Genomic DNA, 144,179 nt, shown 5'->3' with positions numbered 1-144,179 from the left:
ATGGGGATTATCACACAGTGCTTATCCACTTGTATAAAGTGCCTTAAGCTCCTTAGGGGAAAGGCATTATATATGCAAAGTATTATTAACTTTTAGTATGGGGACATAGCTTTAACTTGCTTAGATCTTTTAATAAATGTGTCAGCACACCACATGGTACACCACAAACGGCTGTGAAGACTAACACCAATTATAGATGACTGCATCTCCACTGAACTGATCTGAGTTATTTCTGATTTACAGGCAGCAGAAGGAAAGAATCAGTCCCAGCAATTCCAAACACAGCAACAAAGCCCATTTCCTGACCAAATTAACTTTTGGTTTTTTTTTTTTTATTTGCACTACAACTTTTTTTCCTGACAAAATTTCAGACATAATAAAATGACAATAAATACAGATCCTACATTAAATGGTACTTATACAGCCCAGAAAATTACAATCTGAAACCAATTTTGGATTTTCACCTCTCTTTATGATGATACAGTATATGCCAGTTTGTGCGTGTTCCACCGTTTGAACCATCAAAAAAGCTTGTAAATCCAGATTACATTATAAAAATATTCATCTAGTCCAGGAATTTAAACCAGCGTAAGGACAAAATGCCTCCCTCCACCTCCAAATTATCTTATCATCTTTACTGACATATACATTTTTTTCCACTGACTTTTACTGACAACCAATTTTGATGGGTTTTCTTTTTCACTGGCATCCAGTACATTTAATGACAGCTGGAAACCCAGGGTTGACATAGTGATAGGATCTGATATGACCACGAGTTCTTAAAAGTAAACTTTATTTTGGATGTGATAGCTGTTATCAGTTTCGGCAGTTATCCAATCCTGATGTATTGCGCTTACCGGACCTAGGAGCAGAATATCAAACTCCTGAAGTCTGTACTCAGTTTTCATTCGGAGAAACTCCCAAAGGGAGGGATTTTCCCCTTCCCCCACCCCACGTATCTGTCGAGGTACTCATCTGGCAGTCATTGCTGTAACATCCCCATTTGATAGATGAAACACTCAGACACAGGGTAGATTCAGTAATTTGCCCAAGATCACACAGGATATCTATGGCTGAGTCAAGAAATAAAACCAAGTTTCTCAAACCCCAGTTTGACCCCAATCGAGTAGACCAGGGGTTCTCAACCTTTTTATTTCTGAGCTCCCCCCCAAAAAAAAAACACGCTATAAAAACTCCCAGCCCACCTGGGCCACAACAACTGTTTTTCTGCATATAAAAGCCAGGGCCGGCATTAGGGGGTAGTAAGCAGGGCATTTGCCCAGGGGCCCCACACCACAGGGGGCCCCATAAAGCTAAGGTGCTCAGCCTTCAGCTTCAGCCCCAGGTGGCAGAGCCCAGGGCCCTGGGCTTCATCTTTGGGTTTCTCCCGGTGAGTCCAATGCCAGCCCTATTTGGCGGATCCCCTGATGCCTGCTTGTGGCCCACCAGAGGGGCCCAGACCCCTGGTTGAGAACTGCTGCACTAGACCATCCTTCCTACACACCTGCATCCTTGCAGCCGCATCTGATGACACAAATAGCTCAGAAGGGTTAAGATCCCCCCAGTAAAGGTACCACAGTGGGCTGCCATAGGCAGTCTTATGCTGCCCCTACCTCGCATCCCCTGGTGTAAATGGCATGTTGAGGATGTGTCAGGAGCCAAATGAGGCATGGCTGAAGTACATGCTGCTACAGCCATTCTGGACTGTGCTGCAGCCCAGAAGCAGCCCTCAGAGGCTGACATAACTTAGAGCAGCCTTGCAGGCTGCTCAAGGTACGCCAGGCGCTGTTTCAGCTCCCAGAACAGCCCCAGTATTGGGATGTCACAAGTTATATTTCGTTGTTTTTGCTGTTACAGACTAACATGGCTACCACTCTGAAACATGTATTATCCTGTTGACGGCAGTACAGCCTAATTGGTAACACAGTGGGGTAGGGCTCAGAAGTCTGGTGTTGTAAGCCTTGCTCTGCCACGGGCCTGTTGGGTGAATGTGGCCAAGTCATGTCTCTCTTTGTGCCTCAGTTTCCCCATCTATAAAATAGGGCTAATACCACTGACTTCCTTTGTACACTACTTTGAAATCTATTGATGGGCAGTGCTATGTGATTTTCAATCAGTAGTCAGTGCATCATCAGTGGGAATTCCCATGTGCTTAAAGTTAAGCACATGCCTACATGCTTTGCTGAACTGGGGCCAAAGCAATGCAGATGAAGACAGGCACATGGCTTGCTACTTACTTGTTTGGTGGAGTTTTTTTCATTGATTTAAAACATAAACACACTAAGCTCTCCTCCTCCCTCCTCCTCCCTCCATATTTCAGCCCTCTACCCTTCCTCCTGTACCAATTCCCAGCTTCAGCTTAAGTATCCTTGTTCCCCAACCCTTCTTGCAGATGAGAAGTTTCTGGTCTGAGCCTGGTTAGTACATATGGAGCCCAGTTCTGATTTGGTGACAGTGATGTACATCTGGTGTAATATCATGCCAATCAATTTACTCTAGATTTACATTGGGCCAGCTGCAATGCCCACTGAAGTCCACAGAAAGATTTGCAATGACCCCCGTGAATCTTGCCCTCTAATACCACAATTTGGCCGAGTAGCTCATGATTTGTAACAGTTTCATGGATAACTGGAATTTGTACCAGGCTTGTGGCTAATTGGCCATTCTTAATAGCTTCTCACCTATCATAAAGCAGAGAAACATGGCCAACGTCCAACACATTCATGAGTGGGCCACAGCCAAATCAAAGCTTCTGTGATGCTTTCACAATGGAAGATGATGGCTATCTAGCATGAAACATTCCTTTAAAGTCTCCTTGAAGAGAGTCAACCGGCCAACACCCAGTCGCATTTAACTGGTGCCAGACAGAAATAATAATAACAATAATGCTCTGTCCTTCACACTAGAGGACATCACTTCCTTCTACTTTAAACCTAGGCTGATTCATGCTATTCGCAGAGTCAGCAATTTCGAAGTCTAACTATCTCTTTAATATCTCTGTGTGCCTTGCATGAGTATAAATGCATGACTGAGCTATTTGAAAATGCTCGTATCAATGGTTTTAGTAGGTGAGTGCGCCACACCAAACGGTGGGGGAAAACCACACTGATGTATATTACCAAATAGATTCTTTTACTGCTGCTTCATCTCCCTTTGCAGTCTCCGCTTTATGTCTGAATGCAAAGCAGTTGCTTTGGGAGGTTGTCAGCCATATGAGTTATATCTTGACATTGGGCAGGAGGTTTAAGTACATAATGTGAATCACTTGATTGATGGCCTCTTTGATTAACTGTGCAGTCAGGGTCCCTGCTGTGCTGAAATCCTGTGGCTGAAGCAGCCCTGGCTGGCTGGAGGATTCAGGGTCAGTTAGACTGTAATGAAATTTGGCAGCAGGCTCAGCTGCCACATTGCTTCTTCCTCTTCCAGTGCCTCCCCTTGCTGTTCCTCTAAGAGCTCAGTCATCCCTTCCTCTATACACACACTGCTTTACGTAGCAAGAAGGATCATTTTTGACTTTTGTAAGCTGCCATATTTTGCTCTCTGTGACACTGGCATAACTCTGGATTAAGGCAATGGAAGTCAATAGAGTTACTTTGCATTTATAACAGCAAAATACAGCCCTGCACTTGAATGCTAGGGCTGGTCTACAATTTTCCATCCAAACCGTTTTTCAATAGAAAATCGGGTTCAGGATTAAACAACCCTTTTTGTAAAAGGTGTCTGCTTTCGGTGGAAAATTTCAACTTCTTGTTGAAAGACGAAACCCATGAAAACCTAAATGTTTTGGCCAAAAATCAAAACTTTCAATTCAGAAATGTCAGAACATGTGTCTACCATGAATCAACCTGACAGCTCAGCCAGTGGAAGATCCTCGTGTAGAATGGGAGATGTAATCTGCTCAGGGAGCCCAGCCCAAATGATGAGAATGGGGGTCTGAAACAACCAAACTACAATGCCCATGAGGCACTGCGGCAATGCTCGTGGGTGCAATTTAATATCCAACTGCCCTGAAACAAAATGTTTCATTTCGGTTCCACAAGCTGAGCTCTTTGGATGTGGATTGACCCAAAATCAAATATTACGTTTCTGTTTTCCTCATGGAAACTCTTAGCTTTCAGATGAAAGTTTTGGTGTTTGTGATGAAAAATCAAAAATATCCAGAGGGCAGGAAAAAGCCATTTTCTGACCAGGTGTATTTAATACCTCTCTACGTCTGTGATATGGAGATGGCTTATTGTCACTCATGGCTGAGTATGTCCCGTGGCCCTGAGACAGCAGAAGCAGCAAAGATCTGGGCCTTCCTCGGTGGTTAGCAGAGAAGAATAATTTGATGCAGGGGGAACTAAGGTTTTGGTCCTATTCCCTTTGAATTAGGTTTTTCATTGACTTCAGTGGGAGCAGATTGAGGCCCAAAGTGGGCATCTTGGGCTGTTTAAGAGGAGAGCTATTTCCTTTGATGTGTTTTTTAAAGAAGGACCCATATACAGACACCCTTTGGTGCTTCCATTATTGCATATCAGTCGATATGTTGGGAGGGCATGATTCCACCAGCAGAAAAATAGTAACAGCAAGAAACGCGGTAGTTAATTGTTTCCCAGGCACAAAGGCCGGAATAAAGAACAAACTGCTCAATGAGCATCAGTGGAAAGTTGGGAGCAGCCGCTGTGGCTCCACAAGAGCAAAACAATTTGCTGGGTAGGCTGGCATATATTTGTGCCTCTCTTGGTCAAACAAAAATGAAGCTTGGAGTGCCTCGGGCAAGACCCCCCTGAAGGATGTCACATTTGGTAAGGAGAGAGCGGCATCTCTGCTAGGAGTACAGCAAGTGACATATAAAGCCTCCCTGAGGAATGTGTAATATTTGAGACACCTGCTTCAGGGAAGTGGGCAATCTACACACTGTCCATACAGCACAGATGTCTTTATCGACACCCCTCAGTGGCCGATTACCCTAAGTAAGAGTGAAAGCCTCAGCTGGTTGAAATCAAGGGCACTACATTGATTGACATCCCTTGCATGAACATAGACCTACGTGTGTCACTGAATATATTTAGGACACGCATTAAAGATGCCACCAACACAACTTCCATGGCGAATGATAATATGGACATCACTGGAAAGAGAAGAAGAGGGTGGCCTAGGGAAACATTATGCAGAACAATAGAGAAAGTAGCCAAATCCATCAACATGACACTCAGAAGCCTGAACAGAGCAGACAAGACTGAAATAAATGGCAGAAATTGGTGGCTGTCTTATGCACCTGAGGGTGTGGGAGGGTAAAGAAGAAGTGTAATGATCTCCAACACTCTGATGACCAAAGGGGAGTTAGAATGGGCAGATCTGGTTTGGGGGACCAGGAAAGGGATGCTGTCTTCACTGTTTTGTGCCCTTTCCCTGATCCTGCAGATAGCCCACTGAGAGTGCACACTGGAGATCAGGCTCATGCATGGAAAGAGATGCAATCAGGATCATGGGAACTCTCTGTGACATTGTTTTTTATGGAGACAGGGTGCCTTGGCAGTTGGGAAGGGCAGGAAGCAATGACACCATGGTTATGAAAGGCGTAAAGAACACAAACAATGCAGAAGCACCAGGTTTCTGTATGCATAGCCTTGGCCTCTACAGACAATCGATTTTGCTCTTGGAGATTTACAGGTTTAAGGGAGGCCTAACCCCTCGGTGACAAGGATGCAGAGGTGGAACAAAGATGAAGAACTGAGTCAGTCCTGCCAGGTTTCAAGCCATTGGTCCCTGAGAATCAAGGTATTTCAGACATATTTAGACCACTTAGTCACTCCTTCCTTTAGTTACCCTGAAGATAATCCTGACGGTAACTTTATAGTCAGATCATTTAAGGAAGAAGGGTAATCTTGTGGCTCAAGTGTGGGCCTGGGAACTGCGAAACATGGATTCTACTTGTATGTCTGACATAAACATCTTTCTCCCTGGAGGAGTCATGATAACGCTCTGTGCCTCAGTTTCTTCCTCTATAAAATACCTAACATGGGGGCTGTGAACTGATAACTGTCTGTAAAGCACTTGGTTGAAAGATGCTGCAAGGAGACAAACTATTATCTGTTTCCTTATTGAATTATATCAAACCTGACTGCAGTCAAGTGAATGGTGTCCCTATGCATGCAGACAGAATGGGGGGCTCTGTGAAAGGTGCCTCTGCAGCAGGGGGGGAGAATATCTGAGAAACAGCTGGCGAGGCTGCAATCCAAACCTACCCTGTAGATGTCAAAACAGGAACAAGGGCAAGAGAGTCCAAACGGTGACGTGGGGGTTGGAAAGAGCAGGATAAGCGACAGTCAGCCACCCTTTCAAATAATATAAACAATCTGGCAAGGGGGCGGAGGAGTGGGAGTTGAGCAGAAGCAAATTAAAAGGATAATTAGAGGAGGACACAAATGTGGAGTTGCAGAGTATATTTCAGCCGATGGAGCTGGGAATTTCAGATGCATTCACAGCAGACAGATGGTGAAAAGAAAAAAAAAAAAACAATCAGTCCTTTTGCATCGATATTGGGGTATTCAGGAGTGGGGGACAGGGAATAATGAGAAGACAGGCTTAATAAACAGTTATTTTGGTTGTGTCTTTGGATAGCATGAAAAGGGTTCACAGAAACCATGGACACAAGCTACTTCCATTGTAGAGTCTCTTTGCTATGGGTCATTAAGAAGACCAGTCTAAATAGTTCTGAGCCATCCACCTGCTTTGACACTCCAGCCATCATTTTTATTTCTGTAGGATAGTCTTCTTATCAAAAGTACTAAGTGTTAGGGGGCTTATTCCTTCACCCACTTACTTCCCTGGTCCTTCTCGCATGAACAGAGAGCAACAATACCCGAAGTCCAAAGGTGCAAACAAGTTGATGTTTATTGGGGTGAACTTCTAGCAAGCATGATTCCAGTTTCCTTCGTTAGTGTCCCCCTTCCCAGCTCTGACACCACAGAACCTCACCTGTGTCCCTGTTCCCATTCCCCCCCCAGCAAAACATGATTCCAATTCCCCACCACCATTCCCTGTTCCCATTTCCCCCCCTTACTTCCTGATTGACTGCAGACTATATAGTGAAACTTGAGTTCTGCTTAGCTATACCTTAACCAATCATTTTACTGAAATTTAACTAACCAATCTTAACATATTGTAACCTGATTATTTAACCAATTACATCCCACCACCTTAATTAGTTTACACCCAACAAAATTAATTATACAGCAGAGAGAACCAATCACAGAACCAGACAGAGACTGTGCAAATAAACAATAGCAAAGTGGGAACTATAATGACAAAACAATACAGAAGTGAGGATTTCACAACTACATCTATTGATAAGTGAGTTCTTGCCAGACAGGATGCTACCAAACTAAGTTTCCTTTTACATCTTCCAGGCACTTCCCTTTCTCTGGAGGCGATAGGCATTATCAGGACAGGACTGTATTCCTAACAGCCCAATAGCACCTTATTTCAATGTGGCTAGGTTGGAATGTAAGGATGTGACCGGTCGCTTCCCAGCTTATGGCTGCCTCTGCTGCTTAGTCAAAGGCCTTAGCCTAAGAACAGGGCCTCAGACTGTCACAGTAAGAGAAGGACCTTACACCGGCAGATAGTGACTTTGATTCTTTCTTTTATACCTCTAGAACTAGCTAAGTGATAAGAATACACCTAAATTAGAGTATAGGCCTTTACAGACAGGCCTGAATATCTATATCCTAACACTAAGGTCTCTGCGTGCCTTAAAATTTAATTAAGGAAAATAACAATTAAATAAGCCATTATGCTTTATATCCCAAATGGAGAAGGAAAAGGAGGAATAAATAGACCAACCATTCCTGCCCCTCACACCCTCCAAATGTGAAATGTTAAACACTACAACAAACACAATAGGAAGGAAACATAACAGTGTTTCCAGTATGAAGGACGAGACACTTAAGCTGAGGTTTTTCAAAGTGACTAGTGATTTTGCCTGCCTCCATTTTCAGGAGCTTAACTTGAGAGACCTTAAAAGGGTCTTATTTTTGGAAGGTGCGTTGGTGTTCTGTACTTTTTTGATAATCAGGCCCCGAGGGTATCTCAACCTGGACACTGAAGTGCCCAATGTCCCTGGGCCCAATCCTGTACCCACTGCATCCAGTGACAAGATGCCAGTTGACTCACATGAGGATAAGAGTGGAATGCTTATGGGCCCGGCTCCGGCTAGCACCTAAGCACCTGTGCAACTTTACACATGTGAGTAGTCGGCAAGGTGGCTACAGTTATGCACATGCTTCATTCTTTATGGGATCAGAACTACGGATATTACAAATGAGAGTAACAGATGTTCAAATTGATTTTTGTTTTGTTTTTAAGGAAACCAGCTTTTTTTTTTAAATTAAAGATCAAAACTGCTTTGGACAGTTTTGATGCACATTGATCACATTTGTAATGTGCACTGTCCTAAAAGCTGTTTTCAAATGTTTACTATAAATCCTACTTTCAGGATTTAATAATAATAAAATAGAAAAAGTAAAGGTATGAAAGAAATGAAGAAAATTGAAAATTGGGTTTATTCTCATTTAGTTTCTTCTACTAAGAGCATAATTAATTGGGGGAAGGGGAAGAGATATTAACATTACATTTTTGTTGAGTTTTTGCTATTGCTCAGGTATTGGGATCTAGATATAAGGGATGGGATCAGTTTACTTGTATGTGCATTTTTAAGGATATTCATAGATTTTAAAGCCAGACGTGACCATTATGATTGTCTAGTCTAACCTCCCGCCTAACACTAGCCATACCCAATGTTGAGACGGGTGCCCAGGAACTCTGTCCCTTATTGATCTCAGGTCACCTGCTTCCAGCAGACCTCTTCCACATTGCTTCACCACTCACTCAGGAACCAGGCTGCTACTGGCTCCCCCATCCTACCTCCTACTTCAGACTGAGCAGTATAGATTTCTGCTGCAGTGAGCTGCATTAGCCACCATTAGAACTGCTGGAAATTTCACATGGCAAAGCTGTATTCAACAACTTTTCCTCTTGGCTCCACTCCCTCCAGCCTGAGACAATCACTCCAAGCCTAAGTGTTCATGCAAAAAGGACCTAGGGGTTACAGTGGATGAGAAGCTGGATATGAGTCAACAGTGTGCCCTTGTTGCCAAGAAGGCCAATGGCATTTTGGGATGTATAAGTAGGGGCATTGCCAGCAGATCGAGGGATGTGATTGTTCCCCTCTATTCGACACTGGTGAGGCCTCATCTGGAGTACTGTGTCCAGTTTTGGGCCCCACACTACAAGAAGGATGTGGAAAAATTGGAAAGAGTCCAGCGGAGGGCAACAAAAATGATTAGGGGACTGGAACACATGACTTATGAGGAGAGGCTGAGGGAACTGGGGATGTTTAGTCTATGGAAGAGAAGAATGAGGGGGGATTTGATAGCTGCTTTCCCCTACCTGAAAGGGGGTTCCAAAGAGGATGGCTCTAGACTGTTCTCAGTGATAGCAGATGACAGAACAAGGAGTAATGGTCTCAAGTTGCAGTGAGGGAGATTTAGGTTGGATATTAGGAAAAACTTTTTCACTAGGAGGGTGTTGAAGCACTGGAATGCGTTACCTAGGGAGGTGGTGGAATCTCCTTCCTTAGAAGTTTTTAAGGTCAGGTTTGACAAAGCCCTGGCTGGGATGATTTAATTGGGGATTGGTCCTGCTTTGAGCAGGGGATTGGACTAGATGACCTCCTGAGGTCCCGTCCAACCCTGATATTCTATGATTCTATGACAGTCAAGCGAGCAGACCCAGTGGAGAAGATGGGTAGAAGTCCTCTCCTGGGAGGAGATGCTGGACAAGGACTCAGAAAAAGGAAAAAAGGAGGTATACCAGCAGGAGCCAAGACTAGCTCCTGCAGAGGGCCGGGCCTGCCAAGGGGCAGCATTCAAGGGAAGCAGCACTGTGAATCAATGTCTTGAGAGAAGGACAGAGAGTCAGAGTAAAGAGGAGGAAAGGCTGAAACTACAAACCCAGTGTGGTTGAGATAGCTCCAATGGCATTTATGGTTTGGACCCTATCGTTGTTGGAGAGGTGGACTGAAGGGAAATCCCAGAAAGGAAAGACAAGCTTTTGGGGATCGCTATATTTGCTTTCATGCAAGTGGAGGACATTATTTGGAACTTGAAAGACATTATTGTCCCAGAGTCACAATTACGCTCCCATTTCCTCTGGGAAGGAATTAAGTTCCTTCCCTTTTCATGGAGCAACTTACTCCCCTCCCACATCCCTCACCAACTACTGTGACCAGCAGGAGGGGAGGGGAGAGGGAAGACTGAGCAAGTGTACTTCTCTCCAGGGCTGGACTCCTTGGCGGAGCAAGTCAGTACCTTTGGCAGACCGTCCATAGGGGATGGCAAATCAGGGCGACCGCTCTGGGCCCCGTGCTTTGGGCGCCCCCACGGGCCAGTGCAATTGGCCGGTGCCGCATGGGTGGCAGGTGAACCGCTGGCTAGGGTAGGCTACCCCCAACCCCACCCTTCCACCTGAGGGAGAGCGTGCCAGGAGGGAGGGTGTGCGGTGGCATCGCTGCAGCCTCCCCAGCCCCGGAGCACCGGGAGGGAGAGTGCGTGGTGCCGCAGCATCCCCAGCCCCGGGAAGGTGGGCAGCGTGACCCCAGTGTGACCCCAGCCACCTGGAGCCCAGCGGCACCACCCAATTGGGGCCCTGGTGGGGTGGAGTGTGGGCAGGGCCACGCCTGGCTCTTTGGGGAGGCACCGCCTCCCCCAGCCTCCCCTACTTGTCCCTGCCATGGTCGGTCCCCAAAGTGACGTCACTTCTGACCTGGGCCCTGCACCCTCCTCGGGACGGCCCTGCCTAGTGGATTGAAGAGCTTATTTCCCAGTATGATTTGGTGCATGGTTATATATTTTGATATGAATTTTTTACCTCTGGACATGTCATGTGCCTTTCAAAGTCAATGAGATGACTTGCTCAAGTAAGATATGTCTCTTATAAAAGGTTTCCTGTATGTACAGTTGCCACCATGGTACATAGTCCTTAATTAACATGATGGGAGAATACACTCTGGGGAAGTTCAATGCAGTGTGGTGACCCCTTTTGTCCTGGAATTCTTATAGTACTTTCTGGTAAGAAAATAAGATTATTTTTAAGGATCTTGAGGATTAAAGTAGTTATAATTCTTTTTTCCTGTTTGTGTATTAGTAAAGAGAATAGTTCATATAGGAAATCAATGTGACTTAAGATTCTTAACTCAAGATATTATAAAAGGAATGAAGAGAATACAGTCAACTGCATAGCTTAACTTGGTACCTTTCTGTGTCTGAAAAATAAGTAAATACTCTCTCTAGTTAGTGTCTTTATTATCTACTAACACTTTGTAACCAGAAAAATATGACGGTCAATTAAAGTTTGAAAGAAAAGTTTTCTTTTCTAAATGGAAGTGTCATATATCATGTGATATCAGCATTGGTGTTAGAGTAGCAGAAATTTACTGCATGTCCCTGCAGTGAAAGTTTGTGGCTAGATTAATGTTCCTTTAGCTGGCACTAAATCAATTTCATACATATGCTCGTATTTTCACCAGACTGACACCCTGCAAAGGCTGATGTTTTGTAGGAGCAGTAGAAAAATCAGAGGATTTTGCTCAAGCCCCATATATATCTATATATCTCTATGTATATATTAGTCCATGATATGCTTCATGCTTTGTTTTCTACAAAAAAGTCTTGAGATTTCAGTCAATGTTAGCCAAGTCAATCCACATTATTCATGGCTTGAAATCCACTTGTTATCAGCATGCCTTCAATAAAGCTGAGATCCATCTATAGTTACCCATGTTATCTCAATGGAATTGGAGTTTGCTGATTCTTGATCCAGTAAGTTGAAATAGTTCTTTGTAGATACAATGCACACTAAAAATGTTATCAGAAGGAAACCACATGGATAAGGCTGTCATGGCTATTATAAACACCTCCTATGTAACAGTGACCTGCATCATAGTTAAATTCATCCATGGTAATTCCCATTACATCAGTGAGAGAAGGGCAGTCACCAAAAAAAAAAAAAAAAAAAAAAAGGACAATGGATAAGAACATAAGAACAGCCATACTGGGTCTGACCAATGGTCCATCTAGCCCAGTATCCTGTCTTCCATCTGTGCCGATGCCTGATGCTTCAGAGAGAATGAACGGAACAGGGCAATTATTGAGTGATCCATCCCCTCTTGTCAAGTCCCAGCTTCTGGCATTCAGAGGCTTGAGGTCATCCGGAGCATGGGGTTGCATCCCTGATGGGATTTTCAAAAGTGTAAGGAAGTTAAGCACCCAAGTCCCACTGTAGGTCAATGAGCATTGGGCACCTCCCTCCCTTAAGTGCTTTTGAAACTCTCAGCCACTGGGCCAGATCCTCGGCTGGTGTAAATCAGGGTAACTCCATTGAAGTCAATGGAGCTATATCTCAATTTACATCTGCTCACAGAGAAAAGTACTACTTTGCATGAATAAGGCTGGTAGAATCTGAACCTAAACAAAGGGCCTGATTTGCTTCCTGCTGGTATAAAGCAGGAGTAAGCCCTCTGAACTCAACGGAGTTACAACGGCGGAAAGCCCCGGTAAGCGAGAAGAGAATCAGACCTAGTATTCACCGATTGCTGTAGGTACAGAGATTAGGCATTATCAAGGCATTATCAAGGCATTTCCAATAGTAAGTACAGGCTGTCCAGTGGAATACCGCAGATACTGGGGTAACTATATAAATGTATCTCAGCTAAAATTATACATTTTCCAGTATCACCAGTGTATAGGGAAGAAGTTGTAGTAGTTTATATGTTTCTGTATGATAATCAGCGGTCAATGCTGGCTTTTTAGGGATGACATATTTGACACGATCTATTTATCTATAAGATCAAATGGCTGGAAGTTAAAGCTAAACAAATTCAGACTGGAAATAAGGTGAAAATTAACAGTGAGGACAAATAACCACTGGAACAACTTACCAAGGGTTGGGGTGGACTCTCCATCATGGGCAATTTTTAAATCAAGACTGGATTTTTTCCCCCTGGAAGATGTGATCTAGTTCAACCAAGAATTAGTTCAGGGAAATTCTACAGCCTGTGTTATGCAGGAGGTCAGATGAGATGATCACAGTGGTCCCTTCTAATCTGCAAATCTACTCAGATGACTCTCATCACTGTAATATTTGATCACCTCCCAACCATCGCTGGATTTTAGCCTCACACTATTCCTGTGAGATAGGGGAGCATCATCCCAATTCTATAGATGACAGATCGAGGTGCAGGGCAGGCAAAATGATTTGCTCAAGCTCACACACATACTCTGTGGATGAGTTAGAAATTGAACCCAGGTTTCCTGACTCTCTGGCCAGCGAGTTGTTCACTAGACCATCCTTCCCCTGATTACTTCCTTTGAGCTTTACTGATTTACACCAGCTCACATGCTGGCCCTTATATTTTTAAGCACCATTCAGAAATCATTGAATCCTCCTATCTTCCTTTGGAGGAGGTATTTTGTTTAACAGCCTGCATGTCTTCATATGTCTTTTGTTATCCATTTTTTCAAGCCTTTGTAACATGATGATGGATGTGTTATATCAGGATAGTACACAATTAAAGAATAATTACCAGGAGGGGACTTTTTTCTGACATTTGAAGCAGCAAAATTATAAAGTGATTGTTGGGTCAAGAAGGAGTCTATCTATCCATTAAGCATTTATCATCATAAATTGCTTGAATGACTTGCTTTCAGCTTTGGGAAGCAGCACTGAGTGGAAACAGGGTCTTTTACATATGCATTCATTCTGGAAAAATCAAAGCGAAAACTAATCAGAGAATTGCAAAATATGGTTCTGTTTTTAAAGACGTAAATCCTGGCTCTTTTTTTAAACAATTGTTATTTAATTTCCAGTGCAAGGCAAATTACCCGCTACCACAATCATAAAAAAAAAGCTGACTTTACAGAAGACCCCAAAGATTATACAGCCCTGACAGACTGCTGATTTCTTTGTGTCTACCCTTCTGTTAGCAATGTGCATGCAACAACTAGTATTCTGCCTTACTTATCTCCACATGCTTTATTGGTCTGAGGAAGGGTTTTCTCAATTACTGGGAGGAAGGGAACCTATAAACCTTGAAAGCTATGTAATACCATGCTTTTGTTTTGTCGGTTTTTATTTTGCAATACGTGTTGTATGTTGCATATATTGATTCTTCAACTGTGCTGGGCTTTGAGGTTTTATAATCTAACAATATAAGAAAATAAAGTTTGAGCATTATTATTAGTTTCAGGCTTCCTTCTTTGTTTTTAAAATGTTCAGTGTTTTATTTCCTCTGTTATTCTCTCTTTTTAAACTTTTGTTACCATCTCAGTTATCTGTTCCCCAGACCCTTTTCTTTTTGCTCATTTGCCTAAATTTCTGTCTACTCGATGTCATATTTCATTTAATCCAGTATTCATAACCATGGCAAAATGAACATTCATCCGGTGTTTGTGTGTGCATGGTTTGCAGCAGTTTTCATAAATAAGGATTTAATGAAAGTTGCTTGACTTTATAATTTGTAATTAAAAATCAGACAAAAATTTCAAAAAGCAATTACAATAGGCCAAATTCTGCTCTTAGTTATGCACTATAACTCCATTGAATTCACTGAATTTACTCCAAATTGACACCTGTGAGAGAGAGCAACATTTGGACCAATAGATACAGTAGTGGTAATAATAATAAAAAAACCAATGAGCTGGTAGCTATATTCCTAGCAATAATAAGTCACTCAACATTCTCATTTTAAAAACCTCATATGCCCTCGCCTTCTTTGTCAGTGTTTTTGGAAGGTTCATTATTCCATCTTTCCCGGATTTCTATTTTAGAATGCTAATGAACGACCAAACACACAGTCTCAGGACCCTAAAGCAACCCTTCTAAATAGGCACATGCACACTGGAAAGGCAGCAGTCCTGTCCACCAGTACTAGGGCTGGCAGGTACCCCATGCATATGGACTCCCTGTGAACTTTTGATATACACCAGCTGTGGCTCCACTTAGCTCCATTGAAGTCAATGGCAGTGACTCAGTGGAGTTACACTGAATTACAAGAGGCAAGAATTTGGCCCAGTTATCCCTACTAGGGATACACTACACCAGGGTTGTCTGTAGGACATGAACCATGGCTCCTGTATGCAAGTCCAGCCTTGGATTACTCCTTTGTAAAGATGCTCTTGAAGGCAGCCTGGGAAGCAACCTCTCTGCGGGTTCGGTAGAGAGGACAACTCCTGCCCTGTGTGGTCTCTGCTGGTCCCTGGGTCTTGGGCGGGCACTTTGTGACAAAGTGTGACTGTATTCACAGAAATAGCACCATGGAAATTGGATTGGGGACCTTCAGGACCAAAAGCATAAACCTGAGTAAGCATAAAGGTGTAAACATGAGCAGGTAAGAGGATCTTAAAGGGATATTAAAAGAGCTGAAGGGTGCAAAATGTTTCTGGAACCATCTAGCTGGTCCCATAGGGCCTGATCCACAGCTCATTGACGTCTATGGACACTCTCACTCAAAAGTGGGCTTTGGATCAGGCCCATAACTAGCCTATACAACCTTGGAACTATATCATATTTCCCTGTCCTCCCACCTCCCTTCCCTCCTATTTTTTATACTTACTTGTTGTGTCATGCCTTAGATTAGAGTGTAAGGTCTTTGGGGCAGGGACTGTGTTTTCCTATGTGCCTCACTCAATGGGATTCAGATTCCTGAATGGGTCTTCTGAGTACTATCACATTACATCGTAATATCTGAGTAAATAGCTGAGGCTTTACTCTACTCCCAGAGAGGCTGCAAGGTGGCAGATGACAGTGCAGTATACTCAGCCCACAGGAATTGCCAGCTTCTTACACAGTGTGGTGAGAGGAACTTGATGGCTGGAACAATTGTTTATGGTATGACTTTGCCTGGCTGAATGGAACAATACAGATTCCAGTAAGAAACTTACAGTGCTTCTTGTGGGGGACAATTATCACTCCAGTCGTTCTCAGCCTTTTCCATATCATCCCTCCTCCATCTTAAGACCCCCTCCCTTCCATCTAGGGACAACCCTCTTATTTAACTATATGATGAGGGAAGGCTGATTGCCGGTCCCTGACTCTTGGTCACAACACCCCTGTTGAGAATTCCTGCACTACTCAGATTACCTACAGAATTAGAGAAGTGGTGCAGGCTGGCAGCCAAATCTTCACAACATCTGGGGCTCTGACACCTGCCAATATCCCGATAATTATTGGTTTAGTTCTCTCCTCTGTTACACTGACATCACCACTCTTAAACTGGTGTTACAGAGAGCAGGATTTAATTCGACGCCTGGAAAGGCAGTGACCCATTTGGAGAGGAGTTTATTAAATAAAGTCCTACCTACCATCCTAGCAACATCGAATAGTTCTAACTGTAATATTTTGCTGCTTAACTCCTCTGGTTAAGGAAGAAAGGATGGTCTTGTGACTAGCAGGTTTAGGAGCCAAGAGATGTTTCATCCTCTCTTCCTTTAACCCCTAATTAGCTTATATTTTGAAACAAAAAGTCATTTCAAACTGGAAAACCAAACTATTTCACTTTTAAAATGACAAATCATTTTGTTTTGACAACTTTGAAACTTTTGTTTTACTTTTTTTAAATGTTGAGTCAGGAAGTTTGTGGAACCTGACCCTGTTTTGCAATTTTGGTTTCGAAGAATCAACTTTTTTCAATGAAAAGAACAATTTGTTCAAAAATTCTCAGCTGGCTCAACTACAGAGGTCATAGTAATTATGTAACTCATAGGAGCGTTGTGAAACTTGCTTCATGCATTCAGGACTGTAAAGTGCTTTGCGATCCTTAGATGGTGAGTCTATGGATGTGTCAAGTATTATTAATAATCTCAGAATCTATAACTCTTATTTTCCTCTAAAGAGTTAGCCCTTCCAAATTATTGATACATAAGATTTTTTGGTATCTTTTGAACCCTGTGATTGAAACAACCGTAGGGACACCGCTTCAGCTGGTGTAAATTTTCATAGCTCCAGCAACATCAGCAGATGTTCTGGCCCCATCTGAGGATTTGATGGCTCATTTTTAGCTTTGTCTTCTATTCCTAGTTGGTATTGCAGCAAAACCTCTCCTTTAATGTTTATAGCTAATGAACTAAAACAATTTCATTTCCTATAGCCTGCAGTTTCATCAAATGGGGTGGAATCAAACCCAGCACAATGCTTAAAGTCAAAGCTTAGAAGCATGCAGTGGTTGGACGGCTCAGGGGACTGCAAAGAGTCTAGAGAGTCCTTTGTGAGATAAATCCAGGTTGATAGTGCCTGTAACTGAATGTTCAACTGCAAAAAAAAATATAGTTCTGTTTTGAGCCCTGCAAAAAGGAAAGCATTATTGCCGAGTGGATAGAGCCCTGGGTTATTGCAGAGGAGACCAGAGTTAAATTCCTGGTTTTAGTGCTGGGTGATTGTTAGAAAGTCACATCACTCCCCGTGCCTCAGTTTCCCGTTGTGTAAATAAGCATTATGATACAGACATCCACTGTAAAGAGCTTTGAGAACTGATGAAAAGCACTACATAAGAAGTCAGTATTATTAATAATGGGGGGGGGGGTGAAATTGTGTTCCTATTTTTCAGCCAGCTCCTGGGTTAAATCCTCACCTGATGAAATTCAGTGACACTGTTCCCGTTGACTTCAGTGGAACCAGGATTTCACCCCAGGTGTAATGTCCAGGAGTCAGGCTGGTCAAAGGGAAGCACCAATCAGCAGTCAGAGTTCACGCAAAGGGTCCGATTGGCAGGGGATCAAATCCTAGGGAAAATATGGTAAGGCCCCTAGTGCAGTCAGATGAGGTGGCAGGGCAGGAAGACAGGGTCAATGCATCCAAGTACTATCTAGCAGGTGACTTGCTTCTCAGACAAGAACAGTACTGATGTAGGAAGTGTATATGTAGTCACCAACCAATCTGGGTCAAGACCATTCTGCCAGTCAGGGAAGCAGGTTGCGGAACCCAAGCAGCTGGCCCTCCCAAGTCCGTGACTTCCCTGGTACTCTAATGCATTGGTGTGGTAGGACAGCCAAGGCTGCTCCCCAAAAACCCAGCCCACCTGGGTCTGAGATGAGAGTTTGAGACCTGTGTAGAGACGCCTTCTCTCTATTGAAGATTGAATCTGGAACCTGTAGAGCTGAAAGTGTAACTCTTTATAGTTTGAGCTAAATGCCAAAGTCCTCCCATATAGTAATAGTGGCCAACCCAATCTCTAAATGAAGCACAATAGGGGATATCTAACACATTCTGAAAAGTGGGATATACAGGTATTCATTATCACAATCAGCACTTACCTTTACTGACAGACTGACAAGGGGGCCTGGAGTCTAAAGAGCTCTATAGTATTTTCGCTCAGTGTATATAAATCCTTAGTGGTCTGTGCACAAAGTTAGGAGACAGGAACTCCCGCATTCCAGTACTAGCACTTAAATTGAATACTTCATTCTATTACATACATTTAGTACTATTAACTTGTGTAATAATTAAAAGTTAATTATGAAAAAAGTAAATAAATCATAGTTATAACTGAGACAACACAGAGTTTCTGATAAATTTAGGAGTAAAAATGAGTGGCATACATTTTAATGAGGTACCCTGAAGCAGCATTGGCCTGCTAAACCCAGGGTTGTGAGTTCAATCCTTGAGGGCGCCATTTAGGGATCTGGGGCAAAAAGTGGGGATTGGTCCTGCTTTGAGCAGGGGGTTGGACTAGATGACCTCCTGAGGTCCCTACCAACCCTGATATTCTATGATTCTAAGGCGTATGCATTTACACTCTTCCTACTTGCCTGTCATCTTAGTTTCAATTGGACAAGTTATTATTCACGTCTTTCCTAAAAATTGTTGTTAATAATAATGAAAAGCATTGTCCGGTGGAATTATCCAATCCTGCCCTGAGAAAGCTGCATTTTAGCGACAGCTGAACTGAAATAATCTTTTTATATATCCTCTAGGCTGAAATAACCTGCGAAAGTATCTTTTATACTGTGATGAGCACTCTGGGATCCTTCAGAATAACAGGTGCTAATGTAAGTTACAGTATAATATTCATAGCGACAAAACAGTAGCACTAACATTTACCCCAGTTGTAAGTAGATGAGAGGTGATTAGAATACACTGTAATAATGCTTTGAAACTTGCAATAGTGATAAGAAAAAATTCCTACCAGGCATTTGGAATTAAAGATATTAATCTAATCCTCTTTCCTATTGCTTTCTCATATTTTAAGTGCCAGATGCTCTGGTCTACCAAATTCACTTTCTGCTGGTTACGCCGTGTAAACGGAACTTCAAATGTCAGAGATCAGGGCTGGGAATTCCTCCTGTGCAGGGGAATTCGCCACTCGCATAAAGCTAGCTCTGCCACAGCCTGTGCATATCTGCTGTATGAGGACTGGAGGAGGCGGCATGTTGGAGATGGGGCGTCGGCAGAGAAAGGCATTGTTCTGCATGACTCCTCACAACCTGTGAGTCCCACTGGGATCTCACGCCAGTGACGTACGTTAAACACTTTCACTTTTAGGTGTTGGCACTTAAAGGTGAAAATGTGACTTCTAAAAATGAAAAGTAACTCTTTTATAAAGCAAAATATTACTTTCTCTCTTTGTAATTCCTCCCCCCCCCCGACACACTTTTCAAGGGGATAAAAGTAAAAAAGTGGAGGGCAGGTGGGTATTTTTCCGCAATTTGAAATGAAATTGTTTTGAAAATATTGAGAGAGTTTTCCCCAAAAATTTTAGAATTTTTTTAATGTGCAAATCATTTTTTGTGTGTAAAAAAAGCTGTTTTTGATGAAATCCCATTTTTCAAAACAAAAACCAACAAACACAAACACACAAAAAACCCCACTTTCCCCCAAACATTTTTCAGAGAGTTCTATTTAGCACCATTCACCCCAAGATCTTAAATGGCTTAACAAATGTTATGTAAGCCTTACAACACCCTGTGAAGTAGGCAAGTAGTAGTAAGTGTGAGTATTCTGATTGGCTGGATGGGGCGTTTGACAATGTCATGGGGGAACACCACCGGTGAGAATGTAATTAAAGGAGCACAGGGTGAACGAAGTAGAGTCTGGTCATCATGGAAAGACCCTGTAGCCACAATGGATGAACTGTTCAAACAGTGACGGTCACAAAACTGTCCGTGGCAAAGCACCCCTTTTAGGAGCTCTGTGGGGAAGAGCACGTGTGTGTGTCCAATTGCCCCCACCTCCATGAGCACTCCAAGGTGTGTCAATCTTGTGGAGCTGGCGCTCAACCCTCTGTCCAAGGCCTTGTGGCTGTTTCTTCCCCTCTCAGGGTCACAGGTGAAACAAACAGAACGGCCCACAGTCAGCAAATGAGGTTAAAGAAAAGCACAAAGGAAACGAATGAAGCTGCCTATAGGTTTTCTGTCAGGATAGTGGGCCTTGGAAGTATCAGAGTTCACTGGGTCTCCAGTTCAAGTCTCAGTCTCCTTCTCAGACTCGGGTGGAATCTCCCTCTGTCTTCCTTTTGCAAGGGCAGAGGCTCTGTGGGCTGTCAGACCTCTCTCTGGGAAGGTCAATAGCCTGCTCCCTTCCCAGGATTACCCCACCTGATTCTGAGTGGAGTTCTCTCTTTCTATCTTCTTCAACCCTGGCATGGTTTACAGGTGCAGAGGGGCGAGGCCACTCCAGGCCAAAGCATCACCTTAGCCCCTGCATGCCGGTGTGGGATTTCTATGTCCTGTCACAGTGCCTAAATCCCCTTTTCAAAAGGGACTTAGGAGTGTAGGTGCCTTGAAAGTCAATGAAAGTTAAACTCCTAAATCATTCTGGGGGGGGGGGGAAATAGGACTTAGGCTCCTAAATCACTTAGCCATATTTAAAAATGTTACCCAATGTACCTTTGTAACCCTATCCCTGCCTGAAGTAATCCATGCAGGAACCAGAGCCAGACAGAATATGGATAAATTGGTCTTCCTGTGTTAACATGAAACCATTTTGGGGAGGAGGGGGTACAGAAGCAAAGAATGTCAGGATTTGGCCCTCTAAAGTGTGCATTCATTTGTGATTATTTATATATTTCTACAGACCCCTGTGTATAGAGATACAAAGTTTGGTAGCATTTGTTTGCATCTACTCAACTTTCTGCAGAGCTAGTCTCATCTCCTATCCAATATAAAACTGTCAGTTTGTCTGTTACGCTAGGATACCATTTATTTTTCCACTTGTGCATGGTTAAATCATGAATGATTTTCAAACAGCCTTTAAGTCTCGCTTTCTCCAGTTCTTTGGATTCACAGATCCTGTGTTGGGAATCGCCCAGGAAAACCTTTTCATTCTAAAACAATTTTCATCCATTGCCATTAAACGATGATTCCTTTCAGAGGTATGCAGACAAAGAGAAGTTAAGAGATAAAGTTTCTCATTTGCCAGAGCCCAGGTACAATACACCTTATGCTGACTCCAACAAGGCTTTTAATAAAGCTTGGTGGGATTATAAAAGGGGTAAAAAAGAAGTCTGATTATATCAGAATTGATTAAGTCTGCTGTAATACTCATTCTCCGTTGACAGGGTTTAAAACAAAGTCTAAGAGCTTTCAATAAGTCAAACCTTAAAACTGCAGCTGTTCCTTGACTTTTACACAAAATGAAAAAAAATATGGCAGGAGAAAAAATGCAAGTTATTAAAGCCATTATTTTGGCATTTTTATCACTGTATAAAGCACGGCTTGGGTTTCTTAATATTCCTGATCTATACTTCTGCCCCCCGTTTGCATTCTCAAATGTAGGTCAGCCTTTCAAAGTGAGGTTGGTAATTCTGTTCAGAGGCTGAGTGCTATTTAACTCGCATTTTCACAGGAGGCACGAGGTGTTTCATCGTTGTCCGGAACGTGACAGTACAATGCACCTCTCATAAAAAAATACATTTTTTCATATAATGAAACTCAAATTCCCAGGGTGTGGTGGTGGGGGAGGGAAACAAATCCTTGCCCCAAAACCGCAAGCAACTCAGAAGCCTCCTTTTCATCCAATCATTTGGTTTTGAATGATGGACAAATGAAGGGGATTTGACAGTTGCATAAAAGCTGGTCCCCATTCTCAATAGAGCATTCATTTAAAAACATTTACCAATGTGATTTACCACGTAGGACTACCTTCCCCCACTATTTATTGCAGGAACATAGGAAAGGCCAGACCAGCTCAGGTCAGTGGTCCATTCAGCCTGATATCCTGTCTCTAGTGACCACTACCAAGGGCTTCAGGGTGCTAAGGCCTACCTGTTGGGCAATTAGGAGAGGGTTGTCGGATACGCAGACATTTCTTTCTACTTGCCATCAGTGAGAAAATTGACTGACACCCTGATGCATGTTGGACAGGTCCTATTTTTTAAAAAACATAAATACCACGGGTCTGATTCAAAGGCTACTGAAGTGAATGGGACTCCAATAGTCACTGAATAGAGCCCTAAGCTAAATGAGTTGCTGTGTGCTCGCTCTTTCTCTTGCATTTTTCTTCTCTCCCTCTCCCTCCTCCCCCCTCGCTGCTGGGCCCCCATGGTATCTAAGTACCAGTTCTACATTTGCTGAAGCAATAGAAACAGCATCAGCTTTGGGACCCTCTTTGTGGTAACTGCAGCACGAGTGTCGTCCTTGAAGTAGCCCTAGTGGTGTTTACTTCCTTTCCATTCTGTCCTTCCCGGAAGCTCTCGGAATCAATGGAGCTGGAAAGCATATCCCTGTCTTCCTCCGACAGTGTTTATAGTGTTTGGATGTTGGCAGACGTGGTTTTAATCTTTCGAATGCAGGGATGGCCAAAGCGCTTGTGAGGAGCATGGCCAAATGTGCCCCACAGAGTTTTGTAATGTGGCTGCCCTCATCTAGACAACCCTGATAAAGCCCACAGGGAATAACCTGAGGGCACTTGGATCACAATGGAGCAGCACGTGTGTAGTCTCTGTAGGATGCACCTTCATACTAAGGATGCAAGTGGCTGCAATCTGCTCCATTTATGTAACGTATGTGCAGTCCTGCCAAGTTACCAATCAGTTTGGTCCTAATTAGGGCAAAGGTCTAGAACCCCCACTTTGTGGCATGGTTGCAAAGTCCCAGTTAAAAAATAAAAATTGATCTGAGTGCCTGTTTCCTTCACGTGCTCTAATATAACTCTCTGCAACACAGGTCCATGGAGCATTTATTGGGGTGATGCCCCATTATTGCCAGAACTTAAAAGGATGCTATCTACCAACCTCAACTGCAATCAGTTGGTCCTTAGATGATGTATCCTTAACTATGTGTGTACACATTTCCCATTAACTTGAATAGGGGCTATACATTGAGAACAGAGGTTATTTAGCCTACTAATGTCTCATTCTAGAATAGTCAAGTGGTTAAGGCATTATCCCCCAATGGGTGTGAGCCTCTGGGTTTGAATCCCACTTCTGGTAGAGTGTACTGTTTCTCTTTGACCAACTGGTACAAAAATTTTGGCTGCTGCTTCTCCTTTCTGTCTTAGATGCTTTAGACACAACAAATCCTGAATCTTGGCTGGGGATTAGACTAGCTGACCCTTGTGGTCCCTTCTAACCCTATGATTTACACTGATGTTCTCTTGCCAGTCCATGTAAGCTTTGGCTTTTTATATTGAACCCTTTAGGAGATACTCATTGCCCCTAAACACTATGGTGACTAGACACACTGGGGTACACAGGGCAACTTTCTCTGCTGGTGTAACTCCACCAATGTCAACAAAACAATTTGGTCCATCGAGAGAGAGGATGAAACAAAAATCAGCCCTGGTGTCAGGACATGTATCTCCATAAACAACAGAGAAGTTACGCCTGCTTATGTGAGGGCTGATTTTTGATAATAGTTGGGGGAGCGGGGCAATAATGTGACCTGTTTCCTCCTGAGGCAACAGTGCAATTTTGGTGTGAGTTGGTTTCTTATGTCTGTGCCATTAGCAGTCAGTTGGTGTCCTGACGTACAGCAAAGCTCACTTTTCATCTAGGGTCATCCAGGGCAATGGGCTAGAAAAACCTCTGTGACAATTCCAGGAAAAGTAATGGGAAAACACTCCAGGTCATAAAAAAGAGAAAGGGGGAGGTTGTGGGGGAAGAAAAACCAATAAGAAAATACTTACTGTACCAAAGTGGCAGCATGGGGAGGTGAAGTGAGTCGGGGGAAGGTGAGGATTTTCTACCACAAACATTTTTCATCTGTCCCTCTCTCTACACACAAATAGGCTTGTGTGTCTCTATAACACAGGAGTTCACAGCTCACGTTGCACAGCAACCACAGTCACTGGGATCTCATGGCAACCCAAGGGATGGACTTGAAGTCCACCGACTCTGAAAGCCCAGGCCCCTACTACTTGCACTGGTGGATGATGTTCAGCTGTGAGAGACATAAGGAGTCGGATTTATAGACTGTTCAGCACCCACTGAAGTCGCTGGTTAAACCCTGTTTGCCACAGGCAGTCTCAGAATGAAGACCACCAATCCTGGCTGAATTTAGCCCAGGATACATAACGTCCTCTCCCCATTGCCTGTGAACACTATTGACTGTAGTTTCTCTGTTAGATAGTCAGCAGGTTGTGACGAGCTCAGAGAATTCAGAGGGGAAAATCATCTTTGCTGGACGTTTTTCCCTTCCAGGAAATGCACATTGAAACATACCATCCCCTGTATCTCCAGCAGAGAAATTGGTATCTGGGGGAGGGATCATTCACCCAAACCTATCCTGTCTGGACATTGAACTCCAATGGCCAGATTTTCACCATTTTGCAATTAAGTTGCAGCCACACAAACGTAAGTGCATTGCCACAATAGTCGTTGCACAACTGCAGGTGCAAGGTGTGCACTCGTGAATGCAGTCAGGTACTATTGACGAGGCTGCTTAGAAGAGTAATTGTGCTCTTGTTGCCACAGCACGAGAGGGCTGGCAATTCTGTGTCACAGGGCATTGGCTCTGCCTCCGCAAATAGTACCGATTTGCACAAATTCCTGTTTGCATGTGCACATCCTCATTTTGTAGGTGAAAATGTGTGATTTGCTCAAGCCTGTGCCTTCTTAAGTAGCAAGCTTGGAGAATCGAGGATGACTTTTTTTCATAATATATTTGACTTTTCCAACCTGATTTAGCTGAAGTTGGAGGGGAAAGGAATGTCAGTGGTTAAATCTATTGCAAGTCTGGGAGTAACAGAAAGAACCAGCTCAGTAGCTTGACCTTCAGGCAAGCAAGTAAAAGTTGTCTTGCAGTTTCAATTTGGCATAGCCACTACAGGTGTCTATTAAAGAGTTGACTAACCCTCCAGAGGGAAAGACGTGATGAAGAGAGCGGGCAGGCTGGAGATCAAGAACTGTTGGATTCACAAAGCCTCTGACTGCAACAGATGGCACTTGAGGTCTGTTGCATGACCTCTTGTTCTGTCAGTGAGACTGGAAATCCCAACTGTGATTAGCAGCAAGTTCCTTAGTCATCTTTAATAAACACTCGCTCCCTAGGGAGAACATAATACTTGAGAAACTGACGTTGTAGAGCTGACCTATCTGGACAGGTCCAAATTATTATCCTTCATCTTCTCCCCCAATTATTTCACGTTGCATGGATCTTATTTCCTGGTCCTACCCTGACCCTTAGCACAACCCTTAGCCATTAGCACAATAATGATGTACTTAAAGGCCTAAAGACTACAACATGGAGAAAAGTCAATTATAACTGAAGAAAAGTTTCAAGGAGAAGGGGAAGGCATGGATATTTTTGCTTTACCGTTCACCCATCAGAAAAATCTACAGAGCAAAGAATGCTGCAAGCAGTGGAATCACACCAAAAACATTTCCGTGGTGAACACTGATCTAAGGCTGAGTGGTTCTATCTCCATTTCTGTAATTTCAGACTTCATTTCAGCTCTGTTATTCCTCCTCCGCCTGACTATGTTTTTGTATATTTCCCCTGTCTCTTCTCTGAAGAGGTGATTGTTGTGAATAGCGGAGAAGGTTGAGTGCCTAACTGAAATAAAGGAAAATTAGTTTTTAAGGAGAGTAAATTGGATGGAATAGGACCCTTAAGGATAACAAGCTGGCAATAATTCAGTGTACTCTTCCTGTGCTGCTCTTGTTTATTAAATATTCTTATTGACTTCTGCTTCTTAGTACTCTATGTTCTGTAGTGTACTAAATTACAGTAACCGAATATTCTGTCTGCATATGCTGACTGGTCATTTGAGAGATGAGTGTACTTAAGAGAGAAATATTTTCCTTTAGTCCTTATATCTTTGAAATGCCTATTATAAAATGCACTTCTGTGAAAAGACTTTAGTTTTTTTCCAAATAAGTTTTTATGATATATTTGGCACTGTAGCTTTTCTATATTTCCTAAGGAGGACCCTCTGAATTCTCTCAGCTTACTCTTCCCCTCCCGGGTCAGGGGTAGAATTAGGCGGGGGAAAGTTGTTGGTACTCTTCCAAGCTCCACCCACAAAATAAACTCCACCCACATAATAGTTCCACCAACTTGAGCTTGGCTCTAGCTCATTGGGGCCTGAGTTTGCTCATGGGCCTTGATAGGCTCCTTGGGATCAGTTCTTTCTTGAGTGAGGGAAACATTTAAGTGGCAGTATGACAGGCACTCACCTATCATCAGTGCCTCCTGTTGGCTGGGTGCAGTGCTGCAATCTTTACTGCTCCTGGTACCCCCTGTAGGTTGTTGACTGTGCTTAGTAGGTCTTCAGTGTCTCGGCCCTCTGGCCAAGTCACACAGTCTACAATGGACAAACCCTTCCAGGGTAACAAAAGTCCAGCTGAGAGTCTAGACAAACATCCAAACAAATGATTCTTTTTTTCTTGCCTTACTCTTCAGTGTGCTTTCTAGGCTCAGTTCTCAGCCCCTTCTGAACTATCTTTAAGTCCCTGCCTTCCCTTTCATAGAGAACTTACTTCCAGGCTGCTTTCCCTGGAGTCCCTCTTGCACTCCATCATTCACTGAAGTTCCCAGCTCTGTGTCCCTACTCCTGGCCCCTGCAGATTTCTTTGCTCCTTTAGCTGAGCACTGGCCCCCAGGTCTTTCTCCCTGGAGTCTCTTTATCTTCACAGGTTCTCACTGCCCCAGCTCTTCAGCCAGGTTACTGCACAAGTTCAGTCCCCTTCCAGGTTTGCAAAGAGTTCAATAAAACTGTCTGCCCTGACCAGAGTCTTCAGTCCTGTGCCTGGGCCCTTTAAACTCCAGTCCTTTACTTTGGCTTTTAAACTAGCCAAGTCCCCCTTTCTTCAGGGCTTAGGCCACTCCAGTACTCCTTAGCTCACTACTCCAGGTCCCAACCCAGAGACCCTCTAAACAGCAGTCACATACTGCTTCCTTTGTGTGGTTGCTGCTGCATTCCCTGGGTACCTTCACCTCTGTCCATTCCCTTAGGGCTAGAGCTCTCAGCTCCTCTGGTTCCTAGGTTTAGCAAATGCAGCCCATCAGGCTCCCTTTGGCTAGTGCAGAGCACCCTTCCTTGTCTCTCTGGCTCCAGCCAGGAACTGACCCGCTCAGGCCCTGCAACTCCTTTTATCTGAGCCTGCTGGTTTCTGATTGGCTGCTTCCTGGAGGCCCCAACTCTTCTGCTTCTTCCTGGGACGGAGTGTAGTAGGACCCTGGGGCCTCCAGTAGAGGTCCTCAAAGTGCCTGGTACACCCCGTCACAGGTGGCATCTCCCAAAACCCACCCACCTTTGGCACCGAAAGGAGACATCATTCGCAGTAAATGGGCAGAGCTGTGAGCCTCCCTTTTCTTTCTGACAGGTGGAATGAAATAGTTGACAATGCTGACATTCAAATGATAATCACTAGGAACCTGAGTTAATGTCTCCCTGGGATGAATGAGGCCATCCAGAGCTATTGTTCAAGGCTCTTGCAGACTCCCATAGACATTGGTTACACTTGGTTAACATTTTTGAGGTTTTCTTGAAAGCCATAACAGCTACAGACTTACTATTTAAAAAAAAATGAAAGCTGAGATTGTGGAGAACAAGAAAGCTGTTTTGGAAAGACAATGGTGCATTGTATTGCTATGAACTGCCTTAATCTGAGCTGTGCCCCCAGCACCTAGTTGTTCTTAATAGCTTTAAATGGGAGACCTAGGGGAATTTTATCCATGTAGGGCTTGATCCCTCACCACTCAGGTGGGGAGTGTCACATGCTTTAGAGCTGGGTGAAAAATGATCAGAAGGAGAATTTCTCTTCACCTGTTCTAGATTTAATCTTCCCTTATCAAATCCCCTCTTGTCCTTTCCAAACTAATGACATCATCCTAAAAGATGTAGGTGGATGGAACCACTCCCATAAAGAGAGATTTTCCCTCTCAAGTCTTAAGGGGCTCCAGAGTAAAATCCTGGCACCACTGAAATGGGAGTTCTGCCCCTAACTTCATTGAAGCCAGGATTCCACCCTTAGCATGCACACGTGTACACACACACACACACACAGAGAGCTATCCATCTAAGCACTTGTACAGCTCCCATTGTTGGCTTTGTACCACCAGGGCCCATTAAGATAAATGAGGGCCTGTACGTACATTTCTCCACTTTCACACTTGTGGATGAGTTTGTATTTCTTGCTATGTTAATAAAACAGGTCTGGGATTTTCTTCAGCCTTCTCAGCTTCAATTTACAGTATTCACAGAAATATTGGATTTTAGCATCAGAGTTTCCATGAGAAATATAATTGTGCATTGTGAACCTAGACTGTTCCAGGGCAAGATTATTTAATACATTTAGGTGCCTAAGAATGCAGATAGCACCTAGTAAGATTTTTAGCTGCACCTAGGTGTCTAAGGGCTTCTCTACACAGGGACATTTAGGAAAGCTAATCTATATTAACTAAAGGTATGAATAAAGTGAATTACTTAAACTGCATTAACCCCCTCTGTGGACACTCTCCTTCAGAAGTAAAATGGCTTAATTTGGTTTAGTTTAATTCACTAAGGAGAGTATCCACACAGGGGGTTAATGCAGTTTAACTAATCCACTTTACATTCACACTTTTTAGTTTGCTTGGATTAATTTTCCTGAGTGCCTTTCTGTAGACAAGCCTAACTCCTGTTGATTTAATGAGTTAGGTGTCTAGGTGCTTTCTAAATACACATACATAGCAACAGTAATGAATTCCATTAGGATGACTCTCCAGGCCCCTATGAGCCCTGCAGAGCAAAGTAAAATTCTCATGACAATTGCTCTTTGCTAAATACTCCAAAATGATGTCATTTTGCTATATCACATGAGGAACAAACCTTTCCTTGGGGAGCTTCAGTTTCTTGCATATATGCCCCAGAATGTTTCAAAGCAGAAGCTCTGCAGTGATGCCAACAGTTGGAACATAAAAAAGCCAGAGAGTTGTAAAAATCTGTTCACTGGGGGGGAAATCCAATTTACTTCACTTGTTAGCACTACAGATTGTTTTCCGCTCTTTGTGTTAATTGTTAAAAACTGAGATTTCGAGAGGCTCTGGGAACAAATGGAAAGACTCCCATTGACTTCAGCGGGTTTCCTATCAGGACAACAGAAAGGAAACCTTGGTCTAGACTCTAGCAGTTCAGACATATACAATGGAGCTGATGGGTTCCATCTGACACTGGTTTGCTGTGTGTGCAGCCTTGGGCAAGTCACCTAACTTCTCTGCCTCAGTGGCTCTATCTGTTAAGAAGGAAGATCTATTGGACCAAACACTGCACACACGGACAGAAAATGGGCCTAACACTACTTGTCTTTTGCAAATAGGGCTTGCAAGGGCTTCATTCAGTCATGTGGTAAAAGAACATAAGAATAGTCATACTGGGTCAGACTAAAGGAATTACGCATAGTTTATCACTAGTGTGCAGGTTGCTTCCACAAACCTTCCATGTCTTGTCAGTACGAGCCTGGCTTTGATCCGTTACCAGTTTCAACAGAGTCGTGCATGAAGTGGGGAAGTCAAGACAAATCGCACAGTTTGGCATGAGTGAAGATCATATGCTGCATGCTTACAGTATAAAGGCACATGTAGTTTCAGACGGATGCAATATATTAATAGATCAGACACTTGTGAGGTCTTTCTGGCTGGAGTTGTTCATGGTGTAGGTGGACTTTGAGGAGCGGTTTGCAGTGGGGGCTTAGGATGTGATTCTTCGGGTGGGATGGGAGGTGGGAAAGCCCACCTTTTGAAGGAGATTTAACACAAATGTGACACTGCCTGAAACAGAGAATCTATCGCTTGGGTTTGTGGCTGCAGGCCAGGCTAGAGATCTGATATTTGATGGGTATGTGGGAAGCCAAGAAAAGCATTATGAATCGAAATAATAAAATAAAATAAAATCAAATAATAATTAATAATATTAACAATAATAAATAAATTAATAATTAACAATAATTAATAAAGGTTTCAAACCCACAGCTGACATGTGTGTTTCAGAGAGTCAGTTGCATGCAGGTCAAGACTGTCTCTGCAGTGGGACTCCGGGTGCCAGCTGAAGATTCCAAGCGAGAGGGTGTTATTCACAGTGGGTGGATCTGTCCTTTATCAATATCTCCGGCACACTCAGTGCAAACAAGCTTCTCTGCCATCTGTATTGGCATCTTGTTGCCTGAACAAACAGTAAACGAAAATCCTGCTTCCCACTGATTTCCTGCTCTTGGCACACAAAGGTTCAAACCAATGAAAGTGCCACATGGTCAAAAAGAAAGCGGGAGTGAGCTACTGGACCATGCTCAATGTCGCCCCGCTGTTTGCTAACTCCACAAGCGAGGACAACATGTACTAGGGGAAGATGAGGGTTTCTGAACCTCACGCCATGTGGATGCAGAACTGGAATGGAGCTTCTGGGCCATCAAGTCCAATCCTCTCTTATAACAGGCAACCCTGTCATATAATCCCATTCGTAAATGTATCAGGTGCCAGCTTCATACTAGTTCAGAGGTTTGCCCCCACTACTCCTATTGGGAGTCTGTTCCAGAACCTCCTTCTTCTGACGGTCAGAAACCTTCTAATTTCCAACCTAAATTTATTCATGGCCAGTGTATACCAATTAGTTCTTGCGCTAGCATTGTCCTCTTGCTTAAATAGCTCATCGACCTCCCTGTTGTTCAACTCCCTCCCTTCCCCCCCCCAATGTATTTACAATGAGCAATCATATTCCCTCTTAACATTCAGTGTGATAGGATAAACAAGCCCAGCTCATTAGTCTCATCTCTCTGGCAGAGTGGAGCAATCGTGGTGGCTCCTTTCACCCTCATGATCCCAAAGCACATTGAAAAGATAGGTAAGCATTATCCCCATTGAACAGATGGGGAAACTGAGGCACAGAGTGGGCACATGACTGTCCAAGGGGCATACAGTGAGCCAGTGGCAGCGTGGGAAAAAAGCGCTTAGGAATGCTAACTTCTATTAGCTAACTTCTCTCCTCTTGAGCACAGACCCTGTCATGACACAATAATCTCCATCCTAGAGTTCTTCTGGTGGCTCTATTTCCATCCCACCATCAACCTCAGCCTGGTCCAGTCCACACAAGAGATCCACTTCCTGGACACTACAGTGCTAATAAACGATGGTCACATAAACACCACCCTATACTGGAAACCTACTGACCGCTATTCCTACCTACATGCCTCCAGCTTTCACCCTGACCACACCATACGATCCATCGTCTACAGCCAAGCTCTGTGATACAACCGCGTTTACTCCAACCCCTCAGACAGAGACAAACACCTACAAGATCTCTATCAAGCATTCTTACAACTACAATACCCACCTGCGGAAGTGAAGAAACAGATTGATAGAGCCAGAAGAGTTCCCAGAAGCCACCTACTACAGGACAGGTCTAACAAAGAAAATAACAGAACGGCACTAGCCGTCACCTTTAGCCCCCAACTAAAACCCCTCCAATGCATTATTAAGGATCTACAACCTATCCTGAAGGATGACCCAACACTCTCACAAATCTTGGGAGATAGGCCAGTCCTTGCCTACAGACAGCCCCCCAACCTGAAGCAAATACTCACCAGCAACCACATACCACACAACAGAACCACTAACCCAGGAACCTATCCTTGCAACAAAGCCCGTTGCCAACTGTGCCCATATATCTATTCAGGGGACACCATCACAGGGCCTAATAACATCAGCCACACTATCAGAGGCTCGTTCACCTGCACATCCACCAATGTGATATATGCCATCATGTGCCAGCAATGCCCCTCTGCCATGTACATTGGTCAAACTGGACAGTCTCTACGTAAAAGAATAAATGGACACAAATCAGATGTCAAGAATTATAACATTCATAAACCAGTCGGAGAACACTTCAATCTCTCTGGTCACGCGATTACAGACATGAAAGTTGCGATATTACAACAAAAAATCTTCAAATCCAGACTCCAGCGAGAAACTGTTGAATTGGAATTCATTTGCAAATTGGATACAATTAACTTAGGCTTGAATAGAGACTGGGAGTGGCTAAGTCATTATGCAAGGTAACCTATTTCCCCTTGTTTTCTCCTACCGCCCTCCCCTCCCCCCCCCAGACGTTCTTGTTAAACCCTGGATTTGTGCTGGAAATGGCCCACCTTGATTATCATACACATTGTAAGGAGAGTGGTCACTTTAGATAAGCTATTACCAGCAGGAGAGTGGGTTTGTGTGTGTGTGTGAAGGGGTGTGTGTGAGAAAACCTGGATTTGTGCTGGAAATGGCCCAACTTGATTATCATACACATTGTAAGGAGAGTGATCACTTTAGATAAGCTATTACCAGCAGGAGAGTGGGGTGAGGGGAGGTATTTTTTCATGCTTTGTGTGTATAAAAAGATCTTCTACACTTTCCACAGTATGCATCCGATGAAGTGAGCTGTAGCTCACGAAAGCTTATGCTCAAATAAATTGGTTAGTCTCTAAGGTGCCACAACTACTCCTTTTCTTTTTCCCCCCAAAACTTTTTGCTCTTCAATACAGAACTCACCATGTGTGGAGCCAAGTACCGTCAAATCCCACTAAACTCAAAGGTGCCTGCGGGGACTCAGCCCCTTGTGTGATCAGTCCATCCTGCATAAGGGGAGCAAGGGGAGCAGTGAGGCTTGGCAATGGAGAATAATCTCCCTGAGTGAAGGGCAGTAAACGGGATAGCTTGCAAGGCTTTTGTATTCCTGGGCTTGGTGATAGGGTGAACAATTCACTGCATTGCTAATCAGCAGCATCGGCCTGCATAGAATCTGTTGATCAGTTCTTCCCCACTCTCCCCATAAGCATCTGAGGGACTCGAGCCTATGACAATAGAAAGTTAATAGAATAGAAATCACCACCTGGATTCTAGGCTGGATTTCCACTCAGGGGCCCTGCAACGCTAGAGGCTGCAGGAGTTACTGCCCAGTGGGGCCTGAGTGGTGGCCTCCCGCAGGCCACTGATTGTCTCATGCCAGTATGTAAACCAGGGAGACATTACAGGGCACTGTCTGAGCAATGATGCTGACTATCTGCTTGCTTCTGCTCCAGGCCTTGCCTTATTGTGAACATTAGACTCTGGCTCGTGATGCTACTTTGCCCCTGACTCTAGTACTTGCATCCTGTCTGTAACCTGGTGCCCCACCCTAACTTCCTGGTATCCTGACCCAGCTTGACCCCAACTCCACTACACAACTTGGCAACTTGGTAACCGACCAGTGTGCACCCACAGCCTGACCCTACCACCCCCAGTCCCATAACTCTCTCTGGGCATGGTGCCCATTAAGAGTTGGTTTCTTTTTAATACTGTGTAGCGTACATAGCTAGGGGACATACAAACTCTGTTTCCCGCTGGGAATGAGAAGCACCCCCACACATTTGACGGGCACCTGGTCTCATACAGATGAGAGTGGGCAGCCTCGGATTTTGTAGGCTAAATCTCAGCTGCTGTCAATTAAAGTCGACCTCTGATGTTAAAGGAGATATGCTGTTGAACACCAGTAGAGGATCTGGCCTGGATCTGCCCATTTTTGTGTGTGCTGAATTTTGTGCAGTTGAGTGTGGTGCTTCCATCTTTCTGTGCACAAGGAAGATGGACAGGACCCATGTGGCGTGCAAGGGTTGAAGGCCAGAAGCAAAGCCCTTAGCTGACAAAACACTGAGGCACTGGCAGGTATAATTCCCAGCTGGGGTAGACCTACATGGTGTAGCTCTCCTTGAAGAAGGGCGCTAAAAATAGCAGTGTGACCACAGCAGTACAGGTGGAGGCTTGGGCTAGCTACCTGGGTACAATCCCATCCAAGGTCCTAGGTATGCACATGGGTGGCTACCCTAAGCCGCTGCGGCCATGCTGCTATTCTTAGGGTGATACCTTGAGCACAGCTAGCAAACATAAGCTACGCGAGTTGGCAACTACTCTTCTCACCTGCAGTGTAGACATACCCTTAGGGAAAAATTAGCTTATTTAAAATGTCAGCTAAGACATTTTCATTGACACACTTTCAAACACCACTTGGCAGCAAGTGTAGGAAGGGTTTTTTAACACCTTTAAAGCATGTTAGTTGGCCATGGTCAACCCAAGGGGAGAGTCTTAAGATTCACCACAACCAGCAGTTAACTCTCGTGATGGCTGCCAACTTGTCCAGTTTGCGTGATTGAGCCAGGGACCTCAAAGCGGGAGTCTCTACAGCTAGTGCTAAGAACCCAGGCTGTGCAGTGCTAAGAGACGCATATTCTGTGTGGGTAAAGCACTGAGGGAGACACACAATGACTGGGGAATTACAGCTACACTGTGCAGTACCACACTTATGAGCAACTCTCATTTAAAACATGTTAGCTAACACATGCAAAATAAACATCTTGCTCCCTAGACTTGGCAGGGCCTGAGGGACAGCAAGCAGGCCACGTAGAAACACACCAGCAATTCAGGCCTGTTTTCCAGGAATAAATTAAAATGTGAAACCTTTAAAAGCTTCTAAGAAATGGCTTTGAAGACCACAAATTACACAATGCCTCAGCCAAGCCCCTGCTCATCCACTGCAGAGTTTTCATGATACCTCTAACAGTAGTTCATTTAAAAAAAATTAAAATTGCCTAGTCTTCCAAAAAAACCCTGAAAAAAAAGGCCAAGACTCTCATTGGCATTTATGGGAATTCTGCTTGCACAGGAATTCAGGACTGGGCTCCATATGTACTCCTCATTGTTATGGTGCAATTACCGTACGTATCTAGCTTAACTAAAATACAGAATCCAGGCAGAGAATTTTCAAATAAAACCTTTATATTTAGGGAAAATAAGGCAAGCCTGCGATGCAATTAATGACAATGCAATTCCATTATGCTGTTCTTTTGACAAACTCTTAAGATCCATCGTCCCGGTTTATGATGTCACCAAGACACACTGAAAGAATTAAAGCTTGTAATGCATGGCTGGATATCCATTGCCCTTGGAAATCCTGTTCAGATTCCTCTATTTTGCTGATGCGATGATATCACTGTAGGGTGTAATATGTCTAGATCTATTGTTAAAGGGTTTGAATACATAATGCTATGGACTAAATTGTCCCTTCATTTACACCTGGGTAACTTCACTCTCTGGAGCAGAAGATGAATGCTTGTTTCTGAGGGCAGAATTTGACCATATTGATTATTTATTATTCTATATATTGCAAACAGCTCTGGGGCTTATGCAAGGTAGGAAGAATTGGGTGAAGGAGCGCTGTTTTAAGAAGAGATTTTGAAATCGCAGAGAGGGTATCTGGTGGATGAGAATCAGGAAACTCTTCTAGGAACTTCAGGCAGCAGGGAAGGAACAGAGCATGGGGCATGGAGATGAAGAGAAAAGAAAAGCAAGAAGACTGGGAAGAGTATAGGGGATGGGAAGAGGAGCAGGGGAGAATGACAGCAGAAATTTGGGTGAGGGCAAGATTATGTACACTGTTGCCTACCATGCTGACTAATATTGTCTTTTTATTTCCTTGTACTCCACATCATTCTGTCTGTTGTCTCTTGTCTTATACTTAGATTCTAAGGATCTTGGGGCAGGGCCCATCTTTGTTCTGTTTGTACAGCACCTAACACAATGGAATCCTGGTCCATGACTAGGGCACTGTGATGGGACAGAGAGGCCCCATGCCAGCAAAGCAGGGGTTAAGGAGAGTCTCTGGGCCCTGATAGCCCCTCCCTACTATACCTGCAGCCAATGCCAAGCTTGGAGAATAAAAAGACAGGGCCTGGCTCAGTTCAGGCCTGACTGGCCAGGGAATTGAATGGAGTTATGCCTGAAGGAAATGTCTCGTGTGCAGAAACACCTGATAGCTGGAGCAGCTGCTGGGGAGAGGCAGCAAGAGCCCAAGGAGTGAGCCAGGCTCAAAGCAGAGACTGTTGGGAATCAAGGCTAAGGAAAGGGCAGGAATGCCCCCTTGTCCCTGGATGATGGGGGCTGGCCTAGTAATGAGTTATGTTTGCTTTGTAGAACACTTTGGGGCTGAACCCCTTACCCCTGCCTAGAAGGGGATAAAATTGGAGGGACTAGTTGCTAGAGGGCCAGATCCTGCCTCTGTAGACCCTGGAGATAGACTTCCTCCCCACTCCCCAAGAGACCTGCAGCTAAACTGTGGGACCTGGAAAGTTCATAAGGGGACGCTATTCCAGCCAGACCATTGCAGGCTCATAGGTGCTACTGCAATATAACTAATAACAAGCAGTCAGTGAAAATTGGAATTATAGTGCAATAGACTGGGACTTAGAAGATCCTGGCTCTACATGTGTGTGACCTTGGCCAAGTCATTTTTCCTTTCCTTCTCCTCTTGCCCATGTCTGGGACTGTCTCTTACTTGGTTTGTACAGTGTCTAGCATAAAGGGGCCCTGATCTCAGCTGGGGCTTCTTGGTACCACCGTAATACAAATAATTAACAGTAATAGATTGCACTGTAGTGCCTCTTCATCTTTTGCGTTTATTTTTCCATGGCATGTATGGGAAGGAATGAAAATCAGCAAAATAGTCCCAAGTCAGACTGTAGTTCTTGAGCACTGACACCATATGGATGCTTAGTACTTGTTTCATTGCACGGTGAACTCAGTACTCTACTGGCATTAATTATTGCCCGTCCTTTCCTTACCCTGTGACTTCTGGGGCCATCTCTGTGATATAAATAGAAGACTAATGACAAGCTGCATGTTGCTCGGGAGACCTCATGTTAGTTTACAGCATCTCTCTGATTATTATTTTTCTTAATAGAGAGGAGATAAAATACAGATCTTGCGAGCGAGACGTGGGATTTGTAATTTGCTCAGATTTTTCCAAGAGCTAATGCATGATGAAATATTTATATGCTTTTCTCTGACTGCAGCATTTTGAATGTGCTAGGTTGTTTATGGCTGTGTTTAAGAACCAAAGGAGAAGGGGTGTTGGTGCATTCAGCAGCAGGCTTTCCATGTCGAGTTTTAAACCAGCACTGACACAACCAGTGCAAACCTGTGTTCACATGATGTTAAGGGTCTGATCTCCACCATAAAGGTTTAAGAAATTCAGAGTTTGTCAACCAGTGGGATTCTTTGCAGGGAGAGGTCAACAAGTTAAATATGGTGGCTGGATATTAAAGTCTGGGTAAAGCTATGGCCACTAAAGCAGCATGTGTAACTGTGCTAGGTGAAATAATGAGGACACCTCATATTTCAGGGTGCAAAACACTGTCTGCAGAGGCTCAGAAGGGAATCGAACCCACAGCTCCACCATGCACAGCACTGCACAATTACCTAGGTCTTTTATGAGTAGGTTTTATCTGAGTCACAAAGTATTGACCACAGCTGAAGGAAGGATACCACAGTAATGGGACCAATGGGCTGATCAGCTATGGTAACACACTATGTTCCTGAACCTCCACTCTGATACATTCCATTGGGGCCAGAGACTACAGTATATAAAATCACTGTTTGTTAGGTACATTACGACTTAGGATACTGTTCCAGAGTAACAGCCGTATTAGTCTGTATTCGCTCATGCTCAAATAAATTGGTTAGTCTCTAAGGTGCCACAAGTACTCCTTTTCTTTTTAGGATACTGTGTCAGCCTTAACGGTGACATTATGGTGGGTTTAACTCACCCCTTTAGGGCTGACTTTAAGTAAGTGTAGCTGATGATGATAATCATCATCCTTTGCTTGTAGCTGGAGTAACAGACTTCTTTCTCCCAGTGGAGAGATAGAAAATGTATAACTGTGTGTGTGAAGGAGTTTTATTCATTTGCATTAAGTTTTAATGCAAACAAAGGCATCTGTTCCGGCTTTTACAGACATTACCTGTGTGGGGGAGTAGAGCGGAATCTGAAGACACTCCACCATAGAGGCAGACCCTGGAGGAATTTCCCTCCAGGAATATTGTCAAAGCAGGAACCATGTGGCACTCTTTCACAACATACTTACGCTCTTCCTCCAATACTGGCCTAGCTCTGCTGGCTGGTGCAGGAAGTAAATGGAACTACTTCCTTTGGGGTGTCTATTGCTACTATATAAACATACCCCCTCCCTGCCAGTTTTAGGTGTCTGAGAGCCTATCAACCAAGACTGAGAAGACAAGGAGAGTCTCTCCTTACAGTCTCTCTTCTCTTGTGCACCCATGCGGTTCAAGTCACAATCAAGACCCTCCATGATTCATAAACTATCTAATTCTTTTTTATCTCTCTCTTAAATCAAAGACTTTTGCTTCATTGTCTCCTGCTGCATGAAGGTCAAAGACTAGCGGTGCATACTTGAGTAATTCTTTATACCTCTTCAAGATCACATCCTTTTGCCATGTGTCACTGGTTTACACCCCTGCCTTCTTACAATTACAGGAAGGTGACCTGACCACCTCTTACCCCAACCCATGTGGATGTCTGAAACACTCTCTGGAGGTCCATGGGTAGGTAAGATTGGAAGTCGTTTTTCAGAGAATGGGCTTTCTCTCTCTTTGTAAAGAGACCAGAGGCCCCATTGCACAGAAAGAGTTTTACAGAGGGCCATGAGAAAAAGAGCAAATTAGAAATACTGAATATGGTATACAATACATTTGACTGTAAAACTTATATGCTAATACTGTGGTTCTCAACCTATTATACATTGTGGGCCGCATATGCCATAGGGACCGGGTGGCAGGACAGCGGCAGCCCAGACCCTGACCCCGTACCCCTGCTGCTGCGGAGCTGGTCAGCTGCCTACCCCAGACCCCCACTGCCTGGCTGCCTAGATAACGGAGCTTGCTGGGCCAGCCAGTAGAGTTGCCAACTCTGACTGAAGCTATTCTGAGAGATTTTTTCCCCCAACATGACGTCATGTCATTTTCTTAAAATATCCTATTAAAATCCTCTGGATTGCTTTCAATAGTCACTGGAAGATTGATGCCGATTCTGGGAGACTCCAGGCCAATCCTGGAGGGTTGGCAACCCAACTAGCCAACAGCCTGGACCCCTCTGTGCTGGGCACACAGCCTTTAGCACACAGCTGAGCTGGGCTAGTACCTGAATTAGGTTCTTCTCTAACAATTGTCAAAAATACCACCAACAAAAGAGCATCTAATATGAAAAAGAAGCTCAAATATCTGTTTTAAAATAAGGAAACTGACCTGGAATAACGTATTGAAAGGAATGCAAAGAATGAAAACATTTTTTCCCCATTGGGAATAGAGGATTTTATGACTTTCACCATATATACCAAAAGCCGCATGGTCCATTATCACTGCCTGGGTCTAGTTTTTTTGCACATTCAGAAAAATGGAACATGTGCTCACTAGCCTCATCTTATTCATTTCTATAGGTGCCCCAAATGCTACAGTAGGTTAATTCAAGATTAATCGACATACACAGATATCATGTGAAACTGCAGAGGGTCAAATCCTAGAGTCCTTACTTTTCGCTATGTTGACACGTACAGCGGCGTGTAGAGTACATCCACTACACGCCCCTTGCACAGATATAGATAGAAGTGGAGACGGTGAGGCACCGCTGGGGTGAGTAGAGTAAAAACATTCCTGAACCCTAAGGGCAGGGATCTCAAACTCAAATCACCACGTGGGCGACATGAGGACTAGTACATTGGCCCAAGGGCTGCATCACTGACACCTTTTTGTACACAGAAACAAAAGCCCCCGCCTCTGCCCCCAGCCCCGCCCCCCACTCCACCCCTTCCATGAGGCCCCACCTCTGCACCGCCTCTTCCCACCCCTTCCCCGCCCCCCATTCCGACCCCTTTGCTAAAGTCCCCGCCCCAACTCCTCCCCCTCCCTGCCCCTATTCCAACCCCTTCCCCAAATCCCTGCCCCGGCCCCGCCTCTTCCCCGCCTCCTCCCTCCTGGAAAGTCCTAAGTGCCACCAAACAGCTATTTGGCGGCGGGAAGTGCTGGGAGGTAGGCGGAGGAGCGGGGACGCGGCACGCTGCAGGGGAGAGGCAATAGGGCGGTGGGGAGGGGAGCTTGGCTGACGGCGGAGTCAGCACCTATGGTGGGCCGCAGGAAATAAGTCCGTGGGCCGTGTGTTTGAGACCCCTGCCTTAGGGTATGTACCTTACTTGGCTCTCTACAAACCCAAGCAGTGCCTTCCCCATCTACACTGCTGTTTTTAGCAGGGTCGTGCTGTTCACCCCGGCCACAGACTCTGGCAGACGCGAGCTTCCCCTCTGCTGAAGCCTTTCCCTGCTGCCTCCCTCCTGCTGGAGCCTTTCACTGCCGCATGTAGCTACATGCTGCAGTGCGGACACAGCCTGCTTTTCACTGCCATGTGTAACAACACATACCCTAGATGCTACCGCCAGTGTAGATAAACCTTAGAGATCTGTGTTAACGTTGATAATGATTTGTATTAATAAACATTTATATAGCACCAGCATCTAAAGACCACAAACAGGGGCCCCCGTTGTGCTAGGTGATGTACAAATATAAACAGTTCCTGGCCTGACTTCTATTCACAGCTTCCATTTATTTAACTCTAATGAGAAGTGCCGGTGTTCTCAAAATTGGGCCAGGTGTTGAGGCTCCTAAATGTGGAGTTAGGTGCCTCACTTTAGGCACCCAGGTATGCAAATGTGTGAGCCTTGGCCTGTCGTTATTCATTGTGCCCTACTCTAAAACTTCTCAGTGCAGATAACAGGCTACAACTGTCTGCAGATTGCAAACACCAAGAGGGAGAGGAATTATTTAGGATATTACCAGAGGTTATGTGACTAGGAATATGCAGAAATGCAATTCTCAGCTTCTTAGACTGTTAGGTGCTGCGGATTTGCTAAAGCATAGTGGTACAGTTTTTCCTCACCCTTGGATCTAATCCTGTTCCAGCTGAAGTTGATGTCAAAACTCCTATTGATTTCAGTGGGGGCAAAGCCAAGCCCCTAGTTACCCAATCCACTGCAGTATGGTTGCAGTTTTCTGGTTGTACATATATCTCAACATCTATGCAATGTGCAAATCCCAGTACTCTGACTAAGAATGGGTAACAGCCAATCAAATAGCAGAGTTGTGCTTAATTGGATCTGGTTAAATATTGTTGTGGAATGAAATGTGATGAAACTAAAAAAAAAGGGAAAAAATCAAACTGAGCATCAGCAAAACGTCCTGATCTTTATTAGCAGTAGGACAGCCTCCCTGGAAAGTACTTGGGATGTTAAATATTAGACTGGTCAAAATCGTAGGGAACAATTCTGCATTGTGAAAATAAGAGACTGAAACAGTTAACAGGCCTTTTCCATCTATGCCTTCTGTGATCTGTGATATTTAGTGGCCTTGGATCTGATCAGTATCCACAGAGCTTAATATTTAACGCTGACATCTTTTGCACAGTGTTGCAGAAACACAGTATGAGCTTGAGCATTGTATTGCTCAAAACAGGCTTTTGAAAGAGCTAGTGCAATGTTAGTATCAATCCTTCCACCGGATCCAATTCTGTCTTTCTTCGCTACGAGTAGAAAAATGCTAAGCATTGTGATGTAGGGTGTCACGCTAGCTATATCTCTGTGGTTGCGGGAAGGTTGGGGACTATACTCCGGGCAGGGGAAGCTTGGAGTGAGAGAATGCCAGAGAGAGGGTCAGGCCTGGGGAGAAGCTCAAGCGGAGAAGGTAAATGAGAGACAGGTGGAAGTGGAAAGAGGGCAAACTTAAAAAGGAAACAAGGAGAAACTAAAGGGAGGAACCAAACTCTGGGAGGGGGCAGAAGAAACTTGAGGGGGGGATGTGGAGGAAACGTGAGCAAACAAGGAAAGGGGAATTGAATACAGGGGAAACAAGAGGAGGACAGATAATGGATTTGACAGGGAGGAAGAGAGAGGAATTGAAGGATCTGATGGTGGGGCTTATGTAAATAAGGCAATGAATATTCATATTATATGCAAACTATGATATTACACTGTTTGCATAACATCTCAAGCTTTCTGAACCTGCAGCCATGACAGGTGAGGGGGACAGAAGGATTTTGCCCATTCAAGGCTGAAGTGTGTTAGCAGAGCTGTGTATGGATTGCTAGGCAGTATCAGCTGGGACACACCATGCCTGGCTCTAGACCATGCCAGTCACTCCTCAGTCTTTTGTCAGATTAATGGATATGTGGCAAGTAACCAAAACAAAGATTCCCAGTTAGATTTTGTTACTCTATTATAGCTGATGGCGTAAACCTCTTGAGGACTGTTAGTACAGCAAGCAAATGGCATGAAACCTTTTAAGGAACCACACTGCAGTAAGCCCATTTTCTTCCTTGATGAGCAGGTGTGACTGCGTGTGGGGGTGTGGGGGGGTGAGGGGGGTACAGGTCCCCTTCTGTTTTGATCAAAAAAGGATGTGAGTTGTTATAGCCACCAGCTACAGAATTTTGGCTCTTTAGCTCAATGCTGTTTGCTCTAAAGGTCCACTGTTCAGTCCCCAGGGTGTCCGGCAAAATGGCGGCCATCACACAGGCAAGTAATTTTCCAAACACTTTGTGAATAAATTAAGGACTAATGTGCACTAATGACACTTAACACATGTGTCAAATGCGATGCATGAACATTCAGTGGGACTCTGTTCTGGAAGGAAGGGCATGTTCATTCTTACATGTGGTGTAGGGCAGACATTCCACCTTGCATGCTAGTATCAACGACCCTGTTGGATCTCAGCCATCCAACTCAAGAGCTACTTGTAGGGACTAGGACTACCCAATGGGAGCCCTCCTCTTAGAGGTCCTGATCTATTGGATGAGTATGGCAACAATAGGACAATGCAGGAACTATGCACTGCCCTCCAAGCCCTACCCCACAATCCCACACTGTCTGACAAGCCCAGTGTGCTTTAACTTCAATACAATATATGTTTTAGGAATAGTAACTTTTTACCTTGTAAATTGTCTCTCTCTCCCCTTTTTATTTCCTTTTCAAAGCAGATTCAATGCTCATGAAAGATGCTGGCCTGACAGCCCCAAAGACTGGATTCCTTTCTTCATTCACAAAACAGGTACAGCATGTCCAGTAGAAATTCAAGTCCTACCAAACTGCCCCGCTCATGTGCCTGTATCAGGATCAGAAGGCATAATTTTTAGTGCAGTGGGCAGAATTCAGTGTCCCTTGGGCACCCTCGATTTTAGCTTTTGTGCTGAGACTGTCCACAAGGGTACAAAACAGAGCCAATAGTGGTGGAGTTTCTGTGATGTGGAGACATGGGGTGGGATTTTTCAAAAAAACCACTCAATATTGGCTTTATTCTGCTCCTTTTCAGTCAATAAAATGGGAGTTTTACTTTTGACTTCCATGGAAGCAGAGCTAGACCAGTGCTGAGTGCTTTGGAAAATCCTGTCCTTGAGACACATTGCAACTCCCAATTAAGTCAATGGAAAGATTCCATTGGGAGTAGCAGAACCGATCTCATGTCCACTAAGTTCAGTGTCTCCTTCCACATACCTCACTAAACAACCATCAGATGGTAAGAAATAGAACTGGGGAAAAAAAATTTGACTGAAAAACTTCACAAGTCTGTCAGCCTCGCTGAATTGTTCATGTAGAAAACAAAACACAATTCTGAAAAAATGAAGAGTTTCAATATTTCAGTTCAAAACTGCTTTTTGTTTAAAAACAATTCTTTCAATTTCATTTTTTAAAAGATCAAAACATGAAAAATGCTTGAAACTGAAAAAGAAGATTTAGTTTTTGGTCGAATGACGTTTCCTTTGACGAGGTACACATTTTTACTTTCTGATTCACTGAAAATTTTCATTTTCAATTTGACCCCCCAAAGCATGTTTTTCACGAGAATTACCAATGAACCAAAAACTCAGCTCTAGTTACAAATGCTCTGAGTCTCTTCAGGAAGCTCATTGAGAGGCTCCAGCTGGGTACTGCTAATGACATTTTCTTTTAATTGATAGTAGCTGTTTGTTATGACAATCGGTGTGTTTGGAACAGAAGCCTGCTCTGTTTTCATAGCCAAATGGAATACTGAGTGAGAGAATGGGACTCCTACTCCTAAATGTGAACATTCTGGGGAAAGTAACAGGACTCAAGGGCTAACGCACAACATGGAGAACACTTCCTGAACAAGAGGATTGGATGGTGTCTGCCATGTCAAACAACCAGAAAACAGAAGCGCCAGTACAAAGTACTGTGCGTAAATGGGATAAGTGTCCTTGGTATGTGTGACTTGGTGAATTCTGCAATCCATAGTTCATTGCCTCCTGAATTATTTTCAGATTGTTGAGCATCTCTCTGCTCTTCTTTCTTTTGTCCTCTCTCCTGTCTGCTTTCATCCTTCTGAGTGTATGTGAGTGGTAAAAAAGGGCGTCAGAGCGGCAAACTGAGCTGTAGAAAATTCCTAAGAAAGGAGGGGCTTTTCAAAACCGAACTTCTTCAGATGCTTTCGGCGCGGTGGTTGTAAAAGCACAAGTGCTGCCTCTTTCCTTGAGGATGCTGAGGGATGACCCCAGTGTTGCAGTCATCTCTCTTCTTCTAAAAGGCTGGAGACTTCTCTTTAACAATGCTCAATATCAGGATGCTTCCTCCTTGTTACCTCAGCTGAAACTTCACTCTTATGTTTCCACACGTGCTGTCGTCTAACATTCGCAACTCTGGAAAGAAGGTAACTTTCAAGGAAAATGTATAAAATTCCAGGCATTGGCAAATCATATTCTCTATTAATGGAAGGAAAATAGACTCTCAAAGCAAAAGCCAAAAAAAAAAAAAAATCCAAACAATGAGGAAAAGAGACACTTTTTAGAAAGACAAGGTGGGTGAGGGAATATCTTTTATTGGACTAACTGCTGTTGGTGAGAGAGATAAGCTTTTAAGCTTTACACAGAGCTCCACAAGACATCAGGTGGGCTGGCAGTGCTTTCTGATCATTGAATCATACAGCCCGGTTTAATTTTCTCTTCAGCATGACTTGGTAATAACACGTACCTAATGGAAACCCATCACCAAAATGTTTAGTCATCCTCCCGTTGCATAAAAGATGAAGCTAATCATGTTTTAAAGAGACTAAATATTAGAAGGAAATAAAAAAGGTTCGTTATGTCTGAGTCAGGAATATTAAACATCTGTGACCGAGGAGAGGGAAAGCAGAGATTGAGTTTGATGTCTGAGTGGAAACCCTGCAATAAAAACAATTAAGGAATTAGTGTAAAAGGATTCAGCATTTTTTAATATCATTGACCTTTGAAGTCCACTGAATCTCTTTTACTTTTTCGGATTACAAAGTACCTTTAAAAGCCCATCTGGGAAAACGACAATTTAGAAAATGGAAAATGCATTCATTTGGCTTGGTTCACAACATTACCCAGGAGATAGTATTTCTGTCTCTCATTTCCTAGTCACAGAGCCTTGTAAAGCTGTAGCTCCCAGACAGTCACCGTCCTCAGTAGATATGTCTAGGACCCCAGGGTATTTTGCCTTGTTGTGCTGCCTTCCTTTTCTGCCTGACCCCCTGCCCCAAATTGGATTAGGTCTATCATGCTTAAGGGCAAAGAGTGGCATGTTAATTATCCCCATACTAACGTCAACAAAACTGGTAAGTGCTAGAGAATTGCAAAAGCAGCTTTTAATACAGCCAGTGGACAATATTTTGAGTCAGCATGATGTAATGGCATCTACCGGCACAAAGTAAGCTAATCAAATAGTAGATAACGATTGTTCCAAAGTAATGCTGGGCTACAGAGCTGAAGAGTTTGTGGGTCAGATCCTAAGGTGGTGTAAGTTGGTGTTATTCCATGGTGTGAGTGTTTTTTTTTAAATGGAGCAATAATTGGCTGCTTTTCACCAGCTGGGATTCTGGCCCTGATTCTGTAACTGTGTCTTTCAGTATACATTGAGAACAGGAAAATCTAGGCTGAATAGGAAGGAAAAAAATCTGGAGCTATTCCAACTGCTCAGTACTGTGGCACCCCAGACATCTAAAGTACTAACAGGACACCAGGAGTACCATGGCGTGGGAGCAAGCACTGAAGGACATGTGGCTAAATGAAGGGGTATTTTACTAGGTCTGGCAGAAAGTGAAGGTGACTTAAGTAGTTGCCACGTAGGGTGAAACAATGACAGTTCCTATTTGGGCCCTTAAGGAAGGCAGTCCAGCAGAGGATTAGGGCTCCTCAGGCTGAGTGCCTCGGGTGCCCTCTCCACTCCAGCCTCTGCTAGAGAGAAATAGGAGCTTGCAGGTTTCCAGGTTAGGATAGGCTAGTGGTGTGTCTTCTTGAGGCCCCTCTGCACTGGTTCCTTGACCAGTCTCTGTTGCTTCACCACCGGTTCTGCACAGACCTGACTGCTGTTATGATGTTTAACATCTGTCTGTTGATGCATGGTTTGGGCCCTGCATGTGGTTCGCTGACAGTCTCCCCTGTATTCAATATTCTTCCCGCTCCGTTTGCTATGAGGCTACCGCTTCTCCAGGTGTAAGGTTACTTCCTGAGACGTAGTATTCCATAGTGTTTCTGCCCCTACTGGCCAGGGGAAGGGGATGTGTTGTGTGTCTTCCCTGGAGGCCCATAGATCAGTGGGGAAGGAATGGCAGGTTCCTGCTTAGCCGACCTTCTTGCTGGACTCCCAGCTTCTTACTCCTCCACTGTCTATGTTGTTCAACATTCTGTCATCTTCTTTTCCAATGCCAGCTTGTGCGAATTCCTTCCCATGCCTCCTGTGTCTAACTATTCTAGATTCAAAGTCCTCATCCTAAAGATCCCACCAAACTGCCTACTTCTGTGCTATTATTTTCTTACACTCCCCCTCATGCTCGTCCCCATCCTCTCACTGTTCTGTTCCTCTCTTATGCATCTTCCAGCTTTTCTCCTATGGTGTATTTAAGACTGTGCTGGAATTGCAAGCTATCAGTTTAAGAAGGAGTGGGGGAGGGTTCCTATCCCTGCTTGCAGGCTAGAGAGCTCTGCAGGCATGCATTTGATCAGAGTCAGCCTGGAAAGAGCCAGCCTAGAACAGACTGGGGTGAGGGTCTGCTTCGCTGCCTAAGGGAGCAGCCTGCTCTCTCTCTCTCTCTCTCTCTCTCTCTCTCTCTCTCACTCTCTCTCTCTCTCTCTCTCTCTCTCTCTCTCTCAGGGTTTGGTTACTGTGTGTTATTGTTCTGGATTCTATGAATTAAAGGAGCTATATACTGCAATCTTCCAGCAATACTATTTTATGTTTTTATCTAAACTTCTCTATTTGTATAGCATGAACTTAACAGCATCTTCTCCCTTCATGCTGGTGGCCACTCTTGGAACAACTTCCAACGTCTTCTTCAAAGTGCCCCTTCTCCCTGTAACATGAATAAAGAAACTAGAGTCAGATGGTCCGTGTTCCCTGGAGGGAATGTTACTGAGGGGACTCCAGGAAAACAGGGAACACGGGGAGTTAAGTTAGGAGCAACTGAGCCACTTGGACAGAACAGTGCATGGTGTTTAACAAAGTTCCACTCGTTGAGCTTCACCTGTGTTCAGCTTCACTGTTTGCTAATGAAAAACTCCTCAATGAAGTTCACTTTAAAACCTCCCTTTCACAAATACTTGCGGTTTGTTTCTTTACCAATGAAATCTCCACACCTTCCTCCCATTTGACCCATTCTCTTGTATCTTGCCGTATCTGTCGTAGGTTGTAACCTCTTCACAGCATGCCCATGTGTCACAGGTTGAGTTGGCCGTTTGAGAGGGGTTCAAGGTTCAGATCTGTTCCTGGTTCATACCCGAGACAAGGCGTACTGGGACTTTTAGTCCAGAGGGACTAGGAGAATTGTAGGCTTGGAAAGAGTGCACACTGGGAAAGGCTGTAGTAGCAAAATAATGAGCTCCCTGCTCCAAAATAAGAGGTTGGCCAGGGAAGAAACAAGATCTATTGAGGAGCTATCTATCTGGATGAAATATGGCCTACTGTTGGCTATCAGTCAATTTCAGAGAGCCTGGGAAGATGCCTAGAGAGACAACCAAGGAAGTGAGGAAAATATGTTGATGAAGAGACATTGGGGATAGAAAGCCTGTTTGGGAGACCTAGTGAGGGCATGAGCTGTGTGAAGAAGCTTAGTAGTAAACGTACCGCTTGTGAGCCCCTGAACTGAGGGTGGTGAGTCTCTTCACAGAGGGGTGACAGTTTTAGATTTGTCCTTTAACCTCAAGGAGAAGACTTTTGGAGTTTGACTGGATGGTTGAACTGCACAATCACTGAGGGAATGGCGGTTTCACCATGAAGAAGGAATAAGTCACTGCTCCACTGTCTTATTCTACATTTTGTAAGCTGGTGAGCACACTGATGGCACTATGTCAATGTTTAGAAAATATTGCTACCATTAATAACAGTGAGGTCTGTTAGATTGCAAAGAGCCTCCAAAGGAAATTGGTGAGGGACCCTAAGCAGTAAATATGAGACCCATTTTCCACTATAAGTGCTCATAGAACAGACAACCGAGCTACCAAAAGCATCAAACTGTGTGGTTTCCCTTTCCTCTTAGAAATGTGAGTGAATTCACTTTCCATGAAAGTGACAGACTGGTTCACCAAACGCAGTATGAGCCATTCACAGATAGTTCATTGACTTCTGTGAGAGCATTTGTGATATATGGTTTTATTCAATATGAGTAATAAGATCACAATTTGGCCCTATATGAACTGCTCAGGATCACACAGGAAGCCTATGGCAGGTCCAAGACACAAAGCCAATCAGTGGAGTGCTTCTCTAGTTTGTTACCCCCAAAAGTTTTGTCTCCGCACCTAGGTTTTGTTTTTTTAAAGAATTGACAAATCCAGAATTATATATAATGTGAAGCCAATACATTGCTTAGATTGCCTCTGGATTTGTAAAGAAAAAAAATTGCACATGGAAAACATGGGCCAAATTCTTCTCTAACCTCAGATATAGCTGAGTTGTTCCAGTAGAATTTAGCCATCTTCAGATGAGGGTAGAAGAAAATACATGTATGTGTGAAGGAATTTTCTCTGCTATTTTTCAATCAGTACAATGAATATAAATCAGTTCAGTAAATTTGGGGTTCTTTGGTGCTATCAATCTCTTTAAATGATCCAGGACAGTTTTTCTCCCTGTCACACTGCAGAAAATTGACATCTCAATGGGACAACTCGAGCTAAAAGATAAGCATGTGCTTAGGCGCTCTGCTGAATTAAAACCTCTATGAATAATGGTCACATAACACCCAAGTGGACTCATTGTGTTTGTTGCTCATTTTTGTCTTAGCTGACCATCTCCAATGCATGCACGTACACACTGATATAAGTATCACATTTTCAGTAACTTTCAAGAAATGTGAGAATGAAAAATGTTCCCTAAAAGGCTATAAAAGAAATATTAGCGACAGCTTAAACCACAAGGGATAAACAAAATGATGTACTGTGACTGACACACATCATATATAACAATCAGGGCTTATGTTGGCTACTGAGTTACATTTACAGTGAAAGTAATACAGTATATAATTTTATAGATACTGTTCAATCATGTAAAATGTTACAATTAATGTCACTGTAACAGGCACTGTACAAAGCACTCCTATAAATCAGTGGTCAAATTATGAACAGTTAATAATTCTGCTAAAATCAGTGGGTAAGATGAGGGATTGTTAGACCTGTGCATGCTCTCCTGAATTCATTAGGGGCATTGCCTGAACACAGCTCTGAAAAATTTCGCCCGATATTGGCAAATTAACTTTCTTTGTTGTAATTGCTTGGGAAGCATTTCCTAAATTAGGAGAGGTGCAGGGATTTCCTTGTCCATGTAGTGCCTCCCATAATAGGGCACTGATCACGGGTTCCTATATAAGTAATAATAGTGGCATATTACGGGCCTGGTTCAGAGCCATTCCCTGGCTACAACTAACTGCTGTTTATGTTTTCCCTTTTTGTGAGCTAGTTCATTTACATAAAACTATTTTAAACAGCAGCAACGAAATTATTTCTTAATGGTAAAGAATGAATGGAAATGACCCAGTTTACCTGAAATGTGATTTTCCCCAAGCAATAGCTGACACCAGCAAGTCTTGCTTCAGACTAGGGCTAAACAACAGCACTTTACACAAATGAAAGCAATTCAAAATTAATGGTACGAATGTAAAAGTGAAATAATGTAAGAAGTGGGAAGCCTCACTTTGACTTTTTTTTAAAATAAACGTTCAGAACCCGAGTTTTGCTGTATTCCTGGGGTAATTTAGATTTAGATAGTTCTACTTTTTCAGCGTTCATTGATGGTACTTCTGATGGCCAAGATTCACAGCATTTCGTAATATGTGGCTGTTTCATCTTGTGTTTTAACTGAATTATCAGAACAAAGTAAGGGCCAGATTATGATACTATTACTGATTTATTATTAAATAGTACCTTACATTACAAACAGTCCCATTGAAGTCAATAAGGGGAAGCAACTCTGAAGTAAAGTGCTAATAATTGTGAGTAAGGATCTCAAACTCTCCCTGCTGAATTATAACAACACTGAGCACTTCAATTTTTCTTTATAAAGATTTAGCTACTACATTCCTGTGTAAACCATGGTCTGAATGAGCTCTCCCTTGCCATCTATTCATGAACAAAGGGAAAGACCATATAAGGTGAGTATATTTGCATAAACACGCCTACTTTTCCTAGATGATCAGCAGAGAATGATTAAATTTGGCTGTTTGGGGTTAAGATTCCCTTTAGTTTTGAACACAGGGGTCATGAAATGTTGTTATCCCTATTGTATGACTAAAAGGCAGCAGAATTATACTTAACATGCCCTAATTGAGGGGGGTCACCCTAAATTGAACCATGATTGGGGTGCAGCAGAGGGAAAGGGGAGTGCTGTGATAAAGGGACATCCATCCACTGGACTCTCACACTGCAAGGTGGGACACTGTGGCAAAGGGCTCCTGCCCAAGATACTGTGAGTTGGTGTTCACTGGAACCAGTTTGCCTGTCTATAATTTTAATTATGAGAAATAGAAGCATTTCTGTATGTAATATGCTGACTTAGGGAGTGTGATCTTCTCTTCCTCTATCAAATATAGCAGATTGCTCCCTTCTCACTGCTAATGGAATTGCTCCTTTAGCTCAAATGGTAGCGGGTTGTGCTTTTGGTAGGTTAAAAAAGCCCTCAGTTCTGTCCCTACTGACTACTGTAGGGATTATATATACCTGTTCATGGTGTATTACATGTACACAGTAGATCACCTTATTTTGATAAGTGATGGAACATTGCTGCTTTGAGTGAGGCATTTTACACTCTGAAACCAATTCTGGTGCTAAACTGGGTACAAAAAACAATAGAAACTGTTGACATTTCTTTCTGTCATCACAAAAATTAAATATAGACATGGAGATCTTAAAATTAAGCATGATTCAGTTTCTCCTGGATACTGTGAAAGAAGGTGTGGAAGGTGAAATGAAATAATACTATACCCTCTAGAGAAGGCAGCTTTTACCCAGACAGGAAACAATGTGAAAATCTAGCCAGAGGATGACAACTAACTGGATATAAGATGTTACGGGTAAATTGAGTTTAGATGGTCTCAGAGATCCATTTCCATTGTGTATAAGTGCAGAGAACACACCACTCAATTGGCAGGTCTGGGAGTCCCCAGGCTTTATAATGAATAGTATGGGATGTGAATTTCCACTAATGTGTGATATTAAGAAATGCTGAGACCACAGCATGATGGAGTCTCCTGGAGCTATCTCACCCTCAAGATAACCTTTGGCAAAAACTTTGAATTGGTAGGAGACAAGAGCAAAGCATTTTTGTATATCAGTGGTGTTTCATACAGTGACTTAGTTACATCTGGAATACCTTATTTATTTGAACTTTTACCATAAAGAAATTATGGGGATGGGGAAGAGGGACAAAATGAGGGATGCTCTTAAATTGGCCACCTTTAGTTTTTCATTTTTATTTTTGAAAGGGAAAAGCTGTGTTGATGCCTCTTAATGTGCCCCGACCTCTAAAAATATTCTTACTCTGCAGAAATGATCCAAAATTGTCTAGTTCACAAGAGTTCCTGTGATGTCTTGGATCGCTGCTGTAAAATACTGCAGCGTGTTTTAAAGCCAGTCTTCGATTTCAATAACTTTTATCACAGCAAGGTTTGATGAGGTAGCCAAAGATGAAAGAGTAAAAATCTGTCCAGGGCAGGTTTTGGGGGGTATGAGGGTCTGTTATGGAGTATGTATTTTCCATCATAATTATGGTGTAATTAATCTGTATATACTATAGCTTCCAAAATAAACACATTAAAAGGGACTTAAAGTTGAGTTGCAGATAAAAGATCCCACAAGGATTCTGTAGAATCTTTTATTTTTATTTATTAATGTTATTTTTAGAAACAACATTAGAAACACAGGAAATTCAGAGTTAAAAAGAAACCCAAATATGTAAAAACAGGGACATTTACAGATAAGCCACCCAAACCACCATATCCTGCCCTGTAGTGCCATTGTCTTTGCTCCTTTCATACCTAAGATGCCATTGTGAAAACCTTTGCTTATACTATTAAAAGATGACAGGATCAGACCCCTTCATTATGAGGTGGCTTTATTTTGGGATCAAGAACTTCTGCAGAGGAATTTAAGAAGTTCACTGACCACGGCTTCTCCCATCTTCCCATCATTCTTCTCTTCAGATAAGGGCTTTAAGAAGCCTTCAGTTCATGGAAACTGAAATCTCAAATTTTGAGAAGAGCCATAACTTGTCACAAATCTGTTCATGTAGGACTTCACAGGTGTTTCTATGCTGCCTGCTATGGTCCCTCAGACGTTCATGGGGATGGTGGGCATAAAGCTCTGATGCTACTGCTTTAGAATAGGTTTCAGAGTAACAGCCGTGTTAGTCTGTATTCGCAAAAAGAAAAGGAGTACTTGTGGCACCTTAGAGACTAACCAATTTATTTGAGCATAAGCTTTCGTGAGCTACAGCTCACACAGTATGCATCCGATGAAGTGAGCTGTAGCTCACGAAAGCTTATGCTCAAATAAATTGGTTAGTCTCTAAGGTGCCACAAGTACTCCTTTTCTTTTTGCTTTAGAATAGAGTTTATAGCTAACGTACCTCTCAGTAAGTTACAATATAGCCAAATCAGAGAATGGTCCAAGACATGCAAATTTCAAGGAAGGCAGATTAGGATTAGAATCAGTATCCAAACTCGCCCCGTGTCTCTGGTTCCACAAGGGGCCTATTTCATTAAGCTAGTTTGGATGGAGACGTCAGTAAAAATGGTGTCAAGTATCAGAGGGTAGCCGTGTTAGTCTGTATCCACAAAAACAACAAGGAGCCTGGTGGTACCTTAAAGACTAACAGATTTATTTGGACATAAGCTTTTGTGGAAGAAATGGTTTTTTACCCCCGAAAGCTTATGTCCAAATAAATTTCTTAGTCTTTAAGGTGACACTGGGCTCCTTGTTGTTTCAATAAAAATGGTGCAAGAAAAGCTCCTGAGATTTTTGGCACTCTCAGATCTGAACCTAAAGCCTACCCATTCTTCCCAGTCAAACAGAAGCTCCAGACTTCAGTGTAACTCAAATCTGGGTCTGAATGTTGCCTCCTTGAACCATTTGTAGCTTAATTAGGTTATTTCCTATTTGCTTCTCTAGATGTGACCATGGCTATCATAGTGTAAGGCTTGTGTAGTACATACATACCCAGTTAGTCAGGGTGTAATAAACTGACAGTTGAATCCTTTGCTTATTTTGATCATTAGGTTCCATGGGAGGCTTTTCCCCCAGACTCCTGCGTAAGCCAAGTCAGCCACTTAAAAAAACAAAAGCAAAACGAACCTCCGTTCAGGGACACAGTTACAACTCAACATAAGAGGTAAATGAGAAGCCAAGTTACTTTGATGCCTCTTTTCATCTTCTGGAATCTATTGCCCCTACTTTTATGTATCTTTCCATCTTCCCTGTGCCCCATCTCCAGCAGGGTGCTTTGTAACCTCTACAGCACTGCCATGCATAGCAGCGTAAACTTCTGTTATGCTTCCCCTCTCTTCTCTCACACCACCACATCTTGGAAAAAACCCTAGGCGGTAGAAAAAAAAAGAAAAGAAAAACATGCCTTATTTTAGGCTTTTTGACAGACAAATCAAGTTCTGAGTAAATGTTGAAAGCTATCTGACAAAAATACTCAATTTGAGAAATTTTGCAGCGAAAGACATATTTAGAATCAGCTGACTAAGAGCACAAGGCATTTAGGTTTAGATTTTAATTGTCTGGAAACAGCCTTCTTTCAGATGCTTTTCTGTTTCTGTTCATCCCATTGTTGTTGAGTGACTTCTTGGGTTTCTCTCTTGATCTCCAATCTCTCAGGGCAAAAATACTCAAAAATTGGTGCTTGAAGTTAGTCTTTTAAATAAGTGGTCTCTTTTTTGAATTGCTGAGCACCCACGAACTTGGGTAGGAGCTGCCGGGTGCTCAACACTTGGACTCAAATCTCAAAATAATGGACTAACTTCAGGCACCCAGTTTTAAAACTCTTGGCACTTGCTCACTAGAGAGCCTCCTTTAGCCTAATGTAATACAACATGAGCTCTTAGAATCTGAGGGCCTGATCCTGTGAGGGACAGAACTTCCTCAGTACCTTGTACAAATGGCTGCTTCGCTGTAAAAGTGGAGGTTGGTGTATGGGACAGATCTCAAAACACACACACTACAGTAAAGCATGGACTATAATGTATTCTGCCTCTGTGTCTGTTACAGAGTGAATGTATGTGTGTACAGAGGGGGGAGAGGATGAGATGGCTTTTTGGAGGAAGCAGGTATTTACAAAAACTTTCATGTCTGCTGGCTTTTTTCTCCTTTTTCCTTCCTCTTTACATCTTCCCCAGCTCTTTCTGGAAAAAGGCAGGGGGCGGGGGGAAGAGCACACTTTGTTTTATGGATGAAGAAACTAAACTTTGTACCTGAAACTTCTATTGAAAACAATAAAAGACAGAACAAATTCAGATGGGGAAAGCTACCTTTTCTGATCAGTCCTCCTGCCCACCTTCTGTTATCGGTATTCTGCTTTCTCTACACTGGGGCCCAGTTATTTGTCTTTAATTTTTCTACAAATGAAGCATTAAGTTGTTTTATTTAGAAACTGTATCTACTGACACAATGCAATGGTGCCACACAGACTATCAGTGAGAGTGAGGAGAGACCAAAAGATAGATACAGGTAAGAGAAGAAATGGCGAGGATGAACATTTCCCCCTTCCATTCAGAGAACTGATAACTAAATAAAATGTGTCACTCTTCATATCTTACTCACCCTAAAGAGTGTCTGGCTTGACTAGTACAGAGACCTCCCTTTAACCTGAAACAGGAAGAAAAATCAGCATCTCAGTAATTCATTTTCAATTGCTTATTTATATCAATAAAAAGCTACTGTAAACACAATGCAAATTTCATTAGTTATACACCAGAATAGCTGATGATGTCTTCATGAATATACAAAAAGGATCCCCCTGATACATACCATTTATGCTCTTTTGGTTTCATAAGGAGCATTGCAAGAAGCCTGATTGGATTCCTCTACATGAGCTTCAGTGGAGAAAATATCTTCATATTGGGATTTTTGTTTTGTTTTTAAAGCAAAATATGATGTGCAAGTCACTCTGGCTGCAATATGCAATGGAAATACATTATACCACACATCATGCTTCCAGATTTCCAGCCATATTTAACAAGCTCGGCACTGACAAACATGTATTAGTATGAGATGAAGAGCTGACAGGAAAGGAACTGTGGAACCAAATGGCTTGTGAATATTTTTTTCCCACCTCTGTTGCTCTTGTTCTCAGAGATTAAATTTTTAATCTGAAGTCATCTCCTCTTATCTCTTTAGATAAATTTATTCTACAATAAAATCTTCATAAATTATGAAACAGAATATTCTTCTTCCTTGCAAGGCAATTGTACTAGACTGAAAAACAGAAGGAGAAGGTAAACTTTTGTTTAATGAAGAGTAACTAGTGATTTTTCTGGAAGAAATTTAGAAGCCATTAATGCCTTAATCACTCGATTCTGTGTGCACTGAGGGTAGGATAAATAAACTAATTAAAGGTTAACAGCCCAATTGTGCTGCTAATAGAGTCAATGGTAAAACTCCCATTGGCTTCAATGGGCACTGGGTATTTTCAGTGTTTTGTACATGTCACAAAACCTGTTTAATATCAAATCAGTATCTTGATGACACCAAACGTTAAATTCAGTGATGTGTTAATATAGGGCTCAATCATTTCATTCTTAATTCTCTGTTAGGACCTGAGCCAAAGTCCCACTGCAATGTAGAAGAGTCTTTCCATTGACTTCCATAAGCTTTGGATCGGGCAGCTGGAGTCTATCAGCAAGGTTTGTGAATTGGGTAAGGCCAGGGAATGGAGTGTTCTATTCTTAAACAAGACTGCAGAAGGCAGCGGTGAGAACTTTCCAGGGTGGCCTGATGGGTCTGTTTTGATTCAAAGGCCTCCTAGATTGATACAGCCAGTCAAATATTTTTTTCCATAGGTTTGCTTAAAATTGTTGGTGTTTTTGTGTGTTGTATTCAGACTTCCTGGGTGTGTACCCCTCTTGCTGCCAGACCCTGGGTCTTCTCTTCTTGCAAGGGGCAACCCCATACCTCTGCTGCTCTGAGATGGCTCCCTGGCTTCAGCATCTCCGATTCTCAGGGTGGCTCTTTCAGCAGGTGCAAAAGAGCCTGAACTCTTCTTGGAGACATACTTTCTTGGGAGCTAGGCGATGTTTGCAGCGACCCAAGACAGCCTTTACAAAACAAGCTGGCATTTGTTAGTCAACTGGAATATCGTATTTAGGGATGCCACATTAGAGTGGTAAAGCAAAACCTACATGCCTCTGCTGGCTTGCAGCACTGCCTGCCTCACCCAAATGTCCAGCATTCAGCAGCCCCTGCCTTTGTACAGCTGGTTCTTACAGAACCCCGCTCCAGTCATGCTGTTTTCACATGTCCGGCCCCCTTGGCCATCAGTCATTACAAGTTAAGGGCCCGGTCAGTGGTTTTCCATTACAACTCTAAGGTTAGTCCATTCGTACATGGACAGTTCTTGATAAAACCATTCAGACCCCCCAAACCCTGTTGACACTCAGCCCCTGTCGCTTCACTGTTTACCCTCTGACCCAGGTAAGAATTTATCCCCTGTAGAGAACAATTAGAGCTGGACACATTTTTTGGACATTTGCTGAAAAATGTAGGTTTGGGTTGACAAAAACTATTTGTGAACTTGACTCTAATTCTCCAAAGAGTTTTGGACAGTTTTTTTAAAGCTAGATTCACAAGGGGATTTAGATGCCATGCACAAAACAACCAGAGGAGGTGATGCCATGTCCCCTTTTTCGTCAGTAGCCCAATGATTTCATCACTCACCTGGGATGCAGGAGACCGAGGTTCAAAGCCCCTGGAGCAAGGACTTTAACTCAAATCTCCAAGCGAGTGCCCTAACTGCTGGGTTGTTGGATATAAGGAGGTACCAGCACTTGCCCTCTGTTAACTTAGTTTTCATTTCATTTGCTTTTATTTAAAAAGATGGTTTAAAATACCCAGAAATGAAACATTTCATTTTGAGTCAAACAAAAACGTTGTTTGACCCTAAATTAATTTTTTGTTGACTTTTTCAATTTACTGAAAAATTTCAGTTCAGGTTGAACCAAATTGTTTGGTTTTGTTTTTGGAACCGCCAGCAAACCCAATAATCCGTTATTCATTCAGGTCTCATTACAATACAAAAGTGAATGGGGAAACTGAGTCACGCAAACTTTTCATAAAATACAGAAATTTCCCATGTTCTCCACAAAACCATATTAAACAATAGCCTGTAGGGCATGTGTCCCTCTTGATACTCTCCCAAACTTCCTCTCCTTTTGAAAAAGGGGCTTTATTCTTTATTCCATCCTCTGGAGGCCAAATCTACAACAGCAGCAAACCTGATGTCACACATTTCCCGTCTCACTTCAGTTTCTGCAGTGAGACAACATGACACTGAGCTGGTGATCATAAAGACAGTGTCAGTAGAGCAGAGGTAAAAAATTACTCGCGCTCATAGCTATCATACGACGATGGTAAAGAATCACAGAAAGTCACTTTCTTTTAACACTGAACAAGGAGCTTAATTAGAATAAGTAAATCAGAGGAGATACTGATTTTGAAATTTCATCGTCTCTCTTGCTCCGCTTCACTGCGGAACTTCTGCCTACAAGTCCCACCTGTCCCCCACACACTGCTTAGCTTCCAGCTCCAGTTCACAGAGCCTCACAGTAGCCACTACAGAACCGTGAGCTGACAAATACACCTGGATGCGGAGTTTCAATTTTCCTACAAATGCAAGGAGCTGAAAATCTTCCACATCAGCTGGAATATCCTGTTAATGTTCACATCCCCTCACAAGCAGCATCTCCACTATTACATAAGAGCACATTGTGGGGTAACTCACTACTGTTGCTTCGACTGGTACATTTTTCCGTATGCAAAGTGCCAGTACGAATGCCTTGTTAGGGATAATGGGAAATGTAACCATGGAACCTCCTGCTGGTTACCTCAGGAATTCAGTCATCCCAGCCTCAGAGCACCTCTTGCTGGCCAGTGTCTTCCTACCAGTACCTATTTCCTAGTCAATCTCCATCACAGTACTTCAGGCCCCACATCCCTCACCAGCCCACGGTGCCCCTTCTCTTGGGTACTGCCCAACAGCAGTCCCCTCACACTTGGGGTCCTCCCCTCCCTGGGGAACCCTAATCCCACCTCACCTCAGTGACCCACTGCCAGTCTTCATCTAGCCCCTTCCCTCAGGGGCAAACTGCAGTCCAAAGTGGCCACTCATCTGCCAGGGGGTTGGACATGTTGCATCTTCCTCACCTAGCTGCCTCCCCACAGCCCTAATATCTCTTCCAGCCCTGACAGCAAGGCCTCTGCCTGGGGGTTTGCCAGGCTGGAGCTCTCCCAGGTCCTCCTGCCCTTCCCTAGCACTGCTCTGTCCAAGGTACTCTTTCAGGCAGCCAGGTCCATCTCTCTCCCCAAGACTGGAGAGAGACTGACTATGCCTTCTGGTCTGCCCTCTTTTATACCAGCTTGGCCAGCTCTGATTGGCTGCCTCCCGCCTCTTCCTGATTGACTCTCAGCCCCAGCTCTCTCCAAGGGCTGGCTTTTAACCCTTTCAGAGCTGGAGCGGGGTGACTGCTCCGTTACAGGAAACAATTGAACCAAAGAAAGCAAAAATGAAGTCTTTGTCTTATCTATGCATCAATGCTGCCTATCAAATTACCTCTTTGAACAGGCAAATTCCATAGAATATAAATTCCACAGAAATGTAAAGGTACATTACAGAACAAAACAATGTCATAAAAAGCACATAGCTACACACGCTACATCCCCCATTGCCTTAAAGTGACCACTCCAGGATATTTATTTTGATTTTGACTCTCAGGTGATGAGCAGGTTGGTAGGATATATAGACATTCTAAACAACACATACCAAAACTTACTAGTTTGGGGCCAGCTCCAAGGAGTGTGAAATTTTGTAACCCTTGCAAACTACTTTGTGGGTTTGCTGTGTTCACGAAATGCAGGTTTACAAGCCTCTTTCCCCTATTAGTATTGTGATAGCACCTAGGAGCTTTTCTAGGTTATGCAAATCCTATCCTATGTGCAATGGTCACCATGGATAAAAGGTTTCAGAGTAACAGCCGTGTTAGTCTGTATTCGCAAAAAGAAAGGGAGTACTTGTGGCACCTTAGAGACTAACCAATTTATTTGAGCATAAGCTTTCGTGAGCTGAAGTGAGCTGTAGCTCACGAAAGCTTATGCTCAAATAAATTGATTAGTCTCTAAGGTGCCACAAGTACTCCTTTTCAAGGATAAAAGGAAACATTTGCCAACGGTTACCTCATGATGGTATCTAAGATACTGCAGTATATCACTCTATATTTAGAACAGGAAAACTGTATTTCAGATGCAGTGTTGGTAGGGTCAGAGTTTTACCTGTAACTACGGTGTTAGGGACAGAAGAATGTAAAGCTAGACTGTCACAAATGGGTTGCATGTTATGGGGCCAGAGCCTGAGCTGGTATAAACCAATATCGCTTCAGTGATGTCAATGATGCTACAGTGATTGACACTAGCTGAAGATCTGGCCTATAGAAATTACTTTTAAAAAATATTATTAGAATATTTCAGTTGGTTCCTCTCCCACCTGTACACACCCCTCCTTTGTGGAAAGTCAGCGTGATAACATTCTAGTCAGTCAAATTTCAAGTGTTCAGCTGGATTAGAAGCAAAACACATTCACCCACCCCTGCTTGTGAGATTCTCCAGAGTCTTCCTCCCCGTTCCCCGCTTCAGCGGCTCATTCCAGATTACAAAGCAGCTGGATTGCTACCTTCTGTGACAGTGAATGTATTCTTGATCAGAAAGTAGCAATCATTGAATACATCTTGCACAATGACATCTGGGAGGGCATTGTTCTGCATTCTGCCCAATGAAGCATGTTGGAACACCTGTTTCCTATCTTGAAACTGTTTACAATTGCTGCCGGAGAAGTCAGTGCTGAAACAGCATCATTAAGCCAAGTTATCCTGCTCAGCCACCTGTTGAAAAAGAGAGAGGAATCTATTAAGGCAATCGCAGACCTCAGTTGTGCCCAGAATGACATTAAACACATGTGTCTATAGGCTTTTATGGATGACAATCTCTGTTAAAGTTAGGAAACACGACAGTATACACGAAAAGAAAAGGAGGACTTGTGGCACCTTAGAGACTAACAAATTTATTTGAGCATAAGCTTTTGTGAGCTACAGCTCACTTCATCGGATGCATGAAGTGAGCTGTAGTTTTGAGCATAAGCTTTCATGAGCTGTAGCTCATGAAAGCTTATGCTCAAATAAATTTGTTAGTCTCTAAGGTGCCACAAGTACTCCTTTTCTTTTTGTGAATACAGACTAACACGGCTGTTACTCTGAAACCTATTCTAAAGCAGTAGCATCAGAGCTTTATGCCCACCATCCCCATGAACTTCTGAGGGACCATGGCATGCAGCATAGAAACACCTGTGAAGTCCTACATGAACAGATTTGTGACAAGTTATGGCTCTTCTCAAAATTTGAGATTTCAGTTTCCATGAACTGAAGGCTTCTTAAAGCCCTAATTTGAAGAGAAGAATGATGGGAAGATGGGAGAAGCCATGGTCAGTGAACTTCTTAAATTCCTCTGCAGAAGTTCTTGATCCCAAAATAAACCCACCTCATAATGAAGGGGTCTGATCCTGTCATGGCTGCTACTCTGATACAGTACACACAGGATCTCTGTTATAAGAAAGAGGTTTCCCTGCTGCGAATAGCACTACAGCTATGGAAAAGGGAATGAAACAAAAATGTCTTGGGAGTAGTGAAGTTGGTCATGGATGTTACTCAAAGTATTGGCTTGAGCCTGAGAGATGCTTTTTGCTATGTTGTCATCAGCATGTTGCTTATGCATTCAGCTGCTGTTGTACTGAGAGGAACTACTTGGGTGGTGCTGATGGGGAGGAGGAAGGTTCAGAGAGGGACAGCGAAAAGGGAGAGGAACAGGGTATCATTTGAGAGCAGACTGTGATGTGTATGAATCTGTTGCCAGGTGCTCTTAGGAAAGGGCAGGGGGATAAGTATTTAAAGCTCCATCTAGCAGAATTGCTGCCTTTCAAGCCAGGCAGAACATGCCTCAGTGTATTGGACAACAGTTTCCTGCATGTCAAAGTCTGGCTTCTTTAGACCCAGCTGATGCCTTGGTTTTCTCCTTCTCTGCCTCCATCTGCTACCGAATGTCCTGGAAGCACCTTCTGCAATTGCTCCTAAGAAAGGCACCTCCTGAAGTGACAGTAAAATAACACACAGCTCAAGTAGCAAAACATGTTCAAAAGCTACACAGGTAGATGAGTGGGAGGAATCTGCCTCTGGGCCACCGATGGCTACTAGCTGGGAACTGAGTTCTGAGCATTAGAGGAAATGAGGCCGGGAGATGGGTAGGATTCGTATAATCTGAAAGGAGGAAATGCCATGCCAAGCAAATGTTTCATATTCCCTGTGTGACTGCACACGAGGGGGAAGCCCAGCCAATGGCAGCCTGGGTGTACAAGGAGTGGGAGGAGGAGGCAATACTATGGACCCAGTGAGATACCCTGCAGATCTGCAGGGGCTACCATTTCTTTTGCATCTTTATCTTTGCTAGGAACCATGGCAACACTCTCTGCTCTTCCACTGTGTTGCTTTCCCAATGAAGGATATGAAGGGCTGGCAGCTTTCTATAGGCTTGGAGGGTATGTGCTGCAATTTGGCTTGACTTCAGGGGAATAAGAGCTCAGTCACTTTGTCTTGGGGCTGCAGTTGTGCTAGGGGCTGTACATACACATTGTAAGAGACAGTGCCCGCCCGAAAGAGCTTGCAGTCTAGATGAGAAATCAGACTGCAGCATGTGGAGTGTCTGTGATGGGGTTGTTACCCGGGGTTCTTCCAACCCAAAGCTCTTGGTAGCTTTTACTCTGTGCGAGGTGGCATCAGGAAATAAATCAGGGGAGACACAGCCATCTGACCGATAGATGGCTGGCACAAACAGGACAACACAAGAATGTTTTCACTTAAAGCTAAACTTTACTTAGTCTCAAGCACCGATACACACGTCCACAACAGGTTAGTAAAACACCCCCAACCCTCGATAATTACCAAAGCTGAGTGTGGCTCTCGAGTGGCATAGCAGCAGCCCGTCTGCCGGTGGGGAACACAAGATGCATCCAGAGGAAGAGTCCAGTCTTGAAGAGTCCCCCTACCTCAAACTTTTCCCCCTTATTTATACATTTGTGGCGGTTCAATGATGAGACAGAACACAGATTTATTCAAGCAAGCAAGCTGGTCAGCTGAAAATGGGCTGCTGCCTGTCAGCTTTCCACCTTCTCTTTTATTATATTTCTCCCCCCTGCACATTACCTACTTTCACCGCAAAGGAATGCATGACATTGATTAATATTCTTGTTTTTCAGCTTCTATCTACTACATTCTTAATTCTCAGGCCTTAAGGCCAAGCCAAGGAAGCTTCCCACGATTACTGTCCTTTAATCAAGTTCCCACCTTTAATCAAGTTCCCAGGGTTCATATCTGGTCCTCGTCCTTGGACGGAGCAATGTGTTGCTCCTCACAACGGTCAGGGTGTGCCCTGACTGTTTGCAGGTGGATGGACCAAACATGGGCCCTTCATCTCCCCCTTTTTGTTTAATTATACTCGGCTCTCTCATGGGAGCCGTCAATTTGCTTTTGCGAGCAATTTAACTCCCAAACAGACAAGGACATAACTCGGGGAGCTTGCCAGGGCGTATCTCTACAAAGCCTTAGCAAAGAGGGAATACATTGTACACAGCAGCAGCAAAAAATAAGCCCAATGATTATAAACACAGCATAACCAAAAAGTTGTCGCAGCCAGCCTAGAGATGGCTTGTACTAGTGCAGTTAACCACACGCGCACAGGTGACATCGTTGGCCCCGGCCGGGTACGGTGTGTGGAGGGATATAGCCGTGTGAGGCAAGGTATAGTAGGCCGGGCCCCAATTAGCCATGCCAGAGTACTGGGAAGAGAGATTCGCGTAAGCAGCGAGCATCGTCTCATTCCCTATCTCCTCAGGGTGATGACATACTGGAATAAGGCATGTACCTAACAATTCTCCGGCTTCTACAGAATTAGACAAGCAAAAGTGGGTAACATTTGCTATTGAAGCCAATCTTTCCCATATGTTATATGTCATTCGGGCCCGTAACGGGGGAAGCGCTTCCGAGCCAACCCCCACAGGAAACAGCAGGCACAAAAAGCATACAATCAGTACAGAATTAGCAGTAATTTGGGCGAGAATCGCCACAAACAAAGTCTCAGGAGTCTCTGGCTGTTGGTTTGCTGCCAGTCTTCGTTGAGCCGCCGCGACCAATGCTTTTACTGCTCCCCATGTCACGGGCTGGCTTGGGGCGCTACGCCTCTTCCGTTTCCGTCCCGCCGTTGTTGACCCGGGAGGCACCGCGTTCTCCTCCAAGGTCAGCTGAAACTCCGGTATGGGGTTCGGCAGCCCCTGGCGCCATGCCATGCTGTTTCAGTGCCGGTCGCACACACCGGGCTGGAACCCACAACGGTCCTGCAGGGAGAGACACCGCAGCATATCCCCGACCCCAAGTGATTAGAGGTACTGGGCCCAGCCACTGCGGATCAGGCAGCTGACGGTAAAAGACACGCGGTCTTTCCAGTACCTCAGATTTGTGAAAATGCCGATCCGCGGGGGTCTGCTGATCTGCGTTCAGCGTTAAATTATTTAAAGTAAACAAAAGGATATGCATTTGTTGTTGAATGTCTCCTAAGGTTCGGAGACGCAGCTCCCCTTGTTTTAATTGTTTATCAAGCAAGGTTTTGAGCGTGCGATTGGCACGTTCAACAATGGCTTGGCCCGTGGAATTATAAGGGATCCCGTGTTTAAGACGGACGTCCCATCGGGCACAAAAGGTGGAGAGGGCTGTGGAGCAGTAGGCTGGGGCGTTATCTGTTTTAATCTGGCTTGGGCGACCCATAACAGAAAAACAGGCTAGCAAATGGTGAATCACTTTGGCAGTGGCTTCCCCACGCTGTGGGGTTGCCCAGAGAAATCCTGAATAAGTGTCAACAGAAACATGTAAAAAGGAATAGGGGCGGAATTGTGGCACGTGAGTGACATCCATTTGCCACAACTGATTCGCTGCGGTACCTCTGGGGTTAACGGCATAAGAAAAGGTAGGGGCAGCAGCGGCACAGTGGGGGCAGGAACGAACAATGGAACGTGCATGATCAGTAGGAATGTGAAACTGCCGGGCCAAAACTGAGGCAGACTGATGAAAAAAGGCATGGCTTTCAATGGGGTCAGAAAAAAGAGAATTTACCTGACCACGTAGCGCGCGATCGGCGTGCGCATTGCCCTCAGTGAGTGACCCAGGCAAAGGGGTATGACTGCGAATATGAGCAACAAAATAAGGAAAATTACGAGTGGAGATAAGATATTGCAAAGACAAAAATAGGCGAAGGAGGTCCGCATCGACCTGAGGGGTAATGAGGGCAAGGGGTAAATGATCAATCACTTGATAAACATAATGGGTGTCCACAATTAAATTAAAGGGACAATCAGCAAAAAGTTGAAAGGCCAAAATAACAGCAGCCAGTTCCGAGCGCTGCGCGGAACGCTGAGGCAGTGTAAAACGAGAATGCCAGCGAGGGGGGTCACCGGATTGATAGGTGACAACACCTCGATGTGGAGAGCCATCAGTAAAAAGAGTAACAGCAGAAACAATGGGTTGAGAGTGGCTAAGACGATGAACAATTAGAGGCACCTTTTGGGTAATTACCAACCGAGGATCTTTTGGGGGATTATAAGAAATTTCTCCCACATAATCACAAAGAGCAACCTGCCAAGCCAAAGAGGTGTGGCACAAGGAATCAAATTCACTACGGGACAAGGGGAACACAATATCAACTAAATCAGTGCCAGTGAGTTGCACTGCACGGTGGCGGGCTTTACGAACAAGATCAGACAGGGCATCTAGATATGGATAAATATTCCGAGGAGGAGTGGAGGAGAGGTACAGCCACTCTATGATAGAGACGGCTGTATTCGTACGGGGTACAAACAGAGCCGCAGTGGGCGTATGAGGGGTGGCAAGAAGAATCAACCGTAGGGGACGGACCTCAGGGGGTCTGTCCACAAACTGCTGACTCAATGCTGCATTAATTTGTCGAATGCAGGCAATGTGCTCTTCAGTGATGGCAATAACTGCACCCGGTGCTCGGGCTCCACGTAGGAGCTCGAACAACGGCTGCAGCATTGAGGTGGGGAGACGAAAATAGGGCCGAATCCAATTTAAATGACCCAAAATCTGTTGTAATTTAACAAGGGTTAGGGGTTGAGGTAGAGTTAGTGCCGGACGAACCGGAGCAGCATAGGTTTGTAAAACCTTATGGCCGAGGTAGTGGTAGGGATAAGAGCGTTGGATTTTTTCTGGTGCCACCAACAGGCCATTTTGGCCGAGAATTTGAGACAAAGAGTCAATCTGTTGTTCCGTGACCTGGGGACCACTAAGCAAAATGTCATCCATATAATGGTAGACCTTTAGCGTAGGGTACCGGGCACGGAAAGGGGTGAGGGCCCGATCCACAAAAAGCTGACACAAGGTTGGACTATTTTGCATTCCCTGGGGTAAGACCTTCCACTGATACCTTTGAGAGGGTTGCTGATTATTATATTGTGGCACCGTAAACGCGAATTTTTCGCGATCTTGTGGGCAAAGGGGGATGGTGAAAAAACAATCTTTTAAATCTAACACACAGAGCTGATCGGTTTGAGGAATTAAATTTGGATTTGGTAAGCCAAACTGCAAGGGGCCCATAGGTTGGATGCGTTTATTTATTTCCCTTAAATCATGTAACAGCCGCCAAGCACCAGATTTTTTCTTAATAACGAACACCGGGGTGTTCCAGGGACTAGTAGAGCACTCCAAGCGCTGTGCCTGCAAATGCTGCTGCACAAGCGAATGAAGCGCTTTCAGTTTTTCTAGAGGGAGGGGCCACTGGTCAATCCAGACAGGTTCTAAGGATTGCCATACCAAGGGTAATGCAGAGGGCAATGTGGGTGAGGGAGGGTTTTGAGCCATCAGATATTAATATCGAGGGTGGTGTCCAGCTTTGTAAGTAAATCACGGCCCCAAATATTGAGGTGGACAGGGAGCACGAAAGGGCGGATAGTAGCAAGGGCACGGCCTCCCGGTTTAGAGACCGTGACCCAAGACAAACTCTGTCGCCCGGGTTTACTACCCCCGATCCCCCACAACTCTTTAGAAGGAACCGTAGGCCAACTAACCGGCCACTCCGGATCACGAATCACCGTAACGTCAGCTCCAGTGTCCACCAACCCTGTGAAGGGAACATCATTTAAGAGAAGTGTTAACTGAGGTTTCGAGGGGCGGACTGACATTGTCAGAGCAACAAGTGGAGAGGACGTGCTGTGAGACGGCGAGTGAGACAACGTTGATCCAAAGCCGCCTCCGCCCCGAGTTCGATCCTCGGCAGCTGGCACCTGATAGGGGACTAAAATCAATTGTGCAATTGACCGTCCACGCGGGAGCGACTGTGGAAGATGAGTCCACACCTGAACTTTAATAATGCCGGTGTAGTCGGCATCAATGACTCCGGGGATGACAAAAAAGCCCTGTTTCCCAGCATGAGAGCGAGGGAGAACGAGACCCACAAAGCCGGCAGGGAGAGGTCCCGTCACCTGAGTAGGTATGGCGCAGACCTCCCCTGGCAGCCGAAAATCAGTGTCCTCCTGCATGATCAAATCAAGCCCTGCACTTCCAGCAGTCGCCGCCCTCATAGAGTCTATGGATTTTAAGGCAGAGGAACGGTTGTCTGAGTGGGAAACACCCCCGTTTGGCCCTGGGTTCGGGGGGTACCCGCTGCGCGGTTTCCCGACCCGCTACGACACTGATTAGCCCAGTGATAGCCCTTCCCACACTTGGGGCACTTCTTTGAGGGTCGAGCGGGTGCCTTTGATGAGCGGCACTCCCGCTGAAAGTGACCCTCCTTACCACAGCGGTAACAACGCTTCCCTGCCCTCCCGGTTTTTCTCAGGGCGGCAGCCAGAACTCCAGCCGTATGGGCTTGTGTGCCGATGTTCTGGCACGCCCGTAGCATGTCTGAGAGCTCTAAAATGCCAGAGACTTGCGCCGTCTGGAGAGCACGGCGGCAATCCTCATTCGCATTCTCAACCGCCAATTTTAACAGGATCTCCTGAGCGGCCACAGCATTATCCACCTGTCGGAGGATAGCCTCCTGCAATCTGTTGGTAAAATCCAGAAAGGACTCTGATGCACCCTGACGGATACTGACAAAGCTTTTTGTAGGCTTGCCTGAATCCGGGACCCTCCGGAAAGCATGCTGGGCGCAGGTGGAAATGATAGGGAAGAAGACCTGAGGGAGTTGGGTCTGCTGCTCAACGGTAGCAAACTGTCCCTCCCCTGCCAATTGCTCATAAATAACATTAACACCTGCTGCTCTATGAATCTGGGCCTGACGGTCCGCCTCCTGCCGAAACTCACTAACCCAAATAACATACTGACTGGGAGACAGCATCATGCGCAACAGCGCCTTCCAATCTTCAGGGATCAAGGAGTACCCAGTACCTAGCCCTTCAATGAGACCACGCACAAACGTGCTAGTCAGACCGAACTCGCGAATCGCTTTCTTTACCTCTCTAACCACCGAGTAAGGCAATGAGACCCAGGTTCCCACCGGGTTGCCCTGGTCGTCATTCTGCCAGGTCACCGGACAAACTGAGACCAGCTCAGCCAGCTCCTCTGCTGTAAGATCTGAGCGAGTCTTCGCTGCGTGAACCATTTGTTGCACCAGCGAAAGCCTCTGAGCAGATGCAGACGACCCCGTGGGGGGCCCCGAAGCATGGGGTCCTAGGGGGGGAGGGTAATCACACACCGGCTCCGGCGGGGAAGGTAAGGGAGGCGGTGGTAAAAAAGGCACTGGGGGCGAAGCAGGGAGAGGGATGGCTGCAGGAGCTGACGGCGGTGGCGGAATTGGCAGCCCCTCTATTGGCGCGAGAGAAGGTTCTTCCGAGGCGACACATTGTGTTGCATCGGTAGGAGGGGGGGTGACTGCAGGAGCCGACGGGCGTGGCGAGATCACCAGCCTCGCGACGGAGGGCCTGTCCGAGGCGACACGCTGTATCGCATCGCGGCAGAGGTGCCAGGCATGTAGAGCCTGCACGGGCGCCCGAGGTTCTTCATGCAATGTCTGGCCCAAACGCTCCCAGTCCGCTAGCTTAAGGGTTCCGGCTTCAGGGTACCACGGGCACTGGGCACTCACCTCCTGTAACAGGAGAGTGAGTTCTCGAGTGGGGCAGACATGCTGAGCCTTACGCAGCAAATACTGTAGCTCAGTGCGATGTTGCACTTGCAAAGCAGAGAGGGAACTTCCCATACTTACCACAACGAAAAATACTCACCGGGATCCACGAAGCGGATGAGTGACGCGTCTGAAACCCTTGCCGGGCGAGGTGAGTGCTGAGGGCCCCACGTTGGGCGCCAGTTGTGGCGGTTCAATGATGAGACAGAACACAGATTTATTCAAGCAAGCAAGCTGGTCAGCTGAAAATGGGCTGCTGCCTGTCAGCTTTCCACCTTCTCTTTTATTATATTTCTCCCCCCTGCACATTACCTACTTTCACCGCAAAGGAATGCATGACATTGATTAATATTCTTGTTTTTCAGCTTCTATCTACTACATTCTTAATTCTCAGGCCTTAAGGCCAAGCCAAGGAAGCTTCCCACGATTACTGTCCTTTAATCAAGTTCCCACCTTTAATCAAGTTCCCAGGGTTCATATCTGGTCCTCGTCCTTGGACGGAGCAATGTGTTGCTCCTCACAACGGTCAGGGTGTGCCCTGACTGTTTGCAGGTGGATGGACCAAACATGGGCCCTTCAATACATTAGTAATAGAATGACATGTCCCTTAAAGCAAACTTGGTAAGTAAGCAGTTTCAATGATCAAACGAGAGGTTCCCTCTGATTATCGATTAACCAGGTGTGGGTTTTTCCAGAGTTTGCAGCCTTGAGGTCCCAATAGACATTCCTGGGGCACGTCCTGCTCTTCTAAAATGCATGTATCAGCAACTTCGACACAATTCTTATCAGGAAGGATGTGGGGTCAAGCTGCCCTCTCTGTGGCACCCAACCCCCCCTCTCGCCTTGGTTAAACTGAGACTGCTGAATGGCCTATTTACAGCCTGCTGACTTGGCTGCTTTTAGCAATAAGCCATAGTGGTTTTAGGCACTTTAGTGGTTTGCCAAAGTCTCCCTGTACAGGGTCACATGGAATAGTCACTCTCCGTGGTGTGATGGTCACCTCAGCCACACAGGGTTTCTGCTTCCAGGCTGCCATAGGTATGAACATGGCCGAACACTGTTCTTGAAGAATTCCTCTAGCTCTAGTGTTGACATCAGACCCCTGATATGTGTGTATATAGCCAGAGACATTGATTTACCAAGACAGCAAATCAACTGAATGCCTTCCCTAGCTGGTGACTAAGGGAGTATGTGATACCTGGATCTATAAATAGAGACCTGTGTACCTTTCAAATACTGTGGTCTGCTTTTGCCAATAGACACCGCACATTATTTCTATTCTAATTGTAGTGGATATTGGTGATCTTGGATACCGCTCTCTGTTGGAATGTGCTAATGCTGTCCAGGGAACTACTTTAGAAAGAAAGAGATTAATTGTGTAGGGTTGCACAAGAGGTGTGCCTAGAAATTTGATATAAAAATAAGAAATATTATGCTATCACTTGCTGTATTTATAAAACAACAAAATTAGGATGTCAGAAGCACCATAAAAAAACACAAGAAACAAACCCCGCCCCTCCAAAATATTTTGGCTCTGAATTCTATAATCCCGTAATTCTTCCACCAGAAGACTCCAATATTGCAGATGAAATAGCAGTAATACATAAGACTTAACACTGATCGTGGCCCCATTTTCTACAAACACACCAAGAAAAAGTTTCTGCTCTGAAAAGTTTCCAGTTTAAATAGACCAAACAGACATGGGAAGGATTATTTCTATTTCACAGGAGAGAAACAGAAGAGGTTACATCTCACTTGCTCAAGGTTACACAGGAAGCGTATGAGAGAGTTGGGCCTAGAAACTAGATCTGTAGAATCTCCAGCCTGTGCCTTAACCCCAAGTCCATCCTTCTTCAACACTGGTTAGGAAATACGAACCTCTAAAGATAGTTAATGGGCCATGTAAATGTGATATAGCTGCTACTGTTAATTTTGCTGTCTAGATTGTTGTGGCAGAGGAGCCCATGAATAATAGTACAGTAAAGGGAATGAAAGAGACAAAGAAACAATAAATAAAATAAAGATGGGAAGTGAAGAATAACAGGAAATAAAATAGAAGAATAGAAATAATACATAGAACCTCCTCCCTCAATAGGTATGTACCCCAGCAACTTGATATAGTCTATCACTTTACACAAACAGTGCATGTGAGAAGTTTCTACAAATCATCAGGAAACAAGTAAATTTCATCTGGATAGCAGGATGAAGTTTCTGTCATCAAGATCTATTGCAATGTGGAATGATCTTACAAGGGAGGTGGTGGAAAAGTTATTGCTTGAGACGTTTCAAGAGGAGAGTGGACAAAACACTAGGAAAACATACTGTAGAGAGCAATGTTCCCTTGCCAGGTAGATAGACTGGCTGACCTACAAGGGCTCTCCCAATCTCTGTCCTCTGTGATTGTATTTACAGCTTTCCTGCCTTGTTTTTCCTCACACATATATTTGAAGGATATAAATATGTCACTATTTAATGGATATAGCAAAAATTCCACTGCCACTCAGTAGAAAACCAGTCATATATCAGAGTTATGCTGTGACATATGCACTCAGCTGAGGCACAAGAGGGGTAAAAAGTGTTTGCAAAATGGGGAAGGTACAAAAACTATGACAAAAAACGTTGGTGGGAGAAGAGGGAAGGTCAGAGCCTGACTGACAGTTTTAAAGGGGCTCAGGTACCTTTTGACCACCCCCTAATCTATTTACCTCTTTGTGAATACCTGAAGAAGGGAGAGAGAATAAAATCAGTTCAGTGGGATCCCAAAGGAAAGGGAAAGGGCCAAATGGGAGCAGAGCAGTGGTGTAACCTAACCTCCACCCCACACTTCAGAATGTATATACCTTAATATCTACCATTTGGTACATCCCAAAGTCAGACCAGAGAACCCTGCTCTGCACAAGTGTCTCTGAAATTCAAAGTTCAATGTCATCCCTAAAAGGCTGGTTGGTAGCAGCCACCAGTGGTGGAAGGACTGAAGTCCAGCGGAGGTGGTTAAATCTCTCCATCCTTTTTCAATACCAAATCTATGGACTAGAGTCACAAAAGGCCTAGGTGCCTAATTGCCACTTTAGGCACCTAGATCACAGAATCGGGCCCCACTGGGATTCACAAAACCCCTGCTCAGCCTCCCGCAAACCCTGTTGGCACCGAAAACGGCCTGGCACCTAAGTGTGTGCCGTGGAAGTTCCCTAGGTGCCTATGGTTCTGCCTCTGAGCATGCGCAGCACAGCCCCAGGCAGCAGGTATCCAGCTGCCGAAGCTCCAGAGCAGTGCAGGAGCTGGGGGAAGATGGACGTTCCTCTGCCCAAGGCTCTGTCTACACCATGGCTGGAAGTCGACCTGCGCTACGCAACTCCAGCTACGTGAATAACGTAGCTGGAGTCGACGTACCTTCGGTCGAGTTACCGGGTGGTCTACTCTCCCGTCAACTTACCTTACTCTTCTCGTCTGGGGTAGAGCACAGGGGTCGACTGGAGAGTGGTCTGCTGTTGATTTGGCGGGTCTCCACTAGACCTGCTAAATCAACCGCTGGTGGATCGATCTCAGAGCATCGATCCCGGCCGTAGTGTGGACATAGCCTAAGTTGCATGCGAAGCCCAATGTGTTAAGGGTGTGCAGACCTTGCCTCCTGGCTCAGGACTCTGTAGGCGAGTTCACAGAAAACAAGGGGGTGTGGGGCACTAATGGGACAGGTGGCAGATCTCACTTCAGATCCCTTCTCCCTCTCAGGTGTGGGGCAGACTTGAACCAAAGCTCTCCCACCTCCCAGCTGCTGGCTAGAATGTATGAAGGAGGGCTGCTGCCATGGCCACCTCCTTGCAGAAATGGCTCAGGCACCGAATGCCAAGCAAGAGTTTACAACTGAGAAGCCCAAGCAGAGGGAGGCGCCTTATTGCAGCCCAGACTTAGGTGCCTATCTTGGAGATAAGGGTGGGGCTTAGTCCACACCCTGCTCCCTGGCACCTCCCACTGGGTGGCTAAAGCGAGGAGCCACATAGAATTCCGGCTTTTGTGAATCCCATTCTAAGGCCCCTATCTCTCCCTATTCACTGTGTGAGGGGAGCCAGGGCACTCAACTCAGGCCTTGTGAATCCCAGTGGGTTTCTAGGTGCCTAGAAGTTAGGCATGGGGATGCTTGTCTAAATTCCTTTGTGAATCTAGCCCTTGTGATTTAAATATATCTTATGTATTTATACATGTAGTTGAGTGTTATGTATCAACTAGAGCTGCAGGAATTATTTGCAAAAATCCATTCATGTTCTGCATGGGAATTCAGTCTGAGCCTGATTGTGCCTTTTTCTGGTCATAAACATCCCCAAATATAGGTGTTTGGTCACCTACAAGCGATGTATGAATAGCTGTGTTCCCATATGCAATTATAACACAGTGCTACAGGGTTTAAGGGGTTTGAACTTGGATCTAAAAGCATGACCTGCTACTGCTTTAGTTTAGTAACTCACAACCCTTAACTCGAAGTCTGACTCATAAGCCTCAGTACCCTGTGAACTAGCCACATGAGTTTTCCCTAGTCACCAGTTTAAGAATCATCAAACCAGGCAGCAAAAACAATGCCATGTGATTGAGGTGCCAATCTTGCACTATGAGTAATAAAGCAAATAATGGGAGTGAACAGTTTGACAGCAGCCCACAAGTGGAAAAAATATTTGTCCCATCTACTTAGTAAATCATTGTCATAGAATCATAGAATCATAACAGAATCGTAGGACTGGAAGGGACCTCGAGAGATCATCTAGTCCAGTCCCCTGCACTCGTGGCAGGAGTAAGTATTATCTGGACCATCCCTGACAAGTGTTTGTCTAACCTGCTCTTAAAAATCTCCAATGATGGAGATTCCACAACCTCCTTAGGCAATTTATTCCAGGGCTTAACCACCCTGACAATTAGGAAGTTTTCTCTAATGTCCAACTTAAGGTGCCTTTGCTGCAATTTAAGCCCATTGCCCTATCTTCAGAAGTTAAGGAGAACAATTTTTCTCCTTCCTCCTTGTACCAACCTTTTATGTACTTTTTATGTAAATCTTAGACCTGGTCAAAAATGTAAAATCTCAAATTTAAACAAATGGGATTAAAATGTCACAATTTGTTCCCCTGCTTCCTTCACTAACTCTGCTACTCTCAATATGAGTGGCAGAAAAGGAGGATTTCAGGAATGTTAAACGAGCATGTTCTATTGCAGAGAGCATTGTGTAGCTTGTGAGCAAGCTATTGCACTGATGCAGGCTCAGTGCTTCATCTATCTGCTACACAGTACAGATTCAGGGTCTATGTGTATGCATCGCCCAGCACAAGGAGGCCCTGACACTGGTCGGGACCCTTCGGTGCTATTTTAAGGTCAATAATAATCTACATACTTATACTGTACTGCTCACCATGTTATGTGAAAGCCCAGGTCTGTCTCTGAAATATTTTCCAGATTGCTGCATAAGTGAATTTAATAGATTGCTTTCCGTGCAGTTGATTTTCTAGATCTGACCTTGTTTCTTTTATTTCTGGGTTGGACTAAATTTGGGGAGGGAGGGAACAGGTCAGAATTCTGTATCCTAGCCTATAAAGACATGCAAATACGCCACATTAAACACACCAAACCACAAATCATTGTGACCGTGGCAATACTACAGAAGTTGTCTAATTATTTTGGCCTGGCTTATTAAGCACATTTGAAAATTGGCTGAATTGCTTGATTTGGTAAAAAATTACATGCTACATTTAATCAGCCCTCCTTTAAGGAACAAATGTCATTAAACACCACTTAATTAGCTGTTCCTACATTCCCACTGTGTGAAAAATTGTATCCTTGATGACTACAAAACATTTTTAAGGTCAAATGTGGTGAATAAAAATATCATTGAATGCCCTCTGGTAATAGACTACATAAAAGCGCAGCTCATTTCCATTAATTGAAAAGATTAGTTCTGTATCGCAGTTAATCAGAATTTGATGGCTGCACTGTAAAGACTGAGCAGACCCAGTGTGGCTAAGTTTACAATTTTTTTCGTTGTTTATAAGCATGCTGATTTGTTATGGTGCATAGAAATAAAAATGTCCTCTTGTGCTATTAACTTAGAATGCTGCCATATATTACACTGGGGGGGAGGGGGGGCTTGAGAGACAGGCTTGGAGGAGGAGGGACAGACCCTGGAAAGAGGGAATTTGATCAACTCGCCGAAATCAATAAAATAATCCTCCCTCTTCTTCAATTTTTTTTTTTTGCTCATGTGGTTACCCCCTTCTGCTGTCCACACACTGAATGAGATCAGAGATCCATTCTCCCCCCCCTCACCGTTTCCCCACTATCTCCCCTCATTCCACCTCATGTAATCTATGTGTCTGGTATTCTCGCCTGATTATTTTACACAGATCTCTGGCACTTGTTTTACTCCTGTTCAAAAAGTACGTCACGAGCCAGATTTTTGGCAAGCTGCAGCGTAACAGTCCATTAATCTCCATCACTGGCTCCATCTTCTCATGCCATGGTGGGCAAAGTGCAGTCCACGGGCCCATCAGGGTAATCCACTGGTGGGCCCCAAGACAGTTTGTTTACACTGATCGTCCACAGGCACGGCTGCCTGAAGCTCCCAGTGGCTGCGGTTCGCTGTTCCCAGCACTGCTGTAACGCATAAATCAAAGAGGAAAGAAGGGATAGGTCATTAGAATCTGGTAACGCATCCAGATGTTATTTTTAGGTAGGAAGCTAAGGCAGGTGCTGTAGCCTGTGACAAAACTATCATTGTGCTCTAGGCAAGCTGTAAGATGGATGCCAGGCTAGCTCCTGGCAGAGAATCTCAACATAGATCATAGCGGCTTTGCAAGGAAACAATTTTTCTTGGCTCATCTGGCTGAACTGATACTACCTGGGGACCACAGCGATACCGGATCTAACCTTGGTGTGGACATAGACATTCGTGCACACACAGCAAGCCAATTTCTGGTCTTCGACACATCCCCAGAACTCCCATTGAAATCAGTGAGTTCATTATAGATACCTTGGTGCAGAATTTGTCCTGAAAGGCCTGATACTCAATTGCTGTGTTCCTGTGCTTGCAGCAAAGATGCAGCTGGAGATGGTGGTGGTGGTGGTGGTGGGATGGAGGGGGAGATGGTTTAGCACTCCATAGATTTGGGGGACCATGCAGGGGCCTTCCTGGACCGTGGTATACAACAGAGCAGTCGTAGGGCTGTTCTAACGTACACTGTGCTTCTCCTGCCCCCAGGGAATTAGAGAATATCCATAGCTCACCTGCTCCAAGCCATCACTGTGGTGGAGGCTGGAAGCAGGGCTGGGGTACCAGCTCTCACAGAAGTTGGAGAGGCTGTCTGCCCAAGAGGGATTCTCATGGGACTGTTTCTACTCACTTTAAAGCCCCTAACAGATAAATCTATCAAGACTATTCCTGTTTTTAGATTCCTCTTGAAGCCAGGCTCAGTTTGACTAGTAATGGCAAGAATGTGGTCCCAGCAACTGCCTCCCAGCCTCAAAATCAGCCTCTTCCTGTGGCAGGATAGCCTTAAAAATAGGGGTGTGAGAGGCCAGTAAAACCCTGTCCATTAACATGTGAATTGTGGGGAGAAGTGATACTGAGCAATAGCTGGTGGCATCACTTGGTGGTTTCCCATGTTTGAGGAGTGCACATTTTCCCCTTTCAATGTCTGGCAGTAAATAGGTCTGCCAACCATGCTTCTCCCTTTGGTCCCAGATTCTTGAGGAATTCAGGATAAAATGCCATCCTTTCAAGCAGCTGTTCTACTTTTAGTGGCCATAAGTGCCTGGTATATTGCTTCTGTAGCGAAGCGGGGTGATAGCAGTGAAGTGGGGAGGGGCTTCGTTGGCTGTTTAGGTCACATCCATGCTTAGAATGCTGCATTGGCAGTGATTGCGTGAAGATGTTCTAAGCTGATGGGAGAGAGCTCTGTCTCCGGCGTAGTTCATCCACCTCCCTGAAAGGTGGTAGCTATATTTGTGGGAGAAGCTCTCCCACTGTCATAGCGCTGTCTACATGGGGTGGTTAGGTCAGTGTAACTACATCACTACGGGATGTGGATTTTTCACACCCTTGAGCGATGTAGTTATAGGTCTGTAGTGTTGTCCAGATGTTAGAAAGAGCTCTTTCTCAACCATCTGTCTAGTCCATTTGGGAGTGTTAGTCTTCGAATTACGGAAAAGGTTTGAGGTGAAAGCATTGGCCATGACTTTCAATTGAAGGTGTTTTCTGGGTCAGCAATCCCAACCCTACAGAGGAGTCCCCAGACTTCATAGCTGGAATGAGCGAAGTCAAGACCTTCCCCTGTCTCATTCCATCTCTTCAGGTGGACAGAGTCCAATGACTGGAGTAGTACTTTTGCTGTATATGGATCACCACACTTCTCAGACCCTTTGGAGAGCGCTTCTGTCTCCAGCTGCCAGCAAGGAACCTGGTTGTGGCTGCCTTTGTAAATGACACTGCAGAAAAAAGAAAGGGAGGAGTGGCTATTCAGAGTGCTGTATATCACAGCTATATTGGGAACTGGGGGTGGGAAGAAAAGAGGTAGGTCTGCACAGGGTAGTTCTCAACATACATCAAGTCTTTGCTAATTAGCTAGTAAACAAAAATAGGTGCAGAAGTGTTTGGGCCAAACACTTCCTCTAGGTGAAACCTGGAGATTCAGCTCAGCTTCTGGAAGATGTGTGAGGCTGAGACACAGAGGTTGGGGCAATAAAGCGTGAAACTGGACAAGGTGCTTCAGGCATTTATTCGGAAACCTCAGCTGTGTTCTGACCCTTTAAGGACCAAGCCAAACAAACCAAGTTCTCCAAATGGCATTACACATAAAAAGGACAAAAGTGCAGTGTTTGTTACCTCATTGGATGCAACAGTTATAGAGCTTGTTCTATGTTGGGGCTTACAGCCCAGGAGTGGCCTTCACTTGTACCCTGAACATGTCTCTCTGCTCCATTTTGTAGGAGCATGGAGAGCATCAGTGACAGAATGGTCAAAATTCTTCATTCAAAACTCTTAATTTTTTAATCCAAAATATCCTTTTTTCAAAACTGAGAGCTTTTGCCAAAGGCTTTGATTTTTTTCATCATTTGCCAGTGTTTTGTTGTTACGTAGTTGTTACCGTTATTGCCCAGCTCATCATCAGGAGCAATCTCCTCACAGATCAAGACCCTCTACTTAAAGCAGCATCAGTCCCTGCCAGAACAGCAGATGCAAACCTGCAGACATATCTCCACTCCTACAATGATCAATACCCGCCACAGCATATCTTTCAAGATCCATGGGCCCTACCCATGCCTATCACAACATGAGGTGTACCTCAGTTAGTGCACCAAATGCCTCAACACCAACTATGTGGGTGAAACCAGACAAGCACAATGCTCTTGAATGAACTTACTCAGAAAAATGATAAAGGACAAAAACATATTCCCCACACGTGAATACTTTTCACAAAACGATCACTCAATATCTGAGTGCTCCATCCTTATTCTCAAAGCACAACACCTTTGTCATAAAAATAAAGGGAAGGGTAAAACCCCTTTCAAAATCCCTCCTGGCCAGAGGAAAAGTCCTCTCACCTGTAAAGGGTTAAGAAGCTGAAGGTAACCTTGCTGGCACCTGACCAAAATGACCAATGAGGAGACAAGATACTTTCAAAAGCTGGGAGGAGGGAGAAAAACAAAGGGTCTGTGACTGTCTGTGTGATGCTTTTGCCAGAGACAGAACAGGAATGGAGTCTTAGAACTTAGTAAGTAATCTAGCTAGGTATGTGTTAGATTATGATTTCTTTAAATGGCTGAGAAAATAGCTGTGCTGAATAGAATGAATATTCCTGTCTGTGTGTCTTTTTTGTAACTTAAGGTTTTGCCCAGAGGGATTCTCTATGTTTTGAATCTAATTACCCTGTAAGGTATTTACCATCCTGATTTTACAGAGGTGATTCTTTTTTTTTACTTCTATTAAAAGTCTTCTTGTAAGGAAACTGAATGCTTTTTCATTGTTCTAAGATCCAAGGGTTTGGGTCTGTGGTCACCTATGCAAATTGGTGAGGATTTTTACCAAACCTTCCCCAGGAAGTGGGGTGCAAGGGGTGGGAGGATTTTTGGGGGAAAGACGTGTCCAAACTCCGTTTTTTCAGGAACCCAGCTAAAGTTTGGTGGTGGCTGTGGAAATCCAAGGGCAAAGGGTAACATAATTTGTACCTTGAGGAAGTTTTAACCTAAGCTGGTAAGAGTAAGCTTAGGAGGTTTTCATGCAGGTCCCCACATCTGTACCCTAGAGTTCAGAGTGGGGAAGGAACCTTGACAACCTTCAAAAGAGGAGCCTGGGAGCTTAAATTCATAACTTTGCTAGACACTAAAAATTCTGGTCTTAATAAAGACACTGGATTTATGGCTTATTACAAGAGTCTGTAACCTATCATCCCCCTTTTTCTGTCCTAAGACTGCAGAAGCATTAACAGGCCACTTCATATAGAACGGTCACTTAGAATATGTGTTAACTACTTGTACTAAACAACTTGTTCCACCTTGTGTTTAGCTGTGACACTCTGGGTGCTTGCCTACACTTCTCTTCTATGATTCTATGACTCCATGATTCTATGATTAGGGCACGTTTACACATACAGCACTGTATTGGCACAGCTGCCCGCTGAAGTGTGTCTGGTGAAGACTCTGTGCAGACAGGAGTGAACTCTCCCATCCCCATAGTGCTGTCCACACTGGCACTTATGTTGGTGTAACTTATGTTGCTTGGAGGGTGGTTAATTCACACCCCTGAGCGACATACCTTCTGCTGACATAAGCGGTAACGTAGACATAGCCTTAAATTGCTGCAGCTGCATGGCTCTTGAGCGTCAGTGAAGACACTACCTACGTTGATGGGAGGGCTTCTCCCATAGGCATAGATAATCCACCTCCCCAAGAGGCAGTAGCTAAGTCAATGGGAGAATTTTCCCATTGACCTAGTGCTGTCTACACTGGGGGTCATGTCGATTTAACTGTGTTGTTCTGCAGTGTGGATTTTTCACATCCCTCAGCAATGTAGTTATACCAACGTAATTTCCTAGTGTAGACCAGGCCTGAGTACCTTTCCCAGACCTAAAGAAGAGCTCTGTGTAGCTCGAAAGCTTAGTCTTTTTCACCAACAGAAGTTGGTCCAATAAAAGATAGTATCTCACCGACTTTGTCTCTCTGATATCCTGGGATCAATACCCTACAACAACACTGCAAACAATTATTTTGGATGCTTGGGTTCAGCAATACCAGCTCCTTGAAATCTCACATCTGTGGTATCATTTTTTACACATAATCAAAATAGAACACTATAAAAATCAAATTTGCTTTTAAATATTTATGTTTTTTTTAACCTCCTGCATTTTCTTCAGGTTGGACTGCATAACTTGGCATGCACTTGAGTGGTACGTTGGCCTTGTGCAGGCCCTCTGCATGAGATGTATTTAAACACAAGTCAATAAATTGCCCTGCTGCCTTAATCAAGCAGCCTTCCTGGTGGCCTGTGGGGTATGTGTCTGCACGCCGGGGCATCAGGCGGCATGTAGCTTCTTTGGTCTAGCCTGGCACTTAAGGCCCTGTATCCTGCTTTATCTAGCCCATTAACAAGAATGTTTAATGGAACTGTACAGCTTAGAAGACAGTGCTTTATCACTTGAGCCTCAAAGGCATTTGTTATGGAAAAATATAAGCAAAATGTGATCTTTGGCTCACTCTGGGGTCTAATGGGCATTATGAAACCCCATGAAACATATTTGCCTTGTGATAAGCAAACTAACACTCCTTTTCAATATTATTACTGGGTTACTTCCCGAGAGCAATTATTTCTTACTAATTCTATACAACAGACAGATTTTTCAGTGGCAAGCATAGCTGATTTATCTTTATTTTATGTTAAGGATTGCAGTAGGTTTGAAGACTGGTTTATTTTGGCTGCATTAATATGGGCAGCATCACTTGGTCTCATGATTAAGTATTCATTACTGGCTATAAATTACTCTTTCTTTGCTCTAGATAATAACAGATTTTTTTCACCCCGCTATATGTGAATTATGAAAGATAGTTATTTCTTTAATCTCCAGCATAACTTGCTATGAAAGGGTTTATGCGTTTAATTCTCCCGGTTCAGGGAAGAAGTGATCTTTTTAAGACAAACTAGGATGAATGAATAACTGCTGTCAGAAATCACTTTTTTAACATACCTTTATAAGAAAAAATCAAATCAGAGATCTATATTTTGCCTTATTGTCTTAAAAGTAAAATTCAAATGGATGTACAAATATATTTGAAAGAGACAATGAAAACAATAATATATATATATAAATTCAGTATCTTCTGAAAAGAGCAGATAGACGTTACCCTTTCACATTGTTTTTGTAAGGATAGCCTTCATGTTAAGGCATTAGACTAGGCTGCAGAAGACCCTGGGTTCAGTTCCTGGTTGCCAGTGTGATATTGGGCAAGTCATATATTCTCTGTGCCTCAATTTTCCATAATTAAAACTGAGATAATAATACTTCCATACCTCACAGGGATGTCATGAGTTTGAATTCATTAACATTTGTGAGGTGTTCAGTTATTGCCTAGATGAGTGGTTGGATAGATATTGTCAACAAATTCAGGATGACATTTTGGCAATGGATTTTTTTTATTATAGCAGATTAAATGTTCAGGTTTTTTGTGCTATGACTTGACGTATATCCAGAAATGCGTCCTGATGCTGCTTGCTGGCTTGTGCCCCATGATAGTGTCCATTCTTTTTCTTACCTGAAAAATGAATTTGTCCATTTTAGAATCACACATGTTCACCCCTGGGCAGAATCCCTCAGTGACAAGGCATCACTCACAGTCTTTTCCCCAGGACTCTAATGCCTGGGAAAATGAGGGGCCTTTGCCAGAACAGCCCTGATGTTCAAAAAACATGTAGGATCCATTCATGGTTTACCTATGTTCCTCCAGTTTGATGCTGCCTTTGAATCACAGGCTCACACCAGCCAATAATTTTCAAAATCAAATAATATATAAGAGATTGTTACAGAATACATAAGAACAGCCATACTGCATCAGACCAATGGTCCACCTAGCTAAGTATCCTGTTTTCTGACGGTGGCCAGTGCCAGTGGCTTCAGAGGGAATGAACAGAACGTAACAACCACTGCGAATTCACTATTTTAGCTGCACACCAAGGACTTTCCCTCGAACACGGAGGTTAATTGATACAGCTAGTCTTAACATGACATGCCCATTCCAGAATTCAAAGAAGACCATTATGCAAATACTGTAGGTAACATACTGTTCTATTAAAATTCCAGATGTCAGCTTTGCTAAAGGAAGCCATCGACACTTCACGATTTTGTTAAGAACATTTTACTTGCAGATCCATTTAAGATGCAACATTACGTTGCCCTTTGTGACAGGTAATGCAATATTACATTAAGTATAAATAAATCAAAACTAGATGTACTTGCTTGGATTACTAGGATCCCTAATGGCATTTCAGGGGAAAATATGCCAAAATCTATGGCTACCTAATGTCTCTGGTTACTCCAGCATTGCATCTCTGCTGTCCTCTTCTATCCAGGGTAAATGAGTAAAACTTTAAGAAATGTAAAGTTTGTGTGTGTTGGGTAGCTCACAAAGAGTTTCCTCTCCCCACTTGCTCATCCCATGAGAAGGCCGGTCACAATTTCATTTCCTGTGCTAAGGTGAAATGGAACCCCGAGTGGGTCAAGGCCAATGCACCACTTCCCTGTACCGACCTGCCGAATGGGACCAGCCTGTAGCATGTGAGGATGCTCAGAGACATTCTACCTCCCCGAGGTAGTACAGAGCTCTCCCTGAGGCAACACAGTCCCACATCAAACCAGACACAAGCTGGTGACTCTCACCTATGATTCAGCCAAGAAAGGTTTTAGTATAAATTCTGCTGGCTTAAAACCTTATCAACTACTTTCTGTCCAAAACGGATTTTCTCTCTCAGTGAAAAGGAGAGCACGAGTTAGATAAATATAGCTGTCTTTAAGCCAATGATAACCTGACAAAATGAATTTGCTAATAGATAACCAGTATGCTTGGTTTGCTACTTGCCTTTGGGTGGATACCTGTAATTAGTAGGAAGATATCTGTTTTGGGACAAATGTATTCCCCTAGGAAATAAGAAAAATGCAGTTAAAAATGATGGATCTCTTTTAGGATTGGTGCAAGTGGTTTGAACTGTAATACTTAAACTTGATGATTTATACTAGCAGAATACTGAAGCGGCATAAAATGAACCCCATTTTGAACCTGCTGTTTTGTTAGCAACTGAAATGATAAATATGAAAGTCTTTATGATCGACTAGTTTATTATGGTCTCTTCTCAGAGTTTTGGAAGTACTCTTGTTTTTCCATCAACTTTATTAGTAATAATTAAATAATTAATATTTTATTATTATTATTTGCAGTGTGGTAACAGAGAATATTCTGCTTCTTTGTTGATCCATTAGCTCTTGAAAAGTAATAGATGAAGGAGAGGAAATAATAGATGGGGAATAAGTTATGGACATTCAAAATATATGGAACATAAGACCAGGTCCTCAGCTTGTGTATATTGGCATAGCCCCATTTAAGCCAATTGAATTACACCTGTTTACATCCACTGAGGATCTGGCTCTCCCAATTTAGCTTTGGGTGTGCCTGGATGTACTTAAATGTGGGGATGTAATCTGAAATTGAGGCAAGTCAAATACTTACATTACTAGCCGCACAGTAGGATCCAATATTTGTGTTTGTGCAAAATGTGCACTAGCACCTTGTGACGTGACAGGGCAGAGCGGCCCCATACTGGTACCGCAGGGGTTAACCCCTCCTTCCTGGCAGAGGAAGCCCCGCCCCGGAAGCCCTGCTGGGCATGCTCCAGCTGGAGGCTAGGTATAAAAGCCTGCAAAGCTGCTCAGTCTGGGCTGACCACCGGAGAAGGACGCACGCCGCCAGCTCCCGAGGAGGGACAGCCAACGATCCAGGGGCCAGCCAAGCCGGGAAGCACCCTGAGTCCCAGACAGAGGTCTCGACAGGAGGGAATGGACTAGAGGACACCCCTCCCTCCCCCCCCGGAGAGGAGAACACGACTTTGAGGGTAGGAAGTGACCCAGGGGAACTTTAGAGACAAGCAGGGTTAAAACCGCACTGACACTCGGCGTGTTGTGGGCAGAACCCTGCTGAGCTAAGTGCAAGGGGAACCCCGCTGAGCTAAGTGCAAGGGGAAACCCTGCCGATAGGCGAGCCCTGGGTCAGGACTTGGTGGAGAGGGCGGGCCCGGTTCCCCTACCAATCCAGCCATTAGGCTGCACTTCCCTGCCTGAGGGGGGCAAGGCTATGGAGTCTGGCCGTTGGGCTACTGCCCTCAATGGGCGAGTTATATGGACTCTGGCCATTGGGCCACACTGCCCTGATACGCGGGGCGAGTTGTATGGACTCTGGCTGCTGGGCCACACTGCCCTGATACGTGGGGTGAGTTGTATGGACTCTGGCCATTGGGCACACTGCCCTGATACTCGGGGCGAGTTGTATGGACTCTGGCCGCTGGGCCACACTGCTCTGATACTTGGGGAGAGTTATATGGACTCTGACCATTAGGCCACACTGCCCTGATACTCGGGCGAGCTGTGCGCACTCTGGCTGCTGGGCCACACTGCCCTGATACTCGGGGAGAGTTATATGGACTTGGCTGTTGGGTCATGCTGCCCTGATACTTGGGGTGCGACACATGGACTCTGATCATTAGGGCCCTCTACCCCGACCAAGGGGCAAGCATGGGGAAACCGGCCACTGGGCCACATCAGGACGCCCTTAAAGGGACGGGCATGGGAACGTAAGAGTGGTAAGGCCCGACACCCCATCCCCCTATTTATGCAAAAATTGCAAGTGGCCATTTTCTGCATGTGCATGTGAAGTTCCTAGTCACAGAGAGTTGTGAGTACAAATTGTTCAGCTGAGTTTGTACATTGGAACGATAAAAAGAAATTGGTTATCTTAGTATTGTAACTAAAAACTCTTATGGCACCAGAAGGCACTCTAGCTGCTTTCATATGTTGAATGGATTCAACAATTATCCTGCTGTGACCATTGAAAAAAGCTTTATATACAACAAGCAGGATCAGGTAGATATCTTGAACCATTGCAGGAAACTTTCTGAAGGGTACAAATGGTGAAGCTGATTCTAATCTCACACTGGTTTTACTTTGGTACACCTCCATTGACTTTAAAGGAAGTGCATCTGATTTACACCAAGTAAAGATGTTCTGGATCAGGCACAATAATGATGAGGAACAGAAGAATTATTTTAGATAACCCATGGGAATGCAATGCGTAATGGAATAACAGCTCTAATGTAGGTCCAGTTCTGATACCCTGACTTACACTGACTAGTACGTTACGCCTTGAGCGTTCACACTGAATAAGGTACTATTCAATGTGAGTGAGAGCATCGGAATCTGACCCAGAGGTGACAGAGACCTCTTGAAATGTCTTGTCTGGTCTCCTGCATCTAGGAATATAGGAAGGACTCTATACTGCTATTTCCATAATTGCATTTAACTTCTCTTTGAATGTTTCTTGTGACTGTACCTTATAACTGTCTCCTTAGATAACCTGTTCCAGAGGCTGTCTTGCAACTCTTTTACTTAGAGCATGGAAAACTTTGAGAAGCACTATAATTAGACAAAAATCCCAGTCTTTAGGGGTGTAAATCAGTGGAGCTACCCCAATTCCCATCAGCTGAAGGTCTGGTTCTGTTAGTTTACATTCATGAGGGTGACCACATGGAGAGCTTTTCTGCCATTTTGCATCCCTCTGATGTATTGCTCCAATACATTATCAAAGGACCATTCCCATGATAATGTATTGCTGTGCTTATGCCATTAAAGTGACTTTGCCTGCGGACACATTAAGCAATTCATCTTTAGACAGATGAACTGTTACAGCAATGGCCTCCACACCTGTCGTGTGAAGAAGAATATGGAGAAGAATGAGAGACGGATAGAAGGGGAGGACAATGGACGAATCTGTGCAGCTATCAAGCTGGATATGGAATAAAGGAAGAAGTTACAACGAGATGCATGGGAAGTGACTTTAAAAGGAAAGTTAGATTAGAAGTATCATAGGATGTCATAAAAAGAGCATACAGACACTTTTCCCTAGTGAGGTGAGCTTAGGTGAGGCTAATAGCTTGAGATTCTGTGGAAAACTCCTGCGTATATTAAAGTGGTAGACGTGAGATGTGTTCCACATGGCTGAAGAAATGTTTGATATGAGTGCTCTATTGAGACTAAGCTAATGCACTCAGCTGTTACCCCAGGAGACTGGGGTTCACATCTGGCTCAGATGAACTCAGTTTGGCACTGCAGGCTATTTTTCTCTGGTGAGTTTGTCTGCATCATGAAACTGCCGTGCAGCACAGCCATTCAAGGCAATTAACAGTCTCTGTTCACCAGAGGTCTGGGACGGAAGCAGCAAAGGAACGGCTTGGTGCTGGATTTAAGTGCATTGGTGGAGATGAGTGGGAGATGCTTGTGTTACCCGGGGTTCTTTCAACACAGCTCTTGGTAACTTTTACTCTGTGCGAGGTGGCATCAGGAAATAAATCAGGGGAGACACGGCCATCCAACTGATAGATGGCTGGCACAAACAGGACAACACAAGAGTGCTTTCACTTAAAGCTAAACTTTACTTAGTCTCAAGCACTTACACACGTCTGCAACAGGTTAGTAAAACACCCCCAACCCTCGATAATTACCAAAGCTGAGTGTGGCTCTCGAGTGGCACAGCGGCAGCCCGTCTGCCGGTGGGGAACACAAGATGCATCCAGAGGAAGAGTCCAGTCCTGAAGAGTCCCCCTACCTCAAACTTTTTCCCCTTATTTATACATTAGTAATAGAATGACATGTCCCTTAAAGCAAACTTGGTAAGTAAGCAGTTTCAATGGTCAAACGAGAGGTTCCCTCTGATTGTCAATTAACCAGGTGTGGGTTTTTCCAGCGTTTGCAGCCTTGAGGTCCCAATAGACATTCCTGGGGCACATCCTGCTCTTCTAAAATGCATGTATCAGCAACTTCGACACAATTCTTATCAGGAAGGATGTGGGGTCAAGCTGCCCTCTCTGTGGCACCCAACCCTCCACCTCCCTCCACCCCCCCCGCCTTGGTTAAACTGAGACTGCTGAATGGCCAATTTACAGCCTGCTGACTTGGCTGCTTTTAGCAATAAGCCATAATGGTTTTAGGCACTTTATTGGTTTGCCAAAGTCTCCCTGTACACTTGCAAATGCACTACTAAAGTTGTTCTTGTTTCAAGCAAGTGTTATCAATGTTCTACTTTGAGAACTGACAGTTCTCTCTCACCGTTTAAGGAAGAGAGAAAAGGAGAGCTTCCCTTAAAGTGTTAACATTTAGCAGTGGTCTGAGGAAAGAAAGCATTCAGGTGGCCTGTTATTTTTCCATTAGCACTCCCTTCTAAAGGTTGGGGAGTCAGATGGATGAGAACAAGGCACTAAGCCTATCAGTAATATGTTTAGCCTTGCCTTACCTGGGTGTATTTTGTGAATGTCTTTTTCCTTTCCTTTCGGATAAGAACCGTAAGTGACCTATATTCTGTAGATCAGACCTGTTAGCCCAGAGACCAAGACCCACACATTGTGTGATGCCCCTTACAGAAACATACTACAGACCTACTTCACACTAAGTTTTTGGCCACTGCTGTATAATATTACTCAATTTTAAAATAAGACAACCCTGAGCTAGTTTTTATTTATTTATTTTTTTGTCTGCTTCACTGAAGCAGGAGACACAGGGCCGAATTTTCATCTCGCACCAGTGTAAATCAAAAGTAAATCCAGTGAAGCTGGTAGAGTTATGCCACTGTCAAATGAATGCCAGCTCAAAATCAGGGCCTAGTGTTCAGCATGTCTCAGTCAAACATACATATGTGCTCACTTCCTCATTTTGGTTCCACTTCCTCTTTTCTGCCAGAGAAGAGTAGTTTGGGAGAAGCTATTTTTCACCACCTGTTTATTAACGAGGAAGGCACTCATTACAACTGTTGTAAACTACCTGTATGGTGTGAACTTCAGGGAAACAGCTAGTGCTTGAAAGCCTTTCATCCAAACAGACTTCAGTATTTTGCTGAGTTCATACACTGAGCAAGCTGCTGTAGAAGAAGAGGTTAAAAACAACCAATCCGGAACTGTGGCGGTTCAATGATGAGACAGAACACAGATTTATTCAAGCAAGCAAGCTGGTCAGCTGAAATGGGCTGCTGCCTGTCAGCTTTCCACCTTCTCCTTTATTCTATTTCTCCCCCCTGCACATTACCTACTTTCACCGCAAAGGAATGCATGACATTGATTAATATTCTTGTTTTTCAGCCTCTATCTACTACAATCCTAATTCTCAGGCCTTAAGGCCAAGCCAAGGAAGCTTCCCACGATTACTGTCCTTTAATCAACTTCCCAGGGTTCATATCTGGTCCTCGTCCTTGGACGGAGCAATGTGTTGCTCCTCACAACGGTCAGGGTGTGCCCTGACTGTTTGCAGGTGGATGGACCAAACATGGGCCCTTCATCTCCCCCTTTTTGTTTAATTATACTCGGCCCTCTCATGGGAGGCGTCAATTTGCTTTTGCGAGCAATTTAACTCCCAAACAGACAAGGATATAACTCGGGGAGCTTGCCAGGGCGAATCTCTACAAAGCCTTAGCAAAGAGGGAATACATTGTACACAGCAGCAGCAAAAAATAAGCCCAATGATTATAAACACAGCATAACCAAAAAGTTGTCACAGCCAGCCTAGAGATGGCTTGTACTAGTGCAGTTAACCACACGCGCACAGGTGACATCATTGGCCCCGGCCGGGTACGGTGTGTGGAGGGATATAGCCGTGTGAGGCAAGGTTTAGTAGGCCGGGCCCCAATTAGCCATGCCAGAGTACTGGGAAGAGAGATTCGCGTAAGCAGCGAGCATCGTCTCATTCCCTATCTCCTCAGGGTGATGACAAACTGGAATAAGGCATGTACCTAACAATTCTCCGGCTTCTACAGAATTAGACAAGCAAAAGTGGGTAACATTTGCTATTGAAGCCAACCTTTCCCATATGTTATACGTCATTCGGGCCCGTAACGGGGGAAGCGCTTCCGAGCCAACCCCCACAGGAAACAGCAGGCACAAAAAGCATACAATCAGTACAGAATTAGCAGTGATTTGGGCGAGAATCGCCACAAACAAAGTCTCAGGAGTCTCTGGCTGTTGGTTTGCTGCCAGTCTTCGTTGAGCCGCCGCGACCAATGCTTTTACTGCTCCCCATGTCACGGGCTGGCTTGGGACGCTACGCCTCCTCCGTTTCCGTCCCGCCGTTGTCGACCCGGGAGGCACCGCGTTCTCCTCCAAGGTCAGCTGAAACTCCGGTATGGGGTTCGGCAGCCCCTGGCGCCATGCCATGCTGTTTCAGTGCCGGTCGCACACACCGGGCTGGAACCCACAACGGTCCTGCAGGGAGAGACACCGCAGCATATCCCCGACCCCAAGTGATTAGAGGTACTGGGCCCAGCCACTGCGGATCAGGCAGCTGACGGTAAAAGACACGCGGTCTTTCCAGTACCTCAGATTTGTGAAAATGCCGATCCGCGGGGGTCTGCTGATCTGCGTTCAGCGTTAAGTTATTTAAAGTAAACAAAAGGATATGCATTTGTTGTTGAATGTCTCCTAAGGTTCGGAGACGCAGCTCCCCTTGTTTGAATTGTTTATCAAGCAAGGTTTTGAGCGTGCGATTGGCACGTTCAACAATGGCTTGGCCCGTGGAATTATAAGGGATCCCGTGTTTAAGACGGATGTCCCATCGGGCACAAAAGGTGGAGAGGGCTGTGGAGCAGTAGGCTGGGGCATTATCCGTTTTAATCTGGCTTGGGCGACCCATAACAGAAAAACAGGCTAGCAAATGGTGAATCACTTTGGCAGTGGCTTCCCCACGCTGCGGGGTTGCCCAGAGAAAGCCCGAATAAGTATCAACAGAAACATGTAAAAAGGAATAGGGGCGGAATTGTGGCACGTGAGTGACATCCATTTGCCACAGCTGATTCGCTGCGGTACCTCTGGGGTTAACGGCATAAGAAAAGGTAGGGGCAGCAGCGGCACAGTGGGGGCAGGAACGAACAATGGAACGTGCATGATCAGTAGGAATGTGAAACTGCCGGGCCAAAACAGAGGCAGACTGATGAAAAAAGGCATGGCTTTCAATGGGGTCAGAAAAAAGAGAATTTACCTGACCATGTAGCGCGTGATCGGCGCGCGCATTGCCCTCAGTGAGTGACCCAGGCAAAGGGGTATGACTGCGAATGTGAGCAACAAAATAAGGAAAATTACGAGTGGAGATAAGATATTGCAAAGACAAAAATAGGCGAAGGAGGTCCGCATCGACCTGAGGGGTAATGAGGGCAACGGGTAAATGATCAATCACTTGATAAACATAATGGGTGTCCACAATTAAATTAAAGGGGCAATCAGCAAAAAGCTGAAAGGCCAAAATAACAGCAGCCAGTTCCGAGCGCTGCGCGGAACGCTGAGGCAGTGTAAAACGAGAATGCCAGCGAGGGGGGTCACCGGATTGATAGGTGACAACACCTCGATGTGAAGAGCCATCAGTAAAAAGAGTAACAGCAGAAACAATGGGTTGAGAGTGGCTAAGACGATGAACAATTAGAGGCACCTTTTGGGTAATTACCAACCGAGGATCTTTTGGGGGATTATAAGAAATTTCTCCCACATAATCACAAAGAGCAACCTGCCAAGCCAAAGAGGTGTGGCACAAGGAATCAAATTCACTACGGGACAAGGGGAACACAATATCAACTAAATCAATGCCAGTGAGTTGCACTGCACGGTGGCGGGCTTTACGAACAAGATCAGACAGGGCATCTAGATAGGGGTAAATATTCCGAGGAGGAGTGGAGGAGAGGTACAGCCACTCTATGATAGAGACGGCTGTATTCGTACGGGGTACAAACAGAGCCGCAGTGGGCGTATGAGGGGTGGCAAGAAGAATCAACCGTAGGGGACGGACCTCAGGGGGTCTGTCCACGAACTGCTGACTCAATGCTGCATTGATTTTTCGAATGCAGGCAATGTGCTCTTCAGTGATGGCAATAACTGCACCCGGTGCTCGGGCTCCACGTAGGAGCTCGAACAACGGCTGCAGCATTGAGGTGGGGAGACGAAAATAGGGCCGAATCCAATTTAAATGACCCAAAATCTGTTGTAATTTAACAAGGGTTAGGGGTTGAGGTAGAGTTAGTGCCGGACGAACCGGAGCAGCATAGGTTTGTAAAACCTTATGGCCGAGGTAGTGGTAGGGATAAGAGCGTTGGATTTTTTCTGGTGCCACCAACAGGCCATTTTGGCCGAGAATTTGAGACAAAGATTCAATCTGTTGTTCCGTGACCTGGGGACCACTAAGCAAAATGTCATCCATATAATGGTAGACCTTTAGCGTAGGGTACCGGGCACGAAAAGGGGTGAGGGCCCGATCCACAAAAAGCTGACATAAGGTTGGACTATTTTGCATTCCCTGGGGTAAGACCTTCCACTGATACCTTTGAGAGGGTTGCTGATTATTATATTGTGGCACCGTAAACGCGAATTTTTCGCGATCTTGCGGGCAAAGGGGGATGGTGAAAAAACAATCTTTTAAATCTAACACACAGAGCTGATCGGTTTGAGGAATTAAATTTGGATTTGGTAAGCCAAACTGCAAGGGGCCCATAGGTTGGATGCGTTTATTTATTTCCCTTAAATCATGTAACAGCCGCCAAGCACCAGATTTTTTCTTAATAACGAACACCGGGGTGTTCCAGGGACTAGTAGAGTACTCCAAGCGCTGTGCCTGCAAATGCTGCTGCACAAGCGAATGAAGTGCTTTCAGCTTTTCTAGAGGGAGGGGCCACTGGTCAATCCAGACAGGTTCTAAGGATTGCCATACCAAGGGTAATGCGGAGGGCAATGTGGGTGAGGAAGGGTTTTGAGCCATCAGATATTAATATCGAGGGTGGTGTCCAGTTTTGTAAGTAAATCACGGCCCCAAATATTGAGGTGGACAGGGAGCACAAAAGGGCGGATAGTAGCAAGGGTACGGCCTCCCGGTTTAGAGACCGTGACCCAAGACAAACTCTGTCGCCCGGGTTTACTACCCCCGATCCCCCACAACTCTTTAGAAGGAACCGTAGGCCAACTAACCGGCCACTCCGGATCACGAATCACCGTAACGTCAGCTCCAGTGTCCACCAGCCCTGTGAAGGGAACATCATTTAAGAGAAGTGTTAACTGAGGTTTCGAGGGGCGGACTGACATTGTCAGAGCAACAAGTGGAGAGGACGTGCTGTGAGACGGCGAGTGAGACAACGTTGATCCAAAGCCGCCTCCGCCCCGAGTTCGATCCTCGGCAGCTGGCACCTGATAGGGGACTAAAATCAATTGTGCAATGGACCGTCCATGCGGGAGCGACTGTGGAAGATGAGTCCACACCTGAACCTTAATAATGCCGGTGTAATCGGCATCAATGACTCCGGGGATGACAAAAAAGCCCTGTGTCCCAGCATGAGAGCGAGGGAGAACGAGACCCACAAAGCCGGCAGGGAGAGGTCCCGTCACCTGAGTAGGTATGGCGCAGACCTCCCCTGGCAGCCGAAAATCAGTGTCCTCCTGCATGATCAAATCAAGCCCTGCACTTCCAGCAGTCGCCGCCCTCATAGAGTCTATGGATTTAAAGGCAGAGGAACGGTTGTCTGAGTGGGAAACACCCCCGTTTGGCCCTGGGTTCGGGGGGTACCCGCTGCGCGGTTTCCCGACCCGCTACGACACTGATTAGCCCAGTGATAGCCCTTCCCACACTTGGGGCACTTCTTTGAGGGTCGAGCGGGTGCCTTTGATGAGCGGCACTCCCGCTGAAAGTGACCCTCCTTACCACAGCGGTAACAACGCTTCCCTGCCCTCCCGGTTTTTCTCAGGGCGGCAGCCAGAACTCCAGCCTTATGGGCTTGTGTGCCGATGTTCTGGCACGCCCGTAGCATGTCTGAGAGCTCTAAAATGCCAGAGACTTGCGCCGTCTGGAGAGCACGGCGGCAATCCTCATTCGCATTCTCAACCGCCAATTTTAACAGGATCTCCTGAGCGGCCACAGCATTATCCACCTGTCGGAGGATAGCCTCCTGCAATCTGTTGGTAAAATCCAGAAAGGACTCTGATGCACCCTGACGGATACTGACAAAGCTTTTTGTAGGCTTGCCTGAATCCGGGACCCTCCGGAAAGCATGCTGGGCGCAGGTGGAAATGATAGGGAAGAAGACCTGAGGGAGTTGGGTCTGCTGCTCAACGGTAGCAAACTGTCCCTCCCCTGCCAATTGCTCATAAATAACATTAACACCTGCTGCTCTATGAATCTGGGCCTGACGGTCCGCCTCCTGCCGATACTCACTGACCCAAATAACATACTGACTGGGTGACAACATCATGCGCAACAGCGCCTTCCAATCTTCAGGGATCAAGGAGTACCCACTACCTAGCCCTTCAATGAGACCACGCACAAACGTGCTAGTCAGACCGAACTCGCGAATCGCCTTCTTTACCTCTCTAACCACCGAGTAAGGCAAAGTAACCCAGGTTCCAACCGGGTTGCCCTGGTCGTCATTCTGCCAGGTCACCGGACAAACTGAGACCAGCTCAGCCAGCTCCTCTGCTGTAAGATCTGAGCGAGTCTTCGCTGCGTGAACCATTTGTTGCACCAGCGAAAGCCTCTGAGCAGATGCAGACGACCCCGTGGGGGGCCCCGAAGCATGGGGTCCTAGGGGGGGAGGGTAATCACACACCGGCTCCGGCGGGGAAGGTAAGGGAGGCGGTGGTAAAAAAGGCACTGGGGGCGAAGCAGGGAGAGGGATGGCTGCAGGAGCCGACGGCGGTGGCGGAATTGGCAGTCCCTCTATTGGCGCGAGAGAAGGTTCTTCCGAGGCGACACACTGTGTTGCATCGGTAGGAGGGGGGGTGACTGCAGGAGCCGACGGGCGTGGCGAGATCACCAGCCTCGCGACGGAGGGCCTGTCCGAGGCGACACGCTGTATCGCATCGCGGCAGAGGTGCCAGGCATGTAAAGCCTGCACGGGCGCCCGAGGTTCTTCATGCAATGTCTGGCCCAAACGCTCCCAGTCCGCTAGCTTAAGGGTTCCGGCTTCAGGGTACCACGGGCACTGGGCACTCACCTCCTGTAACAGGAGAGTGAGTTCTCGAGTGGGGCAGACATGCTGAGCCTTACGCAGCAAATACTGTAGCTCAGTGCGATGTTGCACTTGCAAAGCAGAGAGGGAACTTCCCATACTTACCACAACGAAAAATACTCACCGGGATCCACGAAGTGGATGAGTGACGCGTCTGAAACCCTTGCCGGGCGAGGTGAGTGCTGAGGGCCCCACGTTTGGGCGCCAGTTGTGGCGGTTCAATGATGAGACAGAACACAGATTTATTCAAGCAAGCAAGCTGGTCAGCTGAAATGGGCTGCTGCCTGTCAGCTTTCCACCTTCTCCTTTATTCTATTTCTCCCCCCTGCACATTACCTACTTTCACCGCAAAGGAATGCATGACATTGATTAATATTCTTGTTTTTCAGCCTCTATCTACTACAATCCTAATTCTCAGGCCTTAAGGCCAAGCCAAGGAAGCTTCCCACGATTACTGTCCTTTAATCAACTTCCCAGGGTTCATATCTGGTCCTCGTCCTTGGACGGAGCAATGTGTTGCTCCTCACAACGGTCAGGGTGTGCCCTGACTGTTTGCAGGTGGATGGACCAAACATGGGCCCTTCACGGAACCATCTCACTGAGAAAGGAAAAGTGCACCAGGAGGTAATATATAAGAATGTGATATAATGGTTGGTAGTTGAAGGTCATTCAGGTTCTCCTGTTTATCCCTGTCCAGACTATATATAAAATCTGGATACAACAATGTGCCCTTTAATGTAATATTCTGGATAACTAGCCCGTGTAACTCACTGGTACAGCAAAGTATTCGGCCAAGGAGTTTAGCAGATTTTAAGAAAGGGATTAGACCTTAATGTAAACAAGAATAGCAACAGCTATTATAATAGCTAGAATACAATTATGATGGCTATCCATCCTCATTTTCACGGTATAGTGTGATCAGCTAAGGTCAGGAAGAATTGTGCCCTAGTGTACTATACTGCATAATTAGATTCATTATGGTGGTTTTACACCTTTCTCTGAAGCATCTGGCATTGGCCACTGTCAGAGTCTGGGGATTACATTAGATGGTCCATTGATCTGTTTCTATGTGACAATTCCTACAAATCAATGCAGCGCATCTGCACAAGCCAATAGTGTGAGGTGTAAACAAAACAGGATTAAATCTAGAGAATCAGGCTTTCAGCATCAGATTTCTCTCCACGTGTGACATGGCGAGGTAACATCAATAATAAATAACAATAAATTAATAGCACTTATCACAGCATCTCTGAATTCTTTGAGATGAATACATAAATTCTCATAACACCTCTTTGAGTCAGGTGTGCTTTTACACAGATATCTTCAGATTTTCCTCAAACTCTAAAACCAAAATATTTTGGTTGAAAACTGGGAGTAGCTTTCTCTTCATGCCACATTTCCCCTCAAAGGGCTAGGATCACCTGTTGGACTACATCTCCCATAATGTACCACAGTCAGGTACACTGCATTATGGGAGATGCATTCCAGTGGGGGATCCCTCCCATGAAGGAGAATGAGGACAGGAGGAGCATAGCACAAATCCCATTTTTGGCTGAAAGTCTTTTGTTTTCCGGCTGAAATTTTCTGGTGGAAAAATAAATTTCTCCATGGAAAGCAGACACTTTTTGCAAAACACTTCATTGTGTAGAAAACACAATTTTCTGCCAAATAGCAGTTTTCACCAGCTCTAGTATTAAGTGCTTTTAAAAATGTGACCTTAAGTGTCACAATGGGAGCTGCTGAGTGCTTTAAACTTTGGCCCTAAATGTCCCACTAAACTTTGCAGAGTTCTCAAACTGTGGGTCGAGACCCCAAAGTGGGTCACGACCAGTGGTGAGCTGGGGCTGGTTCCACCGGTTCGCTGGAGCCGGTTGTTAAATTTAGAAGCCTCCTGCGAGGGACAACCCGCTCTAAAAGGGCTTCTAAATTTAACAACCGCCCAAAAGTGGCACTTTAGGTGCCGACTCCGTGGGTGCTCCAGCCCCAGAGCACCCACGGAGTCAGCGCCTAAGGCGCCACTTTTGATGTGATTGGTGGGGGGAGCAGCCGCTCCCCCTGCTCTCCCCCTAGCTTCGCTACCCCGCCCCTAGGAGCCAGAGGGACCTGCCGGATGCTTCCAGGGAGCCGCCCCAGGTAAGCACGGCCAGAATTCCCCACGTCGCCCCCTGGCAGGTCCCTCTGGCTCTTAGGGGTGGGTCAGGGTGAGCACTACGGTGGCCCACGAGACCCTCCTGCCTGGATCCAGGGGCAGTCAGGGGACAGGGGAGGGGGGTGTATGGGGCACGGGTCCGGGGGCGGGCCACGACCCCCTTGTGGGGTGAGGAGGGAACTGGTTGTTAAGGTTTTGGCAGCACATAACGGGTCACGACCCCATTTTAATGGGGTCACCAGGGCTGGCATTAGACTTGCTGGGGCCCGGCGCCAGGGCCAAAGCCAAAGCTTTCACACCACCACCCAGGGCCAAAGCCCAGGTCCCACCAGCCAGGGTCAAAGCCAAAGCCCTAGGGCTTCAGCCCTGGGTGGCAGGGCATAGGTTACAGGCCCATCTCCTGGGGCAGAAGCCCTTGGGCTTCAGTTTTGGCCCCATCAGGCTTTGGAATTGGCCACCCCCCTCCCAGAGCAGTGGGGCTTGGGTGGGCTCAGGCTTCAGTCCCCCCTCCTGGGGTTGTGTAGTAATTTTGTTGTCAGAAGGGGGTCACAGTGCAATGAAGTTTGAGAACTCCTGCGCTAAAGGTTATATGCAAGTAAGTGATGGAGCTGGAGGGTAGAACAGAGGAGTCTTCTTAACTCATCGTCATGTCCTCGAACCTCTAGGAAGGTAAGGGAACTGAGGCAGTTGGTTGTTCATGTTCCATAAAGTAGTGACAGAGCAGATTCCACAGCACACCAGGATACACATGGAGAGGAAAAGGCCAGGGAACGTCTATATTTAAATCTTCACACTCTGAGCTTGTTTTAGTCTATGCCATATAGGAAACTTCAGAAAACCCCAATGAATGGGTAGCAGGACAAGTTACAGAGCCTATAAAAATTTCTTTTCTTTTTTTTTTCTATGGCCAGTGAAGAGACAGATTCTAGAAAGTTCTTTGTTGTTGTTGGGTTTGGTGGGGTTTTTTTGGTTTTGGTTTAGTTTTTTTGTTTTTTTAATAAACTTCTGTTTCTGGTTCATCCATGGTGGGATTTTTAAAAATATTTTTATATTTTATTCTTCTACTGGACTGTTTGGATTATCCTTCCACATCACCCGTATATGATTTTTCCCCATTCTTCAGATGAAATGGTTGCCATTATAGTCATTAAAGATACCACAATTTTAGCCAATGTGTTATTGTAAAGTGCAAGTCACAGCGCTGAGCATGAGCTAAAACAGAATTACACCATGGCCCAGACTTCAGGAAAGCACATAAGAATGTGTTGAAGTGTTTCCCTATTCAGTACAATACTTACACATGTGCTTAAGTGTCCTCTTAAATAAAGATATTTTCCTAGACACATATCTCAAAAGAGCTAAATTGTTTATTTACACAGGCAGAACTCTCACTGATTTCAGGAATATACACTTCTCAATAAGTAATATGCACATAGCTAACAAAGCAAAAGAATTCTGCTCCAATTAGGCATGTACCTACCAGCATAAGAGAGACTTCTGCAAGTCTAAATGCTTGGACACTTCTTTGTGCATAACACCATTGCATCAAATACTTGTCTGTGTTCTTGCATATGGCAATTTTGTATATTCCTGTATAAAACAATACTGGACCAAGTACCTATGTTTTCCCCTGTATATAATTCCACACTTTGAACGTGCATACTTAAGTATTTTATCTGTACAGATGACTATATAAGCAATCTTATATAGAGATCTAAATGACAATTTATGCAAATAATTCAATTCTATATACCACCCTCATCACCACAGTGTTTGAGCACCTTCCAACAGTGCATTAAGCGGCATGACTAACATCTGTCACATGTGAGATGTTTCGTTGCAGTGTCTTTGCCAAGTTTTAATTGGGGTTATTGCATTCTGCCCACTAAATTCAACTTGCAGTTTGAATATGGTGTTTTTCACATTATGCCCTACGTTGTTGTGTAATGATGCTGTGCCCTGTTACCTGGCACCTTCCACTGGCATTATAGCAGTGGGTGAAACGATTCTTGAACTAAAGCACTCTGGGATCCTTGCAAAGCAAAGGGGCTCTAGAAATGTAAGTTGATACTTAAGCAAATCATTTGTTATATATTGCATGGTGCAGCATATTCCGGCCTCATCTTTCCTCAGCATTCCCTGCTCTTCCTTGCAGTTCTTTTTATCCACAACAGCCCAGCTACTGTCTTTTTCAGATGTGGCTCATTAATTCTTCTGCACAAATGCATGCACGCTCAGCTCTCCAGTGCTAATGACCAGAGAGAAATAATGGCTAATGCCCATCAAGAAAGATGCCTGTTGTTTTAGCTGCTTCTTGATTTATTGACGTCTCCGTTCACATTTCTGCATGTCTACTTTTTATAGAGTGGGAAAAACAATTCTCCTTAGAATCCCAAGTATTTTGGCAGTTGGCCTAAGAATATAATCAATTTCTGGACTGCATAAAAAGGATGGAAAGACTTCCTAATATTTCTAAGTAACTCCATCATCAGAACCCTGAGGGCATGTCTCCACAGCATTTTGGAGAACCCTCCCACCCTGGGTGGACAGACTAGGGCTAGCAGGGCCTGTGCAAGTGCTCTAAAAACAGCAGTATAGCTTGCATTTTGAAACTGTAGCTTGAGCTCTGAAGTCTAGGAAGGGGGATGGGCTTCAGAGCCCAAGCCCCATACAATATCAGGGTTGGAAGGGACCTCAGGAGGTCATTTAGTCCAACCCCCTGCTCAAAGCAGGACCAATCCCCAATTTTTGCCCCAGATTCCTAAATGGCCCACCTCAAGGACTGAACTTACAACCCTGGGTTTAACAGGCCAATGCTCAAACCACTGAGCTATCCCTCCCCCATCTGTACAGCGCTATTGAGAGTGCTAGTGTGAGCTAGACGCTCTCTCCAGAATGCTGTATAGACTTTCCCTGAGAGTGAAAGGCATTTATTTATGGGCAAATAAAACACTGCAAGAGAAGTGTAAAAGGCCTAGAACGGAACTCATTAAGAGTAAAAGAGTCCTTGGCACATTTCACAAGTGTTAGTGGTGGCAGCCTCACTTCCCTGGTGAGAGTCCAGTTTCCCATGTAGTTTCACATGGATACACAATTCTTCTTCATGCCCTTTTCTAAACAGCTAGGGAGTGTTGTTTTTAAACAGATGCCATGTTCCACCCCAGAGGTAGCTGCAGATAAGTCTGGAGTGAAAAGATTTTATCCTGTATATAGTTTGCAAAGAACTGTAAGATCCTTTGGGTGGAACTCACTGAATGGATGTTAATTTAGTGTGTGAGTGTGTGGAAATGCCTGGCTCTTGTGAGGGGATCAAGCAAAGATGCTCCCCCCTCCATGTTGGGTGCCCTGCACTCCAAGTCACATTTGACGTCCCTGTGCTCACAAGATGGCAGGGACTGCTTTCTCGGTGCAATCCTGTGGCACACAGTGATGGGGGTGTGTGTGGAAAATCAGGAAGAAAGCAAGCCTTGGCCTGCAGCACCTTGCACTGGATCAGAGTGGGGTCTGATCAATCACAGAGGTGCTGATTGCACTGTCTTCAGTACCTAATCCTGACCCCTGCAGGGCGCAGTGTGCAGCTGCAGCTACGTGAGAAGGAGGAGAGGGATGTACTCCAGGTGCACGGTGTCTACCTGAATGACCTGGGATGCAGGAGGACTCTCAGCCTGATGCTACCTCTGAAGCAACCTGACAGCGCTTCACCTCTTCCCATTCCCTTTAGGGTGTGTGAGACCCCAGGGATGCAGGGAGGTATCAGTCCCTGTGCTCCTTAAGCCTTTGTGGGAAGTGGGGGACGTGCTCCTTGCAGGGCTTTCCACCCCCATGCACTTGTGCAAGAACCAGACACTGGCCCTGAACAAAGATGCACCCTGCTCAGTCATCATGCACACCAGGCTGCCCGGGATAGCTCAACCCCTCCCTGACCTCCCCCCAAGGCCAGATTCTGGGGGCAACGTTGGCCCATCAGTTCTGTGACTAAATGACACAAGTTTCCATCACAGCTCAGCACAGACGGTCCAAACCTGAGAAGGGAATGCAAGTTTTATATGAAATCAATCTGAACGTAAAACTGCAGACAGAGCAGAGGAAGCTGTTTTCCACTCAAGACAGGAACAGTTGTTTAAAGTGACCTCCTCTGGGATAGCTTTGCTCTAGGATAGTGAGCAAGTGAAAAGCTACTAGACTCTGCTGGAGGTGACCACTGACTAATGAGGGGCAAGGACCTTAGTGTCACAACTTGCATTTTTCCTTGCCAAACCATGGGGTCAGATCCTCAGCTGGTGCGAATCTGCTTTGATGTCAGTGGAGCCACACCAATTTACATCAGCGGGCGATCTGGCTCCATATATCTTCACATGCATTCCCACAAGTGGGTTGATCATTGTAGCTCTAGATCTAGCTGGTATCTTTGAGCCATGGTACAACAACCATGCAATATCTCTGGTGAATTCCTTCCTCTGAAAGTCCAGCAACCACAATCATTTTTTTGCTTCAAATAGCCAGCACTTTGGTGTAACTATTCAAAGGCGCTCCCAGGTGGGATTTTAATGGTCTGATCACTGACTGCTTTTCTGTCTTGAAAACTATTCTTAGGTTGTAATTTTGAAGGTTATAGTGAACGTGTGATGTTTCATTTTCACTCTCTCATCATCACTCAAGGGTATCTATGTATTTTTTTTAACCATTTGATACCTTACCACAGTACTGCTGTGATGAGAGCTAAAGACATGCCTTAGATAGACAGAGGACCTGGGTCTACAGGTGTAGTCCATGGATTGATCACAGGTACCTTGGCTGTATCCTAAAATAATCCAAATAGACGCTTTTGTTGGGACATAAGCATGGTCATTGTCTTCAGCGTGGGCTGTAAGCACCTAGCAAACCGGTAGCACTGTGTAATAATATAGTAATAATAAGTAATATTCTGGCACGTATGTTGCATAGGAGAAGGCAGTGGCACTATCTGGCCTCCTAGTGGGTTAACATGAGTTCAGCTTTCTCCCCTGCTCACAGGTGCCCAAGGGAAGGACAGTAAATTAGCTGCTTGGGTGAAAAAGAGTTTATGCTACCACTTGTTGCATGAGGGATCTAATCCTGGCTGAGACTTTTGAAGCCAGCAAGGAGATTTAGTCACACCACTGAAACTCTCATTCAGCACCTCTTTATCTCACTGCTCTTTTAGAAAGTTGGGTTTGATTATCTTCATTTACCCATGAGGAAACTGTAGGGAAAGTAACATGCAAAGTCCACAGGAAGTCAGCGATAGCCGGGCATAGAACTCAGACCTCCTGACTCAATGAGCCCCAGTGGATCATGCCAGTATCCTAGCTAAAGGTGAAATTTCATATAGGCAGCCTGTCTATTGCAGGTATTACCCCATTGCCACGGTCTTGGAGCACCTCACAATCACTAATGTGTTTATTCTCACAACACCTCTATCAGGTAGAGAAGCCCTATTATCCCCTTTGTATGAACAGTGAACTGAAACACAGAGAAACTAAGTGATTTCCCCAAGGTCATATAGGAAATATAGGTTTCAGAGTAACAGCCGTGTTAGTCTGTATTCGTAAAAAGAAAAGGAGTACTTGTGGCACCTTAGAGACTAACCAGTTTATTTGAGCATGAGCTTTCGTGAGCTACAGCTCACTTCATCGGATGCATAGCATATCGTGGAAACTGCAGAAGACATTATATACACACAGAGACCATGAAACAAAACTTCCTCCCACCCCACTCTCCTAAAGATAAGCTGTTACCAGCAGGAGAGTGGGGTGGGAGGAAGTTTTGTTTCATGGTCTCTGTGTGTATATAATGTCTTCTGCAGTTTCCACGATATGCTATGCATCCGATGAAGTGAGCTGTAGCTCACGAAAGCTCATGCTCAAATAAACTGGTTAGTCTCTAAGGTGCCACAAGTACTCCTTTTCTTTTTATAGGAAATATAGGAAACCTGGTGGCAGATTAGGGAATTAAAGCCAAGTCTTCCAAGTCTCTGGCTAACACCCTAACTACTGGGTCATCTATCTTAGAGAAAAGGCAACAAATAGAATTGCATCCATCTTCAGTCCATTGGTGCTGAAATGTTATTTTCAGATTTTGGATTGTACACATGCCACGGAAGTAAATCACAAGAAAGGGGAAGAATATTGAGGGGGAAAGGTTGCTGATCCTCTGTCCATGTCACATTCATTGCCAGTTGCACTTGGGCCCCTAGTATACATTCACCTGGCAGATGATACCTTGGAAGCCAAACTTGCCATAGTATAAAATTGCAGAGGGCTTTTTTTTTGTTTTGTTTTGTTTTTGAGACCTCTTTGTACCCCGATATCCCAAGTAAAGAGAAAAATTTTCAGCCTGAACCTTGATTTCTTCCCACTGTTTTTTGGGTTAAAGTTGGTTACATACCTGCTGAACCCTCAATTTGTTCTCATCTATCGGGAACCTGATGGGTGGGGAAAAAATACAAAGGCAGCTGGTAAGGTCTCTTCTGCAGGGGATATTACTTCTGACAAGAATACAAAATACGGTAACAGGAGCAGAAAAGGAAAGGAAAAGAATCTTACTTAGGATTTAAACCAGTCTAATACCCTGGATGTGAAGCCCAGCCTTTCCAGAGGCATATACTCTCTTTCACCCAAGCAGCTAATTTACTGTCCTTCCCTTGGGCACCTGTGAGCAGGGGAGAAAGCTGAGCTAATGTTAACCCACTAGGGGGCCAGATAGTGCCACTGCCTTCTCCTATGCAGTGATCAGGACTTTGCATTTCCCTTGCTACAGCAGGTAATGTTACCAATACTTACAGCAGAGCACAGAGTTGGATCCCTTGATCCAAAGTGTCTCAGACTTTGGGAAAGTTTAGATCAAGGTGTATGGTTCTGCCCACTATTCAGCAGCTATGCAACATGCCTCTAGATCTTGGTACAAACATTCCCAAAGTCAGTGGTTGTCTCCATCCCAGGATGGACCACAGCCATCTGTGCAGTGACAAGGAGCTTCATTCTGAGAGCCCGTTCTTCTTGGCAGACAAATTCCTCTCCCCAAATTTAGTTTCTGGGACTGGCTTCACTGAGTGCAGACTGCTCCAGGACATGGCTCTCTTGCAGTCTGCGTTGCATGGAAAAGCTCCCAGAGGGCAGACTATTCAGAGAAGCAGACAGCTTGCCGGAGGCAATGTGGGTTTGGGTTTTCACACAGGTTGCTTGAATCTACATGTTGATGTGTGAGTTTGATTCAGCATACTTCACTTCATCAAGGGCCTAGACCCCACTGACATGACTAGGCCCCAGAGAACTCTTTTGGTTCAACCGATGCTGATAAAAACATACCATAGTAATCTTCAGCAATGGCCTGTCACAACAGTGATACTTCTGTGTCTGAGGCTATTGCTTTGTGTCTTAGGTCCTTCCTTGGCCCCTATGCCTACAGCACCTCATAATCTGTAATGTAATCCAAATCACAGCATTCTTGTGGGAACTGAGGCCCAGATCCTGAAAGGTATATAGACTCCTAATTTCCATGGGAGTCAATGCAAGTTGGGAACCTAAATACCTTTGTGGATCCAGGCCTAGTTGACTTGCCTGGGGTTATACAGGAAATCTGTAACAGAGCGGGGAATTGAACCAGGGTCTCCAAAGTCATAGGTACACATACACACATGGGGAATTTTCATCCCACCATTCACCCAGCCCTAATGTAAGCATCTTGGGACTGATTCTCATCATGCCATTCCTTCTTTGGTGGCAGAGATCAGAGGAGGTAGGGAGCCAAAGGTAGCTTTAAGCCAGCACTGTTTATTCCCTCTTCTTGGGCAGTCGAGGGTCCTGCTCAGCCCCGGTATAAGTTACATCAGCATCAAGGTTGCTCTAACTTATTCTGTTCTCTATGTGTCCCCCCACCCCCTTGGAATCTGGAAAGCAAAGAATAGCTGCTGTGCAGTGCACGCTAGTCATACCCGTCTACACACTCTTTACCCTGGGGGCTGGCAGTGTGGAGCCAGCATAAAACCCCATACCAGCTCTACAACTGTCATGAAGACACACAAGTATTCTCAGTAGGCTGTTTTTGCTCAATTTAAGGCCCCTTTACGCTGCCAGAGGGGCATAAAGGTGCCTGCATGTAACTGAGAATCAGGCCCACTATTTTCTACCCAGCAAACCATCTGAATTACATCAATGACAGAACAGGTAATTATTTAACAGATAGTTAGGTCCAAGAAGAACACATTACACCATATTAGTGATGAAGCAGGTAACGCAGATTTAGCCATTTTTATTTACATAGAAAGCTGCTCTGTGAACCTTTCACAAAATCATATTTCTTTGTGCAGTTTCAAGTTTGTGAAGTTGGGCTTCTTAATTATAGGCTGAGCCCAAGCCGTCTGCACATTCCTGTTTCGTTAAAATCAGACATAATGAGCCTTCAAAAAAACCAGTGCTCAGGAACTTGATTGTATATTTATACATTTTTGCTTGTTTGCACTTCACTGTTCTATTTAGGCACTGTGTGGTGGGCCTTTGCAATATGATTTTGGCTTTCTCTCATGCTGCTTGCGGGGGTGTTTTGGATATACCGATGTACGAAAGAAGAAGTTATTTAAATTGTAGTTCTATTCAGGCAAATTCAAGTTAGAAAAAAGGCAGACATTTTTAACAGGGAGGGTGTTTACCCCCAGAACAAACTACCGAGGGCAGTGGTGGAGTCTGCATCTCTCGATGTCTTCAAACCAAGACGGCAAGCCTTTCTAAAAGATCTGCTCCTGTTCAAACAAGAATTACAGCGAGGTTCTATGAGCTGTGCATTGCAGGAGGTCAGGCTAGATGATCACAATGGTCCCTTCGGGCCTAACAATCTCTGAATCTATTTAGTCAAACACAAGTGATTGGGTAATGGGGTGAAATTCTTTGGCCTGTGTTATGCAGGAGGTCAGACTGTATGATCGAATAGTCCTTTCCACTCTTAAAATCTATGAACCCTTGGCTTCTGAGACAGAGTCTTTAGTAAGTCTTTAGTCCACACAGGGCTAGATTTTTCAAGTGCTCAGCACCCATAATTGGGGCCAGGTTTTAAAGGATCTGCTCTCCCAACACTGTGAGCATTTTTTTAAAAATCTGGGCACTTACTTTCTACGTCAAATGAAGTACAAAGTTCTCCTGAAAATCTGCCTCCAGTTATGGACACTAAATTCTTTTGAAGGTCTGCCACCCAAGGACTTCTGACGATACAAAATAAGTCAGCATAGAAACTGAAAAAAGGCCGCATAGCCAGGGAACACAAAATAGGAGGCCCCTTCCATATTTAGGATAGGAACAAGGAAGGTGCTTAGATACTACAATGATGAGCAGCCTAAAAAGAGGAGTCTAAAAAGAATAGATGGTCTGTGCCATGCAAAATGAAATATCTGTTTGTAGCACAAAGGAAGTGAGCCCAATGCAAAACCTCACTCTATGCAGAGAACAAGAGAACCAGGAGAGGAAGCGAAGATCTTGGATATAATATTACTGACGTGTGAGGAAGAACAAAGCACCAGTAGTGAGAGAATTATCTTGCATTTCCTTCACTAGCCTTGTTATGGATCATTATTTGGTAAGCTGATGAAGACAAAATACCCAGTAGGCTGCAGCAGGTGGCCCTAAACTAGCCAGGCAGCACTGCATGATGGTGACAAATCATCTGGACAACACTAAGGAAACCAAATTATGTTCATTCATTGTCTATGCCAGTAAGCCCTCTGGGGAAGTGTGCATAAGGATGGAGAAAGTTGGCTGGGACTTGAGGAGTAGGCAGGGGAGGACGTAGATTGGGTGAAAACATTTCTATATCTTGTTCTTGCTCGACCACATAGCATCTCAGAAGAGGAGCGGGGAGTCAAAAATTGAGAGGATGAATAATTGCAAAGGTGACATTGGAGAGAGAGAATAGGCAAAAAGATTGAGATATTGAAGCAGAAGGACAGAGAAAATGAAGAAAACATAAGTGAAAAAACAGGAGAGAGATCAATGAAAGAAGGAAGACTGGTAAATACAGGCTATGAAGAGAAAGTGGAGAAAAGTGCCTGAAAAGAAAATTGTAAATGTACAGTAAGAGAGGGAGGGAGGTGTGAGAGAGGGTTGGAGAGAGACATGCATGTAGGTACAACCATGAATTGATAACGGCATGACACCAGCTGTGAGGTTGCATGAGACCTACAGACATAAACAGGGGGACAGACATCAAGGTGCAAGGGGAGAAGGCGACATTCCTCTTGCTCCCATCCCAGAGAAAGAGTTGGAGAATACAATAAGATGCGGTGAGTGACTGAGAGTCAGCAATACAGCCAGGCTTAGTAAACATGTTTATATCATTTGACATTAATAACAGAAAACTGCCTATAAAAGTGATAAAGAAAATATGTGTTATCCTGTAGAATGCCAGCTTTATGCTATCTAGTGTCCCAGCTGGTGTATTTTTATCTAATCCAGGGCTGGTCACAGTGAGTTCTGCTTCATATTTCTAATATACATTACACTGCCGGGAAATAAAGCAGACACCGGTTAAATTCATTGCTGCAGATGGCACAAGTTTCAGTGTCATGTTTTATATTACTATAAAACCAAGAAGAACTAGCTATTGTACATACAAAAAACAATACAAAACAAAAAGCCCTCAAACCTCTACAGCATAGGATGGTTCAGGGGGTTTGTTACCGATGGTGAAGTCTTTTAACCTTTAGGTTAGCTAGTTTCAAATACAGCCTTGATGTGTAATGACCAAAAGCCATTACCCTCTGAAAGCTGGTTGGTGGCCTCTGTGTATTAAATTGGTGGTCTCAACCCACATTCTCGTGGGTAAGCATCACCATTGCAAGAAGAACCGTTGTCATAACTGAATTGTCATGTGAACATGCCAGCTGAATGTTTCAGGAATGAAAGACCTGGAGACTTATGAATGGTTTGGTAAATGAGATCTGGGCAACACATAGCAGCATGCAGACATCTCATAGCTCCAGATACTTTAAAGACTCCCACCACAAATGTAGCTGGAATAATGGAATACATGTACAGTGGCTATTTGTTCCCTGGGTCAGAAATCATAACAGCATTGTTTATTAGAATGTGCAAAAGTTTCCCAAGGAAAGTGATAGAAGCTCTCTAGCTTAACCATTTACAATAGGGCTGGAAGGTCCACTCTGGGGTGCAATCTGACATTAGCATGGGCTAAAAGACTTAATGGATCCTCTCCATCTTTAATGTATGTGATTTGCACAGGCAGAATGTGATGATCTGCATCTCTTCAAATGGGTGAATAAACTGAAATGTAACACACTTGAGACGTGTTATTATTTATACAGTGCAATAGGAAGGGCACTTACATTCTTCACATTCTTGTCCTGAAGAGCTTTTATTGTTAATAAGCCATAGCATTGGCAGAGATCCGTGCAGTGCTGTAGGTAGGTAAGGGATGGATTAAAAGATCAAGCCCAGGAAAGGGGTAGAAGTTGCTTTTGGTGTGTTTTGTTTCATTTTTGAGTTTGGTTGAGAGACTCCTGGGAGAAGCCCTGGGGCCACTGTTCTGACAAAGGCGTGGAATGGAAAAGGAGACCTGGAGGGGTGGGAAGATGGCAGATTGATGCCTAGTGCTGTGTGGGACACTGTCTCTGTGAGATGTTCATACTCTGACAGGGTAAAGTGACCTGGTGGGAGGGCTGAGCCATGAGAAGACCACCAGATCAAGTGTTGGCAGGAGGCACTAGGTGATGAGCGAGCTGGTATGCGAGGCCCAGGCTTGAGGGGTCTCGCCTGTGGTGAGGGCATTCTTCTACAGATGCGATTTACACACCTCTGCAAATCAGGCCCTTTAGTTCTGCGTCTTAGTTTTTCCATCTGCAAAACATACGTACAATTTACTTCCGTAGGATGTTCTAAGTATTACCTTGTGTTTACAAAGTTCTTTGACACCCTCTGGGTGAACCGTATTCAGCGGGTGCCTCACTTTCTTTATTAGCTGCGATTGTGATTAGCAAATGAGAGAATTACACAGCAAATTCTAGTTCCTTCTTTTAGCAGTTGAGACAGACAAAACTACAAAGAAAGATCTCTATTTTCTTTCCTGGGCAGCAGAGAGAAAGTGTGAGGCACATCTACTATAATTTTCAATTTGAGGAAGGTGGTGACCTGAATCTGGCTAATATAATGAGAAATTTGATTCATACTGAATCTTGAAAAGGAACATGACTTACAAATTTAAACAAAAGGAAAAATAAGAAGCTGTGTGTGTCTTCAGAAGCTGAGGGAGTTCACTGACCAGCGTATGGCCCAGAGTCAAAAACCTTTCAGGGAGACATGAGAATGTGGACATTTAAAAGAATCAATAGCAGGCAGAGTGATGTGCTGAATTGCAGACGGTGTAGACAGAGAGAGACTCTTATGACAGGAGGAACTGATGGCAGTTGCAGATGAGGTGGGTAGATGGAATGACTGGAGCACATCCTAAAATAATTCTGTAGATATGAGGTCACAGGTAGGGACATTAGTTCGTTTCTCACTACACCCTTTGTAATTTTCCACCAACCCAGTCATGTCCACTCTAGCTTTTCTCCTTCCCAGGCTAATGCTGCTGTTGTATGTGGGATATATAATTAGTTCTAAACCCTAGAGGATGGCTGCTGTAATACCTCAGATCACCATTTCTGGGATTTCATATAGCACTCCCAGGAATGCCAGGACTTGACACAAGGATGTTCAGATCCAAAATCTACAGTGCTGCTACTTAAGTGAGAGAATAATCTTTATAAAGTAGCAGTTAGCAACAGCCTTGTGATCACCAGCTCCTAGCAACAAAAGCTGCAACCCCTTACTACCACTAACCCCACTTTCTACACCTTCAGGCTGAGATTTCCAAACCTAACTAAGAGCTTTAGCCACACTGCTCCCAACGATTTTAATGGGAGCTGTGCAGTTGAAGACTCTAATAGGCTCTGGAAAAAAACCACAACACCCCCCCAGAGTTGTCACCTCTCAGGTACAAAAAGCCAGGACATCTGGTATGGTCCTGAACCCATGAAACTGGACAGCTAGCAGTGTGCACTCTTAGATATTTCCCAGGAAAGCTGCTACAAGGGATTATAGGCCTCAAACCAGGCCCACAATTAGTGCTCACCTGAGCCACTGGAGAAAGGACTAGTGAAGTGCTAGCTCACAAAAAGCCCCATGATGCTCCTCATTGTTTGAGATCTCCAGCCCCACTGATTGGCTGGGACATGTTACCTAAGCCAGAAAGAGGCTCAGGAAGTTTTCTGAGTAACTAGGTGAATCCCTGACTGGCTGCTACTATGGACCCTGCCTACTTAACTGACACTTGATTCCTGCCTCCCAACCTGTTCCCGCCCTCCTCATCCCCGACTCCCATCTGTTCCTGGTCCCTGCTTCTACCCTCTACCCCTACGCTGACTCTGGCTTCGACCTCTGGCTCTAACCTTTGGCTTGGCACATGACTCTGATCCCACCTCTGAGTTCAGGCTCCTGACTCTAACCAGGAGACCTGCCACCCACACCTCAGTCCCTACAGCTACCTCAAAAAAGGGTACATCTTGTGAAAACCTGGACAGTTGGCAGCCCTGGTCAGCAGAGGGCAATGCCACTACAACTTGACAAACTCATGGAATGTACTGATGAAATGAATGTCTGACCTAGCACCTCTTCCCAGCAATGCCACATGTATCACAGCATATGTGTGTATATATATATATATATATAAGAGCTTGGATTAAAGCCCAGAATCAGGAAACCCTGTCCAAAACCACAGAGAGATGAAAGAACCTAGGTGCCTTTCATTCAGATGAAGAAGAGGCTGTTAATCTTTCTGCTTAAAGAAAGGTAAAAGCCTATCTGTAAATATTCTTTGAAGCTTATCTGAAAAAAAAAAAGCTGGAGAATGTTTGAACTGATTTGAAAAACAGAGGCAGAAGAGGCATTGCGGAGAGTCCTTGTAGTTGCATTTCTCCTTTCTGTGTGATCCAATCTTGTTCAGAATGTTACTCATCTGACCTGCAAACCTCTGTGAAAAAAGAATGTAAATAGTAAGAAACACACAGCAGTGAGGCGGGGGAGGAAAAGTCAAACGCTTCTCAGAAGGCTCTCTTTAGGAAATCAAGCGATACTTTACATTCTACTTCACATCATCGGTCTGGTTGGCAAGTGAGAGAGCTCGGAATAAAAGCTTTCTCCAGATTGTTAAATTGCTTTGATTGTTTGTTTAAAAGCCAAACTGGATTTCTAAGAGCTATTTTGTCTTGCACTGTAGACACTCCTCTACATTCAGTGTTTTACAATAGAAGAGAAATACAGTCATCAGTGCTCCACAGAGAGTCACCTGGCAAGAATACCATCGTTTCCATGTGACAATCAATGCAAAGAAAGGGGGAAAGACAAGTTATGGAGTGAGTGGTGTAGCAAGCTTGTGAAAGGGAAGAACCCCACTCACTACATGTCAAAGGAGGGCTTTTAGAAATGAGAAGCCATTGTTGCTATCATCAATGGAGCTAGAGATCTCCGGCACTGTAGAAGCTTAGTTCAATGGCATGAATGCAATTCAGTAAAACTTTGTTGATCTGACAAGTTATATAAATGTTGCTAGAATATAAAAGAGACAAAACCAATGGGAATTTGTCAGAGATCGATACAATCTCCTCAGGCCAGGCCTCCAGGGTGAAACTCTAGCCCCAGTAGAGCCAACGACAAAGACAAAACTCCCCTTGACTTCTATGGTGCCGGGACTTCACCCCTGCAGTTTGGGGCTTTATCCCAGATCCTTTGTTGTTTAAATCTGAGTAAATTGAAAGAAAATATAGGTACCCGTATTTGCCCAAAAAATGAAATGTTAACTTCAGGGCTGGCCAATAAGATCCAGTAATCCTATAATTATGGAGGCATTGCTATTGATGCCATGGTGGCACTGTGCATCTGTACATAACGTAGAGCTAAAATGCCTTTATTTCACACATATGTGATTGAATTTCATTTCTTCGCTTAGCACAATAACACAATTATATATGTACATATGTATATATATATATTTAATGTAGATCTATCTATCTAGCTATATAGATATCTAGAGAGAGAGAGAAAAAACTATAGATTTTTTTTGTTGGTAGAATAACGTGCAATAGAAGGACACAGACACACACACGTTTTGCATTTTCCGTATTGCTAAATGTGACCTAGTGGATACGGTGCCAGAGTGGGACTTGGGAGGTTTGGGTTCTATTCCTGCCTCTGCTATTAGCCTGCTGTGTGATCTTAGGTGAGGCTCTGGGCCTCAATTTCCCCATCTATAAAATGGTGATAATGATACTGCCATCCTTTGTAAAGTGCTTTGAGATCTACTGATGAAAAACACTTATAGAAGCTATGCATTATTATTGAGGGTGGAGGGTCGTGGCTAGATGGAAGAAGGGTCCTGGATAGGTCCCTGTACAGAAACGGGTAGTGAGAGGTTAAGAATTGCTAACCTAGATACTATCCTGATCAGGGACAGGGGTTAATTTGGAAACAGTGTTGGAGAAAAGAGTTGACCTTATTCCTAATAAATGTCCTTATTGCACCATCAGCTGTCCCTTTCCTCTGCCCACAGCACCAGCCTCACGTACCCATTTATCCTGTTCTCACACAAGAGTCTTCCATGCCACCCCTTAAGTTCGGAATGCCCTCCTCAAAGTAATCTATGGTGCCATTGCGGTCTCCTCTTTAAAACCCCTCCTCACACACACTTTTACTGCAATGCCTCTAGCACACTGCCAGGTAATGAGGTTCGTGGTCAGCCAGGACTTGTGCTACTAATATTTTTATTTATCTTTTAAAAAAAAATAGATCAGCATCTTACAGATTGTGCACGTGGCTGGACTGTACAAAACATGTTCATATCACAGTTACTATTGTCTCTCCCACGTCGCCCACACTTGTTTTGTGTGGTCTTTAAACTCAGGCCCCTATTGATGCAAACAATTTATTTTGAGCTCGTTTGATAGCTCATGTGCGAAGTGAAGCACATGCAGAATTGGGGCCTTAGATGGCAAGGTCTTAGGGAGAAGGACTCTTTCTTATTATGTGCTTGTTCAGCACATTGCACAATGGATTTCCAACCTGTTGGGAATTCTAGGCACTATTGTAATACAAATAATTAGGGGTGGGAGAAAGTGCAGTGCTACTCTTTCAAGATCCACCCACAGAATAAGCCTCACCCACTTGCGATGGCAAACTGAGATGACTCAGTGCTTTGTGCAGATGTCAAAAATATGATTGTGCATGGTCTTGCAGTTAAACTTCCCCTCATTTGGGTTCAGATTCACCAGTGGGGTCTTTTAGGCTCCTTGGTAGGTCGCAAATACCTTTTGGGGGCTCCTCAATCTCAGCTCCTGCATTGAAGAGGAAAACACCAATGGTAGTTTCTCACAAGCCTACCAAAAGGAGCTCTCACTCAGAGTAGATTGTGCAGATCTTGATAATATGATTGTCCTTCTCCTTTCTAATGTAATGGCTTGTTATCTTGGCTAACACAGTAGGAACTGAACCAGGGATCTTAAGAGCTAAACGCACAACATGTTAGCACTTAAGATAAACCTGGCTACATGGGGCTGTAACACACTTATAATCTCTGTGAACTGGGCACAGAGGGGACCTGTAACACACTCACTAGTTGGTTCCACTTACATGCAGTGAGGTAGTTAACAATATTGATTTAACAGTATTATCAAAGTCAACAAAAATTCCATCTTCCATTCTTGGCCCTAGGAGATCTAAAAGTCAGCTTGGTTAGTGAGTAAACTGGGCATCCCAGTGAGTTTAGAAAACGTTTGCTCCCATGTTTGCTCCCATCTAGAACAATTTCCGAGTATGCTTCCTTAAACTGAAATAAAACTGAAATTGGAGTTTTCCATGTAAAAGTGCAACCAATCATTTGTGTAATGACACTGAAGAGATATTGACATGCTTCCTGGACTCTTTTGTTGCTTTATAGTACTTTGAAAGGTTTAAAGGGAAATTGATGGCGACAGACATTTTTTTAAATGTCACGTCACTCTAAAAATGGATTTTCATCCTTTAATAGACTCACTCTGATATCTTAAATGTTACAGAGCTGCTCAATGACAGTATTTAATTTTCTATTCAGAATTTTCTAAACCCTAAGTGTGTAGATGTCCTCCAGAAAGATAATGTTCTGACAATGCATTTCACAAATAAATTAGCTAGGATTAAATGGGAAGCAAGTGGTTGGAGTACATTGTTCGTAATTGAAGCAACCTTTCACAAGAATTGTTTCTTTAAAGAAAAAATGACCATGATTCTGCTGCCAGCTTTCTGAATAATGCTAAAACTCAAACTACTATACTGATAAATATTCCATTAGGACCCAATCATAGTCTTATTGACATAAACAGCAAAGCTCCCTGTCAAGGTTCCTTCCCCATTCTGAACTCTAGGGTACAGATGTGGGGACCTGCATGAAAACCCCCTAAGCTTATTTTTACCAGCTTAGGTTAAAACTTCCCCAAGGTACAAACTATTTTACCTTTTGCCCTTGGACTTTATTGCTGCCACCACCAACCGTCTAACAAATATATAACAGGGAAAGAGCCCGCTTGGAAACGTCTTTCCCCCCAAAATCCTCCCCAAACCTTACACCCCCTTTCCTGGGGAAGGCTTGATAAAAGTCCTCACCAATTTGCATAGGTGAACACAGACCCAAACCCTTGGATCTTAAGAACAATGAAAAATCAATCAGGTTCTTAAAAGAAGAATTTTAATTGAAGAAAAAAGTAAAAGAATCACCTCTGTAAAATCAGGATGGTAAATACCTTACAGGGTAATCAGATTCAAAACAAAGAGAATCCCTCTAGGCAAAACCTTAAGTTACAAAAAGACCCAAAAACAGGAATATACATTCCATTCAGCAAAGCTTATTTTATCAGCCATTTAAACAAAACAGAATCTAACGCATATCTAGCTAGATTACTTACTAAATTCTAAGACTCCATTCCTGTTCTGTTCCTGGCAAAACAACACACAGACAGAGAGAGGCTTTGTTTCTCCCCCCCTCCAGCTTTGAAAGTATCTTGTCTCCTCATTGGTCATTTTGGTCAGGTGCCAGCGAGGTTATCCTAGCTTCTTAACCCTTTACAGGTGAAAGGGTTTTTCCTCTGGCCAGGAGGGATTTTAAAGGTGTTTACCCTTCCCTTTATATTTATGACATTCCCATTAACTTCAATGAGACAAAAATGAAAGAACTAACATAATGAATTACTATTGCATAGATTCCAAAAGTAGAAATGGACATTCTCTCTTTAAAAAAAAAATTCTATGATTGTGTGTGCACTTCAGAGGTGGTGAAAGGTTTGGTGTTTCCCATCGAAACAAGAAAACTGGAAGACATTCATTCAGGTTGAACAAAACATTTCAAATGTTGATTCAAAACAAAATGGTTTGTTTCAATGTTTCTGAAATTTGGGTGTCCTGTTTGAGAATCTCTGCCTCAACTCTGCATTTCTTGGACTCCAGAGTTGTTTGTGTTTTAACCCTAACATTCTTGAAAAGTACTATGTACTGAAACCACCTATAAGAGTCTTGTTTCACCTTAACATAGGGGCATTTTTTTTAGTGCAATACACACACATTGTGCTTTACAAAACACTGACTAAAGTATGATCCTGGTCCTGAGGAACCTGCAAATACAGCTGAGTGAAAATCAGAATTTCCGTCCAGTGGGAAATTCTGCTATTTCAACACAGAAAGAATGAAAACTTTGGAAAAATTTTGATTTGGAAATGTTGAAACAAAACATTTCATTGTTATTGATCAAATTCTGTTGTTTTGACATGCCTGAATTGAAACATTTTTTTTCAATATGTTAAAAGTTAAATCTAATTGAAACATTTTGACTCAGTTTGACATTAATTTAATCTGTCTTGCATGCCATGGTTACTTTTGGGAGTGGACTTAGTGTGCTTCATATGTGCCTAGTCTTCCCAAAGGCTGAACTACACCTCCCAAAATGCACTGCAGCCACGTGATTCCCATGATTCACCACATCGCTCAGGAAGAGGGGAGTCCATGGTTCATCATGGAAGATGTAGTCTGGAGAGGGAACCATGCCCATAGGAAAGAATGGGGGCATGAGGCACCTGAACTACTTCTGCCATAAGGAACTGAAGCACCATAGGCAGATTTAGTTTAATGTCCAACTGACTCAAACCTAAATGTTTTGTTTCATTTTGACAAACTGAAATGTTTTGATTTGGCTTGAACCAAATGGAAACAAAATCTCTCATTGTGAATTTCCCAGTGCAAAATTGATTTGAAAAACCAGTAAAATCTATTTTTTCCAAGGAAAAAATTAATTTTGCAGAAACTTCATTTTTTGTCAAAAAATCATTTTGATGGGAAATTCCTAACTATCTCTACTTGAAGTGTCACTCAAACAGATAGGCAACCATTCCAATGGGGTGTGTGTGTGTGTGTATGGCGGGGGGGGGGGAGGGGTTGTAGGTGGTTTCTTTGATGAATCAGGCAAAATAACTTTTTCCAATATCTTCTTTGGAATGGTTGCTGAAGTTAGTATAATTACCCAATAGTATCACAGCAGGGGCTAATGTTTGACCTTTATTCCTAACAGGAATGAATCGGGTTAGAATAACATTTCCCTGCAGTTACATTTGCTGCAATAACCAACATAATTTTTCATGGGTGTTGTTTTTTTTTAAGGAAGTAAAACCAAAGCTTGGGGCTCTGGATTCTTTCTTATCTCTTGTGCTATCACTTCTTGGTACTTTCTTGTTATTAATGACGCAGGCCTCTCTTTGGTTAACACATTTTTAATATCAAAGGATGAAGAGGGGATAAGCCTTTTAAACTGAACGAGATTAAATGACATGAAACCTGAACAATCATAATTGGATTTAACATGAATGCAAGTGCTTATCCTAATGGTTCACATTTCAAAGCCGGTATAAAAAAGCACCACCATGACTCTGTGGGATTCTCACTTATGTGCTGTCCTGGTGGCTTTCGATGTCAGATTTTCCAGCTGTGCAAATGTATTTAGCAGTTAACAAACACAAGATAGATAGAAGAGGAAAAACTCTTTACATTTAGCATTCAATTACATTTGAGACTGAAGAATTTCTGTCAACTGAGCCTTACAGAGTCTTCAGACTTACCGGTTTAACCCTACGGTAGGCAAATGAACTTATGCAGTTGATTTCTATAGCACAATTTGAAGTTGAAAACAGTTGTACCTGTGGGTATGTCTATAATGCAATAACAGCCCTATGGTACCGCGTCTCAGAGCCCAGGACAACTGTCTTGGACTCATGGGGCTAAAAATAACAGTGCAAGTGTTCAGGCTCAGACAGGAGCCCTATTGCTGAGACCCTTAGGTTTTAGAGCCTGGGCTCCAGCCTGAGCTTGGATGCCTACACGATATTTTTAGCCCCACAGCCTGAGCCCTGTGAGCCCAAGTCAGTTGACTAGGTCTCTGAGATTCGGTGCCACATGGTTTTTATTGTAGTGTAGACATGCCCTGCAAAATGGTAGTATTTATGTGATGCTGGTTATTAGGGTCTTTCCTTCCAGCAGTTTATGTTAATTACAGAAGCGTCTCAACAGGTGGCTTTGGCTGAATGCAGGTGTCCAAAATTGTCTTCATCTATGTAATACCCTCCATCCCCTTTATACTTCATCCTTGTGGTCCCATGCTGTATACTGTCATACCTGGACAGCAAGCTTCAGTGAGGTGTCCAGAACTGAGTGCTGTCCTCCTCATACTCCTTTGGAAAGTGATAGCAAAACAAGCACGGCCTTATGAACAAGCAAACATCCTACTGACCTTCTTCAGTGCTGTTACACATTGGCCGAAGAATTTCTAATGCTGAGCCTCTCAGTAAATCCAGGTCCTTCTTCTCTGCAATGTAATTAATTCAATCCATTTCAACATACCTCTCTTGTGGTATTATTTCTTTCCTAATATACCTCTTTAGCCCAAATTCATCCCTGGGGTAACTGCATTCACATCATGGCCCATTAAATTTCATATTCTATTTTGGAGCCCATTCATCTAATCTGTCAGGATTATCCTCTGAAAGAACCACATCCCTCAGTGTCTTAATTATCCTGCCTGTTTTAATGTTCTCTGCATTTTCAAAGAACTTACATGTAATAGTCTTGACTAAATACTTAATAAAACCATGAAAGAGTCTCAGGGGCCGTACTGAGCCATGCTTAACTTTGACCCTCTATTTTCTACTTACCAGACAGTTCTTTGTCCATCTTAATTATTATTTAACTCCTATATGGAATGAACTCACAATCTATCATATGGAGAATGTGATGTGAGAACGACAGGTTTTGGCAATCACAGCATCAGAGTAGCATTCACTAGTAGAGCTGGTTGAAAAAGGTCACTATAATTCAGGAATAATTGTGAAAGAAATGGATTTTTTTGAACTTTATTTAAAAATCATTAAAAAATGGAAAATGGAAAATTTACACCAAACTTCTTGAAAATTTTCAAAATATTTTGATAATTTAATTTCATTTTGGTGAGAAACTCATTTCCCTTCTCCCCCATTCTCTCTCACAACTGTAATTTTGTTATGTCTGGGGGGAAGGGAGAGGAATGAAAGAGATGATAGTTTCCCACCAAAACAAATTGAAAAAATTCAAAACAATCTAAAAATGTCAACATTCCTTAAATTGCAAGTTTTCACTGAAAAAAAATTGACCATTTTAATTTTCATTTTGGTTGAAAAGGAATTTTCAGTGTGGAAAACATTTGGCCATTTTTTGCCATTGCTACTGATCCTACTGTGTGCTTCATTACATGAAGCTTCACATTCACATTAGAGATGGCCCTTTTTTCTCTTTCTCAGCAGTATTTGCATTAATCAGATTAATCAGGAAGGAAGTGTGAGCAGGGGTGAGGTGCATAAAATCTCTCAGCTGGAACAGTTGTTGGGTGCTACTGCTGACCTACCTACTGGAAGGAAAGCTGCAACCCTCCGAAACTCCTGCTTCTCATGCTGCCCCACCTGAGATCACCTGACCTAGTGAGTCCTCTCCTCAGCATCCATGGAAGAGTGGGGTGTTAGAGAGCAGTGTTTCTCCACGCTAGGGAATGGGCCCTTTCCTTACCCCGTGATGTTAAGATCAGTGTGCTGGGGGTTTTCCATGGCATCTAGAGGCTTTCTGGGGATTTGGGGGAGAGTCTAAGGGTACACAGGGTGCACCACTACTGCACCAATGGCACTAGCTAGTGCTCTTATTCTATGTTGACTCTAACAGCAGCAGGTAAAGTGTAGGTACTACACAGGTAGCTACATGCCGCAGTGAAAGGCTCTTGCAGGGGAGACGAAGCCAGGAGGCAGTGAGGAAAGGCTCCAGCGGATCTTTGCGGCCGAAGCCTTTCCCCTCTGCCTCAGCCTTTCTCCATTTCCAGAGCCTTTCACTGCGGTGGGGAAAGGCTCGGGCAGTGGGGTGGCAAAGTGACACTACGCTGCTAAAAATCGCAGATTAGATGTGGAAAGCACTGCTTGGGTGTGTAGAGAGCCCATGTAGGGTACATACCTGGGAGTTCAGGTGCATAGGGCACTCCACCCTAATCACCTGAACTATGCCTCACCATCTACACGACTATTTATGCCCAGGATAGCTGGGTGTGCAGTGTCGGTACACTACACGCTACCATAAGTGTAGATGTACCATTAGTTGCCTGCTTTTACTAGCACCTATCACTGTTTTGGCGGACAGTTTCTGGGAGTTTACCATTTTTAGGTGGTTCAAAGCTCTGTTTTTAAGCTTTGGGAAATTCCGCATTGATATCTGCAAGAGGTGTTTGACACTAAATTCTGTTGTATTATTTGTATGTACAGAGGCTTGTAGGGGCTTTGTGCTGGGGGGAGAAGCTGAGCCCTGATTAGGGGGCAGGGCTTCTCTGACTCGGGGTCCTATAAAGGTAGCCAGCCAGTCAGGCAGTGGCACAGACAGCTGTAGTGGTATAGGAGTCAGCAAACAGAGCTGTAAACAGGGAAGTTTGAGTGGGAGCTTGAAAGGGGTGCTTGTTTGGAGTTTGTTTTTGCTGTGGGTGGTGGTGTTTTGGTGTGGTTTGTGTTTCCCAGATTAACAGGATTTAGGTGGGAAGGCCATGACAGATACAGAGTCAGCAGTGGGAGTGACCCATGGAGTGGAAGACACAATGAAGATGACTGGATGTGGAAGCTGTGGTATGTACATGATCCTGGAGGGGGTACCTGGAAAGAGTTTTGTCTGCATGAAATGCTGTCTGATAGAGCTGATGGAGGAAAAGATGTAGGTGGAAAGTCTGGTTGAGTTTAGAAGGGGGGTTTGAGCAGATTATGGAGCAAAGACATGAGGCAGCTGAAGGGAAAAGCTCAGACTTGCAGATGGAAGCAGGACCAAAGAACTCTGAGGGGATACTGCTGGGTGAGGAAAGTGGACAGTGGAAGCATGTGACTAAGAGAAACAGGCAGAGGAAAAGATGGGCTAGTGAAGGAGAAATAGAGCTCAAGAATAGGTTTGCAGAGTTGGAAAATGAAGAAGGGGCTCAGCAGGTGGTCACTGAAGGTGGAAGGGCAAGGAAGAAGAGAAGAGCAGCTAGTCCTTTAGGAAAAGGGGAAGAGTCAATGGAGACTACACCAAATATGAGCCCCTAGAGGATGGGTTAAAGAGGATTACAAGGGAGAATAGGAATGGAAAGAATTTACAGCCAGAGGGAACAGGGGATAGACCGGAGAATCGCACCGTCACCAGGAAAAGGCAGGTCTATGTGATTGGGGACTCCTTACTGAGAAGAATAGACAGGCCTGTAACCAGAGGTGATCCAGAGAATAGAAGGGTGTGCTGTCTTCCAGGTGCTAAGATACGGGATGTAGACCTGAGGTTGAAAAGGATCCTAAAGGGAGCGGGAAAGAATCCACTGATTGTCCTTCGCCTGGGAACAAATGATACGGGTAGATTCTCGCTGGAACGTATCAAGGGAGACTATGCCAGGCTGGGGAAGACGCTTAAGAGAATCGAGGCTTAGGTGATTTTCAGTGGGATTCTGCCTGTTCCTAGAGAAGTGCAACAAAGGTGTGACAAGATTATGACTATCAACAGATGGCTCAGGCAGTGGTGCTATAAGGAGGGCTTTGGGATGTATGCCTACTGGGAGGTATTCATGGACAGAGGACTGTTCTCTCGGGATGGACTCCATCTGAGTAGGGAGGGAAATAGACTTCTAGGATGGAGGCTTGCACAACTGATTAAAAGAGCTTTAAACTAGGAATTTGGGGGAGATGGTTGGGAGATGTCCAGGTAATCTCCACGCCAGATTTTAGCACTGAGAGGGAAGAAAATGAAGTAAGAAAGGATACAGCGGTGGGTAGGAGAATGGACATAAGAAGGAAGGGCAGTGTGGATACCAGTCTAATAGGTCATACTTGCTGTAAAATGTCCGTGCCTAATAGGGTAAAGAATGTGAGCGAGGCCAAACAGCAAAAATTAAGATGTTTGTACACTAATGTGAGGAGCCTAGGTAACAAAATGGAGGAACTAGAGCTACTGGTGCAGGAAGTGAAACCAGATACTATAGGGATAACAGAAACGTGGTGGAATAGTAGCCATGATTGGACTACAGCTATTGAAGGGTATGTGCTGTTTAGGAAAGACAGAAATAAAGGTGGTGGAGTAGCATTGTATATCAATGATGAGGTAGAATGTAAAGAAATAAGAAGCGATGGAATGGATAAGACAGAGTCCGTCTCGGCAAAAATCACATTGGGGAAGAAAACTACTAGAGCCTCCCCTGGGATAGTGCTTGGGGTGTGCTATAGACTGCCGGGATCTGATATGGATAGAGCCCTCTCTAATGTTTTTAATGAAATAAATACTAATGGAAACTGCGTGATCATGGGAGACTTTAACTTCCCAGATATAGACTGGAGGACAAGTGCTAGTAATAATAATAGGGCTCAGATTTTCCTAGATGCGATAGCTGATGGATTCCTTCATCAAGTAGCTGCTGAACTGACTAGAGGGGATGCCATTTTAGATTTGGTTTTGGTGAGTAGTGAGGACCTCATAGAAGAAATGGTTGTAGGGGACAACCTTGGTTCAAGCGATCATGAGCTAATTCAGTTCAAACTGCATGGAAGGATAAACAAAAATAAATCTGTGACTAGGATTTTTGACTTCAAAAGGGCTGACTTTCAAAAATTAAGGAAATTAATTAGGGAAGTGGATTGGACTGAAGAACTTATGGATCTAAAGGCAGAGGAGGCCTAGGATTACTTCAAGTCAAAGTTGCAGAAGCTATCGGAAGCCTGCATCCCAAGAAAGGGGGGGGGAAATTATAGACAGGAGTTGTAGACCAAGCTGGATGATCAAGCATCTCAGAGAGGCGATTAAAAATAAGCAGAAAGCATACAGGGAGTGGAAGATAGGAGGGATCAGCAAGGAAAGCTACCTTATTGAGGTCAGAACATGCAGGGATAAAGTGAGACAGGCTAAAAGTCAAGTAGAGTTGGACCTTGCAAAGGGAATTAAAACCAATAGTAAAAGGTTCTATAGCCATATAAATAAGAAGAAAACCAAGAAACAAGAAGTGGGACTGCTAAACACTGAGGATGGAGGGGAGGTTAAGGATAATCTAGGCATGGCCCAATATCTAAACAAATACTTTGCCTCAGTCTTTAATAAGGCTAATGAGGATCTTAGGGATAATGGTAGCATGACAAATGGGAATGAGGATATGGAAGCAGATATTACCACATCTGAGGCAGAAGCCAAACTCAAACAGTTTAATGGGACTAAATTGGGGGGCCCAGATAATCTTCATTCAAGAATACTAAAGGAATTGGCACATGAAATTGGAAGCCCATTAGCAGGAATTTTTTAATGAATCTGTAAGCTCAGGGGTTGTACCGTATGACTGGAGAATTGCTAACATAGTTCCTATTTTTAAGAAAGGGGAAAAAAAGTGATCCTGGTAACTATAGGCCTGTTAGTTTGACATCTGTAGTATGCAAGGTCTTGGAAAAAATTTTGAAGGAGAAAATAGTTAAGGACGTTGAGGTCAATGGTAAATGGGACAAAATACAACATGGTTTTACAAAGGGTAGATCGTGCCAAACCAACCTGATCTCCTTCTTTGAGAAAGTAGCAATTTTTTTTAGACAAAGGAAACTCAGTGGATCTAATTTACCTAGATTTCAGTAAGGCGTTTGATGGTGCCACGTGGGGAATTATTAGTTAAATTGAAAAAGATGGGGATCAATATGAAAATTGAAAGGTGGGTAAGGAATTGGTTAAAAGGGAGACTACAGCGGGTAATACTGAAAGGTGAACTATCAGGCTGTAGGGAGGTTACCAGTGGAGTTCCTCATGGATTGGTTTGGGGAACAATCTTATTTAGTCTTTTTATTACTGACCTCTGCACAAAAAATGGGAGTGTGCTAATAACGTTTGCAGATGATACAAAAAAAAGCTGGGAAGTATTGCCAATTTAGAGAAGGACAGGGATACCCTACAGGAGGATCTGGATGACCTTGTAAACTGGAGTAATAGTAACAGGATGAAATTTAATAGTGAGAAGTGTAAGGTCGTGCATTTAGGGATTAATAACAAGAATTTTAGTTATAAGCTGGGGATGCATCAATTAGAAGTAACGGAGGAGGAGAAGGACCTTGGAGTGTTGGCTGACCACAGGATGACTGAGCCGCCAATGTGATATGGCCGTGAAAAAAGCTAATGCAGTCTTGGGATGCATCAGGCGAGGTATTTCCAGTAGAGATAAGGAGGTATTGGTACCGTTATACAAGGCACTGATGAGACCTCATCTGGAATACTATGTGCAGTTCTGGTCTCCCATGTTTAAGAAGGATGAATTCAAACTGGAACAGGTACAGAGAAGGGCTACTAGGATGATCCGAGGAATGGAAAACCTGTCTTATGAAAGGAGACTCAAGGAGCTTGGCTTGTTTAGCCTAACCAAAAGAAGGTTGAAGGGAGATATGATTGCTCTCTATAAATATATCAGAGCGATAAGTACTGGAGAGGGAGAAGAATTATTTAAGCTCAGTACCAATGTGGACACAAGAACAAATGGATATAAACTGGCCATCAGGAAGTTTAGACTTGAATTAGAGGTTCTAACCATTAGAGGAGTAGTTCTGAAATAGCCTTCCAAGGGAAGCAGTGCGAGCAAAAGACCTATCTGGCTTCAAGATTAAACTCGATAAGTTTATGGAGGAGATGGTATGATGGGATAACAACATGATTTTGGCAATTAATTGATCTTTAACTATTCATGGTAAAGAGGTCCAATGGCCTGTGATGGGATGTTAGATGGGATGCGATCTGAGTTACTACAGAGCATTCTTTCCTGGGTATCTGGCTGATGAATCTTGCCCACATGCTCAGGGTTCAGCTGATTGCCATATTTGGGGTCGGGAAGGAATTTTTCTCCAGGGCAGATTGGAAGAGGCCCTGGGGGGTTTTCACCTTCCTCTGTAGCATGGGGCACGGGTCACTTGCTGGAGGATTCTCTGCACCTTGAAGTCTTTAAACCATGATTTAAGGACTTCAGTAGCTCAGACATAGGTGAAAGGTTTATTGCAGGAGTGAGTGGGTGAGATTCTGTGGACTGCATTGTGCAGGAGGTCAGACTAGATGATCATAATGGTCCCTTCTGACCTTAATATCTATGAGCCTATGAGTGAGGACAGGCTCACTTACTTACCAGATCAGCGGTCATGGGTCACCAATGTGGTTAGATGTTCAGTTGCTTGTGTGTGGTTTTTTTGTGTTCTCCCTGTGTGCTGCCCCAACTCTGTGCAGACAGCCAGCACATCAGACCTTGAGCGAACCACCCAATGACCACAAGATCCGTTAAGGTACAAAGGCACCAGGCCAGGTTTATTGTCGACAAAGCACAGTAATAGCACCTGGCAGACTCTATGAGGCTACTAAGACATGTATGCCCGTGACAATGGATGCAGCTCAGTGAATGGCGGGACTTTCCATTTCCCCCTTGGCTGGACAAAGATACTTCCTCTGAGATACATCTTTATACCCCAAGACAAACAAGTTACATACTGCCCTTCTGACATAGTTAGTTACTGCCCCCTGACATGGCTAGTTATCAGCCATCACCTTGTACATGTTGGTTTGATCAAAGCATATCTGTTATGTACTGTTATCCTGACCTTATCTTTTAGGAGGGGTCAGTGTGTTCCTGTTATCCTTGGGGAATTTTTTGTACCGTCCTTGATATTGGGATGTTCTGGTATCACTTGATATTGGGATGTGTTTGCGTGAGTACTTTGACTAGCACTTCTTAGAAATGTGTATTTCTGCAATATCAGCCCTGTTCTTGCCAGATTCTGTGAGCAGGCCCTGCCTCTTGCTCAGTTTGTCTTTGCTTTAGATCAGTAAAGCTTTGACTACTACTTTAGCCCAGAGCTCAGGGCTCTGATACAAGGGCTAATGTCTCAGGCTCTCTTCCTACTACATCCGCATTTGAAAATTTGGGTCTTTGGGCCAGATCCTCAGCTACACTGACTTGCACCAACTGAAGCTCTGACTCCTTGACACCAACCAAACAAATTTTAATATAAAGCAAGGCTTTTCCTCCTCATCTCTCTGTACACCTCACACACTCAATGGGGGACTGACTGGAGCAGGACCTGCGATTTAATTTCTTGCCCTTTCTGGAACCTATAGATGTTAACATAGACTCAGAGGAATCTGGCTTTGTGGAAGCTCACAATTCAGATGCCTATTTAGCAGTAATTGATGAACATTGATGAATATCCCCTTGACACAACATAACTGAGTGGGTGGTGGGGGAGGGTTTGCTCATATTTATTACCATTGGTCATTTAAGAAAACCAGCTGCCAAGTGATTGGGTATCTATCTGAACTGAGGTCCCGGGGTCCCATCCTGGTTTGCTTGGCACATCAGGCACAGAGAGAATGAGTCTGATTTTTGAAACATTCAAATTAAAACCAGTCCTAAGCAAAACAAGAGCATGGCTATGCACTGGCTTTCGGAGAGAGCTGCAGCGAGGTTGCAGCACTGTTCCACTCTAGCTGCTTTACGGAGAGAATCCTGATGAGCCCACATAATATTTATTTTGAGGAGGTGCAAATAATAAAGGCAGATGCCTCCTCCCACATCCTTTCTGCAGCAGGAGCTAGGAAGGGGTTGGGTGATTTCTGTGCCTAAAACTACCACTGCTGCAGTACGCTTTCCGCCTTTGTTTCTGTGCCATATAAAATATATATTCCCTAACTGCTGCTACGGCTGTCTGGTCCCCTATTCAAACTGTGCTGAAAGGAGATCAGTTGTGTGCTAATCTGACATGATTCTATCCATTGCCTGTGCCCCCCAGAGAACTACACCGCCTCCTCCGCCTTCCGCAGAATTGACTCGGGGTGCCAGAGAAATCACAGCAGAAAATCAGGTGTATGGAGAGGGCAGGGGAATCTTGAAAGCCCTATTTTTTCCAAACAGACTTCTAGCACTTTGTGGTTTCAGCAGGGATGTGGGAAGTACCCCTAGCATAGCCTTTCTTGTGGCATTTCAATCGGCATAAACCAGGGAACACAGAGGCACATGAAGGGAGAGGTGGGAAAAAGGTTCTTTCCAAGCCTAGCTGAACTTCAGAAAAGGTTTGGTGAGAAGAACTGGTGACTCCCATGTCAGCTTCTTTGTCAATTATCCATTCCTCATTAAAATACTGCCATTCTCTCAGTGCACAATATTTTTTTCACTGGCAGTTTCAAAGGATAACTAGAGGTATAAGTTAGCTACAGTCTCCCTTGTACAATCAATGATCAGTGTCATAGTACATCAGAAAGAGGATGCATCTAATTATGGGCCTGATGATACAACTTGTCTGAGTAAGGAGTATAATTATTTACATTGCAGATCTAACTGAGATCAGGACCCTAAGAGATGCGCAGCTGATGCACATAGTAAGAGAAAGGTCTTGCCCCCATGACCTCACAACCAGAGCACTGGGTGAGCTCTACAAAATTTGAGAAATGGACAAGACAAAGAATGGAAGAGGGGTAAAGTGAGTTGTCCAAGGTCACAGAGCCCAGGTGTGCTGAATCCCACCCCATACTCTGGACAAGATGCTACACTGCATAAGTAAAGTTTGTATGACTTGATCTTGAGGGCCATGCTGTGCTCCCATTTAAGTCAGTGGGAGCAGGATGGGCGGGGGGGCGGGGGGGGGGAGGAAGCAGAGTATGGATCTGATTTTGTGTGGTGTCTCTAACTAATGTAGTTATATATCTACAGTATATATATATATATTGTCATACCTATCACTCTGACATCTTGATGTCAGTGGGAGCTGAGGGTGCTCATCACCTTTTAGGATTAGGGCCTGTGGAGTGTTGAATACAAATGGATATTGAGTCCACTGCTTGCACTGAAGTGAACGGGAGTTTTGCCATTGGTTTCGTAAGAGCAAGCCTTGGTGATTATATTTGCAGTAAACTTCTCTTACAGGTGATTAACAGGTGCAAAAAACAAAGGCAAGAGAAGGTGAAAAAAGAGTACAATTAAAAATTCTACATTGGGGGGAAAAAATTAGCAGGATGTTTAAATTTCCCTAGTTTGAATCTATATTGGGAATATGATCTTGGACTCATGGCACTTTGTTTAATTAAGAAATCTCACTATGACTGAATGTGAGGAAATGACATCCACTTAAGCCTAGGGATAGGATCCAAGCAGCTCAGGAACACAGTTCTGAAAAAACAAGGAAATTTGGGAACTGGCTCATGGTTTATTGAGTAGCAGTGTGATATTTACCTAAATGCTTTCCTCTCAAGGGGAACGAGAAGCTAAAAATCTAATGATCATTTATTCCACTGGGAAATTTGGAAGAGTGCTGGCACTAAATCCATTGGAGATTTATATGCAGATAATCTTTCAACAAGTTAAAAAAAACCACCCAAGATTCATTTGGATTATCACCAGATCAGGAGCTGTCTTGCCAGCAGCTCTGTGATTGCTTCGCTCAGTCCCTAAACATTGTACCTCCAAGCCCTGTTACTGCTAATCATTTGATATAAATTTCAGAAATGGCACATGCAATATACAAACACGATGTAATGGTGTTTGGTTGTGTATCCCTGGATGCACTGTTTCAAAATGAAATGGAAAACGGATTAGAAGCATAGTTTGCTCCTAAATAGAGCTGGTCAAAGAAAATGATTGTTATATCCATTGAAGCAGCACTTAGATACATGCAAGAAGCATCCATATGTTAAAAAGTTGACAGCATTAGAGCAGTGTGGTAGTTTATGTAGCCTTGAGTGTTATCAATATGTTATGGAAGAAGGATGGCAATAGGTAACTGTTGATCAGACTTTTATTGGCATAGGTAGAGGAAAAAGAAGTATGGTTATTGACCTTCAATGATGTATTTGCTAGCTTTTCAGCCCCCGACGAAAATGTTATTGAAGTTGATCAGTGCAACCTTAACTAACTTTAAATAACTTTTTATTCTATAGAACTTATTTTTTTGTTTTACAATCGTGTCTAAAGGCCCCAACTGAAATCAGAGACCCTGTTGTGCTAGGGTCTGTACAAACATATAGTGAGAAACAGTCCCAGCCCTGAAGAGCTTGCAGTCTAAATAGTAAAACTAATTTGAAAATATTTTCATAAATAAAAGTGATCCAGGACATATTGAGTGAGATTTTTTAAAAAGCACCTAAGTGACTTCGGAGCAAAAGTCTTGGTTTTTTTTTTTGTCAAATGGCTTTTGAAAACATCACTCCTTATGTTATTTATGAGTATTGAAAACACTGCTTGGCATTTGAGAAAGTGTTTGAAAATCCTGAAAGTTTCATGAAATTTAGTATGAAAAAATTTTTAGAAATAATTATTTTAGTTATTTTCTTTTTTTCAGTAATCAGAGCTGGGGTCAGAAACAATACTTTGTATTTCAGTAGGTGAATAAGAGAGGGCATGCAAAATATACAAAACAGTAAATGATATAGAGATCAAACACTGTATTTATCCTTCATCAGAGTATGAAAACAAGGGGAAATTCAATAAAACTAAAAGCAAGCAAATTTAAAATTGATGCAAATATTTTTCTGACTCTATGCACAGTTTGCCCGTAGGACTCATTGCAACAAGATACAGTAGAACCTCAGAGTTATGAACACCTTGGGAATGGAGTTTGTACGTAACTCTGAAATGTTTGTAACTCTGAACAAAATGTTATGGTTGTTTTTTCAAAAGTTTACAACTGAACATTGACTTAATAAAGCTTTGAAACTTTACTACGCAGAAGAAAAATGCTGCTTTCCCTTTCTTTTAGTAGTTTACATTTAACACAGTACTGTACTGTGTTTGCTTTTTTTTTCTTTTTTGTCTCTTCTGCTGCCTAATTGTGTACTTCCAGTTCTAGATGGGGTGTGTGGTTAACTAGTCAGTTCGTAACTCTGGTGGTCATAATTGTGACATTCTACTGTATCAACACCTTGAAGGGTTCGGTCTGCAGTCCTCCTGTATTAATATCAAACTCCGCACGGTTATGTATGAAGATTGGATGTCCACACTGACATTGTTAGATCCATCAGTTTCCTTCAATACTGTTGATCCTGAGGTATTGTTAACTTGCTGGCAGACAACAGCAGAAGAGGGAGGTGGGTCTATTCTTACCTTGCTGAGGATTTGGAGAGAGCAGAGTTGGGCAATTGCTCTTCATCAGACTTTCTGTGGCCTTGCTCTGACCTTCTGGGCTTACTACAAGATCCTAACTCATTACCAAGGTTTCTGGGGAGACTGGAATGATAAGGACTGATATTTGTATGAGATGAGGGTGTTGTATGGACTTATATTATGGTTGGCTATTTTTTTTGGCATGCGGGCAAGAGGCAGCTGCTGGCTTTAATTTTGATTTGATTTTTAATTTTTGGCAAAGATGCCAGATCCCTGGACAGGTTTTTTTCAATATAGCAATGTATTTATGATACACTGAGAGTAGGAATACATAAGGAACAACAACTGGCATCTACAAAGAAACCCTGGGGCCAGGTGGCTCATTATAACTCAGTGACCTTTCAGTGTGAGGGAACTCCACCTCTCTTTAGTTATTTCAAACCTCTGCAGCTGAGTTACAACAAACATGAGAACCTTAGCCAGAGTCAGATCCTGCAACCTTTACTCGTGGAAATAATCCTCTCTCAGATGGGTTGTCCCTTGTGTTCCAATGGAATTTACCACGTGGATAAGGTTTGCTCAGGTGGAAGAAGGTTGGTGGATGGTCCCCTTGGTTAGTGAACTAGCTGTAGTAATTCAGCACTATGTTACAGATGCTCAGTGCCTGTAGTGGCCCTCCTCATAATCTGCCCTCGTTTAATTTGCTGATTTCTTCTCTGAAACACTGTCCTTTCTCAAGATGGTCTCTCTCCCTCTTGGAGTCATGCAGATGGCTGCCTGATAATTAGCAGTAACCATCATTCTCATTACATCATCAAGAAAAGCTCTTGACTGCAAACTTTCATGACTTATCAGACTACAGATCAAATAAGAAAAACAGGCAAATTGATGGGCATCTCGGATTTCGAGGTGAGGAGTAAATGAGCACAAAGGCTATCGGTGGGAGCCGCAAAGGTATTTAGGCACATATAAATGCTATTTGTGATCCACAAAACTCCCACTCAGCTGCCACCTACCCTTTTTGGAGCCTCAAGTAGCTCAACATCTAAGTTTTTGCAGCAAAAATGCCCTAGGCACCTACATTTCTGCTTCTGGGCAAGCACACTGCTATCTCACTCTAGGTGTCTGGGCCCCTATCTCCCACGTAAGCCCCAGAGCAAGTCATGAACCAGGGGAAGATAAGTATTTAGCTACCTAACTTGCATGCAGGGCCCAATATGGTAGGTGTGCTCAGAGTCTCCTTTCTAGATTGGGTCCTGCAGCTGAGTTCCAATAAAACAGCCAGGGGATTGGAGTAGGTGATGAGAAAGTGGGTCTCCCTTGTAATCTCTAGCACAGTGGCTAGGGTAACTCATCCAGGATGTGAAGCATCCCTAGTTCAAGTCCCCACTCTACCTAATGAGATGGCAATGGAATATTCTGAAATGGGTTTACCTCAATCTCTCCAAGTGAAATTGTTCCACTTTAATGAAATAATTAAATATTAATTGGGACAGAGAGAATGAGAATGACTCTGTTTTTATCAGTGATAATAGAAATTTACAGATAGACAAAGTAAGAAAAATGCTGCTTGAGAACTAAAGTTTGAGTTAAAGAAACTTTGTATATTTTGACATGTGAAGTTGACAATTTGTGTTTTAACTGTTATAAAGCTTTAACTTTTTGAATCTTAACATTTATTGTAATAATTATTAATCACCCATTGCTTTCCCCCCATAATTTCTTATGACTGTGAACATTTAAATAAACTTTACAAAGTGCTTAAAATTAATAATTTTGCACAACTGTGAAAATGTCAATCAATAATAACTGAAAAATATGCTTAAAGTAACCATCGATATCGCTCAAAATCATCAAAAAATAAAAATTGAATTTTGCCAAGTATATGTATTCTGTACTAGCTGTATGATCTTTAAGAGCAGTCCCATTGCAATAGTTTGATCTGGAGGATCAAGAGGCAGGGACAGGGGCTGATATCACTAAGTAACTGTTGCACTCATCAGGCTAAACACAACTGAAAAAAGTCCATCAAAGACATCTGAGCCTCGAAGCACTCCTGAATTGTGGAACTCATTGACAGGGGATGGGCAGACCCCCCACCCCCAGTCATGGGTAAGCATCATCCTGCCATCTCTCTATACAGTAGATCCTGCTCCTATTGAGGTTGGGGGGAGGAATAGCTCAGTGGTTTGAGCTTTGGCCTGCTAAACCCAGGGTTGTGAGTTCAATCCTTGAGGGGGCCATTTAGGGATATGGGGCAAAAATTGGGGATTGGTCTTGCTTTGAGCAGGGGGTTGGACTAGATGACCTCCTGAGGTCCCTTCCAACCCTGATAATCTATGATTCTATGAAAGTCAAGATTCCCATTTGTTTCAGTGGACTGGAAGCAGGCCACTTATGCTTTAGAATCAACCTCCATTACTTCCATCTTATCTAGAATAAGTTACAAGGCACTTCAGCCAGGCATTGGGGAAACAGGCACCATGCTATCCTGTCCCAATGGAAAAGAGAGACCAAGCCGAGTGTCAGCTGCATTCTGACGGCTACACAGCACAAGCTGCCTTGCTATCTTCCTCTCAGTATGGAAGCGATTACTTTGACACGGATTTTGACTTGGGACACAGCTGACAACTGAGAAACAGCGGTCAAGTGAACAATGGATCTCAGTAAGTACTCAGCCTAAGGTCTGGTCTACACAACAGAACTATATCGGTATAACTACTTCACTTAGGAGTTTGGAAAAATCCACCCCACCGAGCAACGTAGTTATACAGACGTAACTCCCTGTGTAGACAGCGCTGTGTCGACGGGAGAGCTTCTTCTGCGGACATAGCTATTGCCTCTCGGGGAGGTAGATTAACTATGCTGATGGGAAAGCTCTCTCCTGTCATCTTAGTGTGTCTTCATTAAAGCGCTACAGCAGTGCAGCTGCGCCAATGCAGCATTTTAAGTGTAGACGTGCCCTAATAAGTAACTCATCCAGGATGTGAAGCATCCCTAGTTCAAGTCCCCACTCTACCTAATGAGATGGCAATGGAATGGATGGATGTAATTAGTGGGCAGCAGTGAGTAAAGTGGGTTTCTAGCCTGCCATGTATCTGGGTAGGGAGAAAGTTACCAAATTTCTCTCCAAATGTTATCTGGTAAACTAGAGTGAGCAAGCAAGTACTCAAAGGTGCTTTGGCTACTGGGATACTTCACGACATTGGACCAACTGCTGCCGGCTTTACTCAAGCAATATAGACCTTTTCTGGTCGGTTTGCCTCAGTAAGGACGTAGGGTGTGTCTCCAGTGCAATCAGGAATGTGACTGCCGCGCATGTAAGCAAACCCAAGCTAGCTTTGATCTAAATAGCTTGAATAACCGTAGCAGTGAAGTAGTAGCATCACAGGCTAGCCATTCAAGTACATACCCAGGGTCCCTGTGTGGGCTTGTGCAGCCTGTGCTGTTGTGTCTTCACTGTTATTCAAACTAGCCAGATCAAAGCTTGGGGTACCTCTACATCTGCTGCGGTGACACCTCTGACTGCAGTGGAGACATACCTGTAAGAATTAGGCAAATACTACTTGGTGTATATATAAGGCACCTTTTAATCCAAGGATCTCAAAACACAGTACAGATGTTAAGGCTCACCAACCCCTATTATTACAACCATTTTATGGATGAATAAACTGAAGGCCAGAGAGCGTAAGGAGCTTGTCCAAAGTCCCATAAAAATACAGTGTTAGATATGGGAACAGAACCCAGGAGTCCTGACGGCCAATCTTCCTATGCTAAATTCTGGACCATACTCTTGATGAATCAATTACATACACTCTTGTAAGGAAATAGTGTTTTCCATTATGGTAAGTTTGCAAATTCTGAAGAATTCAGGTCACATACTGATTGCAGAAAAAATGTTTCACAGAACTGTGTAGTTTTGATGCAATAATTTTTATGCAGCAATTTCCCTGTGTTTCTTCACTGCTTCCCTGACAAACAAGTAGAATAACATAACATGTAAATTATGCAGAACCTATTAGAGGAACTGAACTCCCCAAATGCTAATTACAAGAAAAAGAAAATTAAAAGTTTAACAGGAGTGCAGTAAAAAGAGGAATGTAAATGGTCTAAACGTATTCAAATATAACGCTTAATTGCCACTGAGCAGGTTTAAGTTAGATAGCTAACAAGCTAAACACTTTTGGTGACAGGAAATTAATGTAATGACATAGCAAAAGTCTATTTTATTTGGTATTTTATGTGTGTTATATGACAATTTAATTAAATGTTGAAGTAATCCAGGCAAATAATTCCCTTGTGAAATAAACCAAAAATGACCAACTTCCTTTTCTTTAGAGGACTGATGCAGGGGAACATTTAACTAATTTACATTTTATGACTCTATAATCTAAACTTTTACCTCAGAATTAATGAGAGAGACTGAATTACCTGGGGCTACTTTTTCCCCATGCAAATTTGTGGTAAGTCAGTTACTTGGTGTCAGGAATGGACTGAAGTCATGAAACAGCTCTGGATAGTGTGATATTGTTGCTTTGTATTTTTACAAAAACATGTTACTGAATATTAATGTAAAAGAGAGCTGAAATAAGAGTCAGGGCTGTTAGTCCAGACCAGTTTACTGGGTGAGCTCTGGACACGTTCTGTGCAATTCTTTAAATGTGTCATTGAAGGCACTGCAAAAACTTATATCCAGATAGGAAAAAACTGCCTGCAATTAATCTTAAATAAGGTGCCTCCTCCCAAAATGAATTAAATAGATCTGATGAAATTTGCTTTAATAAACATAGCCTGAGCATCCTCCTAACTAATCCACGGATCTTCCAATTGACTTCAATAGGAGCTGTATTGGACCCAACTCCTAAAAGTCCATGAATTTCTGCTTGCAATCTATACTGTTTCTATTATTACTACTGATAATAATTTAAGACCCAAATGTATGAAGTGTTGAGGACCTCCTAGGAATTTAGGCTCTTTCAGGATTGGGCCCAGTGTTTAATGAGTGGGCTGGGGGCAATTAGGGCATGAGGCTGAGGTATAGCACAGGGTGTGTATACTATTAATTGTTTTGTATTACAGTAGCACCGAGATGTACCAGTTGTGCTAAGCATTCTACAAACACATGGTAAGAAACAGACACTGGCCAGATGAGTTTATAATCTACATAGACAAGACAAAGGGGAAACAAACAGGAGATGTGGTTGAGAACCCAGCTCATTTGGGTCATAAGGCAGCAATTTAGCCACTAGACAATGATGCATTTCTAATTGTTACTGTTCAGCTTTTGCTCATCTTAGACTGGAAGCTGTTCAGGGCAGGAACCATGACTCCCTCTATGTTTCTACACCACCCAGCACAATGGAGCCTCATTCCTGACTGGGGCCTCTGAGAGTTTGTCTATGCTGCAATTAGACACCTGTGGCTGGCCTGTGCTAGTTGACTTGAGCTCGTGGGGCTTGGACTAAGGGGCTGTTTAACTGAGGTGTAGATGTTTGGGCTTGGGCTGCAGCCTGAGCCCTGGGACCCTCCCACCTTGCAGTGTCCTGGAGCCAAGCTTCAGCACAAGCCCGAATGTCTATGCTGCAATTAAACAGCCCCTTAGCCCCAGTCATCTGGCATCGGTCAGTGATGGATTTTTAGTTGCAATGTAGACATACCCTGAGGGTGGCCCCAATATAAGTGGGGCAGATTTTCAAAAGCACAAATGGTGCTTAGATGCCTAACATCCATTGAAAGTCAGTGGGAGTGAGGTACCAGCCTTTGAAAATCTGTCAATACCTTAAAAAGCAATTCTCGCTCCCTCCACCCCACCCCCCGATGTGCCCACCGTGCTCCACAGTGACAATACTGTGATGGTGCCCCCCAGAAGGCTCTATGGAAATATACTTATGAATGTGTATAGATGACATAACTAGAGTGTGTTTTATGCTACATATGCCGTGTAACATTTCTCTGTAAAGGTTATGATCTACTGAATCTATTCATCATATTTGTATGCATGTATCATTTTTGTATTCGAAGTTATGAAAATTGGCTGCATACTTGTTTGATTCTTAGTAGGTTTTAGTGAAGCAGTTTGTCAGCTTCCTGAGAAAAGACTATTCTCAGTAAGTGCCCAATCAAGATGCCCTTAAGCCAACATTGAATTTGGAGATGCCAATCCACATCTGGGCTTTCCCAGGAGTGTGGCTTGGATGATAAGGAACTCAGTCATACATGGACATGTGACTTACCCAGGTGACTTCAAAAGTCCATTTTGTAACTGAACTTTGCATGGGAGAGAGGAGGGGGTCTCCATCCACAAGAAAAAGTCTATTTAAACCCCTGGGAGACCCCCCCGATTTTGTCTTCAGCTGGCTAAATAGAGAGCCTCTCCATCCCCAAGGATACCTGAAAGAAACTGGAACAAAGGACAGTAACTACAGGGGATGTGAGTAATTGCTGGACCCAGACTAGAAGGAGACTAGTCTGTAAAAGGAAGCTTACTGGGTGAGGATTTTATCTGTATTTAGTTTTATTACTGTACTAGACTTAGACTTGCATGTTTTATTTTATTTTGCTTGGTAATTCACTTTGTTCTGTCTGTTACTACTTGGAACCACTTAAATCCTACTTTCTGTATTTAATAAAATCACTTTCTACTTATTAAGTAACCCAGAGTATATATTAATACTTGGGGGAGGCAAACAGCTGTGCATATCTGTCTATCAGTATTATAGAGGGTGAACAATTTATGAGTTTACCCTGTATAAGCTTTATACAGGGTAAAACGGATTTATTTAGGGTTTGGACCCCATTGGGAGTTGGGCATCTGAGTGTCAAGAACAGGAACACTTCCTAAGTTGCTTTCAATTAAGTCTACAGCTGTTAGGGGCTGTGGTTCAGATCTGGGGTCTGGGTTCACAGCAGACTAGCAGGTCTGGCTCAAACCAGGCAGGGCACTCAAGTCCTAAGCTGATAGGGCAAGAAAGCAGGAGCAGAAGTAGTCTTGGCACATCAGGTGGAAGTCCCAAGGGGGTTTCTGTGATCCAACCTGTCACAAATACAATCCACTTAAAATGTAAACAAGTCAATACCACCAAAGGGAGAGACTGGCAAGTGGTATGGGTAGAGAAAAGTAATAAATGTAGGGATAAAAATGGTCATAAAAACAACCAACCACCAATTTTGAAATAGAAAACATGGGTGGCCAAATCCTAACTGAGTGTTTTACTCCATTATCACACTGCATTACAACTCCCAGGGACTGGAGGGAGGGTTTTGACTAAGTAACGACAGAGTCAGATTTCCAAATAAGCCTACAAGTCTTAGCCATGCAAGTTCCTGTTGAAATGCAATGGGACTTGGATGCCTAACTTTCCTTAGGCTCTTTTGAAAATTCAGAATTTGGCCCACAGAAAAATGAACCAGTCCTAAGGGCTTGTTAAAAGTGCATGAGACATGATAGGGGACCGACCTCCAGCCTACAGCCAAGGCACAGTTATTTGCCAACCTAAAATGAAACTTTAAAAAATCACCTACATGGCACCTAAGTGCAAATATCTGTGGTGATGAGACACAATGAGGAAGCTCTGGGTACAACCAAGATCTGTACTGTGTATGTCTCTAAAAATCAAGAGGATCCATTTTAAAGTCCACTCATCATTTCAATGGCCACCATTGCAAAGAACTCATTGTAATGGGATGGAATCAAATCACACAAACCAGTGAACAAACATACACTGCTGTGTTCTGAACATGCTGAGAGTGTCACAGAAGCCTGGCTGGAAGGGAATTACCATAATGAAGCCATTAATATAGGCTGATCATCACTGCATATATAAGGAACTGCGTACAAATTTCACAACTGAAAAACATTTCCACACTACATCTGACTCACATGGGAAGGGAGTGGTTAAAATTGGTGTCAAGATTAACCTTACTTTCTACATCCAAACAAGTTCTTAGTACTTGGCGACATGAAAAAAGAAAGATGTATATAAAGAAATATATCAGCAACTTCTATCAACAGGCAAAGCTACTGTTGAAGGGCTGGAAGACAATGTAGCTGAGATGCATCTGCATTGTTGCCTCTGGAGTCTGGACAGGTCCACATCCGAATGAATGCAGGACCTCTGGATCCAAAGGCACAAGCCTCTCCTCCATGAGTTAAATGACACGCTCTTTTAACTTGGAGACAATAGCTAAATCATGGATCTCTTACAGAACCCCCACTATAAAACAGTGCATATTACACATACAGCTGTAAGACAGTAAAAGACACTGACCTTGAGATGTTCATGGATCTTGAAATATATAGTTATTTATTATCTGATCAATTATACTTTATCTATGTCTTGTTAGAAGTCTCCCAGGATTTTCTTCTTTATCGTGTCTCGGCCAAAGGCCTGGTCTACACTTAAAAGTTAGGGTGACATAGCCACATTGGTCAGGGCGTGAAAAATCCACACCCCTGACCGAGATAGGCATGCCAACTTAACCCTCAGTGTAGACACAGCTATGTTGATGGAAGAATGCTTCCATCAACGTAGCTACCATTGCTCAGGGAGGTGTCATGCCTACATTGAATTAAAAACCCCTTCTGTCAGTGTAGGCTGCATCTACACTGTGGGGTTATGCCAGCATAGCTAGGGCACTGTACCCAGGCTAGTATAGTCTAGGGCAGTGTAGGGAAGACAGCCTTGAAGATTCTATCTGAGTCTCCTGCTCTGTTAAAGGTTGGTTGTGTCTGGCAAACTTTTCCCACCAGATGTTCCAGAGTTTCTTTCTTGGCAATCTGAAAAGTAACCCGTAATATCTATGCAAGTATCTTATTTGCTGATTAAACTTCTTTCATCAGGACCATCCTTGGTTTTCCACACTCTCATACTAACATTTTAGTTTTCAGAGTAGCAGCCGTGTTAGTCTGTATTCGCAAAAAGAAAAGGAGTACTCGTGGCACCTTAGAGACTAACAAATTTATTTATGCTCAGATAAATTTGTTAGTCTCTAACATTTTAGTGGACACCACATGAGCCATTTAAAACTAGACTGGACAAAATGTATATACAGTATGGCACAGTGCTGCTCTGGAGTGGGATGGACTACATAATCTACTAGGTCTTTTTCATCTCTGATTTCCATGCCATATTTTAAGGATAATCTTAGCATCTTCTTTTTTAGATAATAGGCAGGCTTTACAAATTGACTCACTTGTCAAGTGGGTGAAAAAAACAGAGAAAGAGTAAAGGCCAGTCTGTATTGCTTCAGTTTTGTGAATTGTTCCCTAACACTCTGTCATGCTAAAACATTTTAATAGAGATTAAATGGAAGAGAAGGTGATCCAGATGTATTTAAAATTATTAGATTTCTATATAATATAGTCTCTAAAGAACAATCCATCTAAAGGGAGCTGCATATAGATACTAAATATTCTGCTTTTTAAAATCATTTCCCTTGAAAGAAGGCTGGAGCTAATGGAAGGCAGCATCTTGGAAGTAGCTAAAAGGCAGACGAGATGAATAGAGTTTCCTGAATTAAATGTCTTAATAATTTTCAGGGAAACTGTCCAGTACTGAAAATATCCTGGTTTAGCAAGAATAATGGACAACAGGAGAATAACCCCCCAGACAAAATGTGTCTAAAAAAGTTCATTTATTGGACTAGATGTCTCACAAAAAATAGACAATTGCAGCTGGATGTGGTAAGAATTTGTCTCTGATGGGCAAAGCAATGGAGAATGATAGGACAGCTAAGCTTGTTGCCTGTGAGAATGCACTGAAAGATGTGGAACTAAGAGTGCAGCATGGATGAAAATTCCTGAGGCTATAACACAGCAAGAGCATGAGAGTTAAGAGAGAGTTGTAGGAGGACAACTGTTTAGTCTGTTGGCACCACCAGAATCTGTGAAAACATTAGGAACTAAGCAAATGGTGTAAATCAATTAACCTCCCCCACTCTTCCCCTGAATCAAAATAGGATAATCCTGCCAGATTATCATTATATGTTCTACTCTAAATAGAATGCTAGGAGACTATGGATTTAAGATACCAAAGTAATTTAGTAGTGATTCATGCAAAAGCTGATTAGCGTATAGGACACATAACTGGGGAAGTAGATTGAAGCAAAGAGTATAAACTAGCTCAAGGGACACAGAATTATATCTAAAGAGAGGGGATTAAAAATAGATCTGAAGTAATAATTTGCAACAAATAATTTCTTATGATCTTTTTCTTTCTCCTCTCCCTGCTCATGAACAGATTACAAAATTCTTTAGTTTGCTTGTTAGTTCTTCAGCATATTATTCTTGGTTTGGTGAACAGTTTGTTGCCAGTACTCATCATTTGTGCCAGGTGTGTTAGCACCTTTAGTGGTATAATGTTTTCTGTGTTCCTTGAAGAGATAATTTAGATGACAATCCAGCCCTTTGGGAATCAGTTTAGGGATTATATGGCCCCCTACATGTCAAGATAGTGCCCTAACCACTTGGTTAAACATTATGAAGGAACACCTCCCTTCTGCTCTCCCAGGCCGTTTTGTACAAAACTGCCTGTAGGGGCCCGTTCTGGTAAGTGAAGTCTGAGCATGCTTACCAGATCAGGCCCCACAGGTGAGTTTGGCAGAGGAATGTCATCTTCTCCCAGTTTGTGCATTGCTTTGGCATTTAGGTGTCTGGTTGCCTGGCATGAGGCTGCACTGCGCATGCCTAGAAGTATGTAGTGAAATATTACAGCAAAAATTTAGGTGCCAAGTGAGTTTAGGCACTTACAGGGTTCAGGGCAGCTGAGTGGGGTTTTGTGAATCCCAACTGGGTCCTAATTCTGAGATTTAGGTGCCTTAAGTGGCAATTAGTAGTCAAAGTCCCTTTGAAAATGTAGTCCTCACTTTCTAATTCAAATGCATCTCCAGATTTTTCCCTGCATTCACTAAACTCTCATTTAAAAGTTGTGTGGAAATGGCAGGAAGATGGGATTAGTTTATCATCCCTGACTCTTTTTCATATTCTTATCATAGCACAAAATCTCTTTGTTGCACCACTAAGTTTCTGATGGGAATAGCAGTGTATTTTAAAAGGTTTTTGTTAATAGCAGCAAAATACACTTCATGGTACACTGAATGTAACATTCCAGAAATCTTCATCCTTTTATATCATATCTACCCACAAAGAGACCCCTTATAATTTTCTTGACAAAAGGACTTTCTGTAGACCTGTTTCACAGTGTTTAAAACAAAAGATCAGGAACCTATCTAGGTAGTATCTGAGCACTTCGCAATCATTCATGGATTTTATCTTCACAGTATCTTTATCTTCGCTGTGCCACAGAGAAATGTTATCCCTCTTTGTACAATGAGAAACTGAGGCTAAGAGTAGTTTAATTAACCTGCCTAAGGTCACACATCTGGGGCTGAGCTGGGAATTGGACCCAGTTCTCCTGAGTCCCAGGAGAGCACCCTATCCATTAGACCTAAATATTTATCATATTCTTAACATAGCTCAAAATATCTTACAAGATGCGGGAAGATTTGCTGTATTAAATTAGATGTAATGCATGAGCCAAAGGTGTTAACACAATTCAATCACTGTTGAACGTTAAACAGCATTAACCAAGGTTTGGGGGTTGATATAAGGAGACCTTAACCTGATTAATACCATGGCTAACTATAAAATTCAAACCAAAGGTTAGAAACTTATAAATTGAAATACACAAAAGGAAAAGAATCAAAATGAGGTAAAGAGCACTGAAACTGAAATTGATTGATTGCTAATGAAAAACAAACTTAATTAAAACCTATTAAAGTCCTTTCTGGGGACAGTGAATATTGGTTGATGTATCTTATTCAGTCAGACAGTCCTTCTTGGTGGGGAAGAAAGAGTTAATTCTATTGTTCAATTCTGAACTGAGAATGATAGTCATTTTGCTGCATTAGACAAAGCAGGCAGACACAGAAGGTGAGAAGATAGGGAAAATGGGGAAAATATGACTTCTGTTGAAATACTCAGTATACAGTAAGGGTGGTCCGCCACAGATGGATGCTTTGGGCTGGCATGTTGGCCATGACAGCTGTTGCTCTGAACCCCAGCTAACCACCCCAGTCAGGGACATCATCTAGTTAGTTTAGTCAGGTCCCTTTTATTCACTTGTCCTTCTTAGGCCTGGCAGAGCTGGATGGGCTGTTCATCTCACTGTGTGGGTGCAGTTGACTTGAGGATCAGGAGAAAAGCTGAGAGGAAGAGAGAGAGAGAGGACGGGAGGAAGACAGGGGGCAGAAAGGAGCTTATGAGGGAGGGGAAGACAGAGCAGGATCTCACAGGTATCAGGCTGGAGTCCTCGCTGGTGCAATGATGACAATCAAGCATCCCTAGCCAAGGTCTGGCTTTGCAGCAGCGACCCTTCCGTCCTACCACACAGGGGTGTGGTGAGGATAAATGCCTTTAAAAGCTTGTGAGGCTCTCAGATACTACAGTGGTGCATCCATTCTGCACAAGATAATAAGAATGGATTGGCAATCCAAAGATGCTAGTCTGACAGTCCAGAAGTCCAACAATTTTTCTAGAAATACAGCATGGATAGAAGTACCACCTTACCCAACCTCATCAACAGGCTTCAACCCTGACCTCAAGAGCCCACCTCTATGTGAGAAGGTAATTCAGCTTCTATGCCCATTCACCTTGGCTGCCAACAACAGAGCCAGGTGTGGGATAGGTTTTATGGTGTGGCCATCTCTGCTCTTAGCTGGACTGGCCTCCAAGGCCAATTCTCAACTGGTGTAGAAGGTTACAGCTCCACTGAAATCGATGGAGCTGCATCAGTTTACACTAACATTATGTCCCATTTACTATTTATGTCATCTTCTTTTCTGTTATTAGCATCCATTTGGTACCCCTCACTACATTGTAACAGCACCTTTTGAGGCTTAAGCTAAGAAAGACAGCTACAATTCTACCAGTTAATGGGAGTTTTGCCATGAACTTCAAATGGCATAGATGGAAACCCTATGTTTTTATGTTCTCATCATTCTCTGACTCTTGGGTATTTGGTTGTGCATAGATATGAAAGGGAAAAAAAAAGATGATCTGCATTATTCTGTCTAATGGCATTGGTTGATTTAGGGTCACAACATCTGTATATTTTCAGCAAGCCATTAGTTAAATTTATCTTTTTCATGAACTTATACATTTTTAACATGAGCCTGTGTTACACTTCTGTCCAAATACTGGAAATACAATCAGATGTGAAATTAAGCCAGATTTCTGCCTCCATTGATCAATGTAATGATTCCAGAAGTATTGGATGTAAAATAATGTACCAATTCAGCTTACTGTTCATTTCTTCCAGAGAGAGAGCAACTTGCCCCAAAGGTACTAGGGTACTTTGCAATGCTGTGTATTTGAGACAGATAATGAATTTCAACTACTTAACATTCTTCTCTCCAAATATTTGTTGCATGCAAAGATCTCTGCATCCTGCCTGTACAGAAAGCATTAAATCATTTGGTTAAAAAAAAAGAAAGATGATTGTTTCCCTTCCCCACCTTGTACAATGAAATCAATGACTTGGCACTCTGTGCTGGTGACCCAAATAGCTGAAATGGTTTAATCAGTGTAACAACTGAGATGGTGTCGAAAAATCTACGCACATCACAGATCCACACAATTACATTTGACGCTTTAAGTCTCGAGCTGCTCAGCAACCTGTGTAGCCGGATAATGGCTCCACATTACACTGTTTATGCACTTGAATTGCTAGCACATTTCCTGGTGGAATTGAAAGCCCAGTGTCTGTGGTCTGACAAATGCCTTGTGTGTAAAAGTATTAGGCATATTTGTAAGTGCTTGTGTTGGCTAGTTCCCTACTGGATTAGTGTTAGCCGGAGGGCAGGATGACATCCATTAGAATTCTGAAACCAGCAGTATTGTGTATGTTTATGTCCCCCTAAATCAAATGCACTCAGTAAGCAGAGCGGAGTCTTTCTCGCTTGTGGTGGGGGGGAGTGTGCTGATGATGACTGAGCGTAATTATATTCTGATCTGACATTTTTTGCCATCGCCTTCAGAATGTATGTGTTGGGGAGAAATTGCTTGTTTGCTTGTGGTCTCTACTAGGGAGTTTTAATGTAGAATCGTAATGCACTTTCCCTTGTAGATATGTATGATAATGGCATTTTTTTTTGCCCTCACCTTCATCATGATTATTAGTAATATTTTTCCTCAGGGACCAAAGGGGTCTGAAGGGGGAGTGAAACTGTATCATGCAATAATTAAGGGCCAAACCCTAAGGTACTGACTCAGGGCCAAGTGGTGCTGTTATTTATACTGATGCAAACACAGAGTAACTCCACTGACTTCAGTGGGGTTATTCTGGATTTACATCATAGTAACAGAGCAGAATTTGGCCACTTGTGTTTGCTTAGTTCTTTCTCAGGCGAAATTCCCAGTAACGTCAATGGAAATTTTCCCTGTGTCAGGACTGAATACAAATTGAGGGTCAGATTCTATTCTGAGCAAGTCAGAGCCTATTCTGTGCAAGTGGTCCTATTGACTCCAGTGAAAGCATTCATGCTGTAAAGTGAGCAAGGGTCTCAGAATTTCTATCAATGGAACTATTCACAGAGTAAATTACTACTGAATGTGAATGAAAGTGGTAGAATCATACAATATGTTAGGATTTCATGATTTGGCCCAGCAAGTTTTTGGAAAAAGGAATGACACCTTACTCTTGGAAAGGCTCAGTCCTGCAAG

The 144,179-nt window shown here is 43.9% G+C and overlaps 2 long non-coding RNA genes across 2 annotated transcripts; one reads left to right on the top strand and one right to left on the bottom strand.

The window, feature by feature from the left end:
* Window positions 1-47,481: 47,481 nt before the first annotated feature.
* Window positions 47,482-55,677, bottom strand: LOC122464207. The gene is made up of 3 exons (XR_006288147.1): window positions 55,633-55,677; window positions 54,028-54,136; window positions 47,482-47,681 (listed from the first exon to the last, which is right to left on the bottom strand). It is a non-coding gene; the product is annotated as an uncharacterized LOC122464207 (long non-coding RNA).
* A 9,924-nt stretch (window positions 55,678-65,601) lies between these two features.
* On the top strand, window positions 65,602-84,945 carry LOC122464206. Its single transcript, XR_006288146.1, has 3 exons — window positions 65,602-65,615; window positions 69,003-69,005; window positions 84,853-84,945. It is a non-coding gene; the product is annotated as an uncharacterized LOC122464206 (long non-coding RNA).
* The last annotated feature ends 59,234 nt before the right edge of the window (window positions 84,946-144,179 follow it).

This window comes from Chelonia mydas, chromosome 2, assembly GCF_015237465.2.
Source record: "Chelonia mydas isolate rCheMyd1 chromosome 2, rCheMyd1.pri.v2, whole genome shotgun sequence".
Taxonomy (NCBI): domain Eukaryota; kingdom Metazoa; phylum Chordata; order Testudines; family Cheloniidae; genus Chelonia; species Chelonia mydas.
This window is presented reverse-complemented; position numbering and strand designations above follow the sequence as displayed.